General features: G+C 42.2%; 3 protein-coding genes across 5 annotated transcripts in view; 2 read left to right on the top strand and 1 right to left on the bottom strand.

Annotated features, from left to right (window-relative positions):
* LOC109937061 (choline/ethanolaminephosphotransferase 1) overlaps window positions 1–13,672 on the top strand; it is a 35,660-nt gene extending 21,988 nt beyond the window's left edge. Inside the window, exons 4-8 of the mRNA XM_020535677.2 lie at window positions 2,520–2,604; window positions 5,220–5,351; window positions 7,575–7,733; window positions 8,498–8,623; window positions 10,334–13,672. Coding sequence (XP_020391266.1) covers window positions 2,520–2,604; window positions 5,220–5,351; window positions 7,575–7,733; window positions 8,498–8,623; window positions 10,334–10,474 — 643 coding nt within the window. The 3' untranslated portion in view covers window positions 10,475–13,672. The remainder of the gene's footprint in view (window positions 1–2,519; window positions 2,605–5,219; window positions 5,352–7,574; window positions 7,734–8,497; window positions 8,624–10,333) is intronic.
* Window positions 13,673–24,180: 10,508 nt separating this feature from the next.
* Window positions 24,181–89,779, bottom strand: sycp3 (synaptonemal complex protein 3). The gene is made up of 10 exons (XM_020535676.2): window positions 89,688–89,779; window positions 85,430–85,509; window positions 83,807–83,946; window positions 76,230–76,317; window positions 55,774–55,808; window positions 52,260–52,377; window positions 44,048–44,147; window positions 34,023–34,121; window positions 33,242–33,346; window positions 24,181–24,469 (listed from the first exon to the last, which is right to left on the bottom strand). The coding sequence occupies exons 3-10, from the start codon at window positions 83,931–83,933 to the stop codon at window positions 24,416–24,418; spliced, it is 726 nt and encodes a 241-aa protein (XP_020391265.2). The 5' UTR covers window positions 83,934–83,946; window positions 85,430–85,509; window positions 89,688–89,779; the 3' UTR covers window positions 24,181–24,415.
* A 15,641-nt stretch (window positions 89,780–105,420) lies between these two features.
* Window positions 105,421–144,179, top strand: part of dram2b (DNA-damage regulated autophagy modulator 2b) — a 79,558-nt gene continuing 40,799 nt past the window's right edge. Inside the window, exons 1-2 of one of the 3 annotated variants that reach the window (XM_048612052.1) lie at window positions 105,421–105,809; window positions 131,454–131,642. In XM_048612052.1, the coding sequence (XP_048468009.1) occupies window positions 131,512–131,642 (131 nt within the window). In that variant the 5' untranslated portion in view covers window positions 105,421–105,809; window positions 131,454–131,511. The remainder of the gene's footprint in view (window positions 105,810–131,453; window positions 131,643–144,179) is intronic. The other 2 variants (XM_048612051.1, XM_048612053.1) reach the window with 2 other exon arrangements.

Raw genomic sequence — 144,179 nt, 5'->3', positions numbered from 1 at the left:
ACTTCGCAGCTGGGCCCCTCTGAATCCAGCCTGTCTTGGAGAACTGTTCCACTGAGCGAAGTTATTCTCAGACAGTACCTCTTTGTAACTTGCTCTGTTTTTTTGTCCTGTTTATAGTATTTCATTGTTCCATAATTATTCTCTGACAGATTCGATGTCACAGAAGCTCAGCTCTGTGTTGTAGTTACACAAGTTGTGACAGTGATTATGGGGCCTTCACTATGGAATATTATGGTAAACACCAGCCTTCTGGGTGACTGCATGTGGACTGTAACCAATCAGACTGCCGCTCTATCATGCACTTTAGCCAAGTAGAGCCCCTAGGCTTCTATCTTGTGACAACGCACCATTGATAATTAATCATTGAAAGTGTTACAAAGTCTCCATTGCAGAAAACCCATGCACTTTCCATAAAACTGCACAATTCTTCAAATTGCCTGCTTGATGTGAAGCACCATCTTAAATTCTCATTGCTATTTGTGCAGAGGGGAGATAGGCACCCTGCAGCCTACTAAATTCTAGACTATTTAAATGGTAGCATTAGAGTTATGATGGATGGTTTTTATACTCAACCCTTGCTTCCTTTCATTGCTGCTGGTAGTGATGATCCTTGTTGGGATATTGTCTGCAAAGTGGTGAGCATCGCCACATTTTCAGTGACAGCAGCTTACAGCTCCAGCAGAGTCTGATGTAACCTGCCTCACCAGAAGTCACCATCACAGTTACAATCTAGTCAACTGGAAGGCATCAGGAGAAAGGGAGATGATGGCTTAGTAATATTGTCACTAGATTAGTAATCGAGAGACCCCATTAATGTTCAGGGGCTGTGAGTTCAAATCCCACCATGGCAGGTGGTGGAATTCGAATTTAATAAAATCTGGAATTAAAAGTCTAGTCGATTGTCATGAAACCTGTTCATGAGTAAAGTGATGGACGCTTTTGTCAACAGTGTGATCAAGCAGCATTTACTTAGCAATAGCCTGTTCACTGAAATTCCGTTTGGATTATGCCTAAGAAACTAAATTCCTGACCTCAGTACAGCCTTGATTTTAAATATGGAGAAAAGAGCTGAATTCTAGAAGTGAGGTGAAAGTGACTGCCCTTGTCAGCAAGGCTGCATTTGACCGAATGAGTCATCAAGGGGTCCTAGCAAAACTGGAGTCAATGAGAACTGAATTCGGGGGTGAGGTCTGCACTAGTTGCAGTCATACCTGGCAGAAAGTAAGTTAGTTGTGGTTATTGGAGGTCAGTCATCTCAGCTCTAGGTGTTCCTCAGTGTAGTGTCTGAGGCCCAATCATCATCACCTGCTTCATCAATGATCTTCTTTCCATCATAAGGTTAGAGCGGGGATGTTTGCTGACGATTGCACAATTTTCAGCATCATTCTTGACTCTTCAGATAGTGAAACAGTCAATATCCAAATGCAGCAAGACCTGGACGGTATCCAGGTTTGGGCTAACAAGTGGCAAGTAACATTGCCTGACACTTGTGTGGCATTAATGACCATCTCCAACAAGACAGAATCGAACTACTGCCCATGACTTACAATGGCATCATCTCTGAATCCCTCACTATCAACATCCTGGGTGTTACCAGGAATTGAACTCGACTAGCCATACAAATAGCAACTATGAGAGCAGATCAGAGGTTAGGAATCTTGCAACAAGTAACTCACATCCCAACTCCTTGTTCACCATCCACAAGGCATAAGTCAGGAGTATGTTGGAATACTCCCCACTTGCTTAAATGAATGTAACTCCAACACTCAAGAAGCTTGACACCAATGAGGACAAAACAGCCTGCTTGATTGGAACCATATCTACAAACATCAACTCCCTCCACCACCTACACTCACTAGCAGCAGTGTGTAGCATCTCCAAAATGCATTGTAAAAGTTCACCAAGGCTCCTTAGACAATACCTTCCAAAGCCATGACCACTCCCATCTGGAAACACAAGGGCAGTAGATACATGGAAACACCATCACCTGTACATTCCCCTCCAAGCCACTCATCAATCTGGAAATATATCATGTTGCTGGGTCAAAATCCTGGAACTCCCTTCCTAATGGCATTGTGAGCCTACCTACAGCAGGTAGACTGTAGCAGTTCAAGAAGATGGCTCACCACCACCTTCTCAAGCCCAACTAGGGATGGGCAATAAATGATGCCTTGGTGCTACTCTCAATCTGTGAATGAATTAAAATAATGGAAACTCCTGACCTCAGCCTAAAAATTTAAAGATTGCTGTCACTACCCCAAGCTGAGTTTGAGTAACGTCCTGAAGATTGCCTCCTCTTCAGGGGATGACCTGCTGTTTGTGGTCAAAGAAACTTACACCAATAAATTGCAAATGGTGTTCTGAGAAAATGGAGCATTAGAGACAGTGCAAAAGGGGTCTAGTGGAATGAGTTACTCTGCTACTTTGGTGCATGATTGAACCGCAGTTGCATTGCTTGAGAATGTGCTAACTATCAGTGAGTGGCTCTAATACTGATTTCTGCTTTCTCACCCAATCAGAATTGATGTGACTGAAGTGCAAATCTTCATAATTATCCTGTTTTTATTGGCTGCGAGTGGAGGAACTGCGTTTTGGGAATCTATGGTAATTAATAACATAATTGAATTCTGACCCTGGTTACTTGTGGAGTTACTGGGGACGGAGGAGCTTGTCCTATCCAGGGACTGTCCTACTCTTTCTCCTACAGAGAATGGAAAGGGCACAAACTGAAGTATTGAGAAGCTGCTGTTTCCCCTCTAATACTTGATTAATTGTCTCCTTTCGTTAATGATGGAAATTTGCTTCCAGATTCCTGCTCGAGTATTCAGCTACATTTAGTGGGGTTTTATTTAAGACACATGTCCTGGATTCACTTAAATATAGTAATACATTGTGATTTTGTTTTAATGTGCTCCATTTTAAGCACGGTGTGCTCTATGGACAGTTTGTCAAACTCTGCACAGTTCCTTCAAGGCATTGAGCAGTGTGCCACTGTATCCTATTCCTAGTGGGGCAAACCAAGGGAGCTGAAAAATTAGAGACCAGCTCGTTCTTCTGGCTAGGGTCCTGATCTAGGATGGCCTGTGGTCCCAGTGGGACTGTTTACTTTCCATAAAGGAACTAAATACTGTTCAATGTGGTAAAGGTACAGTTGTAATCTCTGTATTAAGCCCATTAAAAGGGGGTGAGAATGATCCTTAGACCCGAGTCAGCCTAAGGTAAAACTACAGATGTTTAATGGCTTCAGCAAGCCAGTCATGGAGCTGACAGTGGAAATGGTGATAGTACTGGAGTGCTGTGGGATTGAAGTCTCCCATTGTACACAATCACTCTAACTCTGCCCAGTATAACTCTGAAAATATAAACAGTTTGCCTTTACAAAATGCATTTAAAATGCTCCAAGGTACTTCCCAGTGTGTTATCAGATAATTTGATGGAGTTACACAGGTGGTGTTAAGAGAAAGGACTTAGTGTCACCCCAGCCACAGCTTCATTGACCTTGCCTCCATCATAAGGTCAAACGTGGATATGTTTGCTGATGATTGGACAATATTCAACATTCCTCTTTGAAGGGTGGAATAGATTTTAGGGTTGAACGGCCTCATCATTTGTTCCTATGCTCTGAGTCCTTGCGTTTTTCTCAGTTGAGCAATCCGCAGTAGACAAATTCCTGTTATTTCTGGGTTAACAATTGTATCTTTGGTGAGAGGCCTAACTCTGAAAATACACACAGTACCCAACAAATGTTCACTTTGAGTAAAACATTCGAGATCTGTCTTATCCCTGCATAGCTCATACGGGTCAGAGACCTCTATGATAATGTTCCATAACTGAGACATATTGTCTTGTAGAGATCGATTTGTTAGAAGTCTGTGTTTCTCACCTGAGATCATCAAATGGGTAACATTGAGTATGTTGAGCACTCATACAAAATACAAGTCTTTGTCCTGTTTTGTTCCTTTACCTCTATCAGGGGCTTATTGTGGAACTGCAGATCAAGAAAGCTTTGACCCAGGCTTAATAACGCCTGGTTGGTAGGTCTGAGCTTCGCTTAGAGTAAAGAATACTACAGCTGACTACTTAACTTCTGTTAAAGGTCAAAGATTTGGAGAGTTCCTGAAACAGGAGTGGCATCATTGGAATTGATTTGTGAAGGAGGCATTTCATTGAGAAAGCTAAGGAAAATAAGCCAATTTATTTATTGATTGAACACAATAAGGTTTTCTTCTGTGTGTGACCTTGTGCCTTTGTTGTCTGTGGGGGTAAAGTGGACTGTGGGGTCAGCACCTACAATCCCATCTGTTAGACTCTCACTGTCCAAAGAGGCATGTTCTGGATTTTGGCCCTGCCTGAGTTGCTGCATTGATTGTGCAATCAGCATCATTCTAGGCTCTAAAATCCTGGGTAGAGTAGTACTCAGTGATTTGTGCCATTTATCCTACACACCTGAGTCACTACTGGAACAACGCCATAAGTATCAGATGCCCTTTGCTGCCAATTCCTAGTTCTGAATTGATTGCTAAGGTGCATTCACTGATCTATTCTGATTACAACAACCATCAATTAAATGTTATAACTGGGAATAACCAGGGTTCTGTTCAGTTAATGAACTTCAATAGTCTAGTTCTGCACCTGGACTTCCTCCGATCTGACGCCTGACTTTCCTACCTCAGTGCTGTTCAGTGGTATATGGTGGATGTCTGAAGCCTTATGACCTTATAGGGTAACTCTTGTTTATTGGCAGATTTCCTTCAGGGTACATCCCTGTCTTTCATTGCAGTTTTGGATATAAAGCAGGTACGGCCTCGATGGTGTTCAGTCATGAACATGAGAAACTTGGGTATTTTAGTCTGCAAAAGAGGCATTCAGGAAATGCTCTTAGAGGGAGATATGGATATTGAAAAGGCTAATATGGATTTTACTCAATTAGATAAGGGAACACTGATTCTAACCGGTCAAAGACAACTTTAGGAGTGATCCAAGATTGTCTTCTTCAACGAGAGTGAGCACTCTGAGTAGTGGAAACAAAAGTCCTGAAATAACTGGAGAGTTTGGCTTCTGTCAGGGGCAGAAACTGTTCAGTCTTCCAGTTGAAAGGGCCATGAGAGGTCTGATGAGGCTTCTCTCATTATTCTCTATTGCAGTTTGGGCAGTGAATTCTAGAAATGTTTTTGTCATTCTTATTTTCTCTCTTTAATCTTTTTGTTTCCCCTGAGAAGATCCCAGTGCTGGAAATTCAAGTTAAAATTGTGCCTGCTCTCCTTGTGGTAGCAGGTGGAATCTTCTCCTGCACTAACTACTTCACTGTCATCTTCACTGGCGGCGTTGGCAAGAACGGCTCCACCATAGCTGTAAGTGGCTGCAGCTCTGAGGGCAACTTGGGGGTTGGGGTGTGTGTGTGTGTGTGTGTGTGTGTGTGTGTGTGTGTGTGTGTGTGTGGAGGAGGAGGAGGAGGGGGTGGTTGTAAGAAGGGAAAAGGGCATCAGACCAGCATGGGGGTGATGTGTAAGTAGGCGAGCTGACATAGCATCCCAACAGACTGATGACAAATCAGAAGACATTCAAGGAGAGGCAAGTTTGTGTTAGGGTGTGGATGCCAAGTGGTGTATTTGGACTTTCAGAAGACTTTTGATAAGGTCCCTCAAAGGAGGTTAGTGGAAAGAGACAAAGCACATGAGCTAGGCAGCAATATGTTAACATAGGTTGGAATTGGTTGACAGAAAGAAAGTAAATAGGGTCTTTTTCTGAGTGAGAGGCAGTGATTAGAGGAATACGACAAGGATCAGTACTTCAGGTCCATATATGAGGCCACCAAATGTAACGTTTCCAAGTTTGTTGATGGCGCAAAACTGGGCAGGATTGAGAGGTAGAAGCAAAGAGGCTCTTTAGTAATTTAGATGAGTTAAGTGGGCAAACGCATGGTAGATGCAGTACAACATGGCTAAGTATGAAGTTATATACTTTGGTGTCGGACAACGGAAAGACAGTATTACTTTAAGCGGTGATCTATTGGGAAGTGTGGATGTACAAAGGCATCTGAGTGTCCTTGTACACCAGTCAATGAAAGGCTGGTGCAGCAAACAATTAGAAAGGCAAATGGTATATTGGCCATGATGGCAAGAGGATTTTAGTTCAGAAGTAGGGATGTCTTTCTGCAGTTATACAGGGCATTGCTGAGACTGCACCGGGATAATTGCATACAGTTTTGGTCACCCTACCTAAGAGAGGATATACTTGCCATAGAGGGAGTACAGTATGAGGTTCACTCGGCTGATACTGGGGATGGCAGGACTGTCCTATGAGGAGTGTTTAGTCTAACTGGACCTGTACACACAAGGGTTTAGAAGAATGAGAGGGGATCTGATTGGAATCTATTAAGTTCTAACAGGGGTCAACTGAGAAGTTTTCCCTGGCTGGGGAGTCTAGAACCAAGGGTGTCTCACCCTCAGGATACAGGATAAATTGGTAAGGAAAACATCTTTCACTCAAGGGGTAGTCCACATGTGGAATTCTCCACCACAGAAGGCAGTGGACGCCAAGCCACTGATTATATTCAAAAAAGGATGTTTAGATTTTAAAGGCATGAGGGGTATGAGGAGACAGCGGGAATATGGCATTGAGATGGAGGATCCACCATGATCTTATTGAATTGTGGAGCAGGCTTGAAGGCTGAATGGCCTACTCTTGCTCCTAATTTCTGTTTCTATGACAGAAATGAGAGAAGGAGGAGAATTCAAGAAGATATTAATGAGTTGCATCAATCAGAAGGTGAGAACAGACAGAGTTGCCAGCTGATTCTGACGGTCTCCGTAGGAATACTGAGCAGCTGCTCCATGGATATTTTCTAATCAACCAGTTCAGAGATGCATACCTTTGGAGCAGGTGAGACTCAAATCCGGGCCTTGTATGCTTATGGTGCTGTGGTAGCGTCCCTACCTCTGAAGCAGGCTGCCTGAGTTCAGTCCCATTGCTCTAGAGGTGTGTAATAACATCACTGAGCAGATTAATTAAAGAATATATATTTATAAAGTTCCAGTGTTCCCTGCAAGCCTACAATGTTGATTATGATCTGCATCAGGTCCTGAAAGAGTCAGGGCCACAAGACCATGTAGCCTTCTCAAACCCATTCTGAAGAACACACTAAGCTTGGAAAAGTGGCATTGTAAGACCAAAGCATGACCAGGATAAAGGAGGTGCAAAATGCCACATTTTTGCTGCTGTTCTACCTGTTCACGTTACAGAATCATACTGGAGAAAAAGCCTGAAGTAAAAGGAAGTAAAATGGATAGAGCTGTACAGTTATGAGGGGGTAGTGACAGAGGGCCATAAAGTGCTGGGGATTACAAAGTTAATGGACGTTTGGAAGTGGTCTGATCAAACTTTCTGACTGCACAATGATTTAATTTCCGTAGTCATGTTTTACTGCAGCTATTTGGTGGTCTCTGCAGACTGAGTGGGATGTCTGATTGGAGTACATCTTGTGCACCGAACACTTGAATCTGCTCTCTGCATGGGTATTTATATAAGATATGCAATGACTGACACTGTTAGTAATGTATCATTGTACATCACAGGGTACAAGTGTGCTGTCACCATTCCTGCACATAGGGGCAGTTATAACACTGGCATTGATGATCTACAAGAAATCTACCAGCCGGCTCTTTGAGAATAATCCCTGCCTGTACATCCTTGCGTTTGGCTTCGTCTCTGCAAAAATAACCAATAAATTAGTGGTATGTACTCTTCACTGGAGACGATTACTGTCTTCCACCCACATACATCCTAACCCCTCGGTATTGGTGGCAAGGCCTCAGTCTGCCTGATCAAAAGAACCGATGTTCAAGGAGGCAATCTTAAGTAATCGCTGAAGCATTATAATGCTTTCTGGTAGTCTGCACGTGGGCAGCTATTGTACTACTATAAGGCAGTTGACATATCTTCATTAGTCCCTTCCCCCTGCCCCACCCAACATCTTATAAACTTTCTTTTTGGTAAAGAATCCCTCAACCCATTGCAGTTGTCTGATACTGAACAAATTGAGCTTAATTTATGAATGTGTCAACAGCATCTCATTTGATAGCAATCTCATTTAAATCAAAAGATTATGGGTTCAAGTTCTACCCAGAGGCTTAATCGTTTAATCCAGGCTGACACTGTAGTGCAGTACTTTCTGGGCAGCTGAATTTCAGCTCTCCAGTGAATTTAAAGATCACACGGAACCTACTTCAAAGAGTTGGGTCTTCTTCCAATGTCCTGATTGATATTTATCCCTCAGGCAGCATTACTAAAATCAGATGGTATTCATTATCTCATTGTGACAGCTTCCTGCGTACAAATTTTATTTTGTACAGTGGTGTCTCAGACCAGTCAAGATAATGAATGCCTCAGTGCAAATACATGTTATTAATCTCATAATATTGCACTACCAGTGTTGGACCAGCATGTTATTTTAAAGCTGCTGCAGATCCAGTGAATAGATTCTCGTTTCTGATTTCAGGTAGCTCATATGACAAAAAGTGAGATGCACTTGCAGGACACAGCTTTCGTTGGGCCGGGGCTCCTCTTCTTGGACCAGTACTTCAACAGTTTTATAAACGAGTACTTGGTGCTCTGGATTGCTTTGGTAAGTGAGCAGAGCCTCTTGCCTAAATCAGTGTTTCTCACTTTCAGATGCGTCTAAACTGGCTACAGATTCAAATCGGTACCACTGATTTGTCGGGTTTAACTCGATTTTCATCCCTCTTGCAATTTTCCACAGTGGATATAAAGTTTGCTATTGAAGTCTGTCTGGTGATCTTGTGATATGGTGTTGTCCTGGTTGTTAGAGCTCAGATAGCAATGACACATGCCATTGCACAGCATAGGAATGAGTAGACATCTTGAGAAAAATATTATCAAGGCTATGATTTGGAGGGACTGTGCTGTCTGGGACTCAAATGTGAAGTTTGAGAAAAGGATCATCCAAAGCAAAGTTGTGAAAAGTCATCATGGTGAGGGTCATTTGGAGAGAATAGGAGAACCAATGAGCATTGAGTCGGGAATCTGTCAGTGGGATATCTCGTAAGCATTCCTTCAGTTATAGACAGCCAGATTCTGACTTAAACTTTAAAACTGTGCTTACCACTGTGACCTGAAGATCTGGATTTGATTTTGATTTGTGTGTTGAATCTGGGCCCATATACTTCTCTCACAGGCCCACTAAGCGGTTTGGCCGATGCTTACTTTCATTCAAAGAATAGGGATTCATGATTTGAGGATGTCTAATATAAGGAATATTCAGGATGCTGTGAAGGGTGTTTCGAATTTCCATGCTACTGCAAATTAGTAGATCCCAGAATGCCTTAGGCTTTTCTTCCCTTATTGTACAGTCACATCATCTTAATTGAGTGACAGGCAGCGTCACCATCCAGCATGTGCCACTAGAACAACCAACAACTAGTGCTATGGATAATAGAACTCATGATACTGCCATCCGTCAGACTGACCCTAACTTGGCAAAGCATCTCATTCTGCATTTGAAGCAGTCATAGAACAATACAGCACAGAGGAAACCATTTGATCCATTGAGTCTGTTCCCTGCCCCTTCCCCATAAAACATAACAATAATTGCCCTTGATTAATATATACTAAATTGATACCAATATAAAATAGGGAAACATTAAACTACAAGAGAAATAAAGAGCCTGGAGCATATTGATCAAAGTCCCCAGCACAACTCCACCTAAGGCATTGGGTCTTCCTGCAGTCTCATTCGGAAATGGGATAGGGTTGATGGTTGATTGGACAGTGCCTGGCGATGACCAGCTGGTCTGACAACAAAGACCATTTACTTCAGCAGTTGTTGAGCTAGAATTGAACAGTGAGCCCCTGAGCAAGTTTTCTGTTGACTGCACCTTCTTAAAGACACAACACAGCCAGCAGCTCCATGAAAATGCAGCCTCTAGTCTGACAGAAACTAGTAATGAGCATGCCTTAGGTTAAGCTATGATAGAGGCCCTCTAATATCCTGCCTGCAGCTCTGCACTGCTGATGTGGCTGATGGTATTGAAGGTCAGATGGGGACATTTTCCTATGGGGTTGTTGAATAGACATTGCACCTGGTGATGGGATGTTCCTTGATAATTGTTCTTTTACGGCATATTGTTGTGCAATACTCCTCTGTACTCAGCCTCTTTTTAAGTGTTGCAAGATTGTAGATGCGCACTTGTACTTGTATGGATGAGGATCCTTGCTTTCAGCCGTCTGGAGAGTGGTCAAGCATTATGTCCAGTGACTATGGAACCACTGCTTTTGATTTCTCACTCACTTTTTCTTTCTCTGCTTTGGCCCACAGGTCTGGTCTCTCTTTGACTTAATCCGTTACTCAGTGGGTGTTTGCAATCAGATCGCTTCCCACCTTCACATTAACATCTTCAAAATCAGCCCCCCTTCCTTCCCACCAGCCAACTCGCAGGAACAGAACCATCACAAATGACTTAACCATTGTGCTTGATGAGAGAGACTGCAGCACATGATTGAGGGAATGTACATAGAAAAATATGGAATTGGGAGAAAAAGTGAACAAGTTATTAATTTATCATTCAATCATTGTGTGCACTATTTTGTTTTATTTCAGCCTCAGTTTCTGAATTAAGCCTAACACTCCTAATCTGTGATGGGAAGGACTGACTTGCTACTGCATACATGTCTCCCTGTAACATTGGCAGCTCGGAAACAAACACAATGTGTATCTCCTTTGTATGGACCTGAACAAACATGAGATGCACTGTTGTGTTGTCTTTTCTTCAGGCCTTTTGTGGTCTGATGAACTGTTGACTGTCCACAGGCCTGGTATAATGCTCGTGCTTTGGAAATGAGCTTAATTGCTTTCCTGGAACCTAACTATATCTCGGAAAAATCAGATAAGCCATATTGCAGGTGAGAACTGCAGAAAGAGATTTTGTGCCAAGCTGGAAACTGACAGCAACTATGAGGTAATTGGGCTGTAGGAACAAGAGCTACAAAAATCTGGTTTTAACTTGTACAGCCTTAACAGGGTCAACTTGAAATTTAAAGGATGCGAGTGAGGTACAAACGTCTGTTATACCTGAGGATTGAATAGATTTTGCAATGCATTGTTTGTAATGTACGTCCCAAATTCACCAGTAAATTGTCTTTGAGGTGCTGCTGTTAACTGCTTCAACTGGACACGGGTGAGTGATTGAAGGGAAGGGCCTAATTTGGGCTGAATTGGCACTTTAAGGAGCAGAATCTTTGTAACAAGTTTACTTTTTCCACTGTGCTTTATTGCTATGTTTTCCACAATCTAGGCTGTCCATTTTCAGAAAAATAATGCTTTAAGTTTCAAAAATTGTTGTCTGGAGGATCCTGTAATCGTTCTCCCTGCCTGATAGATTTGTTGCTCTCAACGTCTGTCTACATCTTGCTAACTAGCGATCAGAGCCGAAGCACTTTTCTGTTTTGAAGTTAGTTCTGCCATTAAAAGAGTGAATTCATTACGTTCACAGAAGAGCCTGCACTGAGCAATCTTAACTTTTGGGGAATTCTTCAAATAAATCAAATATTCTCATTCCTTGGAAGTAGATTTGTATTTTAACCCCTTCAACCAGTGTTTGTGGTTGTACTGATTTTTTTTTTGTGGCTAAGTATCACTGAACCTTGGACAATAACTAGCTGCCAGTGGACACTGAGCAGACATTTATAATAACCTGGCTCTCCATCTGCTTATCCCAAATCTTGTAGAATCATTCTTCACGTCACTGTGCTTGAATGAAGGAACTTTACTGTGTGTGAGATGCTAGTATTCCTGTATTTAAAAAGTGACCCTCCATGATGTGAGAGTTTGTGGTAAGGAAGATTTTATCCATCTGAACATAAAAATAAGCCTGTAAGACCTAACTTGTCAGATGGATATAATAAACCCTAATGGTGTTTGACTATCTATTTGAAGGCAGTGTGCAGATCTCAGTGCTGTGTCTCTGACACTTGCTGGTCTGGTATGAAGATATGTGATGACAAGCTGAAGCCTGCAGTGACATTCCAGGGCAACGCCAGGCTTTCCAGCCAATGATAGGAAGAGGTAGCAGCTAAAAAGGGTTCAAGTATTTAATCAGTGAAAGCTTCAACATTGCTTCTCACCGTCATTACATGGGCAACAATGCACAACTCCTACAAGCTGGCATGAGTAACTTGGTGCTTGCTTACCTCCAGAATACTTCACACTTGTTTTGCTAATGAAGTGTGATCAGTTCTTATGTCAGTTGTCTGGACTTGTTGCTGTATACAAGGACATTGCCACCTGTGGTTCTTTTCACAGCTAACATTTTGTTTTCAACGGCATTGGTGCTGAAGCTGACAGGTCTAGAGTATTAACACTGTCAGAAGAAGCTGTGGGTTTATGCCTATACCAGCACAGATCTTTGCTTGTAGGCTACAGTATAGAGGAAAGATGCAATAAAGTTAACCTATTTTTGCACGCACCTATGCTCATTAGGAGATTTGCCATATACCTGCTGTTGTGCCCATGTATCAGGACAAGGAAAACTGGCAACAGCCAGAAGCAAAATTACATTGTATCTCTGATCTAAACATGCCATACTTTTTTGATACCAGTGAGTTTTGGTTTCACTAGAAAATGATGTAATTGCCTCATGACTATCATACAGTAACTGTGGAGAACACAAGTTTGTTGTTCTTCTGGATTTCCCTGTGGACGTTGATCCAAACAGGTTTAACTTTTCCAGTAAGTACCTTCAGAGTTTAAACAAGATGGCTATATTTTCTCATGAAATTATTTTGAATGTGCATTTGCAAAGCATATACTTTTTGAGCTTTTTTTGAGCATGTACTGTGAATCGTACAGGACTGTGGCTGATTAATAGTACAAGCTATTGCATTAACCTGAAACTCTGAAGTTTTAAATAACTTGATTTGTCTTAGGTCTTTAAGATTTTCTGTTATAATGTGAATTAACATCTTAATACAATCTACATGCTGGGCACACAGCCAGTTCATATCAGTGAAAAGGTCCAAACTTTGCAAGAAATTAACATGAGTACAATGTCCATGGTACATTTACAATGGGTTGTTGTCTTGATATGACATTGAACAGTTGCCAAGTAAGTATTATGACTGGATTCCTGTCAGTGTTTTGTAAACCGTGTGTGCAATGAGCCTGTGCCCTGAATTGTTTAGATGGGGATACAAGGGTGGTGAATCTCTCCCTTTATATATGAGGACAGCATAGGGTTCACTTTGATTAGTTGTTAGTGATGAAACTGCACTTCTAACATCACAAACCCAGCCACAGCCTTGTGTCTCCTCATATTTAATAACTGATAAGAATCATAAAATTAACCAAAGCATTTCTCTTTCCCTTGCCCCTTTTCTTAGGCTTAATTGTTTCTGCAGAAAGTGTTATAACTCAAAGAATCTGAGGTCTTATGCTACAGGAATGATTCAAAGAAATGTTGTATGATAGGTCTTGCAATGCACCAGCTTGTTCACTTGGAGCAACTGAATATAATGGAAAATTAATTTGTTTTTGCAGAAATCTTGTTTGTTTTGTGAACAGATGGTTCTCACCTAATTTTGCCTTTTAGTGTAACTCTTGATTTTATTCCATGCTTAACTGTAATTTTCTGTTCTTTCTAAATAAAAGTAAATACCAAGTGCTGGTGTAAATAAAGATTGCTTTATTCATAGAATGTAGCCACAAGATACATTATGCATTAATGTCTATCCCCACTTCACTTTCTGTTTCACTTCCCTTGCTGATAAACAGTTCTTGTCCAACTCTGAGCTTGTGTTGATTTGTCTCTCTGCTCATTGGCCAAATTGGTGAGTTGTCAGTTCTCTTCTTTGACACCCCGTGCCCCCCCCCCCAAAAAATCAAACTACCAGGAATGAGTATGAAACCCAGTTTGGAATCTGTAACACAAATCTGATCTGGCTGCTAGATGAGTAGTGGCATCTGAGTGCTGCTATAGATGGCCTTTAGACCTGGCTTTGCTAACACTGTGTAGGCCAGATAAAACTGTTGCGAGCAATAATCAGTTGGTTAAGCTGCTTTGTGGTACAAAAAATATTTGATGTTACAACAGGACCAGTTTCCAATGGATGTCAACACATTGTCAGGTTGGCAACATAAATGAAGCTGCACAAATTTTGATATGCCCAAACTGGAAAGATTTTGGAACAGTTCCAGTGAAAACTAAAGTATTGCGAACCTTTTTCTTATGTTCTATCAACCTGCTTCACTGCATCATCCTCAACATATTCCCACCTAGCTTTGTCATCTGCAGACTTGGAAATATTACATCTTGCCCTGACATCCAAATTATTGATTTAGATTGTGAACCGTTGGAGCTTGAGGACTGATCTTTGCAGTTCCCTCACAGCCTGCGAACCTGTGCGTGACCCATTTATTCGTGCATACTAAAACAAAGAACTATGGATTTTGGAGATTTGAAATACAAAACAAATTGCTGGGGGAAATTCAGATCTACCAACAGCTGGGGAGAGAAAACATTAAGTTCAGTGACCCTTCTTCAAAACTGATTAGCAGGTCAGAAAAGGTAGTATTTAGGCTCAATGTGGATTGAGGAGGAATAAATGGAGAGGTGGCCCAGACGGGGGGAAAAACTGGCAAAGAAATGAGGTAGTAACCCCGGGAAGAACAAAATCTAGACAGGTGAGAATGAAAACTATGAGTGGATGAAAATGGGTTGGCTATGCTGAAAACATTACATGTCATGAAGGGTTACACGTGGGAGGTGTTCAAGCTCTAAAATTATCAAATTCAATTTGTTACCAAACTCCTGAAGGCTGTAAGGTCCCCAAGCAGATGAGGCATTGCTTTTCCTCTGTGCATGGAGTATCGGTGGAGCACTGCAGCAGACTGAGACAAAAATAGAAATGTAGAAGTTAGGAGCAGGAGTGTAGTGCATTTGACTCCCCCGAGTCTGCTCCACCATTCGGTATGATCATAGCTGATCATTGAGCTTAGTACCCTAATCCTGCCATTTCTTCCTCCGCCTACCCCCACCCCCCCGCCAACCCTAACCATGTCCCTTGATCACTTTAGCCACAAGAACATTTCAACTACTTTCTGTGACACTGAATTCCACAGGTTCATCATTCTCTGGGTGAAGAAATTCCTCCTCATCTCAAAACACTTAGGGACAAGGTGTGAACCAATGACCCTTTGTTCCGGACTCTTGACAATCGGGAACTTCCGTCCTGCATCTAACCTGTTTAGTCCTACAAGTCTCAGATCCCTCGTCATCTTTCTAAACGCCAATGAATATCATTCTAATCATCTCAGTCTCCCCTCAAATATCAGTCCTGCTATCCTAGGAATCAATTTTGTGAACTTTACTGCATTCCCTCAATAGCAATGGAATCCATCCTCAGATAAGGAGGCCAAAACTGCACACAATGTTCCAGGTGTGGCCTCATCAATGTCCTGTATAACTGCAGCAAGACAGCCTTATTGCTGGACTTGAATTCTCTCGCTATGAAGGCCAACATACTGTTTGCTGTCTGCTGCATCTGCATGCTTATTTGCAACAACTGATGTATGAGGACACCTGGGTCATTAAACATTCCCCTCCCTCAAATTTAGAGACATTTAAATAATAATCTGCCTTCCTATTTTTGCTACCAAACTGTATAAACCTCACATTATACTGCATTTCCCCATTCATTCAGCCAGGCCAAATCACACTGCAACATTCCTGCATCTTCCTTGCAGCTCCTCTTGCACCAGCTTTGTGTCATCTGCAAACTTTGAGATCTTACATTTAATTCCCTCATCTAAATCATGAACATATATTGTGAATAACTGGGATCCTAGTACCAATCCCTATGGTACCCACTAGTCGCTGCCTGCCATTCGGAAAAGGACCCATTTATTCCTACTCTGTTTTCTGGCAGCCAACCTGTTCTCTCTCCATCTCAATACAACATCCTCAATCCCATGCGATTTTAATTTTGCGCATTCATTTTTTAAAGTGGGACTGGTGAAAGCCTTCTGAAAGTCCAAATAAACTACATCCATTGGCATCCTCAAAGAATTCCAGTAGATTCGTCAAGTCTGATTTCCCTTTTGTAAATCCATGCTGTGTCTGATTGGACCACTGTTTTCCAAGTGCTCTGTTATAAAATTGTTGATAATGGACTCTAACATCTTCCCCACTATCGACATCAGACTTGCTGTTCTAAATTTTCCTGTATTCTCTACCTCCCTTTCCAAATAATGGGGTTCTATTAACTCCTCTCTGGTCTGTAGGAACTATTCCAGAGTCTAAAGAATCTTTAAGATAACCGCCAATGCATTCCCTATTTCGAGGGCTATTTCCTTAAGTGCACTCGTTTGTAGATTTTCAGGCCCTTGGGATTTATCAGCATTCCATCGTATTCATTTCTCCAATATCATTTATCTACTAAAACAGATTTACTTCAGTTCCTCCCGCTCACCAAATGTTCCCCATCACTTCTGGTCCATTATTCATGTTCTCCTTTGTGAAGGCAGAAGCAAAGTATGAATTTACTCAGAGATAGTAGGAACTGCAGATGCTGGACAATCTGCGAAAACAAGGTGTAGAGCTGGATGAACACAGCAGGCCAAGCAGCATCAGAGGAAAGCTGATGTTTCAGGCCTAGACCCTTCTTTCTGAAGGGTCTATGAATTTAGTCAGCCATTTTTTTTGTTTCCCATCATAAATTACCCTGTTTTTGATTATAAGGGACCTACATTAGTTTCTGCCAATCTTTTCCTCTTTACAAGGCTATAGAAACTTTTACTCAGTTCTTCTTTTCCCTGCAAGCTTACTCATTCTCTTTTCCCTTTCTTAATCAACCCCTTGGTCTTCCCTTGACTTCTAAACTGTTCTCAAATCTCAAGACTTTTTTCTTGTTAATTTAGGTGCCTCTTTTTTAGCACCTAATGCTCTCTCTAACTTCCCTTGTAAGCCATGGTTTGCCACTGTTCTCTCTGAATTCTTGTGCCAGACAGAAATAAACAATTTTTGTAGTTCACCCATTTGCTCTTGAAGGTTTGCTGGGGAACATGGTAGTGTGTAAAAGTGGCAGGCAAATGGAAGGTCAGGATCATTTTTATGCACAGAGCATAGGTGTTCCTCAAAGTAGTCGCCCAGTCTATGTTTCATCTCCCCAAAGTAGAGACCGTGTTGTGAGCAGTGAATACAATAGACTGGATTGAACGATGTGCAGGTAAACTGCTGCTTCACCTGGAAGGTCTGTCTGAGGCTTTGGATAGTGAAGATGAAGGTGGTGAACAGACAAATATTGCACATTCTGCGAATGCATGGGAAGATGTTGTGGGAGTATTGGGAATGGAGAAGCAGTTAACTATGGTCTCCCAGAGGGAACAATCGTTGTGGAATGATAGAGCAGTGGACAATAATGTGTGTCTAGTGGTGGCATTCCGCTGGAGGTGGTGGAAATAGAGGCTGTTAAGATATTTTGGATGTGGATCTAGCGGCATGGTAAGTGAAAACGAGGGGGATTCCCATCGTTGATGTACAAGTGAGGAAAAGTGGTAAAGGAAGAAGCGTGGAAAATGGTTTGGACACTAAGGGCCCTGTCAACCATGGTGGCAAGGAATCCTCGGTTGAGCAAAAAGGTGGACATTTCTGAGGCTCCCCTGCAGAAGGTGGTGTCGTTGTTACAACAAAATAACTGGGAGAATGGAATACAGTCTTTACACGATACAAGGTTTAAGGATGTACAGTCAATGTAACAGTGGGGGTTGATAGGTTTATAGTGGATATTGGTGGCCAGTCTATCCCCAGAAATGGAAACAGATGTCAAGGAAGGAAACAGAAGAGTCAAAGATGGACCAGGTGAACGGTGGAAATTGGAAGTGAAATTGATAAAAATTTTCCAATTCCGAAGAGAGGGAAGCAACACCAAATGATGTTATCAATGTACTAGAGAAAGAGTTGCTGGGACCTCCCCCAACATCTGCTCTGCTAGTTTTTTAATATTTCCAGAAGTAATCTTATTGACTACTGAATGTTTTTTTGCCCCTCATCACCAAATCACCTGTAGATTTTTTAAAATCATTTTTAAAGCACCAGCAGTAAATCAGCCAATGTTTCCAACTTCCATGCAAAGCCCTGTCAGGCTAATGCAAATCATCAAAGCTGAGGGGAGGGGCTAAATCAAAATGGAGTTGGAAGGGATCTACTCTTCCAGTAACATGCTCAAAACACTCTAAACCTAATTGACCTCCCTTTCATAAATCAATTTTGACATTAACTCAGAGTACAACAGGATCTTGATCAGATGAGTCAATGGGCCGAGGAGTGGCAGATGGAGTTTAATTTAGATAAATGTGAGGTGCTGTATTTTGGAAAGTTAAATCAGGGCACTTAACGGTAAGGTTCTGGGGAGCGTTGCTGAACAAAGAGACCTTGGAATGCAGGTTCATTGTTCCTTGAAAGTGGCGTCACAGTTATTTAGGATAGTGAAGAAGGCATTTGGTATGCTTGCCTTTATTAGTCAGTGCATTGAGTATAGGAGTTGGGAGGTCATGTTGCGGCTGTACGGAACATTGATTAGGTCACTTTTGGAATACTGCATGCAATTCTGGTCTTCCTGCTATAGGAAGGGTGTTGTGAAACTTGAATGGGTTCAGAAAAGATTTACAAGGATGTTGCCGGGGTTGGAGGGCTTGATCTATAGGGACAGGCTGAATAGGCTGGGGCTATTTTCCCTGGAGTGTCAGAGGCTGAAGGGTGACTTTATAGAGGTTTATAAAATCATGACAGGCATGGATAAGGTAAATAGAAATCTGTAGGTCCCCACTGGCATCCTCTTCCTTTTCTTAAATAATAGAGTCATTTTGCATGTTATTAAACTGCAGGTACCATTTCAAAACTATGGTTTCTATAAGATAACACTAATGCATCAATTATCTCTGTCACCACCTCTTTCAACATCTGGATGCAGAGGGGTCCTTGGGAGTTCTCAACTTTTAGCCTCTTAAATTTCTTCCATGCTACATGTTTATTAATACTGAGTTATTTCAGTTCCTCATTCCCACTAGTTCCTTTGATCTATAATTTCTGGGGTATTTCTTACATCTTCCTCCTTGAAGACAGACACAAAGCAGTTACTCAATTCTCTACAATTTTCCCATCATAAATCCTCCTGTCTCTACCTGTAATAAACCCACAGTTGTCTTTGCTAATGTTTCTCCTTTACATAACTACAGAAGCTCTAATGTTTGTTGCATACAAACATTCACATGGCATTCTCACTTCTTCATCAGGTTCTTGGTCCTCCTTTGCTGAATTATAAAATGTTACTAATCGTTACACTTACTATTCTTTTGGCAACTTGATGTGCCTCCTTTGATCTACTGATGTAATCTTTCATTTCCTTTGCGGAGTTAACATTTTGAGTCCAGTGACCCTTCTTCAGAACTTATAGTAGCTAGGAAAAGATATATATGCTGAAGACAGGGTGTGGGTAGAAGGCAGCTAGGTGTAGATTGAGTCCAGAAAGAGAGAAAGACAGTTCGGCAAAGGGATGAATAACAGTAAACCAAATGGTAAGAAGGATAGCTGATAGTGGGGACCATAAGTTGCTGAAAATGGATTGGCTGTGTTGAAAGCAGCCTGTGTGATGACAGGCCTGGGGTGTGGGGGTGGGTCAAGGACATGGAATGTGGGGTTCAGATTCCAAAATTAGTGAATTAGAAATTAAGTCCTGAAGGTTGCATGGTTCCCAAGCAGAAAATATGATGCTGTTCTTCCAGCTTATGCTGAGCTTCACTGGAGCACTGCAACATCCTCAAAAAGTCGGCCAAGGTACATGGACAGAACAAAAATGACTCTGAGCTTCCAGTTGCTACAGTGAGGCTCAACGTAAGCTTAGAAGAAGGGCATTTTCTGCTTGGGATTCTGCAGTCTTTAGATCTCAATAATTTTCAAACCTGAGCAACTCATTCCATGTTCTTAATTCACCTGCACACACCGTCATTACATTTTTTCAGCACAGCCATTAAATCATTTGCCAAGGAATCCCTACAGTGTGGAAACAGACCATTTGGCCTGAGTCCACACCAACCCTCTGAAGAGCATCCCACCCAGACCCATCCCCCTATCCCATCACTGCAATGCTGCATTTCCCATGGCTAATGTACCTAACCAACACATCCCTGAACACTATGGGTAATTTAGCATGGCCAGTCCACCTAGCCTGCACATCTTTGGACTGTGGTAGGAAAACAGAGGAAACCCACAGAGACACAGGGAGAATGTGCAAACTCCACACAGTCACCCGAGGGTGGAATTGAACCTGGGGCCCAGGTGCTGTGAGATAACAGTGCTAACCTCTGAGCTATGGGTTAGTACTGTTGTCTCACAGTGCCAGGGACCTGGGTTCAATTTTCACCAATGTGTGATCTCTATTATCAGCCTTCCTCCTTCCCTGGTTTACCGTTATCCCTTTGTCTGTCCAACTGTCTTTCTCTTTCTCTCTCTCTCGGCTCTGTTTCCACATATCAGCCTACTCCTTTCCAGACCACATCCTAGTCCCTGACCTGCTTTTGTAGCCATTACGTTTATATGGTGAATCCCATTGAGTTTCTGGTCAATGGTAGTCCCCAGGACAGCGATAGTGAGGCAGTGATGGTTGAATGTCAAGGGACAGTGGTTCCCCCTCTTTCAGCATATATATCACCTTTACTAGTGACTATCAGTTTTGAAGAAAGGGTCACAAGATCTGAAATGTTAACTCTGCTTTCTCTCCACAGATGTTGCCAGACCTGTTTTTGTTTTTCTGTTTTTGTTTCAGATCTTCAGCATCCACTGTTTTTTTACTTTTCTTTCATTTCCTTTATTAGTTGCTGTTGACTGGCTTTTACTTTTCAGCTTTTGTTCCTTTAAGAAATGTCTGTTGTAAACCATGCAGTAATTCTTTAAATACTTGCAGCAAGTGATAGACAGAGCTAAGCGATCCCACAACTAAGGGATCAGATCTAAGCTCGACAGTCCTGCCACAGCCAGTCAGGAATGGATGTGGATAATTTAACAACTCAGTGGAAGAGGGAGCTTCACAAATATCCCCATCCTCAATGATAGAAGAGCTCAGCACATCAAAGTACAAAAGATGTGACTGAAGCTTTTGCAATAATCAACAAAAGCAGGACTAATACAATTAATGGTAGGGCCTTGGGTAGTGTTGTGAAACCCCTGTAGAGGTTCAGGTACATAATTCTTTGAAATTTGTCACAAGTAGACAGGGTGGTTAAGAAGGCATTTAGCACGCTTGCCCATATTGCTCAGACCTTTTGAGTATTATAGGAGTTGGGACATCATGTTGAGGTTGTACAGGATATTGATGAGGCCTCTCCTGGAATATTGTGTGCAGTTCTGGTCACCTTATTATAGGAAGGATATTATTAAACTGGAAAGAGTTCATAGAAGATTTACCAGGATGTTGACAGGAATGGAGCGTTTGAATTATAAAAATAGGCTGGATAGGCTGGTACTTTTTCACTGCAGTGTAGGAAGTTGATGGGTCACCTTTGTGAGATTTATAAAATCATGAGGGGTACAGATAGATGAACAGCAAACGTCTTTTCCCTAAGGTCGGGGAGTTCAAAACTAGGGAGGATATTTTTGAGGTGAGAGAAGAAAGATTTAAAAAGGACATGAGGGGTAACTTTTTTTACACAAAGAATGGTTAGTGTGTGGAATGAACTGCCAGAAGAGATGGATGCAGGTGCAGTTACAACATTTAAAAGACATTTGGATAGGTACACGAATGGGAAAGGTTTGGAGGGATACGGGCCAACACAGGCAGGTGGGACTAGTTTAGTTTGGGAACATGGTTGGTGTGGACTAGTTGGACCGAAGGGTGTATCTGTGTGTTGTATGACGCTGCCTCCTCTGATTCTCTCCAGCATCACAGAAACCAGACTTTAGTCAGTTCAATTCACTCCTCAAGATGTCAAGGACAGTTGGAGGTAGAGGATACTGCAAAGGCAATGGGCTATGACAACACTCCTGCAATACTACTGAAGATTTGTGCTGTTAAACTTGCCACGCCCCTAGCCAAGCTGTGTCAGTACAGTTATAACACTGGTATCTACATGACAAAGTGAAATATTGCCCAGGTATGTCTGTACATAAGAAGCAGGACAAATCCAACCCGGCCAATTACCACCCCATCAGTCCATTCTCGATCATCAGTAAAGTGATGGAAGGTGTCATTAACAGTGCTATCAAGCAGCACCTGCTCAGCAATAACCTGCTCGGCGATGCCCAGTTTGGGTTCCTTCAGGGCCACTCAGCTCCTTACCTCATTACAGCCTTGGTTCAAGAGCTGAATTCCAGAGGTGAGGTGAGAGTGACATCAAGGTCATATATGACTAAGTGTGGCATCAAGGAGCCCTAGAAAAACTGGAATTGGAGGGGTCGGGTGAAAACTTTCCACTGGTTGGAGTCATACCTGGCACATTGGAAGCTGGTCGTCGTCGTTGGAGGTCAGTCATTTCAGCTCCAGGACATCTCTACAGGAGTTCCTCAGTGCCTAACCGTCTTAAGCTGCTTCACCAATATCCTTCCCTCCATCATAAGGTTAGAATTGGGGATGTTTGCCGATGATTGCACAATGTTCGGCACCATTCATGACCCCTCAAATGTAAGGCCGGCAAGAATATGGCAGAGAATGAGGTAAGACTGAGGAATTAAACTGCATTCATTTCTATGCAAGAGGTCTGACATTCATGTAGTTATTGAACTGTATAGAGTGCAAAAAAAATTTACAAAGATGTTACTGAGACTGTAGGGTTTGATATAAGGGGAGGCTGGGACTTTTTCCCTGGAGTATCAGAGGCCAAGGAGTGACGTTACAAGAGGTTTATAAAATCATGAGGGGCAAAGATAAGGTGAATAGCCAAGGTCTTCTCCCCAGAGTAGAGAAGTCCAAAACTAGAGGGCATAGGTTTAGGGCGACAAGGGAAAGGTTTAAAGGACCTGAGGGACAACTTGTTCACACAGAGGGTAGTCCGTATATGGAATGAGCTGCCAGAGGTGGTGGTAGAGGTTGGTACAATTGCAACATTTAAAAGGCATCTGGATGGGTACATGAATAGGAAAGGTTTAGAGGGATAAGGTTAGGATTAGTTGAGATCAGTTCAGTTTTAGGAAACCTGATCAGCATGGACAAATTGGGCTATATGACTGTATGACTCTATAAGTGGAGTATTGTGTCCAATTCTGAGCACTTCATGTTAGGAAGCAAGTGAAGGAATTAGCTTGCAGAAAAGATTTAAAAGAATGGCTTCAGAGATGAGGAGTTTCAGTTATGAATATATACAGGAGAAGTTAAGACAGTATTCCTCGGGGGGAAAGGAGGCTGAGGTGAGATTTAATAGTGGTATTCAAAATCATGAAGGGTCTGGTCAGAATAGGTATGGAGAAACAGTTGCCAGTTACAAAGGGATCAAAAGTGAGGCGGAATGGAGTTGAAGTAATTAGTAAAAGGAGCAAAAGGGATATGGCAAAAAATCTTTTCATGCAGTGAGGGGCTATGGTTTGGAATATCTTGTTAGACTGTGGAGACAGGTTCAACCAAAACACATAGAAGGGAACTGGTAGCACAGTGGCTCAGTGCCAGGGACCTGGGTTCAATTCCACTCTCAGGTAACTGTCTATGTAGAGTTTGCACATTCTCCCTGTGTTTGCATGGGTTTCCTCCAGATGCTCCAGTTACCACCCCACAGTCTAAAAATGTGCAAGTTAGATGGACTGGCCATGCTAAATTACCCATAGTGTTTGGGGATATGTAGGTTAGGTATGTTAGCCATGGGAAATGCAGGGTTACAGGGATAGGGTGGGGAGGATGGGTCTGGGTGGGATGCTCTTCGGAGGGTTGGTGTGGACTCTTTGGGTCGAATGGCCTGTTTCCCCAGGATTCTACGGAATTAGATTCCTGTATGGAAAGATGTGCAAGGTTACAGGGAAAATGCAGAGTATAGCACGAGGCGAATAGCTTATTCAGTGAGCTGGGCTGAATGGCCCCTTGCACTGTAACAACTGAGACCTATACCTCATGATTTATAGTAGATATAAAATGATGTTGCATGTAATAGAATCGTAATAATACAGATGAAACATGAAGATAGAATTACGAACAAAATGGCAGACTTAAATTGAGTTAGTTTTAATCTGATTAACAATTTCACCAACCAAATGGGCAAGTACAGAAAAGCTTAATCTGTACTGCTACAATTAACATGAAAGTAGATTTAAAATTAACCAGCATTTTAAAATAGCAACTATAATCTCAGTTACTGCTGCAAAGCTGCAATAACCAGTTGTTTTCATCAAATGGTTTCCAAGTGGTGTCAAGGGTGTGTATCTCCTGAATGCTATCACATTAGCATGGATTGTAGAGATTTCCGTACTGTAGCCATCTCCTGTTGTTGCTGTGTGATGGAAAGAAAGACAACACATTACAAATCAATTAGAAATCAAACTACCTGCCTAAGTCTCAACTATATTTCTCCCTGAAAGGACTGTTCTGGTGTATTAACTGGATTTAGATTAGCTGCCTGAATGTTAGAAGTTTTAGAATTTAGAATTAGGATTAGATTTTATTATCATGCGTACTTAAGTATAGGTACACATGAGTACAGTGAAAAGTAGACTTGTGAAGGATGTCTCTGATCTACTTGTAAACCATAACAAGCTTTGGGACTTAACATACTGTGCAAGCTCAGATTGCCCATGCTAATCTGGTTGTTATGCATACAGGAGTTCTGCATCTGTAATGCAGCTGAGAAGTCAAACTACAGTAGTGGAAGTCTCCACACAGAACATCATGTTCTGACCTTCAACGCGAAGTTCTCGATCCATTCTACATTTTATCTAATGAAGTGAAAGAAACTTGCCGTGAAATTACAATATCAATATGCCAAATATTCTGGCTTTAAGTGTGATAGAAGCTTGATGCCACACAACAACACGTGTGAGTAGCGACAGAATAAGAGAGCTGAAAGGCAGGTCCTCTGTGCGACAGTAAGACCATTCAGCTCCTCCATCTGTTGCAACATTTAATCAGGTCAAAGTTGACCCTTACCTTAACTCTATTTACCACCTCTTTTAATAGTGGCTAATAACTCAATAAAAACCAATCTCAGTAATGATTTCTATGACCTTGTGAAAAAAGAAGTGCTTCCTGACATAGCCCCTGAATGACCCACTTCCAATTTTAAGGTTCTGCCATCAGAGGAAATAGGTTTAAATAACTCAATTAGATCATCCCTTAATATTCCATATTTAAGCCAGTACCTACCCACCTAGGCTACACAAACTGTCTTCAAAATGTAATTGGTATAATTCTAGTTAATCTATGCTTTATACCTCAGATTAGGAATGGTTACCAAAACTGAACACAGGGTCTAGCCTGAGCTTGACATAATAGATCTTCTGTCCCTTTGTATTCCAACCTCCTAGAGAAAACTGCAACATGCCTTTGGATGTATAAATCATTTTTTTGTATCCATCCAATAGCTTTGTATTTTCTGCACTTAATCCACTAAATCCCCTTTTCCTCAAAAGCTCATAGACTCTCACCATTTAGAAAATATTCTAATATTTCTTTCCCCAAGTCCAAAGTGGACTTGACACTCTTCCCCGCCACCCCCCACTGATCCGAATCTGCTAAAATAAAACAAAATGAAAGAACTGTGGATGCTGTGAATCAGAAACAAAAACAGAAATTGCTAGAAAAGCTCAGCAGGTCTGGCAGCATTTGTGGACAGAAATCAGAGTTAACGTTTTGTGTCCGGTGACCCTTCGTCAGAACTACAATTTTGTTTGCACACTCAATCTATTTACATCCCTTTGCAATTTTCTGTTTGCATTTACACTATTGACTGTGCAATCAGTAAATTTGGCTATACAGTTCTGTATTCCTCCACCCAAGTTATCTATAAGTATAATAAAATTCAGAAGATTCTTGAGACACATCCCTAGTCATGCCTGCCAGTTTGAGTATACACTCATCATGTCAATATTGTCTCCTACTTCCTAACCTAATCCTTATCCAAATCAATGAATTATCTTTTGTTTTTGCTAACAGACTCAAATGGATCCCAGTTGAAGGTCTTCTGGATGCTCAAGTGACATTGCTTGTCACTCTCTTAACTATGTACTTACTTTTAATCAACCTGCTCAGACAAGTTATGATGCATCATCATGGCAGGTGGGACTTGAACTTGCTTCTTTTGGTCTAAAGGTAGGGACAATACCACTGCACCACTAGAGCACTAACATTTCCCTTACCTATCACCTATTCAAATAATTCAAATTTGTTCAATGACTGAACATGACCTTTACAAATATATGTCAGCTTTCTCCATCGGCTCATATTTATCTAAATGGTCAATTATTCTGTCTGTACCAACAAATTCTAGTAACTTTCCTGTTATGATCCCAGCTGATGGTAATTCAGGACAGGTCATATTCCAGAATGAGACCTGGTTTGGTAGATCATGTGATTTATTCTCTTTCTTGTTTACCATTAAGGGCAGTCACTGAACAAATTCACAAAAAGGCTACCAATGTACTTACAAAATAAACTTTCATGTTTTTTGTTGTAAAATTAAATTAAAATTGCCTAATACAAGAACAATTGGAAAAAACTCATTACAAGTGTCAGAAAGTAATAAAGAAGTACTGCTGGTCATTTAACTACAAGAACAATTTCTTGGAAATGTTGTTTTTAGCTCACTATTCAAAATGACCACTGCTTGTAAAGGTGGTGGAGGCAGATACCCTCATAACACTGAACAAGTATTTAGATATACACTTGCAATGCCAAGGCATACAAGACCACAAGTGCTTAAAGATAGGATTACAATTGTTACGTGGTTGCTTTTGACTCGTGCAGATGCAATGAGCTGAAGGGCCGTTTTCTGTGCTGTAGATCTCTATGACTTTCTGATCTTTTTAACAAAAAAATGTCAGACGTTCAGAGCTGAAAAAAGTCACTTTTTTCCTCTACTTTAGAACCCAAGTTCCCAAAATGTAATAACATATAATGAGACTTCATCACACTTCCTTAGAACTGGTATTACACTTAGTGACTTATAGTTTGGTTTCTCATCTAACCCTTCCTAAATAAAGCAATGAAAATCTGCAACTAATATCAAGGACAACACAAAATACTTTTACAACTATATTAAGAGAAGGGGTGATTAAGGACACCCTTAATGACAGATGTAAGTGATGTTGTAATGGAAATGTACAGACTCACTAAGTGGTTACTTAATATCAGTTTTCACAATAATTTTGAGGATCAAACACCAGAAACACAGAAAGAATGAAAATATAAGAAAACACGAAAATCGGAAACTAAAACAGAAATTGCTGGAAAAACTCAGAGACAGGAACTGCAGGGGAAAGAGAAAGAAATGGAGCTGTGGGGATGGATGGAGAGACAGGAACTGTGGAAAGAAGGAAGGCTGAGGAGCTACTGGGACACGGTTAGAGGAGTTGAGGAGATGCTGCATGGTGAGAAGAGCTGCTAGGATTAGGTGTAGGGAGGGACGAACCGTAAGAAAGGACTGCATAAACTGAGATTTTATTTCTGGGATTTAGAAGATTAAGTGGTGATTTGGTTGAAGCTATTAAGATATAAAGATATTAATGAAAATATTTTCACTGTTTGAGTCTTAAATTAGAATGAAATTAGGAAGTGTTTTACACACAAAGGGTGAGAAAAGTTAGGATCTCTCTCATAAATGGCAACTGATATGAGATCAAGCATTCATTTTAAGTCTAAAATTGACTGTTTTTGTTAACCAAAGTATTATAGGACATGGATAGCATGGTGTTAGGTTGAAGAGCAGTCTTGATCTTGCTGAGTGAAGAACAGGCTGAACGAATTAAATGTATACTTTTGCTCTCACAATCATAGTTCATCCATGGTTTTATCAGTTAGTAGTTGTGGCCATTTCTGGTTATTTCTGCCTCGTGCCTCCAAAGTTACCTTTGGATATAAATTAATCAATTTAAATTCAATCATATTATGGGCCTTATTTATATGGCTACTTGGCTCTTTAATTTCCCTGCCTTTTGTAAAAATTTTACCCTGCAGTACTTGCTTCCCAATCTATGCAGTTTGTAGCTGAATCTCCGATGGGCATAACAAAAACACTTTAAGATTAATTTGTACTTCTAATTGTTTTCATTCTGTATGCTCCATGCATTAAGGTCAGGTTGGATGCACACTAACAGGAGAATTCCCAGCTCTGTGAACCTGAATCAGATGTTGGATTTTCAGTCTGAGGAGGAAGGGCTGGAGTAGATGTTGAAGCAGTGACCTCACGAGCACCAAGGACACTGACAGGAGGGAAGGTTAGCTGTAAAGCCTACCTTGGGAGTCTGGCACCATGTCCAAAGTTAAAAATAAAGAATAAAACACCAAATCCTTCCTCACCATTCAAAATACCCATGTTTCATTCATGCCACTTTATGCCACTCAACTCCTCCATACTCTGAAAGTCAACCTATACTCTTCCACCCAGCCCTCCCATGGCCCCTCCACCAACTTATAAATCTTCATAGCTCTTATGCCAACTTACTGCAAAATGATGTCAACCCACATCTCCACCCACTTAACAACCACCAAACCAACTCACCTAGTATTTCCCATGATCAGATCTCATCCAGAGGTGAAGTTCTATGAAATAAGAGTTGAAATGTCCAACCAAAACAACTGAGAACAGCACACACCCTGTGACCCACCATGATGCCATTCTAAACTAATTGTATCTGCCCACACTTGGTCCAGATCCCTCTATTCCCTGCCTGTTCATGTTTCTGTCTAAATGCTGTTAAGGTTTACTATCTGCTTCTAACATATCCCATGGCAGTTTGTTCCAGGCACCTATCACGCTCTATGTAAAAAACCTTCCCTGCACATCGCCCTTAACTTCTTACCACCTCACCTTAAACCTACGCCGTCCTAGTATTTGACATTTCCTTCCTGAGAAAAAGACTCTGACCATCCACCCTATTCATACTTCTCAGGATTTTATATACTTCTATCAGGTCATCCCTCAGCCTTCGATGCTGTGGTGAAAACAATCCGAGTTTGTCTAAGCTCTCCTTATAGTTAATACACTCTTATCCAGGCAACATCCTGGTAAACCACTTTTTCTCCCTCTCCAAAGCCTGCACATCCTTCCTTTATTGCAGTGACCAGAACTGCACACAATGCTCCACATGTGGTCTAACTAAAGTTTCATCCAACATGACTTGTCAACTTTATTCTCTATGCACCAACTGATGAAAGTAAACATGCCATTTGCCTTCTTTACCACCTTATTCACCTGTGTTGCTATTTTGAGCGAGCTACGGATTTGCACCCCAAGATCCCACCGTATATCAATACTCCAAAGAGGCTTGCCATTTACTGTTTACTTTCCTTTTGCATTTGATCTCCCATGTCATAGTGTGAAAGGTTTAGAGGGAGCAGCAATCTTAAAATGCATCAAGCACATCTTTTTATGTCAGTACATAGAAGGACCTACAAGAAAGGGGTGGTCCTGGATTTAACTTTGGGTAACAAAGCGGTGTAGGTTGTTGAAGTATCAGTGAGGGACCATTTTGCAGACAGCAATTATAACTCTGTTTGATTCAAGATTGTTAAGTAAAAGGGGAAGAATGGGTCTGAAATCAAAGTTCTAATCTGGGGGAAGGTCGATTTTAATAAGACCAGATATGATTTTGCCAGAGTGGACTGGGAGTAGATATTTCAGGTAAATCTGTCTCAGAACAAGAATGAAATAGTGAGAGTACCGAGCCAACATGTTGGAACAAAGAGAAAGTTCATCAGCCTAACCCTAACCCTGTGAACCCTGGATATTGAGGGATATACAGCATTGAATTAAAAGAAAAATGCAGATAGCAAGGACTCAACATAGTAGAAGTCCTAGAGAAGTATACAGTAACTGGAGTATAAGGAGATTTTGAAACAACTCAAAAGGGTGTGAAACTTTGGAATTCCACACCCCAGAAGGCATTTCATCACTGAAAACAGTTAAGGCTAAGATGGACAGTTTCTTGGTCAATTTTCTTGGTCTTTGGGTCCAGTGATGATAATTCCATTAATGTTAAAATAACTGTGGAAAAGGATAGGTCTGGTCCACAAGTTAAAGTTCTTAACTGGGGCAAGGCTAATTTTGATGGTCTTAGACAGGAACTTTCAAAAGTTGATTGGGGGGAAGCTGTTTGCAGGCAAAGGAACATCTGGTAAGTGGGAGGCTTTCAAAAGTGTGTTAATGAGGGTTCAGGGCCAGCATGTTCCTGTTAGAATGAAGGGGAAAGCTGGCAGAAGTAGGGAACCCTGTTTCGCTAGAGTTATTGAGGGCCTGGTCTTGAAAAAGAAGAAGGCATATGACATTTATAGTGGGATCAAGTGAATTCCCTGAGGAGTACAGGGTGTTGGAGTACACTTAAGAGAGAAATCAGGACAGCTAAAAGAGAACATGAGATGGCAGTGGCAGATAAGGTAAAGGAGAATCCAAAGAGATTCTACAAGTACATGAAGGGCAAATGAGTAACCAGGAAGAGAAAAGGGCCTCATAAAAATCAACAAGGTCACCTACGTGTAGAGCCACAAGAGATGGTGAAATTCTAAATGAATATTTCTCATCAATATTTACCATTGAGAAAAGTGTGGATGCTAGGGAACTTGGGGAAATAAATAGGTTTAAGGTGAGACGGGAGAGATACAAGCACAATCCAGAAGAGGAGGTGCTGGAAGTCTCAAAATGCATTAAGGTAGATAAATCTGCAGGACCTGATGAAGAGTATCCCAGGACTTTGTGGGAGGCTAGGGAGGAAATTGTGGGGTCCCTAGTGGACATATTTGTATCATCGATAGCCACGGGTGAAGTGCCCAAAAATTGGACGGTGACTGATGTTCAGCCATTATTTAAGTAAAGCTGCAGGGAAATGCCTGCGAACTACAGACGGGTGAGCCTAACATTTATGGTGGGTAAGTTGTTAGAGGGGATTCTGAGAGACAGAAAAGGCAAGGACTTATTTGGGATAGTCAGCATGGCTTTGTATGTGGGAAATCGTGTCTCACGAATTTGATTGAGTTCTTTGAAGGAGAGACCAACAAAGCAGGCGAGGGCAGTGCAGGAGACGTTGCTTAAATGGACTTTAGTAAGGTCTTTGACAAGATACTGTATGGTAGGTTGCTGAGGAAGGTTAAATCTCACGGAATTCAGGGAGCACTAGCCAACTGGATACAAAATTGGTTTGATGTTAGAAGACAGGGTGGTTCAAGAGGGTTGTTTTGTAGACGACGTTTGTGACCAGCGGTGTGCAACAGGGATCAGTGCTGGGTTCACTGTTATTCATCATTTATATAAATGATTTGGATGAGAATTTAGGAGGTATGGTTAGTAAGCTTGCAAATGACACCAAGATTAGTGGTGTAATGGACAGTGAAGAAGGTTATCTGGGAATGCAGTGAGATCTCGATCAACTGGGCCAATGGACTGAGGAATGGCAGATGAAGTTTAATTTAGATAAGTGCAAGGTACTGCATTTTGGTAACACAAACCAGGGCAGGACTTATACAGTCAACAGTAGGGCCCTGGGGAGTGTTATAGAATAAAGAGATCTAGGGGTACAGGTTCATAGATCCTTGAAAATGGAGTCACAGGTAGACAGAGCACTGAAGATAGCTTTCGACACGCCGGCTTTCATCAATCAGGGCACTGAGTATAGGAGTTGGGACATCTTGTTGCAGCTGTAAAAGACGTTGGTGAGGCCACATTTGGAGTACTTCATACAGTTCTGGTGAACCTACTATCGAAAGGATATTATTAATTAGAAAGAGTGCAGAAAAGATTTACTAGGATGCTACCTGGACTGGAAGGTTTTGAGTTATAAGGGGAGGTTGGATAGGCCAGGCTTTTGTTCCCTGGAGCGCAGGAGACTGAAAGGTGACCTTATAGAGGTATATAAAATAATGAAAGGCATAGATAAGGAAGATAGCAGACACCTTTCCCCCATGGCAGGGGAGTCTAAAACTAGAGGGCATAGGTTTAAGGTGAGATGGGAGAGATACAAAAGGGTCCAGAGGGGCAATTCTTCCATACAGAGGGTAGTGAGTGTCTGGAATGGGCTGCCATTGGTAGTAGTGGAAGCGAGTCCAATTTTGTTATTTCAGAAATATTTAGATAGATGCATAAATGAGATAAGTATGCAGGGATGCAGACCAATTGCAGGTAAATGGAACTACTTTAAATTGTGAAAGCTGGGCAGCATGGGCAAGTTGGGCCTAAGAGTCTGTTTGATGCTGTAGACCACTATGACTCTAATACGGTGAGAATACAGAGATAAGGCAGAAGGTCAGCTTTCATCATACCGAATGGCAGACAAAATTTAGCACAGAACTGCAGAAAGTTACAGCGCAGAAGTCCATTCAACTTGTTGTGTTACACCAACTCTCTGAATGGGTGTGACAACTTAGTGCCTTCTCCCATCTTTCTCTCTACGCTTGCACATTAATTATTTTCAAATAATCATCTTATGCTCTCTTGAATGCCTCAATTTAACCTGCCTCCACCACACTTCTGGACACGCACCACTCATCTTGTGTACGTCTAGTTGTAATCTCTAGTTACGAGAATAAATAATTAGAAATATACAGCAGATCCATCAGCATTCAACAGAGGAGAGAAAGAGATAACAAGAAGCCCTCCTCATATTCTTTCAGCACTTTTTGTCAATTTCAGGTTTACAGATGTTTGCAGAGGAGTTTGTTAATCTGTAGAATAAATCGTCACAATTTGTTCTTTGCCACATTACAAAAGGTTTACTTTCTCATTAGAAAAACACTTATATATAGTAAATAATCCAGCAGCAGTTACCTATAGCGGCAGACATTTAGAAGTGCCACACTCATCTTAGATTATGAACAAAACACAGAAAGTACAATGAAGTGGTTTCAATAATAATTTTCAAATAGAAACTATATAAATACTTGATAGATAAAAAACTGCAGGCCTTTCAGGAAAAAGTAGGGCTGCTAATAACAATGCAGCTTAACAGCCTCCTTCTGTCCTGTATCATTCTACAATTTGGTTTCCGAGTGGAGACTGGATAGAGTGCACGATGCAAAGGTCTGAATGCAGTCACCTCATTTAAAATGTAAGCGTATTACTTACAGTATCCATTAAAATCCTTTTCTGAAAGAGGGCCATCTCCTTGCGAAGTTCACTCTGTACAGCAGTCTGTTGTTCTGTGTGGCTCTTTTCCAATTCCTCTAAACTCTGAGAGGAGTATAAAAGGCATTGCAATTTCATCATCCATAACCTGGCACAAACTATGGAGTAATCACTCATCAATCAATAAAGAATAGTCTACACATGGGTCAACAACTGACAGAACATATCAACTTGGAACTTGATGAGTTTACACATCTGCACTTATCTGATTAGTTAAGAAATATCTGCAAGGCATATGGTTAGCCAGCAGCAGAACAATCTACAACTCCCATCCCCACCCCAACCGTCGGACATTTTATTAATTTATAGGCATAATGTAATGAAAAATTGACCACACAGAACTTTTGAACAATTAATATCTTCATAACAACATTATTATAAGGGCAACCTCAATGGTTCAGTGAGTGCTCCAGATAAGGCAAGTCCTAAATTTCTCCCTAAGCTGCACAGATTCTCTTATTTTAATCTGAGCTTCATATAGGACAATGACCACTTGGGTGAAGAACCAGATGCTGTAGCAAGAGTGTATTATTGCGCATGGAGGGAAGGGAGACAAAAAGTCAGAGTATTTATAGTTTCAGTTAAACATCATGATGATTGTATCTTCATCAAAATTAATTTCAGTAATTTATGTTATTACAAAGTTGATGTGGTATTATACAAAATAATTACCAATGTTTCAGTAAACATTTCTCAGTCACCCAGGTTTTTCAATGTTTACCTTCAGAAACTGTTCAAATAGCTGCTTAATACTTTTCAGCCTTTGTCCCTGGACCACTCTCATTTGTTGGAAAAGCTTCTGTTGCTGCCGAAAAAGGTTCTGTAGAAGGAACAATTGAAAACAGGCCTATATTCAATTTTATCTCCTCTCAATGGTCCTCTTCCCTCTCTTACAAAGCAATATGTCATGCCGAGTTCTCAGCTTACATTCAGTGCTCCACCTAGCTCTGAGACCACCTTGTAATAGCGTACCGTGCTCTGGGACATTGTTTGTCAGAAGGTGCAAACAGCGGCCCACTGCAGAAGCTCCATTCATCCCACATGTATCTATATGTTTTGATATTTCAAGTGCTCATCCAAACACTTTTTAGAGGTTGTAAAGTTTCTGGCCTCCATTACCTTCCCAGGCACTGCATTCCAGATTCCCACCACCCTCTGAATGAAGAACCTTTTTATCAAATTCCCTCTGAATCTCCTGCCCCTTACCCTAAAATTATGCCCTCTGTGAGGGCATAGGTTTAAGGTGAGAGGGGAAAGATTTAAAATGGTCCTAAGGAACAACTTTTTCATGCAGAGGGTGGTGTGTGTATAGAATGAGCTGCCAGAGAAACTGGTGGAGGCTGATACAATTACCACATTTAAATGGCACCTGGATGGGTATATGAATAGGAAGGATTTAGAGGGATGTAGGCCAAATGCTGACAAATGGGACTTGCTTTATTTAGGATATCTGGTCGGCATGGATGATATGGACTGAAGGGTCTGTTTCTGTGCTTTATATCTCTATGACTCTACTCATCCTGTCCATACCCCTCATAATGTTATACACTTCAATCATGCCCCCCCGCTCAGTCTTCTCTGCTCTGAAGAAAACAACCTAAGCCTATCTAGTCTCTCTTATAGCTCAATTGCTCCATCCCAGGCATATCCTGGTGAACCTCGTCCGTGTCCCTTCTAGTGCTATCAGATCGTCCTGTAGTGAGATGACCAGAACTGCATACAGTACTCCAGCTATGGCTGGACTAACATTCTGTACAACTCCAACAATTACATCCTTGCTCTTATACTCAATACCACGACTGATGAAAGCAAATGTCCCATAGCTTTCTTAACTATTCTATTCACATGCTCTGCCGACTTCAGGGATCTGTGAATAATTACCCCAAGGTCCCTCTGTTCCTCTGAGCTACCAAGTGTCCTGCCATTCGTTAAATACTCCATCATTTTGTTTCTTTTTCCAAAGTGTATCACCTCGCACTTATCAGCATTAAAAAAGTCTATCACTGTTCTGCCCATGTGACCAACCCATCCATATCTTCCTGTAACTTAATCTTATTCACTATTAACCACCCTACCAATGGTGTCATCTGCAAACTGGCTTAACAGTCCTCCCACATTTTCATCTGTATCATTTATGTATATAACAAAAAATAAGGTTCCTAGTACTGATCCTTGTGGTACACCACTGGACACTTTTCTCCAGTCACTTGAACAGGCTTCTACCACTACCATTTGTGTCCTACTACTAAACAAGTTTCTGATCCATCTCGCCAAGTTTCCGTCAATTCCATGTGCTTTAACCTTCTCAATCAGTCTCCCATGTGGTAACTTGTCAAAAGCTTTGCTAAAATTCATATAAACTACATCAATGGAACTTCCCTCATCTACACATTTGATCACATTTTCAGAAAATTCTAACAAATTTGTTAAGCATGATCTCCCTCTAACAAAGCCATGCTGACTATCCCTAATTAAACCATGCTTTTTGAAATGGATTTTAATTCTCTCCTTCAGAATTTTCTCCAATAGTTTCCCTATCACTGACTCTTTAAGGAAAGATCTCTAGAACAGCACCAATGGCACCACCATGCCATTGCACAGAGAACACTATAAATAAAACCTTCCCACACAAGTATTTCAGATCACTTCACTTTATGATAGTACAGTAATTTTAAGTTGTGTAACAGAGTGACCATTAGTGAACAACTTCAAAGAGTTACGGTCATCAGAGTCATTTGATTCTGATCAAGTAGATTGGGGGAAGAATGTTTTGCACAACATTGGAGAACTTTTTAAAAAATTCATTCATGGGATGAGGCATTGCTGCTAAACAGCATTTATTGCCCATCCCTAATTGCCCAGAGGGCAGTTGAGAGTCAACTACATTACTGTGGGTCTAGAGTCACATGTAGACTAGACCAGGTAATGATGGCAGTTTCCTTCCCTAAAGGACATTAGTGAACTAGATGGGTTTTTCCAACAATCGACAATGGGTTCATGGTCATCATTAGATTCTTTAATTCCAGATATTTATTGAATTCAAATTCCACCATCTGCCATGGCAAGATTCAAACCTGGGTCCCCAGAATATTACAGATAGTAGGAACTGCACATGCTGGAGAATCTGAGATAACAAGGTGTAGAGCTAGATGAACACAGCAGGCCAAGCAGCATCAGAGGAGCAGGAAAGCTGACGTTTCCGGCCTAGACCCTTCTTCAGAAATGTTTCCCCAGAATATTACCTGGGTCTTTGGATTAGCCGTCCAATGATAATACCATTAGGTCATTCCCAAATACCAGTCTCACCACACCCTCATGGCACATCGCTGTTTACTTAATATATGGTTCTGCACTTCAATGCAGGACCATGGAGCACACCAGCACCTTTTCAGGGTAATTCAGCTGCCAACATACTTTGTGAGCAGGGACAGGCACTCACCTCATGGACTGGGCCAGTTTGCATGTCAGGGATTCTCATTTGGTCTCTTAGTGCTCACTTACTTTGCAGGCTAAGTGAGGGTAAACATTTAAGGTCATTTCTTTTTCTTTCAGGCCGAAGGAAAGTTAAAACAAGATCTCCTAGTGCTGTAGCACATAGGAGGCAGCGAATTAAGTAAACTGGTTAAAGCTGGTTCTTGTAGCAGGGCAGGCCTTAAGAGTATAAAAGCAAGGTGTAAAGTGCTCCCAGCACAGATTGCGAACTGCAAAGAGTGTGGGAGTTTAGGCAAGAGGGGGAGGAAGGCATTGCTGTGTCTTCTTCTGGCCATTTTTGACAGGGGCTGCTTTGTGGTCAAACAGCTGTAGATAGGTCTAAGTGCGAGCTTAGGTGAGTACTGGGCTTTTTGCTGCTTACCATCCTCAACAAGAGAAGGGCAAGGAAAGATCATTTTTTGCCTATGTCTGCTTGTTGTGAAAAGGGCAGAGGTGGCAGTCAGTCGAGTGGTATGCTCCTCCTGTAAGATGTGGGAGATCAGGAGCAGTCGAGTGCCCCTGATGACTATGTCTGCAGGAAGTATGTCCAGATGCAGCTCCCCTCAGGTCTACTGGAGCAGCAATTGAATGTATTGAGGAACATACAAGAGGCAGACAGTGTGATAGATAGTAGCTTCAGCGAGATGGCCACACCGCAGTTTCAGTCAGGTAGATGGGTGAGCACCAGGAGAGGTAGGCAGGTAGTGCAGGAGTCTCCTGTGGCTATCCCTCTGTCAAACAAGTATACTGTTATGATACTGCTAGGGGAGATAGCCTCTCAGAGGAAAATAGCAGCAGCAGCCAGGTCTTTGGCACCATGACTGGCTCTGCTGTGAAGCAGGATATGGCAAAGTCCATATCCTAGTGAGCAGCACAGACAGGCATTTCTGTGGCCACGAGTGAGATTCAGGACGGTGTTTTTCCTCCCTGGTGCCAGAGTCAAGAACATCTTGGAACGGTTGCAGTAATTTCTTGAAAGGGGAGCATGAGTAACCAGAGGTTATTGTACATATTGGTACCAACGACATAGCTAGAAAAAGAGATGAGAGCCTGCAGAGTGAATATTGGGAGTTAGACAGTAATGAAAAAACACGACCTCCAGGGTAGTAATCTCTGGATTACTCCCAGTGACACACGCTAATGAAGTATGAACAGGAGGATAGGGCAGATGAATGTATGGCTGAGGAGTTGGTGCAGGGGACAGGGATTCAGATTTTTAGATCATTAGGATCTCTTCTGGGGTACAGTGATCTGTACAAGAGGGATGGATTGTGCCTGAACTGGAGGGCGAACAAGATGCTGGTGGGGAGAGTTGGTAGAGCTACTCAGGAGTCTTTAAACTAGTCTGGCAGGGGGTGGGACCCTAAACAGTAGTGGACAAGAGAGAAGTTTGAGGCTAGTACGGAAGTTAAAGGGAGCAAGTTAAATAGACAAGGCAGGCAAGAGCACGGCAGGGATCGAGGGAAGACTGATGAATTAAACTGCATTTCAATGCAAGAGGCCTGAAAGGTAAAGCAGATGACTCAATGGTTAGCACTGCTGCCTCACGGCGCCAGAGACCCAGGTTCAATTCCAGCTTTGGGTGACTGTCTGTGTGGAGTTTGCACATTCTCCCCGTGTCTGCATGAGTTTCCTCTAGGTGCTCTGGTTTCCTCCCACAGATGTGTAGGTTAGATGGATTGTCAATGCTAAATTGCCCATAGTGTCTAGGGTGGGAAATGCAAGGATAGGTTAGGGATTTGGTCTGGGTGGGATATTCTTCAGAGGGTCAGTGTGGACTTTCTGGGCCAAATGGTCTGCTTCCACACTGTAGGGATTCTATTCTATGAACTCAGGGCACAGATGGGAACATAGGGCTGGAATATCATAGCTATCACAGAAACATAGCTGAGGGACGAACAGAGCCGGCAGCTCAATGTTCTGGGGTGCAGATGTTATAGGAAGAATAGAAGGGGAGACAAGAGGGGAAGGGGAGTTGTGTTTTTGATCAGGGGAAACATCATGGCTGTACTTAGGATATTCCTGAGGGATCGTCCAATGAAGCCATATGGGTGAAACTGACAAATAAGAAGGGGAATGATCACTTTGATGGGATTGTACTACAGGGCCCAATAATCAATGAGAAATTGAGGAGCGAATATATATAGGGATATCGCAGATAGCTGTAAGATGGAGACGAAAAAACTGGGCGAAAGGAATACAGTCCTTACAGGAAGGAGGGTGCTATGATGTATAGTCATGGTAACCGTGGGAGTTGGTGGCCAGCCAATCCCCAGAAATGTAAACAGAAATGGCGAGAAAGGGAAAGGAGGAGTCAAACATGGACCAGGTGAAGGTGAGAACAGAATGGAAATCGGATGCAAGATTGATAAAAATTTCCAATTCTGAATGAGAAGGAAGCAGCACCAATGATGTCATTGATGCATCCTCACACCCTGCTTCATGTTGGGACAGGAGAGAGAGAGACGGGGAGGAGGGAGGGGGGAAAAGAGAAGGGAGAGGGGGTGTAGCGGGGAAAGCAGGGAGGTGGAGAGCAGTGAAGGGGGTACAGATGGATGAAAGAGGGGGAGGGGAGTGAAGGGTATGTGAAGGAAGGGGAGAGAAGGAGGTGGAGACAGATGGAGGGGTGGGGGTTAAGAGGGGGGGAGAAAGGGGGAAGAGGGAGGAGTGGTATAGAGGGACAGGAAGGAGACGGAGGAGAGAGGGAGGGAGGAGGGGAAATAGAGGAAGAAAGGAGGGGAAAGGGAAGGGGGAGACAGGGAGGGCAGAGGAGAGGGGGAAGGGAGGACAGAACAAGGGTGAAGGGGATGTGGGGAAGGCGAAGGGTGATAGAGGGAGAGGGGAGGGAGGAGGAGAAGGGAAGGTGGAGGAGAGGAGGGAAGAAGGTTGGGGGGGGCAAGGGTGGGGTAGGCATCGTCCTTGGCTCTCAACATGTATTCATCTGTGACGGACCAGACGTAAGAAAGGAAGTGGCCACGAAAAGCCACGCTCCTTGTCTTGCTTTCAAACTCCATGCAATCACTTCTCTCCACAACTCCCACCCTGCCAAATGCCCAAAAACATCATATCCTGAATATCCTTTTCATATCCTGCAGGTTTCTCTCTTCTAATCACTCCTGTTTTTATTCTGACAGAACCCAGCCCTCAGAACCAGACTGTATCGCTATGCAGCCAAAAAACTCTTCTTGCCAAAAAAGATAACTGTGGAAAACGGGAGGCAAGAGCCAATTTAAAACCAGAATAAAAGTTTTACAAAAATGCAGATAAAGTGCGGATCTCAACAAATCGGAGGAGGCAATAGCCTAATGGCTAATCTCTGGACGATTAATCTGCAGACCCAGGTAATGTTCCAGGGACCCAGGTTCGAATTCCACCATCTGGAATTGATGATGACCATGAAACCTCTGTTGATTGTCAGGAAAAACCCATCTGGTTCACTAATGTCCTTTAGGGAAGGAAACTGCCATGCTTATCTGGTCTGGCCTACATGTAACTCCTGACCCACAGCAATGTGGTTGACTCTTAACTGCTCTTTGAGCAAACAATGGTCAGTGACACTCCTATCCTATGAATGAATTAAAAAAGTAGAAAAGATAACAAGAACAGCAAAGGGTGACTGAAAAACAGTAAAAGGTCCAAAAGCACTACAAAAATAAACTTTCAAGGGACATCAGAATCAACTCAAAAAAAATGTTACAACTACACTAGGAGATAGAGTCACCAGGAGCAATGTGGGCCGCTTAAAAACTGATAATGATACTATTTTAAGGAAAAACAAGAAAATACTATAGATGTTGAATAATACTTTTCACCAGGACATGCAGTAAAGGAAGCTGACAGCATGTCCAAAATCCCAAGAAAACGAAGACTGAAGTATGAATGGGCACCCATCAAAATTGATTTTTTTTTGTTTTGCTAAAACTAAGACAATAATGGCACTTAATAGTGACAAATTCACAGACCTAGATGTTAAGGAAGTAGATGAGAACACTACAGATGCCTTAATTATAATCTTCCAAGTGTCTCTCAATTTACTAATCATATCTTCAGATTAGAAAATTACACTTGTGACTGCTAATTAAGAAAGGTGAAAATGGATAACTGAGGAATTACAGACCAGTTACCTTAACATCAGTTGCTGGGAAACTACTAACGTCTATAATTAAGAATATGGCAAATTCTCAGCTAATCAGAGTGAGACAGCATGAATTTGTATACTTTAAGTATTTGACTGAACTTTTTGAAGTGGTGGCTCAAGTAGTTGACAGGGGAATATGTACAGTTGTTATGTACATGGGCTTCTGGGAATCACAGAAGATGTGTTACAAGGCAGAATGAGACCGTTAGACCCGCAGTGTCTGCGGGTTCTCCAAATAAACACCTTAACTTACAGCCATTGTAAAAACCGTATCTTTTTATCTTTCTGTATTTTTGATCATGGACTGAAATGGGAAAAGGACTGTTCCAAAAACCAATGATTGTGGAAGAGACTGCTGCACATTTTAAAAACAAACTACCAGTGTCTATTGAAAGTGCTGTTTACACTTTTGTTTGTTCAACCAGTGAGGGATGTTTAGTTGCAGACAAACTGGTACCAGGGAGAGTGTACAAAAAGGGATTCAACCGGAAATTAGTAGACATTAGTCCCTGGGATTAAGAGCAGTTATCAATGACAATGACCTTCTGCCTGCCTGATTGGCTCCCAGGTGACTGAACAGCTTGTGAGTGTAAACAAAATGGTCAGAAGCATTCGGAATCTGGAAAGGAAGGTGCTGTCTTGGTCTTTGAGTAAGAAACATCTGAAGCCTGGAGAAAACCAGTTTATTTTCCTTCGCCAGTTGCTGTAAGCTGTTGCTTTTAAACAATAAGTCAGAGAGCTTATACATTGTGAACCAGTTGCTTTACTTAGTACCTGATGAACAGAGGGATCGCTGATAAGTAAGTCCTGGCAAGACAAATAAATCATCCCTGCAAACCCTGTGAACAGGAACCACTGAAGTGCCTCCCTAGTTTTCCTTCCAGGCATAACACCAATGATTTTTTTTAATGCCCATCTGTGTGCGTTGGGGGAGTTTTATAAACAGTTAAGAGTTTTAACTAATAAATTATATGGGCAATAGTTCATAATTCTTTACCTGTAGCTAGAATCTAGTTACTTGCAATAAATAGTAATTCTTGTTAAGTACAGAAACCAGTCCCATGCTTTCTGTCAATCTGAGTCTAAAATACTGGTAAATCGGGGGATTTTGAGTACTTTTGACGATTTACACTACCCAGTGAGTCGTGGCACAATTCTTTTGTCTTTTGCTTACAACCTTGCACGTTTTTTCTATTCAAATAATCATTTCATGTCTTCTTGAATACCTCAATTAGTGGTGAAGCTGTTTCTTACATCACATTCGCTACCTCTGCAAATCACTTTAAATCTGTACCCTCTCATCCTTTCACGAGTGGGAACAGTTTCTACCTATCTACTCTATCCAGTCTCTTTTGATTTTGAAAACTTCTTTCAAATCTAGTCTTACCCTTTTTCTCTTCAAGGTTAACAGTCACAACACCTCCAATCTATCCTCATATTGAAGTATCTAATCTCTGGGATCATTATTATAAATCTCTTCTGCACTCTTTCCAATGCATTCACATTCTTCCTATAGTGTGGCACCCAGAACCGTACAGAATACTCTACTGAGGTATAACAAGTGCCTTATACAAGCTCAGTGTAAAACTTTGCATTCTATACTGCAACTAATAAAGCCCAGAATTTTGTATGCTTTATTAACTGCTCTCCACTTGTTCTACAACCTTCAATGATCTGTGCACATATGCAGCCAGTCTCTCTGTTCCTGCACCACTTATACAATTATACACTTTATTTTGTTTCTCCATTTTCTTCCTATTAAAATGCATCACCCCCAACTTATATTCATTAAACTTCATCTGCCACTCATCCGCCCACTCCACCAACTTTTCTATGTCCTTCTGAAGTTCTACTTTGTCCTTCTCACAGCTTATCATGCTTCCAGATTTCATACTGTTTGCAAACTTTGAAACTGTCCCCTGCAACTCGGATTTAGATTATTAATGTATATCAGGAAGCGGAAGGGTTCCAACACAGATCCCTGAAGTACTTTATTATAAACGTTCCTCTAACCCAAATAAAAATCTTAACTATAACTCTCTATTTCCTATCACCCAGCAAATTTTGTATCCAAATTGCTGCTGTCCCTTTTACTCCATAAGCTACAACTTTCTCATAAGTTTGCTGCGTGGCATATATATGTAAATGACTAGAATACAAGTCATGATTCAAACTATATAAAGTCCTGGTGGGTCGTGCGGGGCATCATTTCTTAGGAAGGCTATACTGGCCTTGAAGCAAATGCATTGTAGATTTTCTAGAACAAAATATGGACTGCAAGTACTAATTTACTTGGAAAGGTTACGCAAAACAGGATGGTATTGTCTGGAATTTAAAAGATAAGGGATCATTTTTTATGAAATGAGGGGAAAATGGAAACTATTAACTCTGGTTAGAAAGTTTAGGATTGGGAGCATTATCTACAAATTAGAACTACACCTCCCAGGAGTGAAACTAAAAAACAATTCAATCTTCAGAGGGTGATATAAGTTTGGAACTTTGTTCCACAATGACAACTGAACATAAATTAACTTTCAATTTTAAAACTAATATTGACAGGTATTGGTAATCAAAAGTATTAATTGTACTGGATAAAGGTGGGTCTATTGAGTTTGGTCACAGAAGGGCATGATTTCATTTAATGACAAAACAGGCTGAAAAGGCGTGAAGGCCTCCTCCTGTTCTTATGTCCTCTCCACTGCCAATTTAAGCTTATCCCTGTGCTAATACGAAGGACGCTGAATGAACAAACCTTGGAACAGTTGTGCTAGATAGTGCAGCTCAAACTATAAAAAGTATCATGCAGAGTTTCAGTTACTGAATTATTTTTCTTGCTCTTATCCAATAATGAGAGACTCATCAAAAAACCAAAAGAACTAAGGATGCTGGAAATCAGAAACAAAAACAGAAATTGCTAGAAACTCAGCAGATCTGGTAGCATCTGTGGAGAGATATCAGACTTAATGCTTTGGGTCCAGTGACCCTTCTTCAGAGCTAGCAATTTCTGTTTTTGTTTATGAGAGACTTAAGCTACATTCAGTCCTAAATAACACCTAAAGAAATTTTTCACATACACAGATTGGTAGATTAAACCAAAGTTAAAATATCGTTATTCAAGATTATGTCTAGACACTTACTTCTATTTTCTCTTCTTGGTCCTTGGCCTTCTGAATGTCTTTCTCCCATTGCTGGAAGATTCCAGTAAACTGCTTACAGTAATCATCAGTCAGCTTTTGCCTACAGAAATAAAAGCAAGTAGAGAAAAAAATGTCAACGACAGCTACTCAGTGGGAAGCATCCATTACCATCAACACCATTTATCATCATTTCATCCATCAGAACAGATCTGGTATTTATGTAAAAATTAACTGCTTCAGAAAGGCATAAAGACTCAAGAGATAGATAAAACTGTTAAATCTCAGTCTGCACTAGAGCTTTGAAACAATATTTTATGCTGGTCAGTAGATACCTGGAATAAATTCCCCTTGGAAATAACTCAGAGGTATTCCCAGTTCTTTTCAAAAGGTGAGGCAGATGCTATGAAATTGGCACAAGTCGATATTAGAATTCAGACTGCCTCCCAGTATTTGATAGTCGTGCTTTTTACAAGATGCATGAAAGAAAGTACTTCCTACAACTAATGTATTTCTGACCTTCAACCTCCAGGTAGGCAATGATGCATCTATTGTGGGAGGATGCATTGGAAGCAGTATAAGCGAACAGTCTGCCCTGATCAACACTGATCGTTCATTCTGAAGTTAAATGTCTCAAGACATGGAAATAACACAAACAAAATGAATTAGCAGAATAGTAGATAATGAACACGATTTTTTAGTAGTACTTTCAAGATTCCAAAACAATAAAAGTTCAAATCCTGCACGTCCTTTAGCAACTCTTATGGATTGATTAAAATCTGTCAGTTAGGAAGAAACTTCTTAGAATATTTATGGATAGCTGTAGATTCAGTAGGAAATCAGAGTATTCAGAATGTCCATCTGATTAATAATTTTTTTTAAACCCAAGCGGAACAGATGAGAATACCTGCTCACATGCCAAAAATAAAACATCTAAATGAAGAGATTGTTATGAATTGAAATTGGACAGATCAGTTATGGATTCTGCACTTTGCTTTATTATTGTATTTAAGTCCCAACTTTGGATTCAAAAAGAATTGTGGAAAAATGCAACAGTCTTCTCCAAAGAAACTATCAGCCAGTTTCCTCAAGACATTGTCTCTGCTACTACATTAATATGCAGCATACAAAAGACATGACTAAGAAAATGGTATTCAACTTATCTCTCTGACTATTCTTATTTTCTTGCTATGTCTTCTTTCCTGGTACATTAACTAAAATGAATGTAATACTGATTTTGAAGTTTGTCTTCCATTGTTCTGGTGTATCTCCCCATGTTGTATTAGCTTACTCATATTTCCAAGGCTTTCAAATTTGTTATACACATATTTTTATTCAATATATTAATACAGATATATCATTTCCTATTTATCTGTGTTAGATTTTATTTGCCATCATTTACTAAATAAATAATTTGAAACCTTTATTGAATCTTTAACTGCATTCTTTGTCTCTGGTGCTCTCTCTATTTAGCATCATTGGTAAATTTGACAAGTAGTTCCCAAATTCAGATCATTGAAAAAGATCAGAAGGAATGGGGACCAGAGATTTGTTATTTCAAACTATTAAGATTTCTTTAAGACTTAACACCTTGAGATCTGTGGAAAATTTAAAATTTCAGAGAAATTTTACAGAATGGTTATTTCGCTGTATTAGAAAAAATAAATGCAGTAAATAATATATTAGTGTCACTGTGGAAAGGTCTACCTGACTAATCAGATGGATCATTTAACTCTCAGCACAAGAATGAGATGTTCTTTTCATAAACGTAACATTCATTTCAGGAAGCACTGTCATGCAGTTTCTTTGCCTTAAATGTTATTTGGATTGAGAGTGTTTTATTAGAAAAGATACCTCTCTTCTTTTTCCTTTGCCACAGTTCAAAGCAAGTAAGGGTTATGACAGGCCACGTGCTGATGTTTCTACAGCAAACTTCTAGGCAACGCTCAACTAGGATTTATAGAACATTTCACGAGTATCCAGTTTCATGTATAAACTTCATGATCACAAATGTCAGTTCTAAATAATTGCTACTTGCAAAACTCTCATAATTTATCAATCTCCTACTGTTCTGAGATAAATTCTGTACGTGCAAGAACCTGAAATGCTCCTATGTCATACTGTTTTGATTTGTGTTCATGCAAACACAATTTATTATGGTTGATTGCAGCTGTTATGGAAGACATCAGTGTGGCATGTCAATCAAGGAGAGCTGCAGTTCCAGTTCCAGTGTACAGATATTAGTCAGCATGCTACTTCTCTGATTACCTGAACAGAGGTTATGTTCAGTTCACAAGAAGCTTAGATTTGTCAGTGAGATATGGTATTTGTGTTGGGCAAGTGAAAAATTGGAATTCATCCAAACCGTAACAGCTCTATATAGAATATAGCATCCCTACAGTGTGGAAGCAGGCCATTCGGCCCACTGAGTCCTCACCAACCCTTTGAAAGGTATCCCGCCCAGACCCCACCCCATCCCTGCATTTCCCACCCTAGACACTATGGGCAATTTAGCACAGCCAATCCACCTAACCTGCACACGAAAGAAACCAGAGCATTCACAGGAAACCTATGTAGACATTGGGAGAATGTGCAAGCTCCACACAGACAGTCACCTGAAGGTGGAATCAAACCTGGGTCCCTGAGCGGTGAGATAGCAGCGCTAATCACTGACCCACCATGCCACCCCAAACATTTTATCAAATGTTAGTAGATGCAGATCATGAGGGTCATGGATAGGGTGAAAAGCCAAGGTCTTTTTCCTCCTGTGGAAGAGTCCAAAAATAGAGGGCATAAATTTAAGGTGAGAGGGGAAAGATTTAAAAAGGACTGAGGGGTAACTTTTTCACACAGGAAGTGGTGTGTGTATGGAACGAGTTGCCAGAGGAAGTGGCAGAGGCTAGTAGAATTACAACATTTAAAAGGCATCTGGATAGGTATATGAATAGGAAGGGTTTATAGGCATATGGGCCAAATGCTGGCAAATGGGTCTAGGTCAGATTCAGATGTCTGGTTGGCACGGAGGAGGTGGACAGAAGAGTCTGTTTCCAAGCTGTATGCCTCTACTTTCTGAGGTCTTAGAGTAGGTATCTTTACTTGAAACAGTCATGTGCATCTAATCTTTCAAACTGAGATATTTTACTGAGAGATCCCTCCTAGCAGCCAGGCTGAGAATCACACATGCTTGTTTCAGGATGCTGGCAGAATATACAGATCCTTGTAAACTCAGTTGGAGAGCAGGTATGAAGCCAATGTATCAGGTAGACCACTGAGTGGATCACTGAAGTGTCTTCTACCTGTAGCTGTGCACAGTTTTCCTTAATAAGCATCAAGCAAGTACTGATACATGAAACCAGATGAGCCCACTTTTATTAATGCTGGGACATCAAAAATCGAAAGCAAACTTCGAATATGATGTGCATTCTTCATTAGTGGCAACAGCTTACATGTTCCTGGCTACAAGTAATGGAAATGTTAGCTCTGACAACAAAGAGTGAATTCCATAGCAATTTGTTCACCCTGGGACATTTCAAAACACATCTGAATCACATGAGTCCTGTTGTCGATAGAATCCTGCCAAGATCCTCAAAGCTGAAACTGAGGCCAGCCACCCCCTGTAGCTGGGGCACTTTGCGGTTCTGCATATTCCTCTTCTGCCTTACCTTCTTCCTCTTCCACAACTTGCTTCTCTTCTTCCTCTGATGAAGTGTCCTTTACAGGACCTCATTGTCTTCAAGATCCACACTACACTGGAGGGCCATTTTTTAAGAGTGTGCAGCAGATGAACATAATAATAAAAGCCCTTCCACAGGTATTTGTGTTTTAAAGGTCATCACCCAACCAGTCAGGCAGTGAAACCTAATGGCCTGCTCAATGGTTGCCCAGTGCCTCCGTCACAAGCTCCCACAGAACAGTCAGTAGCCATCTCCTTAATATCCCTTGGCTCCTAGGATCAATACATGGAGTTTGGGAAATGAAGCAAAAAGCAGCAGCAGCGTGGAGAGAGGGAGTCATGAAATCTGCCAGAATAGCGAGCATGTGCATGGTGGAAGGTCTTCATATGACCAGATACAAACTAAATACTCAGGGAGTGATAATACTTTTTCAATGTTGATGGATGTGACTAACTGATCACTGAGTGCCAATTTCCCTATCAGAAGAATCAATGATGCCTAGTACCTGAAATAATCCAGTGGTGGAGTCAAAGTCGACTCTGACCCTGAGAGAAACAATACAGAGAATGCTGGAGAAACTCAGCAGGTAACCAGTCATACTGACGCAAAATGTTAATTCTGTTTCTCTCTTCATAGATGCCGAGTTTCTCCAGCATTCTTTGTGCTTGTTTCAGATTTCCAGCAATTGCAGTATCTTGCACTGGAAACCTGTGTCTATCTGGAATTTAATACACAAGCCAGTTCTAACAAATAGAGCATCATTTATGATCAAGATGCAGAGCACAGCAGTTCACAAAATGCCACCATGGTCTGCTATCAATCCTTGGAAGAAGCCAGAAGTGAAGAAATTTAAAACTATAATGAACTTTGATAGCCACTGGCAAGCATGGGAAGCAATGCTATGAACTGTGAGGTCTTCAGCACAGATCTCTGTAGTTACGTACCTAGAAAACTGTACTTTCCTGCAGCACTGGTTCTCAGTCATCTCAAGGTAAACTCCATCCTCAGCAATCCATAGTATAGATCCCATAAGGGGGTTGGGGGATATGACTGTTCCATCCTTCCTGCTCCTCATCTCTCTCCTTTGGCCTCTTGTCTGACAGTTGTGCCCTCATTGTGAACTGCTGACTTCTTAGTGTTCAGTCGTTATGATTGTAGATAGCAGTAATACTGAATAAGTGAAATCTGGCTTGATAGATTGTATGTCTACTTGTCAACATGATGCTCAGACACTGAACACATTCACAAAAGGCTGCCATTGTTCTTTGGTAAAAAAAATAACATAAGCTATTACATAAAAAAAATAAACAAAGTTGTACACATGACCACTTAAAAAGATTGCAACATAAACATCAACAAGAGAGATTCAACCCTTTTCCCAGCAATATCCTTTTGAGAGACTCAATCCCCAGTAATGTATTATTCCTATATTAACTTTTTTTTATTTAACTGACATGATTTATGATGATCCTAGCTGATGTTATTACTGGACAAGTCTGACATCAGGCTTGGTAGATCATGTTTTGATTTTCTTTATTTAATAAGGTAGTCCTTCCCTGAAACACAAACGCACAATGCTGTAGATTTAGTATTAACAATAGAAGAGAAGTTTATAATATAAAAGTGAAAACCAAGATATTCACAAATAACACAATTTGAAAGATTTTAAAACATATGGTAAAAATACAACTAATCTATCACAAAAACTGTCATGTTTCTATACTCAAACACCAGAGAAAGTTTACTCTTCTATCACATCCTATAGGTTTAAACTGTTTCTTTCAATTCCTGGCTTTAAGAGTTTGGTTGCCTCTTCTTTGGTTAGTCACATAACTGAGCTTAGGCTTTCTCAATTTCAAATAATTTCTTCAGCACTGTAACCAAACACTTCTGGTCCAGAACTTTAATAGCCATAGAGTAATACAGCATGGAAACAGACCCTTCAGTCCAACTTGTGCATTCCAACCAGGTTACCGAGACTGAACTAGTCCCACTTGCCTGTATCTGGCCCATATGCATCTAAACCTTTCCTATTCATGTAGCTGTTGAAATGTCTTTTAAATGTTGTAACTGTACCTGCTACCACTTTCTCCAGCAGTTCATTCCATATAAGAACCAACTTGTGTGAAAAAGTTGCCATTTAAATCTTTCCTCTCTCACCTTATACCTTTGCCCTCTGGTTTTGAATTTCCTTCCCCTACAGAAATTACTTTTGCTTTTTACCTTATCTATGTCCCTCATGATTTTATAAACTTTTATAAGGTTACTCCTCAACCTCCTACAGTCCAGAGAAAAAAGTTCCAGCCTATCCATATAACTCAAACCCTCTAGTCTTGGTTACGTCCTTGTAAACATCTTTACACTGAGGTAACCTATTTCCTAACACTTCTCAACTCACTTATTTATTTAGGAGATACTGGATGTAAATAAAATTACAGCTCCAGGAATACTTATAAGTTTATCTTTAAATTCCCTCATATACACACCAAGCCCAAGCACAGTCAAAGTTCTCCAGCAATCACTGCCAACCTGTGTTAATGGATGAGACCCTCTGAATTTGTTTACCTTTTTAAGAAACCTACTTATTGCCCTGGTACATCATGACTGTCTCCTTGTTTTGTGTCTGTCGTAATTCATCTGGTCTATACATCACATCGAATGCAACCTGTGAATCTCTTTAAATCACAACATACCATTCTGAGTTCTTAATGAACTCTTTAAGAGTGCTAATTGCCTGCTTACCGAAATGGGTGGGAACTCAGGTCAGCTCTTTTCCATGGTGCATAAATATCTCTGTCCAAAGTAGTACATCATCCCTTCCAACTGACAACATTATTTCAACCCAGGCCAAACTAAGCAAGGTAGATGGCGGTGGAAACTCTCAAAAAATGACACTGATTCTACTCATATTGCATTTCTGAAAAAGGGCAACCAATATGGAAAATGTATAGTGCTGCAGTCAGGAATGAAGGAAACAGGAGTAAGAATGCTTGCATCTGTAAATATTGTGAATTGTCGTCCAACATTGCACGCACGCACACACACACACATACACAAACACACACACACTTCCCTCTCACTCAGTCTCTCACACATACACACACATGAATCTGTGGGGTGAATTTGTATTTGCAGATACATTTTATTTTGTTCAAAAAGCACACAATTTATTGACAATCAATATGGTATTTTATAAATTTATACATTGGAAGTAAAACCATCTGACTCCAAACTAAAACACAAACAGATTCTAAACAAGGTCTAACATGCATTGTCTGACCTAAAATATCACCTCTTCCTTACACAAATAAAATCTTTCGTTTTCTCAGGACTCCGTGACTTGAAAGGAATTCAGGGATTTACATATATATATTAATCAATTAAAACGTTCTAACTGTTTGGAGATTTAACAGCATCTTAGGTTTGTTTAGCACAGCCCCATCAATTGTGTGAACCTTTGATCTTTTACTTATAAATTCTGTGTCTGATATGATCTCTCTCACTAACACCTGAAGAAAGACTGCGGCTCCAAAAGCTTGTCATTTCAAATAAACCTGTTGGGGCTATAAACTGGTGTCGTGTGATTTCTGACTTTGTCCACATCAATCCAACACTGGCACCTCCACATAATGGTGACACAAAGATAGTTAACTGAGCTGATCTGTAGAAGTCCTATACCTGAGCGAGATAAGTCTGCAGCCTTGGATGACCTAATCTGACTAGCTCACTGATGCAACCAGAAGAGGTACATTTTCACTAGTGTTGGATTTTTCTCCAAGAGTTCTAAAAGATATCCCTAGCTCAATGAGCAGTAATCAATCATACAGTTAGTTCCCATCAGTATCTCTACATAAACTCCGAGGTGGAAAAAAGGTCTAAAGTTTACCCACTGCCCACATGCAGCAAATTCTCTAAATTTAGGTAAACATGTTTAAGGAAGTTCAGCATCTCAACAAGTTCCATAGGAGCCAACAAAAACTTTGCTCTATATAATAAATCAAAAATGTTGAAAAACCTCAGCAGGTCAGGCAGCATCTGTGCAGAGAAACAGAGTTGATCTTTCAAGTCAAGATGAAATTTTTCATGGAAGTTCACAACATCATACTTCAGTTATTTTTGTTATTCTTTCAGATTTATAGCATCTACAGTATTTTGCCTCTGTACTAGAGACTATGAGTTTGTGGATTCTTAGCAATTTTGTTTGGAGGCAGCTAAACATGATGAACCCTACTCATGTCAGGTATCTATGCAAAAGAAATCTCTTTAAACGATCAGTTTGATAGCATTGTAACACAGTCAATACAATCACAATTAATTGTGGAAAGTTCTGGCTTTGGTTAGAATTCCTTTGAGATCAGAACTGTGTGGTAAAACATTGGAAGTGCATGATATGTTCCATAATCAAAGCACAGAATAAAACAAGTGGCATAAAGAGATATGGGCTAATTCCTTTCTTTATGTCAGTTTCAGCTGCATTTAGAATTTTTGTACAAATTTGCATGATAAATTAACAAGTACTAAAACAATCTCCCCTGGATTACCTTTCTTGTTGTTGCACCTTCCACACTTGTTCTATCTTTTGGTTGCTGGTCTTTAATGATGATTTAGTGTACACCTCCAGTCGTTTTTTCTTAGCCAAGATAGCTTTATTAATATCAGCTACATAGGAACGAACAAGGAATGAGAAAACTTGCAAAACCAACTTGTCTACTAATATATTTTAACCACTTAGTGTAGAACTCACAACCCCAGATGAAAGTCGTCAAAAATCCCTCAAATTTTTGAGTTACCTGTCAATATCAGCATTGTACTCAATTCAGGGCTAAGGATTATATTCACCCTAATTCCCAGTTCTTTACCCCAGTTTGGAGGAACATTATCAAACCATCTATATACAGAACATTTAAGTAGGCTTTTATGCCAAGCCAGGCTGCATCAGCATTTACTTTCCATACAATTAAATGGTTCTGATCACGTTTATCTGCCCTGCTCCAATACGTTTTCCCTTTATCCACCTACCTTGAATTTGGAAGTAAATTCACAACCCAGTAAAGAAACTTTAGTGCTCTCAGTTCAAAATCTCTTACGTGTGACCTATATCTTTGGTTCAACATTCTAAGTCCCTATTCTGCTGGAAACTTGTCAGCTTCTGTCCATACTATCAAAGTATCAAACCCTTTCATCACTTGAAACACTTTGATCATCTCAACCTGCATTACTCAAATGAAAAAGAAATCCAAATTTCTTTCCATTTGCATTTCCCCATTCCAGGCAACACCATATTGAACCTGCACCGGGCACTCCCTATAGACTCACTATCTTTCCTATCAAGTAGAGCCTAAAACTGCAGTACTGTAAGAATCTTAACAACATATTAGATGCACGTTTTAATTTTTAAATTGTATAGCTTGCACAATTTTGTAAAGTTCACTTTAAAATGCACGCTGATGAGCAAGTTATGTTAAAGGAGAAGGAGCATCCAGGTTTATACTACAGCTTGTGAGCACTATCAGTCTGTAAGCCCCGTCACTTATCTTTATGAGTGCTTATGTTTTTTAAGTTGTTGAATTTATTCACAAAATCATACAGTAAAAAAAAGTATAGCCTGAAATTTTGCAAAGTGTGTTCTTAATGTTTTTGCCTCACTTATAAAATAATCCTGAAGTACTTTCATCTGTTTATACTGGCAGTGAGATATACGCAATTTAACAGGAATATTCATTCCAATGTTACTTATGAAAATATCTATTAAAGTCTTAAGTAAAAGAAATAAAGCTCAGACACTTCAACCAAAGCAAAATATGTTCTGTTTTATCATTTAATTGGTAAAAAGCAATCATAAAAATGGTCACCGCTACTTTTAAAAACGAAACTCAGAATATCTCAAATCAAATATACTCCGTCTCCATGTTGACAGCCTTCTAACTGGAGAGGCATCTCTAGCTAGTAGGCATCCCAGGGTAATTGCAGTAGTTGGAACGTGGAATGCAAGTTTGGACCCCCTGCTCATGTTAAATGAGCTGTGCATATCTTATACTTGACCAGATGATTAATGGTGTAGATAATGTTAATATTAAGCGAAACTTGAATATTAAAATTATTTTCTTTTCCACATTGGACAGTTGGCAGAGATTTCCAGCGAAAGCTTTTGATCTCAATGAGCTCTTTTATATGTGACTCAGATTGCTGGTTACAAAGGCTTGAAAGTTATAGGGTAAATTATCAAATACTCCAAAGAACAAGATGGTTCTAGGGCTGGATCTAAGGAACAACTGTCAGGATTGAACAGTGGAAATGTATAACTAATTTACTTCATAGGATTAGTACTTAAATGCCAGGGTATAGTAGACAACATATCAAGTGCAGGTAAATGGGATTAGTGTAGTTTGGTGTTTGTTGGTTGGCTTAGAGATGGCGGGCTGAAGGGCCTGTTTTTCTGCTGTATGACTCTATGATTGAATGTTCTCCATCTGAGGAAGGATATGTCAATTCTCATCCCAGGTTAAATTCTCAAAGTTTCTACCTATTTTGATACTTTGGCTTTGAAATATATAATCTGGAGTGCATCACAAGATTAAAGTTGACATAGCCTCATTAAAATAGATTTATGAATTTTGCTTTATGTATTTAGGTGTCACTTGTGCTCATCTGGGCTTTGATTTTCGGTATTTTTCTTCTAATTATATCCTTGGCGATGGGGAGTATGAAAGAAAGTAGGCTCATGTTAGGAAGGAGAATCATTATACTTAGTTGTGGGGCTAGCATCTGATACATGTTAAACTCTGGCTCATCTTTAGAACAGCTGCTTTAATACGCAAGTGTTTATAAGCATTCTACAAATGCTGAGAGTTCTTGTTTTTCATCATTTGAAATACTATCACTTATAATTTTTGACAAGCATATGGTGACTGTTCCTGTTCTGCAAGAATAAATTAAAATAAATGTAAGTCCTTCTACAAGGAAAGTATTGTGGTAACCTCTTTAATGCCAATAGCAAACACTTAATTAATTCTTCTGAGATCAAGTGACTTCAATTTTAATCAAGACCATATTTCTGTTCCTCCGTTTGTAACCAAAACATATCTTTTTTAAAAAAGCAGATACTACAGATGTTGAAAGTAATGCTTGAAGTAATCAGTAGGTCTGGTAGTATCTGTGGTGAAGGAAACAGAGTTAACATTTCAGGTTAATGACATTTTTGTTAGAACAGCGCTGGTGAAAATTCATCAACCTGCAACAAAATAATGGGCAAAATTTTACTGGATGGGGGCAAGGCTGCTTGTGTCCACCTCCACAATTAACCTAAAAGTCGGTCACTTTACAATTGAGGAAAATACATCAGCCTCGCAGTCATAATACAACATGGGTCGTTTAAAAAAGGGCGAAGTGCAACTTTTGCCCCTCAGTAACAAGATTTCTCAGCAGTTCCTGCAGTGCCCATAATGCTAGAGCTTGGCAGGGAGTTCAGCCGAAACAGCAAGCAGTCCAAGGATGAAGGCCCCAGTGGATCCTGGACTAGAAGGAAGACCAAACATAAGTCAGGTACATTTGGCAAGGAGGGCATGAACATTTCAGGAAGGGGCAAGAGGCGGGTTTTAAAATCCAGGGTGGGAGGAAGAAAGTGCTATCCTCTGGGGGAGTACCTCTGAAGTGCAACAGGCAGTCCTGCAGATCCTTTCTTGGCCTTTTAAAACAGAATAGGCTCTGCAGTCCCGACCACACCAATTTTATATCATGGACAGCATAATATTGAGATAACTGAGTCTTCACAAGCTCAATTGACACTTCATTATTTATTTAAAATGACATAAGTTGACAATTTCGCGCAGATTCACCCCACCCCTATTATGGGGATGAGCTCAGGGATAGGGTGAGAAGATGGTTTGCTGGACACCTGGGGCAGCAGCGTATCAAATGTGACCCATTGTTCTCCTTTCCATACATGTTACCTGACTTGCAATGTACTTCTAGCATCTTCTACAATTTTTAAGAATTGCCATGTTATATAATAGGAGCTTTTGTTAGAATATTCAAATGTAAAATAAAAACACTTACCTCCAAACCGTTCAAGCATGGTGGCCACATCACCACTAAAACCATAAGATAATAGCAATTAATTCACGTCTAATCATTAGGACTGACTATGTAATGATGACAGAGCATTTTCAGATCAAACAGCATTTTTTGATCAAACATCAAACTGCAGTCGCTATCGGCTGTGTGCCCAGATTTGTTCACAAGATTAAAGCAAAGCTAAAAGTGATTGTTTTTCAGGGAAGGCTAATGGATAGGGGAATTCTGAATATATGATGACAATAACATTGGCAAACCATGATGTTAAACATCAACAGGAAACACATGAAATGGCATTCAACAAAGTCTATTAAAATGCTGCTAAAAAGTAAGAACAAATGTAATGAGACTATGTGAATCAACAAAGACACAGATGAAAAGGTTCAGGGTAAGGAAAGATTCATACACTAAAAACACGGACCGCAGGGGAGGGCAAGACAAAGGAGCACAGAAAGAGAATGGGACAGATGGCAAAAACAAATTAGGAACGTAAAGGTGAAGTACAAAAAAAAAAATTAGAAGACATTTATAAATTTGTGGATTGGGCATTTAAGTGACAAGTGAATTACAACACCGAGTACTAATTAATGCATTTTGGGAAAAAAATAGTAGATAAGTATCTAAATATGGCTGACAAACACAGAAATCTTGGACTACAAATAAATCACAAGTAGTCTTGTAAACGAATAAAACCATAAAAAACAAAGCAAACGCTCAAACTATTTTCTAGATGGTTAGAATTGGAAAGTAGACAGCTTATGTGAAATTTGTACTGAATATTGATTAGACTTGTAATGAAATTCATGATATATTACTATTGTTTGGGAACTTGGATTCTAAAGAGGAAGAGGGTGGCATTGTGGCTCAGTGGTTAGTAGCGCTGCTTCACAGCGACAAGGACCTAGGTTCAATTCCACTGTCAGGTGACTGTCTATGTGGAGTTTGCACATTCTCCCTGTGTCTGTATGGGATTCCTCCAGGTGCTCCGGTTTCCTCCCACATTCCAAGATGTGGATTGGCCATGCTAAATTATCCCGTCGTATCCAGGGATGTATAGGTTAGGTGTGTTAGCTATGGGAAATGCAGGGTTACAGGGATAGGGTATGGGGAAGGGCCAGGTTGGAATGCTCTTCAGACACTGGCTGTGGACTTGTTGGGCCGAATGGCCTGTTTCCACACTGTAGGGATTCTTTAAAAAAAAAGTTTGATTTGTATTTCTATATTGCATATGCTAACAAGGGAACACTTAGGGCAGAACCTTATAAGGGCTTGAGTTACAAGTGGCGTGGTGTGATTCTCACTCGGCAATGCCAAATTTTCAACTGACAGTGATTAACACTTGTTAAGGTCGTTGTTGATGGGTCAACTCACCTCATCAGTATTCCAGTCATGATCTTATCAACATTGCCCAACAAACCAGAGATTGTGAATACACGACAGGGAAACCAGACAGGGTGCTTGGCAGATTGAACTCACTACTTATTCCACTCGACCTCCACGTTGGAGACCAGGCACCATCATCTTAGGGTGCGCACCAGTCATATGCATCCTACATCCATAGACATTTGACATTTGCTAGTCTCTAAGCATCCTCATACAATTTCCAATCCACTTACAGGACACTTTTGTAGTTCAATGCTGCACCTTGGGCTATATTAGCAACTATCATTTTAACATTGCTCCAAAGATACTGTGCACTCAGGAGAACACACTTAACTCCTGTAATGAACTGGGCTACATTTTTGGGCTCTTTGCTTGCTGTCACAGTGCTGACACACTGAGCCTACCTGGATGCTCACAGCAAATGGGACTATATCAAACTGATATGTCTGGTCAGTGCAGACGGAAGGGTCTGTTTCCGTACTGTATGACTCATAGCATCTCTGTCTCGCCTTCCTTTTCGTCCATAATCCCCTCAGGCTCATCTACCACTGTCCTGCCATCCTATTTGGTGCAGACACATAGTCAGGAAGCTAGTTATAATTATCAGCATGCCTCAGTCAAGGGGGATAGTCATGGTTCAAGAGATCCTGGCACAGTAAGTCAAGAACAGGGATAGCTCAGGGCAGTCAGAATCAGATTGTGTGCAATTTTGGTCGCCACACTACCAGAAGCATGTGGAAGCTTTGGACAGAGTACAGAGAAGGTTCGCCAGAAGGTTGCCCGGTCTCAGGGGCACAGGCTATGAGGAAAGGTTAAAAAGACTAGGATTGTTTTCACTGGGAAGACAGTGGCTGAGAGGAGACCTGATAGAGGTCTACAAAATTATGAGAGGCATAAATAGGGTGGATAGTCAGGGGCTTTTGCCCAGGGTTGAAGTTTTAATTACAAGGGGTCCCAGACTCAAGGTGAGAGGGCAAAAGTTTAAGGGAGATGTGAGAGGGAAGTTTTTCATGCAAAGAGTGGTAGGAGCCTGGAACGCACGGCCAGAGGAGGTGGTGGAAGTGGGCATGTTGGTGACATTTAAGAGGCACCTGGATGGTTACATGAATAGGGAGGGAATAGAGGGATACGGATCAAGTAAGGGCAGAAGGTTTGTTTTTTAGATTAGTTAGGGCATAATGTTTGACACAGGCTTGGAGGGCCGAAGGGCCTGTTTCTGTGCTGTACTTCTCTTTTGTTCTTTTGTTCAGATCGTCTCTTCATAAAAGACAAGGAGCTGAGTGATGGGCAGCATACCACTTATCTGGAATCTTTTTGCTTTATTGTGGGCTGTTTTCCTCCTGGAACGAGAGCAAGTCAGGCATTACAAAAGATGAAATTGGTTGGCACAGCTAATACATTTAATGCGGGTAGGGAAGTACCCCAAGAGAATGAGAAGGCAGTGCAGAGTCATGGAGTCATAAAGTACAGAAACAGAACCTTCGGTCTGTGCTGACCAGGCATCCCAATTTCTAGTCTCATTTTCTAGCATTTGGCCCATATCCCTCTAAACCCATCCTATTCACATACTCATCCAGATGCCTCTTAAATGTTGTATTTGTACCAGTCTCCAATACTTCTTCTAGCAGCTTGTTCCATACACACACCATCATCTGCATGTATAAGTTGCCCCTCAGGTTCCTTTAAATCTTTCCCCTCTCATCTTAAGCATATGCTCTCTTCTTTTGGACTCCCCTACTGTAGGAAAAAGAGCATGGCTATTTACCCTGTCCATGCCCCTCATGATTTTATAAACCTCACCCCTCAGCCTCTAACTCTCTGAGGAAAAAAAGCTCCAGCTTATACAGCCTCTCCCTGTAACTCAAATCCTCCAGTCCCGGGAACTTACTTGTAAATCTTTTCTGCACCCTCTCAAATTTAACAACATCTTTCCTATAGAAGGGTGACCAGAACTGTATGCAGTATTTTAAAAGCGGCCTCACCAATGTCCTGTATAGCAGCAACAGCACATCCTAACTCCTATACTCAATGTTCTGATTAATGAAGGTAAGCATACCAAGTATTGTTTTATTTTAGTAGATAAAGTCTTGATAAGCAAAGGGGTGGAAGGTTATCTGGGGTGGCCAAAATTACGGATTCAAGGTGATAGTCAGCTCAGCTACCATCTTATTAAATAGCAGAGCAGGCTTGAGGGGCTGAATGGCCTATTCCTGCTCCTGATTTGTACATTTGTAGATAGATTCACAAGTAGTGCAACTATTCCAAAAATCCAAGTTATTGTTTGCTGGAAGAACACAGCAAGCCAGGCAGCATCTGGAGGAAAGGAGAAGTCAACATTTCGGGTATTACTCTTCTTCTGGATGTGGGGGTAGGGAGATCTGCAGCTAAAGATGGCGGTGGTGGTGGGATGACGGCAGCAGAATGATGGTGATAGGCAGACTCCGGTAGTAGGTACGACCTGGTCGATGGGAGGGATGAATCTAGTTGGTAGCTGGAAGGGTCTGTCGACAGAATGGAAGGGAGGAGGCGTGACTGGAAAGGGAGCTGGGGGATGGGTGGAAGGTTATTTGAAATTAGAGAACTCAATGTTGAGTTGTCTAACCAGAGAGTGAGAGATGTGAATCTGGACATGGAAGTTGGGTTGTTTTGCACTGAACGAGAATACAGAACATCAGGAGTTAGTCCAAATTGCAGCTCAGTGTAATCCAATTCTGGGAAGAAGTCACGGGTAAGTTGGAGAAATAGATAGTGACTTATAGTCTATTCTGAAATTTAGGTTTCAGTGAGTAAGACAGGAGGTCTTAGTTTCTCTCAGTTCTGTGCCACCCTGTAACCTTTACACTGAGAACCATACCAACATGCAGTGATGTAAAATGGTGATGTAAAGTTTGAACAGAATTGTATCTGAGTATTAAAATGATTGTTGCCCTATTGCTGATGAATGGGGGCATTCAGGGTTAGTATTGCCATGGGTTGGGATGGGTGAGTGGGGAAATGTTGCAGGCAATAACGAGAGTGGTAAAGCTGGAACCTTGGTGGGACAGCAGAGACAGAGTGAGTATGAGATATTGGAGGCAAGATGGTGGTATTGCAAAAGCTATATCTTTTCTTTTAGTGCTTTTTAAAACTCTGGACTGAAATGAGAAATAATGGTTTTAAAACCAGGAATATACAAGGATGGCTGCATGTATTGAAAGTAAGGAATTTCATATCCATTGTGAACCCTGTTTACGTAGCTGTGGATTTCAGAATGGGCAGATGAACTGGATCTGAGGGGTTATTTACAAGTGAAGCTATTTGTTAACTGCTCCCTAGTCCACAAACCAATGACAAAGGTCCTCAGCCTGCCAACAACATGGACATGTTGAACTGTGAACAAAACAGAAACAGACTAGAGATAGTGAGAACTGCTGATGCTGGAGAATCTGAGATATGAAGGTGTAGAGCTGGATGAACACAGCAGGCCAAGCATCATCAGAGGAGCAGGAAAGCTGATATTTCGGGTCTGGACTCTTCTTCAGAAATTTCAGGATTCCTGAAGAAGGGTCTAGACCCGAAACGTCAGCTTTTCTGCTCCTCTGATGCTGCATGACCTGCTGTGTTCATCCAGCTCTACACCTTGTTATCACAGAGACAGACTAGTCCAGCCAAAAAACCAGATTTGCAGCAACCAAAACATTTTCTCATTCAGTTCTCTGTGAACTCAGTTAACTCAGAACTCTCAGTTCTCAATCGTCAGTAAAGTGATGGAAGGGGTCATCAACAATGCTATCAAATAGCACTTGCTCAGCAATAACCTGATCACTGACACCCAGTTTGGGTTCTGTCGTGATTGTAACGAGGTCAACCAGGTTGACTTCATAGAATATGAATTCCCTGATTGGAGCTGTTAACCTGGCCCAATCAGGGAGTCCTAGCTGACAGATAAAAACAGGAGTGTCAGCAGTTCTACTCACTCTAGGAGCTAGCTGGGTCAGTGGCATATGTGAATAAAGGATGACTTGGTGATGGGATACCAGCCTTTGTGGAGTTATTTCAGGTTCTGCCAGGGCCACTCAGCTCCTGATCTCATTACAGCCTTTGTTCAAACATGGACAAAACAGGTAAATTCCAGCAATGAGGTGAGTGTGACTGCCTTTGACATCATTACCACATTTGCTGGAATGTGGCATTGAGTGGCTATAGCAAACTGAGTCAATAGGAATGATGGAGGAAAACTCTCTGGTTGGAGTCATATCTGTTGTAAAGGAGATGGCTGTGGTTGTTGGAGGTTTGTCACTTCTGCTCCAGGATATCTCTGCAGGAATTGCTCAAGGTAGTTCTTGGTCCAATGATTTTCAGCTTTGTCAATGCCCTTCACTCTATAATAAGTCTATAATAAGGTCAGATGCTGATGATTGTACCATTCAGTTTCTCCAATTGTGAAGCAGTCCATGTCCAAATCCAGCTGAACCTGGACAATATCTAGGCTTGGTCTTGTGTATGGCAAAGCAATGGCTGTCTCCAACAAGACAGAATGTAACCATTGTCCCACCTCACTCAAGAGACTGGAGGTACCCTCAATTGTGAGTACAGGAGTAGTACATAGGATTTTTTTTTCTCTCCCCTTCCTGCCAAGGAAACCTCTAAACCCATAACTATTGAGGTACAAGGGCTACTGAAGTCTTGCTGGAGAAAGATTTAGCTTTCTCTTCAGAGGGTTCAATCTCAGACAAGCTACTGAGAAAGGAGATCAGTGGGAGAGTATGACAGTTCCATTGTACAAAATCCAATTGAAGCATGACTTGGTCTTGATCGGTGGCGTCAGTTAGTTAAGAAATTACCAGTGGATAGTTATTTCTTTCTAGGAAATGATTTGGCAGAAGTGAAAGTTATACCTTTTGTGGGTATTTTTTCCATAATGTGTGGTGACGAGAGCAATGAATAAACAATCTGTCACCTGAAGTCATAGTAATACTGGGAGCAGATGTTAGGGTATATGAAACACTAATTAAGAATTAGAATAGCTCAAGAGATGTTTGGCATGTCTTCAGTTGTTGAGCTTCAAGACCCAGATCCTAAATTAAGTAACACTGACAGCTCACTGAGCCTGAGGCTGAAGGGGTTCCATAGTGCTATTATGTTAAAATTGGACTTCTGAATAAGTGGAGACATCCCCATAGATCTGCAGATGAAGAATGGACGTTCAAAGGGTCTATACAGGTGACAAAACATTGTACATCTCAACCTGGTTGGCTACTAAACAATGAGTATCTCCTCCAGTGATGGAAAGGAATAGTGAACATAAAACCGAAGACAAAAGAAATCTTGGTGTGCATGCTGCAATGTTCACATTCTCTCAGTCAGATGATCAGACATTCTGTACACATAGCCAAAGACTTCACCAGGTTGAACACTGCCATCACAGCACTCTGAAGTTTGTTTCACAAAGCAGGGGCAAGTGACAGAACGCAGAGCTGGTTGCATACCTTACTGCTCAGGGATAGTCAAAGTTGACATCCTCCTAACTGTTAGAATTAAAATGTTAGAATTGCAGTTGCAATTCAGAAGCTTCTGTTTGCTTTTACTTTTCCTATTTTTTCTAAACAGGAAAACCATGTTGTTGTCACCATCGTATCAGCATATGTGCTTCTACCCCACTGCTGATACCAAGAAAGGTCAGTTTCGGCATGGCCTTTTACTTGAAGGTGACTCCAGGGATAAGGATTATACTTAATGGAAGAGCTGGGGACAAGCAAGAACACTGGCAAGGTGTCTGCTTTTGTCATTCCTTAGTTATAATGATCGATTTCCCTTGGCATTCTGCACAGAGCAGGAATTCAACATTACTGTAGCTGTACATTCCAACAGAGCCAAATTGAACAGCACCTGGAGACATTCATGCTCAAAGCACTGGAACCTTTTGAATTCTATTCTGTTGCACCAACTGGTAGGACACATCAAGAGCTAGGTATTGCAATGCACAAGGTGGGATCGTGATGACAGGAAATAGCCTAACTCATGATTCTTGACTTGACAATGGAAGTCCGAGCCTGCTTCTCTCTCTCTCCACGACTGGTAGACATGCTGAGTACTTGTAATATTTTCTGTTTTTAATGCAGCTCATTGTAATAGTTTTACTTGAGGTAGTAAATATCTCTTGGCTTTACAATCTGGGTAAAGGAAGTAGAAATGCTGTTTCAACCTTGGTCTAAGTAAATGAAACTTCACTGCTGATCAGCAATGCCAACAGTAGCTTTAATGCAGCACAAGTGTTTACATATAAAGGTAGATTCGCAAATGATGCTATTATCAACAAGGATACGGATAACTGATAGCTCCTTTGGCCGCCTCGACGCATATATGGCAAAACCATTCGCTGTGACCTGTTACGACAATTCCTGTGTATACAACGGATGTGCGTGTGCGTGCGTGTGTCTTTGATCCATGTGGTATTTAATTATTGCTTAAGAGTAATGTCACTTTTTTAAAAAAACCCAACATTTACAATAGGCTTCATCATGTAAGCAGAATTCACAGTTCTGACAAAGGATCACTGGAGTCAAAACGTTAACCTTATTTTTCTCTTAACAGATGCTGCTAGACCAGCATTCTTGTTTTCATTTCAGATTCTACAGTCACTCTGTATTGCAGCACTGTGGACACAGACTGTGTGCTAGTTTAGTTGCAAATAAATCCATCAGATCTTCAAGTAAACAGACTCCATACATCACATTACATAGTGGTAGCACAAGAACATCATTTATAACGTTGGCAAGAGTGGGATTATCATTAGTGTGCTGGCGGGCTTTGCTCTTTAGACCAAAAGCAAAACAGAAGTGATACAGCTTCAAAATCAAACATGGAATCAGTCAACAAGATGCAACAATTCAGGAATTGGTAAGATTCACAAAACAATGAAATAAGCACAAAAAGAAACAGAAGACCATTTACTGCACAAATTATAAAGTGACAAGAAAAGGCAAAAACCAAACAGCACAGCAGGAATAGTATTGAAAGCACCGTTACAATAATAAGATTACAAATTTCTGCATAGCAGTAGACTTCCCCCTAGCATGAGCTAGAAGGTTAGGGATCTCCTATCCAAGTTCATACCTTTTTAATCAAAGAATGCAGCTACAGAACTGGTTAGGTAAATTTTGAAAATACTCATAGCAATTCATAGTGATGGTTATGCAGTACCAATACTTCTGGGTTATCTGAAGCCAACCAAAAAAATATGGAGAGTTCTAGAGTATCAGCAGCATGTAAGAGTCAATTTTATAATTCATGTCCTACAGCCAAAGAAAACCCCACAGGAATCGACTTATCAAGGAAACAAATACATCTTGTATTTCACCGAATTGTCGGAACGGATAACTGAATTGTTTGGTGCCTGAAAATCTATGAATGCATCAAAGACCACTTGAAAAAATGACCACAGCATTAATTAGCAATGGCAGAAAATACAAACTGGACAACAGTATCGGCACAGTAACAAGATCACAAAAAAGAAGCAAGCTGTGCTGCAAGGGCAGATTATTGCTCCACTACAAAAGTGTCTTACACTCCAACATCTATGCAAGGTGTGCAATGGGCTCACTTACGTAAGAAATCTGGCTCCAAAGACTCATCCGCCAGCGACAGCAGGGCATGACCAAACAAAAAACAGATGTAGCAGGATGACAACTGCATCAAGAGACCAGACACCAATTAAACGTAAGCCAATACATAAAGTTCACAGCAAGACAGACCCAAAATGGAACTGTCAACCAGAGGATGAACAGGTTTTCCATACATTGTGAATGTAACACATTGGGTAGGCTAAGTCAGAACAGTGGAAGGTTTTTGCCACAATGAATATCATTTGCCCACAAAAAACTGGCAGACATACACTGAAACCAAGTGCGAATATCCTACCAGTCTGAATTCTTTACGGTATGCACTGTGATCATTTGAACTCATTCATACAAGCAACACCCACTTAAGGAACTGCATACAATGGGTTATCCACCACTCGCACTGGCACAGTCACAATGTAATGCAACTACGGTAAAATGACATGGAAGGGAGAACAGTATTATTTGAATGGAGAAAAAATTGCAGGAAGCTGCAACACACTGCTACAGAAAGGATGTTATTAAATTGGAAATGGTGCAAAAAAAATTTACTAGGATGTTATCAATAAGAGGTTGAGGAGTGACCTTATAGAGGTTTATAAAATAATGAGGGGCATGGATAAGGTGAATTGCAAACGTCTTATCTCTAGGATAGGGGAGTTCAAAACGAGACGGCATCATTTTAAGGTGAGAGGGAAAAGATTTAAAAGCAACCTGAGGGGCAACTTTTTCACACAGAGTGTGGTTCATACTTGGAATGAACTGCCAGAAGAAGTGTTAGATGCAGGTACAGTTACAACATTTAAAAGATATTTGGACAGGTACATGAATAGGAAACGTTTAGAGGGTTAAGGGCCAGACGCAGGCAAATGAGACTAATTTAGTTTGGGAAACCTGGTTGACATGGATGAGTTGGACCAAAGGGTTTGTTTACATACTGTGTGACTCTACGATTCTACTTGAGAGTACTTGCACATGAAACACAAAGTTAACCCACACGGGCAGCAGGTAAACAGGAAGGCTCATGGAATGTTGGCACTTATTTCAAGGGGTTTGGAGTGTAAGATAGGGACGTCTTACTGCAACTGTACAAGGTGAGCCATATCTGGAGTACTGTGGGCAGTACTGGCCCCCTTATTTAAGGCGAAATATCATATCATGCATGCATGATAGCAGAAGAAACCAATAATACCTATATTGAGACAGTCCACGATTCAGAACAAGCATGTTTCGGAGAGTTGCTATGCCATAGGAACTTTGGCAAGGCACTGTCGTACTGCACCTCAGAGAAGATGCAATTGAATTTGGCCCGCATAAGTGTGACCAGCTTCAATCAGAAACAGCTAATGGTTCACAGCTGAAAGTGCTGTGGACAGTTTTTTTTTTGAAAGGTGGTCAAATAGGTTAGGCACAATGGTAGTGTCCTGCCTCTGAACCATGAAGCCTAAGTTCAAGTCTCACCTAGAAGTGTATCATACCATGTTTTAAGAGGGTGATTAAAAAATATCTTGAAAGGTGGTATGGGGTCATTTGTGGTATAGTGATACATCCTACATTTGAGTCAGGAGGCCTGGCTTCAAGACCCACCTGCTCCAGAGGTGTGTAATAAGATGTTTGATGTAGAAAGTATCTTTAAGTACGGCCTGTCACAATAATACAGGATGCTTTTTGGCCTTACCAAGATGAGCTCAGTATCTCCAGGTGTTACTTTCAAAGGAAAGCTAATGATTGTGCACAACGCTCTCCACCAGTACATACAGTCACAACTACACCAAGGTAATGAGTTTAGAGTGGACTATTCATCAATGTAATGCAGCTGAGCGATCTGACACCCTGATTCAAGCACTACCTTCAATGGAGTTGGTGTTCAATTCTCATTGCCAATGTAATTTCAGGAGGTTCTCCTGCTGAAACAAGGACTCTTGGGGCACAGTAGTAACGTCTCCACCTGTGGGCCAGAAGTTGGGTTCAAATTCACCTGTTTCAGAGGTGCATTATAATAATGTCTGAATAGTTAATTAAAAATAACTCGAGCAGACTGTCTGGCCAGGGATCAACAGTGACACCAAAAAGTTAGTGAACATGTGTGAGATATGCCAGAGCCACCAGCCATAGCAAGGTGGAGAACCTCGACCCGTTATGAAATCCTGTCAGTCCTTGATCCAAAGTTGCTACTGATCAATTCACTATGAATGCAGATGCCTTTATCTTAGACACTATTTCTTCAAATTTTCAATTGTCAGAAAAATAAATAATACATCAAATGTGTCCATGGCATACAAACTGAGTGTCATATTCAGTCTGATCGTTTTACCTTAAAAAATGGTTTCTAACAACAGGCCAAAGCAGATTTTGCGGTGCGAGTGTGTCAAATGCAGCATGAACCATATGACATCATCATTGTTGAACGTCAAGAGAGTGAAGCAAGGCTGGATGGTCTTTCTTAATGCTAGGAGTGTAACAGGTAAGACTGATGAATTAATCCACTGATGTGGATTGACATATGGAAGTATGATATTGTTGTCATCACAGAAAAATGGTTGATGGAAGGGCTGGACTGGTAACTCAACATTCCAGGTATAGCATCTTTAGGCATGACAGAGAAGGGCGCAAAAAGCGTGGTGGTGTCACATTATTAATAAAGGAGCCAATTACTGCAATAAGGAGAGATGATATCTTGTAAGGGTCCTCAAATGAGGCTTTGTGGGTAGAACTTAGGACTGTTAAGGGGGCAACAACTTTACTGGGAGTGTACTATAGGTCCCTAAAGAGTTACCAGGAAAAAAGATGAGCAGATATGTAGACAGTTCGTAGAGGTATGATTATACTGCGCGATTTCAACTTTCCCAACATAAATTCGGATAGTCATAGTGTTAAGCATTGAGTCTTGAAATGTATCTACAGTATTTTTTTGTATCAATACATTGAAAGCCCACAAGGGACAGTACAGTGCTGAATCTGGTTCTGGGGAAAGTGTTTGATGTGGCAGTAGGGCAACGTTTTAGCAATAGCCACAACACAGTACGGTTTCAATTTTGTTCTGGACAAAGAAAATCATGGCCTACAAAAGATGGCTTTGAATGAGGGGAAGGCAGATTTTATTAAAATAAAGCAGGATCTGACCATAGTAGACTAGGAACAGATCCTTGTGGGTAAGTCTACAGTGGAGCAATGCGGGGCATTCGAAAAAGAACTGGGGGGAGTACAGCTCCAACAGGTACCCTTTAGAGGGAAATGTAGGAACAGTAAGTTTAGAGAACGCTGGCTGTCTAGGACAATTCAGGACTGGATAAGGAAGCACAGTAGGGGTTTTAGTCCAAAGGGAGCAATTCAGCTGCTGCCTTAGAGGAATACAGGAAGTGCAGAAGGGAACTTAACAAAGCAATCAGAACAGCAAACGGGGGCATGAATAAGGACTTGCAAACAGGGCTATGATGAATCCTGAGATATTTTAAGTACATTACAGGGAAAAGGTTAACCATGGAAATAGTAGGGCCCATTAGGGATCACGGGTGTGTGAAGCCACAGGATATTGGAAGGATGTTGAATGAATACTTCTCTTTGGTCTTCAATGTGGAAAAGGAAAAAGTAGGTACAGAATTCAGGAAAAGGGACTGAGGCACTTGCACAGTTTGACATAGGAAATGGGGTGGTATTGGAGATCCTGTCAGGTTTAAAAACAAATTAGGTCCAAATAACCTTGCCCAGATGAACTGCATCCTAGGCTGCCTATAGGAGACGAGGCAGGAAATTGCAGGGGCTCTGATACAAATTTTTAATTCCTCCCTGGCCACAGGGTAAGTGCCAGAGGACTGGAAGAAGCTAATGTTTCCTCTTTTTGAGAAGTGTATTAGAGATGAACCAGGAAGTTACAGACCACTGAATCTCACATCAGTGGTAAGGAAACGATTGGAGAAAATTCTGAAGGAGCAAATTAATACCCACTTGAAAGACATGGCTTTATCAGAGGGATGTCACGCCCAACAAATTTTAGAAATCTTTGAAGATGTGATCAAGTGTGTGGATGAGTGGAGTCCAGTTGGTGTAGTTTATATGGATTTTAGCAAAGCTTTTGACAAGGTCCCACATGGGAGACGGATTAATAAGGTTAAAGCAAGGTTAAAGTTGAGGGAAATTTGACGAGATGGATCAGACACCAGTTTAAGAATAGGTCACAAAGGGTAGTGGTTGAAAGCTGTTTGAATGGCTGGAGGTCAGTGTCCAGCGGTGTACCACAAGGATCAGTATTGGGACCCTTATTGTTTGTTTTTATATATATATATATATATATATTTATATACACACATATATATATATAAATGATGCAAATGAAATGTGGGGGATGTTAAGCAAATTTGCAGATGACATCAAGATTGGTAGAGTGGGTAATAGCAAAGAAGATGCTTGTAGGTTACCGGAAGATATAAATGCTTTGGTCAAATGGGCAGACCACTGGCAAATGGTAATTAACCCTGATAAGTGTGAGACTATGCATTTTGGAAGAACAAACAAGATGAGGGAATATTTAATGAATGACAGGACACTGGGTAGCTCAGAGGAACAGATGTATCTTGGGCTAATTATTCACAGATCCCTTAAGTTGCCGGAGCACGTGAATAGGACAGTTAAGAAGGCAAATGGCACACTTGCTTTTAGCAGTTGTGGCATAAGAATATACAGTACAAGAGTAAGGAGGTAATGTTGGAGCTGTACTGAGTGTTGATCAGGCCATAACTGGAGTGCTGTGTGCAGTTCAGGAAAGCTGTGATAGCACTGGAGGGGGTACATTATATTGCCTGGAATGAAGAAACTTAGCTATAAGGAGAGACTCAATTGTTTTCTTTTGAGCAGAAAAGACTGAGGGGGGACATGATTGAGATGTATAAGATTAGGAGGGTTATGGACAGGCTGAATACAGAGTTGTCCTAGTTGAGGGGTCAATCACGAGAGGACATAGTTTTAGGGGAAAGAGCAAGAGATTCAGAGGGGATCTGGGGACAAACTTTCTCACTCAACAGGTGGTGAGAACTTGGAATATACTGCCTGGGAAGGGAGCGGAGGCTGGAAATCTTACAACCTTCAAAAATGTTTGGAAGAGCATTTGAGATATCATAACATTCAAGGATATGGGACAAGTGCAGGAAATTGCGATTAGCACACTTTTAGTGGTAGTTGTGTCGGTGCAGACTGATGGGCCAGAGGGCCTTTCCTGCATTATGTGCGTTTATGAATCATTACCCTAGATTAAAAGGTCTCACTGAACAAAGCATCTGCTCTGTCATATCACTCACCTTGAAGTGTAAGACAACAAAACAAAGTCTTTGTGTTACTATGTTATACCTCAGTTACCATTACTGGCAGACATCGTGTGCAGAAACAATGGAAAACTATTTTACCAAGCCACAAGCTATCTAAATTCTCTGAGTTGCAAGACTCCTGTCTCAACAAACAAGGGAGGATGCAGATGATATATGACTTGTACACAGTATGGAACTATCTCAACTTGTGCTCTTTATTTGGCATGAATTCATTTGAGGTGGCAATTTTAAACACTGCTATAATCTCCAACTGTAATTTAAATATCTGTGAAAAATATTTGACAGTTGGGGATTCCTCTGAAAGATTCTTCTCAACTCAAAGTGCATTACAATTCATAGATGGTAAGGGCAGGATCCTTTGTTAGAGAGATTACTGGATAAATACGTAAAATTTCCATATTTAAGGATCAATCCCTGCTCTATGAGTACATTGCTTATCTTAGCTGGAGAGGTCAGGACCACTTCTACTGGCAGCTTGAAGGTTAGGGGTGGGTGTAAGAAGGGAGAAGAAAAAGAGAAAATAAATCTAGACAAGGCTACTGCTCCTAATATTCATCCCATGACAACTGCTGGAAATGCATGCATGAATTTGGAGTGATATTCCTCTTCTGTAGAGTCTGTTGGCACTCAACATCACTCATGTAAATAAAAGGTCTCTCTGGTGAAGCATCATATTTGTGTTCTGGAATCAAAACAATATCTTAAGAAAGAAAACAGGAACCACTGAAAACTGCAAACTGGAGATATGTCTACTGAAAATACATTGTTCTTTGTGCATAGTTCTAATTAAGTGGCAAGCCTATAAATTCATAATCCCTCCCCATGAAGTCATGTCAATAGCTGAAATCCTACAACCAAACAACATCCTCTGATATATAGCAACAGTCAACTAAGATAGTCAACATGTGGTAAAAATAACATCCTCATTATACAGTTGGAGTGTAGAAGCATTAATTTATTTTATTTTGAGGAAATAAAAGGCTTGAAAGTAATGCATCGCCTCTAAATACCATATTCAAAATTAAAGTCCTCACTAGATACGCTGTGGGAGAAGACATGATACATATATTTAAAGTCATCATTTTTGAACAAGATGCTTTTAGTAGCACTAACCCATCATCTATTTATAAACAGTTAAATGTGGAAAACGCTTATGAGAGTGAATCTAGCATTACTGTGCACCATGTGCTGCCTGCTCCCGAATGTCATTAATCCTGTAAGGTTATATGGCTTCCAGCAGCATTCCAAATATGCACATTTCAATCATTTGGAGCAGGCAATGGCTGTGCTCCACATGCAATGTTTCATAAGATTAGAGTCAAATAGCTTTGACATAAAGTCCTCTCTTGTCCAGTTTGCGTCGGATGTGTTGCCGAATCAGAGTTACCTTTCAAAGGGCTATAAATCAGAAAATAAATTCAAGAAACAAAGTGATTCCACTCAATGAATTAAATGAATAGTTGACAACTGACAACCGTACCAGAACAGAAATGAGCAGCAGACTCGCACGCAACGCTTAGCATATTACAACATATAAATTGGGAAAACAAGTTGACTACAGCTCCCTCAAGTGCCAGGATCTCAGGTATAACTGTGAATGCTTTATTCCACCTTCCTTCCAGTTTACAGTACTATGATTATTAAATTTTGTATTAACCACAGAATGATATGTATCTCAAATATATTCCATTCAGATTACAGCACAGATCTGTGCAAGCAACCACTCTTTATTAGGACAATCCAAACCTAACCACCTTTCCTTGTATTTTCCTCAGCCCCAAATATTTATTCGATTTTCCTTTAAAAGATTAATTGGTCTCCATCTTAATCACTCTGAAAACAAAGCATTTCGTTGTGCAACAAATGTCAGTAACAGAATTTCTCCTAATCCCTCTCCTTGCTTTCTTGGCAGATGCGTGTATTGGTGAATCAGGAAGCACAGGGAAGGAGAAAAGGAGCGGCAATGTCTAGAGTGGTATTACAGTACTGTAGAGTGAGAATGTCATAGAAAGGCTGAAGACTTAACACATTCAATAGGAATTAAGAAACAACAGAAGTACCATGACACCACAGGGTATAGTCTACAGTCCCCCACTCCTGGGAAAGATATAGAGGAGCTAATTTGCAAACAAAGTACAATTAATAATAGTGGGACACTTTAATTATCTTAATACAAACTGGGATAGAAGTACAGATGGGAGAGACTGTCTGAAGTGTGTTCAATAGAATTTTCTTGATCAGTATGTTTCTGGTCAAATTAGGAAGGAGACACTACTCAAATCAGGGAACATTTAGTCAGGGATCATAGTATCAAAGCTAGGTTACCACAGAAAAGTACAAGAACAATCTAAGCTAAAAATACCATACTGGCGGAGGGTCAATTTCAGTGGGGTGACAAAAGATTTGTCCCAGGTAAACTGAAATCAAAGTTTGGCATACAAAACTGTAGCAGAACAATGAAGAGCTTTTATAGTAAAGCTTTAAAGAGGACATGCTGTTGTTACAGTAGAGTTACCTTCCTACAAAGGGTAGTTAAGGCAAAGCTGAACTCCAGGATCAGAAAGACAGTAAGAAGAAAGGGGACCTATAAATGACATCCTGTGAATAATACAAATGAGAGCAAGGATATTCAAAGGGGAACAGAAGAAGCAAATAAGATAAAATGAGAAGAGACAAGCAGCTAACAAAGGGGAATGCAAAAGTCTGCTGTAGGCATCTGACCACCAAATAATCAGAAGGCAGTAGGGTAGGGCTAATGCGGGGGCAGTAGGGCATCTGGGCATGAATTAAATACTGAGTATTTTGCATCTATCTTTTTCAAGAAGATGCTTTCAAAGTCAGTGAACAATGAGGTCGTTGATGCTGGATGGACTAAAATTTGAGAAGAAATATCATTAGAAGATGTACTTAGTGCTGGTAAGTCACTAGGACCAGACAAATTTCATTCAAGGAGATACAGGGAGGTAAGAGAGGGAACCACAGAGGTACTGGCCATAATCTTTTATTCCTTCTTCGATATTGGATGGTGTCAGAAGACTAGAGGTGAATCTGTACATCACTATTCAAATACAGCGCAAAAGGAGTCAGTTTAGCCTCAGTGAAGGAAAATATTTTAATCACAATATAGACAAAACCAGCACAAATTGAGGTAGCAGAGACAGTTGATGAGACTAATGGAGTAGATGTGATGTACATTGACTTCCAAAACAGATCCGATAAAGTTCCACATAATGGACTTGCTGGCCATAAGATAACAAATCAATGGCAGCATGGATACTAAACTTTCTACCTGAAGTCCCCTGTAGCATAGGTGTTAGTCTTCACCTAATTATATTCATCCCACATGATATCAAGAAATGATCGAAAACACTGGATACAACAAAGGCAATTCCAGATGTAGTTCTGAGACATGTGCTTGAGAACTTGCTACAGCCATAGTTAAGCTGTTCCAGCACTACTACAATACTGGCATTTACCCAACAATGTGAAAAATGGTACATTCTATTCAAACAGAATAAATCCAATCAAGCCAATTACAGTCCTATCAGTTTACTCTCAATTCTGAATGAAGGAAGTGTCACTGATAGTACTATCAAGTGATACTTACTCAGCATTAGGCTGATCAGCGAGACTCAGTTTGGGCTTCTCTAGGAGCTCAGTTCCTGACATCATTGAAGTCAATGGGAATTAGGGGAAACGTTCCAATGGATGAAGTCATAGCTAACACGAAGGAAGATGGTTGTGATTGTTGAAAATCAATTAAAACAGCTATGAAACATTAATTCCTCAGCCTAACCATCTTTAGCTGCTTCATCAACATCTTCCCTGTATTATAAATTCAGAACTGGAGGTGTTCACTGATAATTGCACAATGTCCAGTGTCATTCGCAATTCGACAGATATAGTGAAGCAATCCATCCCTGGACACAATCACATGTGGGCTGATAAAATAGCAAATAACATTCAGGCTACAAAAGTTGTGGTCAATGACCATCTCCAACAAGAGAGAATCTAAGCATTCTAATTTAAGGTAATGACATTCAATGGCATTATCATTTTGATTTCCACTCTTGGATCATCTTGGGTGTTAGCATTGACCAGAACCAGCCATATAGATACGGCTGCTCCAAGAGCAGGTCAGAGCAATTCTAATGCACAACTCATCCATGGATTCCCCAAAGCCTGACCACCACTTACAAAGCAGTACTATGATGAAATACTCTCTATTTGCCTGGATGAGCGCAATTCCCAACAACAATCAAGAAGTTTGATACAAAAGTTTAAGCTGGTGGGTGGGGACTTTATCAGCACCCCACCCACCAGCTTAAACTTTCACTCCATCCACTGCTAGGACACAATGGCAACAGAACTTCTGGATCTGGGACAACTTACTTCCACACACAGGGCAGGATCTTCCACTGTCGATGTAGGTATTACCTGTGGCCAGAGAGCTGGTGAGAGACCATATTCCCATAAGTAAGGTCTGGCATATCCTCTGCCAATCAGGCAGTTGTATGGACACCAGCAAGGCTTCCTCTAGAATGAGGTCAGCAGGAACCAAAACCCTGCCTGTTCACCAGCTACCAGCTAATCAGAGGGAACAGGAATGCTTCTCCCAGGTCTTCCAAGCTAACCTGCAATATCATCCCCATTTCCCACAATCCACTGACACCCTACCAGCGTTGTGATTTCCCTATCCAGTTCCCTACGATCAGGTTCATGCTTTCTCTTCCAACAGCCTTCAATCCAGCTGGTTGCTGAGAAATAATAAAAAAAATCAAATGAATTCTTACCAAATCTCTCAATTCTCTGGACTCCTGGTTCCAAGTTGCTATATTTATGCTGTCCCCACTTATCTGTAAATATCAGGAGCTTTGGCTTAGACTATCAACTCAAAGATGAGTAGCACAAGTCAGGAAATTTCAGGAAGAAATCAGAAACAACAACTGCTGCATGCCAAGGCAGGCTGGTTAGAAGTGGCGCTCAAATTCCACAGACTTTCATTCTGGTTGTTTTACTCAAGCACACATCTTCAAGCACACTCTCACACATTACCTCAAGCATTCCACTTACCCAAACCATGCCAACTTATGTCGTTCAATGCACTCACCTACCACCCTTTGCTTTTACACCTTCCAGCCTAATATACCCAGTATTCAACATAGGAAGATCTCAGAAGCTATGCTGGGATGTAATAAGTATCTTTTACAGGCTTGATATATTAGAAAAAACTTTTGTTCATGAAAGCCCACTCAAAACATTTAAATCCCTTTAAGTATTTAATTCCTTATAAAGAACAAACATATGCATTGATAGCCCACTTCAAAGACAGTTAATGCTTTAATAACCTCCAGGATTTGTCAAACTGTGTCTCCCACTATGATAATGACAAGGTGTAGAAGTAATCAAGCAGTTATATAGCTATAATGACAGTTCTTGTCAACAAATGTCTACCGAAACTGCTAGAAAAAATATTCACCACTTCAGAGATACAGGCAGGCAGTCTTTTTCAGCAGGATTTAAATAACCGGACAGCTTAACAGTTCTACCCACAGAGTTTATCTGCCTTTCGTGAGCATTTACATTTCCAAAATAAAGTTCTGAAATATACATTTTGCAGTCACTCATTGAGTGAAAATTGGCTTTTCTTGTCTTGTCTATCTGATTTACACGTCGGTGTGCTTCATGCCCCACCTCTGGCAAAAATGGTGGAAATGGGGATGGTGGGACTTCCAGATGAGCCCTATCTGCCATTTTTAAGTCAAAATCTCTGAATCAAGAAAATTCAGCTCTATGTCTCTATAACATTTAAATTGCCACTGACGTTTTTATGGCTTTATTAGTTTCAGGAAATTATGGAAGGTTTTAAATAGGAAAGGTTTTACCAAAAAAATAGTTCAGTAGAATCACTACCAAGAACCCCTTTGTGTTAAAAAATGACACCATATTTGTTTCTGCAAGTAACATTAAAAATCAAATAATTCTTATCTTTTGCTTTCCAATAAAATATGAGATTTCTATTAACTTGCATCTTCCTCTTGTTCCTCTCCACACTGGAGTTCAACAATATAAACATACAATTTATACTGTTGCACAAAATGAATGCTTGGTGTTCTCTACACAATACTGCTCAACATACCCAACATTAATGTCATCCATTTCATCTTCCTGATCAGTCACTGCACTGGATGCCAACCGTTTCCTCCCAAGCTGCATTGTCTTCTCCTCTATAAATAGAAAACATCCATCCATACAGATTCTAAACTTTTCACTTTAAACCTTGTTACAAGAAATCACAAGATAACATTATTAGTGTATCAGGTTGAATACTTTACTCAAAACAAATTGCCCAGGTTTGAATCAAGGTACAAATCTTATATTTTCTGTTAGGTACTTCCAGCTATGTATTTAATATTCCTCATCAACTACTCATCGAAGGGTCATCAAGCAGAGCATTTTAAATAAAGGAAGAAAAATGCAGTTTTGTTCAGGATCTGCAGGTCCAACGTATTACTGGCACTGATAAATTCTGTGCAATCTAACTCTCAAAAGATAACTGGATGACTGATAACTGCACTGAATAATGAAGTCTTGCATCAGAGGTAAAATCAATTCAAATGCTCATGTTGTGCAAATCCCAGCTAATTACATAGACTTTTTGTCACAGGATCCTTGGTATTTTGTGTGGTATTGATGCTAATATCTCTGTAGATTCTACATCAGCTGAATCCACATCTGACTTGCTGCCAGTCAGTTCCTTGGATCCAGATCAGCAATACTTGCTAGTATACAATGAAAATTTTGACCAGGTATCCGAATCAGTACTATCCCAGCAGAGAGTAGATTCATTGGATGTCTAATTGCATACTATTCCAGTAGATCTTAGATACTTTGTTGCTGCCTTCCCGCATTTGACAAAAAAAACACAGACTTAAAAACATCAACAAAAAATGTAGGATTGGCCCATTAAGTCTGTTCCTCCATTTGAAGATCACTGCAGGTCGGATAAGCTCCAACTCCACTTTCCTGCGTTTTCCCATAACCATTTATTCCCTTTCTGATTAAAAATGTCTCTTAGCCTTGAATATACTTAATGACCCAACCCCTGCTGCTCTTTATTGTAAATAATTCCACAGATTCACTACCCTCAGAAGGAATTCCTCCTCACCCATTTCTTAAACAGGCAACCTCTTATTCTGAGATTATGCCCTCTGGCTCTACACGCTCCCACAAAGGGAAACAACCTTTCCGCACCTATCTACCAAATCCTCTAAGAATCTTTAGCAACCCAAAACAGAAATTGCTGGAGAAACTCAGCAGGTCTGGCAGCATCTGTGAAGAGAAAACAGAATAAACATTTCAAGTTCAGTGAGTCCTCTTCAGGACTGACAATAGCTAGGAAAAGATGGTATTTGTGCTGACAACTGGATGGGGGGAGAACCAGAGAAAGAGAAAGAAAAGGAACAAAGAGCTCGTTGATAGTAAGCCAGAGGTGAAGAGAAGCTGGATAAGTGATAATCAGGAACATGAGTAGTTGAAAATGGGTGGGCTATAATGAAAGCGATACATCTCATGGCAGAACCCGGGGTGTGCGGGTGGACAACTTGGAAGGAGGTGTTCACGCTCTAAATTGTTAAGCTTGATGTTGAACACCAGAAGTCTGCAAAGTCTGTAAGCAGAACAGGTGGTGTTATTCATTGAGCCTCACTTAAGCACTGCAGTAGGCCTGAAACATAAATATTGGCATGGGAACATGGAGGTGTTGAATTGGCAGGCAACTGGGAGCTCAAGGTCATTTTTACAGACAGAACACAGGTGTTCCACAAAGCGGTCACCAAATCTGCATTTCGTCTCCCCAGTGTAGAGGAGACAGCATTGTGAGCAGTGCATATAGATAGACTAGACTGAACAAAGTGCAGGTAAATCGCTGCCTCACCATGAAGGTGTATCTTGGGCCTTGGATAGTAAGAAGGGAGGAGGTAAACCAGCATGCGTTACACCTTTTGATATTGCAGGGGGAGGTGCCGTGGAGGTGTGGGGAGTGGGGAGTAGAAGACCAGAGTGTCCATAAGTTCACAAGACAAAGGAGCAAAGTTAGGCCCTCCAGCCCAGTGAGTCTGCTCTGCCGTTCGATCATGGCTGATGTTTCTCAATCCCATTCTCCTCCCTGTGACCTTTGATCCCCTTACCAATCAAGATCCGTCTGTCTTAAATACACTCAATGACTCAGCCTCCACAGCACTGTACAGCAATGAGTTCCACAAATTAACCACCCTCTGGCTGAAGAAATTCCTCCTAAACTCAGGTCTAGAGGGTCATCCCTTAACTCTGAGGCTGTGCCCTCGGGTTCTAGTCTCTTCTACTAGTGGAAACATCTTTTCCATGTCCATCCTCCCCAGGCCTCTCAGTATTCTGTTAAGTTTCAATCAGATCCCCCTCATCCTTCTAAACTCCATCGACCCAGAATCAACCATTTCTCATATGACAAACTCTTCAACCCCAAGATCACATAAACCTCCTCTGGACCCCCTCCAACACCAGGACATTCTTCCTTACATAAGGGACCCAAAACTGCTTACAATATTCCAAATGTGATGTGACCAGAGCCTTATACTTCTCCAGCAGAACATCACTGCTCTTGTATTCTAGCCCTCTTGAAATGACTGCAAATAACATTGCATTTGCCAACTCAAAATGCATGTTAACCTTAAGAGAATCCTGAACTAGGACTCCGAAGTTCCCTTGTGCTTCAGATTCCCAAAGCCTTTCCTTGTTTATGAAATAGTCTATGCCTCTATTCTTCCTACCAGAGTGCATTTCCTCACATTTTTCCACATTGCATTCCATCTGCCACTTCTTTGCTTACTCTCCTAGTCTATCATGTCCTTCTCCAGCCTCCCCACCTTCTCAATACTACTTGTCCCTCCACCTATCTTTGTGTCATCTGCCCTCAGTTCCTTTTTCCCAGACCATTAATGTATAATATGGGTTGTGGTCCCAACATGGACCCCTGCAGAACTCCACTAGTCACCAGCTGCCATCCTGAAATAGACCCCTGTATCCCTACTCGCTGCCTCTGCCAGTCAGTTAATCCTTTCTTTATGCCAGTACCTTGTTCCTAACACCATGAGCTCTTATCTTACTTAGCAGCCTCCTGTGTGGAGCCTCGTCACAGGCCTTGTGGAAATCCAAATAGATTACTTCCACTGTCTCTCTTTTGTCTAACTTGTTTGTCACCTCCTCAAAGAATTCTAACAGATTTGCAAGGCATGACCTCCACTTGATGACACCGAGCTGACTCAGCCCTATTTTACCATGCACTTCCAAGTACTCCACAATCTGATCTTTAATAATAGACTCCAAAATCTTACCAATACCTCAGGTCAGGCTAATTGGGCTATTGTTTCCTGTCTTCTGCCTCCTTCCCTTCTTAAACAGGGGTAGGTTACATTTGCCATTTTCTCGTCCTCTGGGACCCTCCATGACTCCAGTCATTCCTGAAGATCACCAGCAACACGTCTACAATCTCTTCAGCTATCTGCTTCAGAACTTTGGGGTGTAGTCTATCTGAACCGGGCAATTTATCATTGAGATCTTTCGGCTTCCCAAGCACCTTCTCCTTCATGATGGCCATTGTACTCATGTCTGCCCCCTGACTATCTTGAAATTCTGGTATGCTGCTTGCGTCTTCCACCATGGAAAGCGAGGACCAAGGGTATATTGTTGTGGAAGAGAAAACAAGTGGTGAAGGCAGAAGTATGGGTAATGGGTTGGACATGGCTGAGGGTCCTGTCATTCATGGTGGCAGGGAATCCTCAGTTGAAAAAAGTAAACATTTCTGTGGTAACACAGTGTGACGCTGGAGGAACACAGAGGCCAGGCAGCATCACAAGAGCAGGAAAGTTAACGTTTCAGGTCAGGAGTACTCACATGGTAACTTTTTCACATATTCACAGTGCCAGGGACCCAGGTTCGATTCCAGCCTTGGGTGACTGCCTATGTGGAGTTTTCACAATCTGTGTTTAAGTGGGTTTCTGCTGGATTCTCCAGTTTCCTCCGACACTCCAAAGATGTGCGGGTTACATGGATTGGCCATGGTAAATGCGGGATTATGGGGATAGGGTCGGGGGGGGCCTGTGTCTGGGTGGGATGCTCTTCGAAGAATTATGTAGGCTTCATGGGCCGAATGGCCACTTTCTGCACTGTAAGGATTCAATGATTCATATGTGTTAACAAGTGTACATTAATAGCTTGGACAGCACAATAAATGGAAACGTAAAGGGAAAGGAAGTCAACACAACCAAAGATCAATTAAACCAATTATGATATGGGATGTTTTGTTAATATAAGTCACATATATTTTTATGTATGTTACATAAGTAAATGCAGTATTTTAGTGTCACAGCTTTAAATATTAATTTATCCTTTCCACTTGATACTGGCACATAAAGACTATTTAGGAATACACTACCATTGGTGAGCAGTATTATTGACTATAGGTACAGAAGCATTTGCGCATGCAGGGCCCACAGCTGCTACATTACTAGGATATGTATAGATAGAATGTTCAATTGCACATATGTTGTGCCTTTTGAAGTTGTTATGCCATTTATAAGGACAGTGTATATTATCCTTGTTACAAAAGATAACTTGTGTCATGGAATCATATGTGCATGCCACCAAAATAATACCAGACAGAACTATTCCTTCTTCAAAAAATAACTGCTGCTTGACTCACTCCTACCTATACTCAAGTTCCCCAACAGTTGCTCCCATGCCACTTAGGGCTTCAGGCAATCAATTTTTTTTTCTCAAGTTAAAACTGTTTTATTTAGTGATTCCCCACTACACACTATCAGTTTTGATTCAGTCAATTATTAGAAGGACCTCAAGCATTTGTCCTTGGTCTAATCTTCATCTGTGCAAATATGTTTCTGTGTGAATTTCTGAGCACATGAAAGGAATGTGTAGTAATGCAGTACAAGCCTACTTTGAACACTGAGTGTCAGCATGGTGTACTTCCTACTCTGATATATAACAAAACCAGGGTAAAGCTGCTTTCCTCTCTATATTAACTAATAGTGTTATAGTTTTAGAAGAGCACCCTCTACTGTACCTTATACACTCAATCACCAGTTCAGACACCGGGATCTTCAGAGGTTTGCATAGACGAAGGATCACACATGCTAAAATGATGGGCACAAGTCTGCATGGGGCTGGAGGATGGTTGTGGCAGAGAGAGTGGATAGGTGACAGTTTGTAGAGGGCAGTTCTGGTACAGAAGAGCCAAATGAGGGACATTGATGAAAACAGTACAAAAGAAAGCTGACTGTTGTACAATATCACTAAAAAGCCGGCATCAATGTTAGGAACCATCAAGCTTTCCACAGACTTTCAAGCATATTCTTTTCAACATGTGACAGACATTCACCTCCATTAGCATTTATTTATTGTCTCTTGCATTTTACAGTGAATAATACAGCAAAATATTTCAACAGTCTCCACAATATGAAGCTGATTTGTATAGTTTAAGAATAAAAAGGATAAAACGATATAACTGAAAGAGAATAGTTTAAGAAAAAAGGAAAGACATAACCGGAAGAGAGTCCTAAGCCGGCTCACCAATGACACCTGCGCCGGACCAACCAATGCAAGAGTCACCACTCTTTAGGTGCCACCTCTTTGCTGCTGGGCCCACCTTGCTGCCACCAATGCCCAGTCCTGTGCTGAACCCACACTCACCCTGGAATCAAGAGTCCCCGCATCTGCTGCTGCCTCAATGATGCCAGAAGTCCCCACTCAGAGTATACCACATCGCTGCCACGGCAGCCACCGCCTCGCCAATGGCAGGATTTCCCACTCTGGGCCTACTGCAACCAGGAGTCCTTAGCTCCATTGCCAGACCAGGCTGCTGCCACTATCCTGCCATGAGTCCTGCTCTGCCTGTCCTCTTCCAGGATGTCACCTTGCCGCTGCCTGATGTTTAAACTTTCATTCACATATAAACAGCTTCTAAGGGTCTCAGTGCAGTGGGATGACAAACCACTGTCATTGTTTTTCTTGGTAGCATTTGTAGCACGATCCAAAGGGGATTTCAGGGTGATGGAGCAGTCTACCAGTACTGGCAATGGCGGATGCAGCAACAAACCTGCTGCGCTCTCTCAGATGACTGCATTTCCATCTTCCATCAGTTATTTTTGCCTGCCAATCAGCCAGCCCAGGCAGGTACGGTCTGCCTGAGATGGTACAGTCTGAGCAAGACCTTCTAGGTCCAGAGTTGGTTTGAGGTCTGTCCTCTAATACCATTTGCAGTCTCCCCCAGTTTTTGCGCAATAAATAAAAACTAACAGCAAGAATAGGCCATTCAGCCCCTCAAGCCTACTCCATCATTCAATAAAATCAACCTGACTTCACATTCCTGCCCGTCGCTGAAAACCTTTCCTGCCGATCCTCCTTAATCTTTCACTCCTCCTACATTAAGTATCTGTCTAACAGTCATAATTAAATTCAATAAGACAGCATCCTCTGTTCTCTAGGTAGAGGACTCAAAAATTTGACAACCCTTAGAGACAGCCACGATTTCACCAAGACAGGAAACATTCTCACACCATATAGCTTGTTTTAATAAGATTAATAACATCAATTACCTGCTGTATCTGCATGCTTTTGTTTTGTTATTCATGTGTGAAGACACCCAGATCCTTCATTTCCATTCTCCTTGCCTTCTCTCTCCAGGCTCACATCTCTTCATCTTCTCCCTCTCCTGTTCCCTCATCTTCACCTTTGTTCTTTAATCACTTCCTTCCTTTTCACTGTCTCTCACCTCCCTGCTCTTTCTTCCCTCCTTTAGTCACCTTATTACTTCCCCTTTTTATCATCCATTTCTTTCCATCCTAGCCTTCGTCAGCCACCTCCTCTCCAAAACTGCTGCTGTCTTCCTCTTGCCAATATCCTCTATGCCAATTGCCAGCTCTCCTTTCCCCCAGGTTCTTTGTCTTTCTTAGAGAACAGTCCTCTCCACGCTTCATAATCAATGCCAGAGCTCCTAGGGCTGAATGGTCTACTTCCTATTTTCAATGGTTCTCCTACCATTTTGTTTGCATAACTCTTTCTTGCTTCCCTTCCTCTCTTGTGTTATCTGTTCACCAAATCTACTCTTTCTCCTACTTATTTTCCTTCATCCAGCCATCCTACAATACCCTCCTCTCCAAAACCGTTTCCTCCATCGCTCTTCCTCATTCAGTTATTCAGTGTAGCCTCCTGCATATAAAAGTCTCTCCTCTTCCTTCATCTCTTCCATTTCTCCTCTGCTGCTCTTCCTTCTCCAACTTCTTTATATTTCACCTTGTCTTGGCTTCTCTTCACCCCGTCCTCCCAACTCCACCTCCAGGACTCAGAACTACCTGCTCTTCTTTATAAGGTATCTTGGATCAATTCGTCCGGCTTAGTATGGCATCTTATCTCCATAATTAGAGGGCAACTGTTAATTTGGGTCCTCTCTTCCACACATCATCATTAAAGGGCATAAGCTGACTACAGGATACTTAGTATGCTTATGAAAACTGCCTCTTCTGTGTTGGGAGAAGGTCCAAACTATTGCACTCATGCTTACTGTTGCAAGCAGTCCTGTTGGGTACTTGGAATAAAATGAAGCATGAATGTATTTTATTCCAAGTCACAAATTTCTACAAAATAAAACAATTAACTGTGTTTTACCTAGCTGTTCAGTCTCATAGCTGCTCCCCAGCTTTTTTACATCATCTTCATTGAATTCATACAGTGAATTATAGGTTGTTTTCTCTTTCTGGTTTTTAATCGGATTTCTTCGACCTTTATTAGCCATACTTCAGTCAAATCTTAAAGAAAATAAAAGTAAAACTTTTTTTTAAAAGATACACCCGAAACTGTTGGGAACATAAACCTACAACAATAGCACGTATCAAAATCAATTGCAAGAGTTAATTCGTAATGATGGACAGCCAACTAGTCAGTAGTTTTTCTTAAGTTTTGAATTAAAATTATTAAGTGAATTCATTTGTTCAGATATCAAGGCTCAAATCATGAAATTACACTGCAGAGGCTGCATTCTCAAATTGCATATAAAGTGCCATTTAATTGTGCACTGATAAAAAAAAATTAGGAGAAGCAGCATAAATACTACAATGTATATTTATATAGCATCTTTGCTGGAATAAAATATTCAAAGGCATTTTGCAAGAGTATTATAAAACAAGATATGAAACTGACCACCTAAAAATATATTAGATCAGATGACCAAAAGTGTAGTCAGAGGCAAGTTTTATATATTTAGAGTCATATAGTATGGAAACAGACCCTTCGGTCCAACTAGTCCACACTGACCATGTTCCCAAACTAAACTAGTCCCACTTCCCTGTGTTTGGCCTCTATCCCTCTAAACCCTTCCTATTCATGTCCTTATCCAAATATCTTTTAAATGATCAAAAACAACGTTGCTGGAAAAGCTCAGCAGGTCTGGCAGCATCTGTGAAGGAGAAAACAGAGTTAACATTTCGGGTCCGGTGACACTTCCTCAGAACTGATGGTGGCTGGGAAAATGTCAGTTTATATGCAGAAAATAGGGAGGTAGGTGGGGTAGGGAGTACGATAGGATAGAGCCCAAAGAGACAGAAAGACAGTTGGACAGGCAAAGGAGTTGCTAACGATCAGGCTGGGAGGGTGAACAGTTGTTAATGGGGACTGTTAGTGACTAATAACAGGGGGTGTGTAAGTGTCTTAATGGAGAAAAGTGGCATTGAAAGGGGGAAAGAGGTTTAGCAAGGGAATTCCAGAGCTCAGGACGCTGACAACTGAATGTGTGGTCACCAACATTGGGATTAAAAGCGGAGAAGCCCCAAAAGCCCAGAATTAGAGGACACGCATGATTCACCGGACTGTGGATCTAGAAGAGACGACAGTAGGACAAGTAGATGAAAACATGAGAATAGAGATAAGAGTTTTTCAAAACGCACTGGTTGATTGGCTACCAATGAAGGTCCATGAACATTGGGGTGATAGATCATTGGGAAGTAAAGATCACACGTAAAGACACAATCTTGGATGCTTTTAAAGAAAGGTAAAATGTGAGAGATCAGGAAGGTTTGCATTGGAATAGTCAACTCTACATAGAAACATAGGAGCAGCAGGAGGCCATTCAGCTCTTTGAGCCTGCTCCACTGTTCATCACGATCATGGCTGATCGTCCAACTCAACAGCCTAACCCTTAAGCAATAAAGATGTGAATGTGGGTGTCAGAAACAGATGATGTGAGAGGGGGTGAAGTTGAGCAATATTATGGATGTGAAAATAGGTGACGTTTACCTTGGAATCAGATTCTTCTTTACTGACTTGCCTGGTAGAAGGATCACGCTGGCTGTTGGCAAAGCAATATTTCCAGTATCCTGCAATTAATTAATTACAAATGAAATTCTCACTAGAATCTTCAAATAAAGCAGTACTAAAATGCATTAAAACCAACACCTAGGCTCAGGGTGACATGTGGCAAGAAACATTCATACAAGTGCCAGGTCAGGACCATCTCTAAGAAGAGAAAATCTAAATATCTCCCCTTGATATTCACCAGCATTACCATCACTGAATTCACCCACTATGAGACCATAAGATATAACAGCAGTAGGCCATTCAGCTCATTGAGTCGACTCTCCCATTCTATGAGATCATGGTTTATCTGATAACTCTCAACTTTACTTCCTTACCCTATACCCACAATTCTGACTCATTTACTAGGAAAAATCTATCTCAAACTTCAATATATTTAACGATCCAGCCTCTGCTGCCTTCCATGATAACGAATTCCACAGGCTGACTACTCAGAAAAAAAAATCCTCATTTCTGTCTTAAATGAGTGACTCTTTACTCAGATTATGCCTTCTGGTCCTGTCAAGCACCCTAATAATCTTAAAGGTTTCAATAACAGTTCCTCATTGGAGTACAATGAGTACAATCCAACCTACTCATCTCCTCGTAAGAAAATCCCACCATACCTGTAATCAACCTAGTGAAGTTTCTCTGAACTGCCACGAATGCCAGTTTATCTTTCCTTGGATTAGGGGATCAAAACTGTTCACATCTAGACAGCCATATATGTATTGTGGCTACAACAGATTCAGGATCATGTGGCAAGTAACTCATCTTCTATCTCTACAAAGTCTATCCACTACCAACAAGGCATAAGTCAGGTATGTGGTGGAATACTCCCTACTTGCCTGAATGAGCGCAGTTCCAACAACGTTCAAGGAGCTTGATACCATCCAGGACAAAGCAGCCCACTTTCATTCACACCCTCCACCAGCTACAGGGGCAACATCGTGTACCATCTACAAGATGTACTGCAGCCATTCAAAGGCTTCTTCAGCAGAACTTTGATGCCTATGACCTCTACCACCTAGAGGGACAAGGGCAGTGATGCATGGGAACACCAACACTTGCAAATTCACTTTTAGAACGCATATTGTTTTGACTTAGAATTATACTTCACTGTCACTGAGTTAAAATTCTGGAACTCTCTTCCCAACAGGACTGAGAATGGATCTACAGTAGTTCAAAAAGGTTCAAGAACAATAAATGCTGGCCTAGCCAGTGACACCTATATCCTGTCAATTAATTTCAAAATAAAGGCATCTTCTTAATGGTAACTGTTTTGTTCAGCCAAAATCACTAACTATACCTTTATATACCCTTTGGGGCTGCATGGTGGCAAAGTGGTTAGCACTGCTGTCTCACAGCACCAGGGACCCAGGTTCAATTCTAGCCTCGGGCGTCTGTCTGTGTAGAGTTTGCACATTCTCCCTGTATCTGCTTGGGTTTTCTCCAGGTGCTCCAGTTTTCCTCCCACAGTCCAAAGATTGCAGCTTAGGTGGATTGGCCATGCTAAATTGCCCATAGTGTTCAGGGATGTGTAGCTTAGGTGGGTTACAGGGGGATGGGTCTGGGTGGGATGCACTGAGGTTCGGTGTGGACTTGTTGGGCCAAAGGGCCTGTTTTCACACTATAGGGATTCTATGATTCGATTCTATTCTATGATATGGTAGCCACACTTAAGCTGCTTATTTTTCCTTAAAGCATTTGTGAGCAAGAGTGATAGTAACCAAAATCTGTCAGAAGCTGTCTGCTGGCTTTTCCTTTCCCAATTGAAGAGAATGAGCTGTTCTAATTGGCAGTTCCCAGAGTGTTGAGGAATTTGAATGAAAGTCCAAATGCAGAACACAATCCTCTGGGGAATTTCAGTTTGACTAATCAAGTATTCTACTCCTGAAATTTCCATAGTGACAACCGAGTCAGCCTTAATTAGTCATCTTGGCCCAGCTGACTCTTCAGATGATTCTAGTTCAAGTCCTTCTGCAAATTTCAAGCACATAATCTAAGTGTCGCTCCAATGCAGACACCGTGTGGGAATGAATTAGTGTACAACAATATTACCATTAGGCCATTGCTTCTCCTCTTCTTGAAACATTCAACAGTATGGGCCTAGTGCTGACAAGTGAAACTTCTGTAGATTTAATGTAATTATGGCAGTACAGACTCAATGGACAGAAGGATCTCTTCTGTGTTGCGTGATTCTGTGATCCCTGGCATTAGTGATATCCTTATAAAATCTACGAGCACCATGTTGGACCCCACTTCCCTGCGCAGCTGGAACACATTAACATTATATATCTTCACCTCCCAATTCCTCCTCCTCATCTTGCTCCTCCTCTTCATTCAATTAACTGTCTCAATCAAAATCATCAACCTGTTCAAGGTTCAAAGCACTTTCTGAGTTATTTGCATAAAACATAACATTATGCAAGACCCTTGTACAGGCGTCCATTTCAAGGCACTACCTGACTAGTACTAGAAATGCAACTTCAGAAGCCTGATGGCCTGCTTCATGGTCATCTCTAGTGCAGAGACACCTTTGCTTGTACCACCTCTCTTTGGGGGTTACACAGAGGGTTGGGTAGCAAAGAGACATCTCCTGGCCAGTACATGTCAACTCTGCCTTTGTTCATTCATGTCACGCAGAATTTGTAGTTAGGAATTTCCTCATCCTTTGAGGTTTATAATTACTGTACACATAGAAGATCAGGCACAAGAAATTACACCTTCTCTGTAACGTGAAATGTAAAATCTTTCATTTCTCTGAGGGCCAACACAGCCATCTCAAATTAATACAATCAGCCCTTCAGGTTGTTTTATTACATTACACACAAACTTAATAAACCATGACATGTCCCTCATGTTTTATGTTTACCCTTCATTGCCCCCTCAAGGGTCACGATCTCTTCCCCCACACACTCTTGTACTGCCCATTGTACTCTGTCTAATTATCTCATGCCAGACCTCATGTTTCATTTACCAGGACAGCCCACACTACATCCTACTGCACTCTTTCCCCTCTGTCTCTCCCTCATGCCGTGCTCTGCCTCCCTCACACTCTTTATCACTCACACTGCACATTCAATCTCCCCCTCCTTCTCCCTTTCTGCTTCCTTCACTCCTCTCTTTCCCTCATTCTTTTGTCCTCCCTCTCCATTACACTTTCTTCATACCCCTCACAATTTCTTTCTCTCCTGTCCCTGTCCCCTCCACCTGCATATTCCGCCCTCACCAGCACATCCTCTCCTTCATCCCTCTCTTGTTCTACCCCCTCATCCCTCTCTCTTTCCTGTCATATCCCTCTAACTCCCCTCTCTTCTTTATCCCCCCACCTCCCTCTCTCATTCCTCCTTCTCTCCTTGTTCTTCCCTCTCACATTCCCTCCTTCCACACCCTCAACACCTCTCTCACCCTCCCTCTTTCTTGATCCTCCCACTCTCTCATCCCTCCCCCTTTCTCTCTCATCTCTTCCCCTCCCATTCCCCCTCTCCCTCATCCCTGCCCTCACTTTCTCATCTGTCTCTCTCATTCCTGCCACCTCTCATCCCTCCCTCCCACACATCCCTGTCTCATTCATCTCTTTCTCCCAACACACCCTGTCTTTCTTATCCCTTCTTGCTCAATCATTCTCTCTTGGTTCTGTCCGCCCCTCCCTCACACTTTCCATGTTCTGTCCCCCTCATTCTGTCTCACTCACTCTCTCTCTCTCCCCGCCCCTCACAATCGACACCCTCACTCACTCTCTCCCCACCAGCAATCTCTCTCTCCCTCCCTCTTTCTGCCTCACACTCCCTCAGTCACTCTCTCTATCCCCCCCTTTCCCTATCCCTCACTCGCACTCTCTCTATCCCCCCCTTTCCCTATCCCTCTCTCGCACTCTCTCTATCCCCCCCTTTCCCTATCCCTCACTCGCACTCTCTCTCTCCCCCCCTTTCCCTATCCCTCACTCGCACTCTCTCTATCCCCCCCTTTCCCTATCCCTCACTCGCACTCTCTCTATCCCTCACTCGCACTCTCTCTATCCCCCCCTTTCCCTATCCCTCACTCGCACTCTCTCTATCCCCCCCTTTCCCTATCCCTCACTCGCACTCTCCCTCCCTGACTCACTCGCACTCTCTCTCCCTCCCTCACTCACTCACTCGCACTCTCTCTCCCTCCCTCACTCACTCGCACTCTCTCTCTCTCTCCCCCACTCACTCACTCAGTTTCTCTCCGCTGTCGGTTTTTTTCCTTTCCCGCCACCAGAGCCTTCTCACGAGGCGGCGAGTTATACTGACGGCTTTTGGAAACCGCAAAGAGACGCGCAGTAAACTCCATCCCTCCGCATGAACAATATAACACGGTCTTCAATAATGATAGAGTCACTATTCATAACAATAACTAAAAATACCATCAATAATAATAGTAACTATTAATAACAATAATTAATAATGCCATCAATTATAACCTCACTATCAACACCATCGTCATTCATAACATCATTATCCATATTAAAACATCATTATTCATAATAATCATTGTTAATATGTACTATTACTATTAATAACATCATTAATATCACATATAATATTAAATTACTAATAACATCTCTAAAATTAATGACATCACTTTTAAAAATGTCATTATTATCAGCTCCATTCCATTATTATTCACAATAATAATATCATTATTAATAACTTCATGTGTGATATAATAATGTTATTAATCATTGCATTATTAATAGTGATGTCATTGTTATTATGAATAATATTCATCAGAAGATAGTGAGTTTCATAACATCATTAATAACACTGCTCACCCAAGTAATAATATAACATCATCATTAAAAACAAAATTTATCAGCTCTATCAGTAACATAACTACCAATAACATCATTATTAATAGCATCATCTTTATTAATAACAACATTGTTCTAAATAACATCATTATCATCAAATCCATCCCACTGCTTGCTCAATTCCAATTAATATTTTTATTATTAATAGTAACATCATTAGAAATAATATTATTAATAACCCACTCACTCCCTCATCAACAACATATTGTAACATCTATATAACGTCATTATTATTGATAACACCCTCCCATTCCCCATTAACATCATTAAAAATTAGATCTGTATAACATCATTATTAATAAAATAATTATTTATAACATCATTATCATAAGATAATTATTAATAACATCATTATTAATAACACTGTTCACTCCATCCTCATCACAGTATCATTATAACAACAACATTAAAACATCATTATTAATAACATCTACATAATATCATTAATTACACCGTTCCCACTTAGCATGTGCTAGATGCCACATGTATTCACAAACAAGACCTTGTTCTGTATAGGCAAAAGGAGATTGTACATATATTACACCGTTTTCAACAGGAAAGAGTGAAGTAGCTGGCTAATCCCAGATTCATTCCCCGTGGTAACACCTTGACCAATTTGAGTCTACCTGCCTGGTTTGGGATTAATCAATTAGCTGAGATTGATACTTAACAGTCTCTGATGAATCTCCATGGTCGAACCAATCAGCATCCTCTTCTCATGCCATATAAATTGGTGTTCCCTTTCAAAGTTTGGTTTCTTGTCGGACAGTCCTGACAAGTGCAAGTTGAAAAGCTTTGGTGTTGTGTTTCCTTTTAGCAATGTTTGCTTTCTGTTCTAACAAGCAATTTTTTAAAAAATCTGATAACATTTCTATGAAATGACTTGGGAGGCTTTACTACATTAAAGGAGCTATTTAAATGCAAGCTGCCATTATCTTTGAGTCTTGTTGCTTTACTAAGTTCCTATGTGGAGAGGAGGAGGAGCACCATACTCGGATGAATGTAATGCATGTTTGCATGTCATGTTGATGGACTACAGCTCCCAGAATATACGTTGTATTGTCTTGTTCTTCCACGAGAAAAAAATCAACTTATTCAGAAATGTTATGACACACACTCGAGCACAGGGACTTGAGCCTAAGCCCCTTGGTTCAGAGACAGGGGCACTACCACTGCACCACAAGACCTCCCTCTCTCTTTCTCCATTCTGTAGAGCTCAGTTGGCAAACCTGGTCAGTCCAATTATCTCTCACACATATCAATGCAGCTGTTTGGTGACCAATTCTGCTGACTTTAGGATAGAGTACAGCTGACCGTGAGGGGTGACAAATTGTAGTGGTGATTTTGGGGAAGGGAGATGATATGGAGAGTCTCAGGACAATTAATTGATGACTTGGCCCAGAATATTATACACCAAGGCACCCCTGCTTGGACAGACAATTGTTGAGAGCACATTGTTGACCTAACACCAAAAGTGCACAAGGAACAAGTTACTGTCTAATGACCCCTATCCATGAGTTCTGTCACCTGACTTGGCCACGGGCCTTCTGTCAATTCTTGATATCTACTTAAACATGGGTGACTGGATCTCCTTTAAAAGCATACCTACCAGTGAGAGCATTTCCTTCATTAAACCAGAACAACATTAGTAGAGAACTAACCTGTTACTTCAGTAATAAAAAAAACTGCATGCACTTGCTGAAACAGATCATAAAGCTGACAGACTATAAGGGGAGGCGATGGACTAGTGATACTATTGGTGGACTGTTAATCCAGGGATCCAGGTAATGTTATAGGGTCCCAGGCTCAAACCCTGCCACGGCTGATGATGGAATTAGAATTCAGTAAAAAAATTTGGAATTAAGTATCTAATGATGACCATGAATCCGTTATCGATTGTCGGAAAAACCCATCTGGTTCACTGAAGCCCTTTAGAGAAGGAAACTGTCATCTTTGCCTGGGTCTGGCCTACATGTGACTTCAGACCCACAGCAATGTGGTTGACCCAGTGTAGATGGGCAATAAATGCTGGCTGAGCCAGCAACGTAGTAACCCTGTTAATGAATAAACAAAACCTCTTAAATTCCTAGTGTTAGCTGTGGCTCAGTCACTTGTATGTTGAGTCAGAAGGTCAAGGATTCAAGTCTCATTCCAGAGACTTAAGCTCATAAACTGGGCTGACATTTCACTGTCAGATTGAAGGAGTATTGCACTGGTAAAAGTGTCTGATCGTTAAATGGGTTTGAATGGAGAGATCTGGAGGTTTTCACATATAAACCTCCTAAGGTGTCATGAAAAGTTCAGAAAGTTGTTGAAGGATATAGCTTGCTAGGCTTTATAAATACAAGTGTAAAGCATAAAAATAAGGGAGTTCGGTTAAATGTTTCTATGTCACTCGTTGAGTCTCTAATGTGTTAAGCGTGAGTAACATACTTAGGGAATGTGGCCAAAGCTTTGCAGAGGAGATATAATGGAAAGGTTCCAGGGATATGGAACTTCAGATATGCGGCAATACTGAAGACGATACTATCTTCTTGAAGGAAAGAAGGGTAAAGGGAGGTTTAATAATGGTGTTAAAAAAGGCTTACGTTTATATGAGATAGCAAGAACTGCAGATGCTAGAGTCAGAGTGTGGAGCTGGAGGAACACAGCAGGCCAGGCAGCATCAGAGGAACAGAAAAGCTGACGTTTCGAGTCAGGACCCTTCTTCAGGAATGGGCTGTTATGAAGGGTCCCTCCAGCTCCACACTTTGTTATCTCTTAGATTTATACATCACCTTTCATGACTGCAGAGTGTCTCAAAATGATTTTACACCCAATAAAGTACTTTTTGAAGAGTAGCAACTGTTGTAACATTGGGGATTTGGGGATTTTGATGAATTTGATAAGAAGAAACTGCTTCCAAACTGTGTGAGGGTTGGGAAGCAAAGATATAAGATAATTGCCAAAGGTCTAGGTGAGGAAAACTTTTCGTACAAATGAATTGAGTTATAATTTGGTATTTAAGGTGGCAGAAGCTGATTCAACACAAGCAACTTTCAAAACAGAATTGGATAAATATTTGAAATGGAAAATGTTGCAGGGCTGTTGCAAAACTAAAGAGGGGCTTTTATTTCAACCTTTTCTGGTTTGTCAGGTTTACTTTGGATATCAATAACCTAAGACAGTCCCAACAATAGGATGTAGCATATGAGACAAAATTATGAGATAAGATGGATGGCTGGAGTCTCTTTTCCAGATGAAAATGTCAAATATTAGGGACACAGGTTTAATGTTAGAGGTGGGAAGTTTGAAGGAGATATCCAAAGATTTTTGTACAGAGGGTGGTAGGTAGCTGGAACGTGCTGCCAGGGGAAATGGTAGAAGATATGATAGCAACATTTAAGAGGCATTAAACAGACACATGAACAGGCAGGGAATAAAGAGAAATGGACCATGTGCAGGCAGATGTGATTAATTTGGAATAGCATCATGATCGGTACACATATGGTGGACTGAAGGGCCTGTTCCTGTACTGTAGTATTCTATTTTCTATGTTTGTTTTTGAAGCAAGTACACTACAAAATTACAGCAGAAACAGCTAGACGTCACATGTTTACTTTACAATTGCAAGTGACCTGGTTTACATGGATTTGTCCAAGATCCTGATCGAAATACATAGAACTGTACAGAGCAGGAGTGGGCTCTTCGGCCCATGATGTTGTGCTGAAAATGAAACAAATCCCTTCTGTCTGCCTTTGGTTCATATTCCTCCATTCCTTGCATATTCATGTGCTTATCTAAAAGTCTCTTAAACACCCCTATCGTATCTGCCTCCACCACCACCCCTCTGACAGTGGGTTCCAGACTCCTACCACGCTCTATGTTAAAAACTTGCCCCTCACGTCTCCTTTAAACTTTCCCCCTCTCACCTTAAATGCATGCCCCCTATAGGGTGATCAGCCTGCTTCTTCCCCAGCTCTAATCACTGATCAGATAACTCCTGATCCTGAGCTAGCTAGCTATTGCTCTGAGGCATATCCTCTTATACTCCCTTTCCACACAAACAACCTGTGCGATCAAGCCTTGACACTGTCCACTCCTCAGCGATTACTCACACTTCTCACATAAGCTATTTTCTAGCAGCTTTTGTGTTGTGCCATCAGCCATATGATATTGACACATAATCCCATGATCAGCCACACTTTATTTTTGATAACATACGGTACAACTATTGCACTGCTTCTGTTTTATATCAGACCTTCTGCCAGATACACATTGTCACCAGTACAACTCATCACTTACTGAGCTGTAAACACACGTATCCTTTCAGAAAACACAGAAAGCACTTAAGACATCATCCATCTGATTCAAACATCCATCCTTTCAAGAGAACCACCTTCATGTGTTTTTATCACTTTAGCTGTCCCAGCTAATTTAGACGTATTACCTACAGAGGAGAAAGAATTGGATAGCTCCTTTAAAGAACTGGCATGGGTACGATGAACTGAATAGTCTCCTTCTGTATTTTATGGTTCTATAAAACTGAGGCTCTCTGGTGGATATGAAACATCTCATTACACTGTTTTGAACAATGGCAAGGGGGATCACCCTGGTATTCTGACTGATATTTATCCCTCAAGCAATGTCACCAACAGATGATTTAGTCATTATCACATTGCTGTTTGTGGAAGCTTGCCGCGTGCAACCTGGCTATTGTATTCCCTGCGTTGCAGAAACAAGTATTCATCAAAAATACTCAATTGGCTATGAAATGATTTAGAATGTTCTGAGTTCAGGAAATGTCTTACACAAATGCAAGTTTATTATTCCCTTAGTTTCTGTGGATTCATTTATTTACAGCTCTTGGAGTCCAATGTTAAGAAGGGGAGGTCAAACCCTTCTGAAAATTAAAATCAAAACACAAGTCCCCAATCTGTTACGGTGGGAGTAGAGGTCCCCTTCTAATAACTAAACCCGAAATACCCGGAGAAGCTCACCTCACCTCGCCTAATCTGTTAAAAAGGGGAGGTTAAATGAAAGAAAATCCCTGATATTCACTTCATAATCAACAAGTAACAATTTATTTATTTAACTCTAACAGTGAACAAATTAACAGAATGACTAACAAATCGAATAATTCCCCCTTAACTACTAACTATTCCTTAACTGAAAACAATTCTACTGGTATGCTGTTCCAATAAACACAAGTCCCACTTATATAAACACAAGTAATAATAAAAATGAATTAAAACTTATACTCTCAAAAGTACAGCCAGGTTAAGTCTTCGAGACTGTTAGAATAGGATAGAACCCCTACAGTGTGGAAACAGGCCCTTTGGCCCAACAAGTTCACATCGACCCTCAGATCATCCTACCCAGGCCCATCTCCCCAAAACCCACCTAGTCTACACGTCCCTGAACACTACAGGCAATTTAGCATGGCCAATCCATCTAGCCTGCACGTCTTTGGACTGTGGGAGGAATATCATGCAGACATGGAGAGAACGTGCAAACTCCACACAGCCTGAGGGTGGAATCAAACCCAAGTTGCTGGAACTGTGAGTCAGCAGTGCTAACCACCGAGCCACCATGCCTTCTCCACTGATCCTTTTGTCAGATATGCTTTCTGTGCGAATTCTTTTGTCAGGAATCTTAGATAGGAGTGCTGTGGTATCTCTATGAATAGATGGTGCTTTCTCAGAGAGCTTAGAGATTTATGTGAGAGGCAGATATTTATTCTTCAGATGGCAGTTTGTTCTCACACCGATTTTCAAAAAACCCTGTTCTTATATACCCCCAATGACCTGTCAATCTTCTTATAATAGGATTGGTCAGAGGTTGTCAAAACCATCAGATTTAAATTCAATTGGTTTCAATCTTTAAGTGCTTGGTTTAATTAATTGGCTGATCTTCAAGCTAGTTGCCAAAACATCAAAACAAGCCTAAGGTTTCCAATCACACAGCCAATTGATACACATTTCCATTTCAGAACTGGCTTACCCCTTCAGCTGCTTACAGATACATTTTCGTTTAAATTTCCAAGCTTAGAAAAGCACATCACCTCTTAAGGGGACTCCGCACTCTTCCCCCCTATCATTTTTACAAACAAATTCTAACTTCCTGCTTTCCCATTTACAAGTACTTTACAAAATGTTGTGACATCAACAAGAATGTGCAGTGAATTTATGTCAATTCCCTGACTTTAGCAATGTTATCTCTGTGGGGGAAGGTACATTGTACTTCCTTTCCTAGTTGGGCATCGTAAGGTGAATTTTCAAGCTGATATCACTCTGTTCTTGATACAAATTCTGAAAGAGAATAGGAAAAAGGAAAGTGATGCAGAAGTCAAACAGTGAGAGTACTGTCTGATGACCAATGTATCTGTAACAGGCTGGAATCAGTTCTGAAATTGTGCCAAATTAGCTTGGGTGAAACTGTCAATTCAACAATATGACAGTGTCTACGCAGAGTCCTGTGCGCATAGCCAATACCATCTAATTTATAAGTTTATATTTAATTTATTTATAATTTATAAGTTCCATATATGGTTCCATCTAATTTATAAGTTATCCTCAGAATGTGAGTGTCACTGGTAAGACCAGCATTTATTGCCCATCCCTAGATGGCCTTAGAAGGCTGTGTCACAGTTTGCTAGGCCATGTAAGAGGGCAGTTACAAACTAACACGTTGGTGTGGGATTGAAGTCACCTTTGGGCAGGCTGGGTGACTGACTTTCTCGTCTAAAAGTAGTGAATAGGTTGCGATTTTATGACAATCTAACAGCTTCAAGCTCACTCTACCTGAAACCAACTTTACTTTCTTTTAAATTAAATTCAAATTTGGTAAACCTTGAAAACATGTTTTCTCTTGTGTTTTAGGCCAGGCCTCAGGCTCTAATAATTAACATGTAATGTTAACAATTAACATTAACATGTAACAATTACACCAATTAACGCATCATGAAGTTTGTACAGACAGCACTGATTGTGTGGCTAAAAAGTCAGCTGACCTAGCTGAGGCAGAGCTCATAGCAGGATCCATGGGAAGTGAGATTATCATCTCTCTGACATTTCACAGAGCTTTCAGAAGTTTTCCTCATGATCTCTGTTTAGGATTCCCCTCTACATTTCTCAACAAGACCATTCATTGATTCTATCTTATTTCCCAAGGTTTTTCCATGATGCTGTCTCTGTGATTTTCACCTGTCCCACTGCTAATGCCACCATATGTCTGAATACCAAAAACATTTTCCCATCTCCACTTTCCCCAGGAATGGTTTCCTTTGATGCTCCAGATCCCTCTAGCATCAAAACTACTTCAATGTCTTATCTTTGTTCTAGACACTTAGCAATCCTCTGGTCTGATTCACAGAGAGGGGACAGAATAAGACTGTGAGTCGCAAGTTATGGTCTTTGTTGGTAGTAACAATATGCAGATTTTCAGAAATCTGGGAAGAAGTTAAAGAAAGGAGATCGATGATATTAATCTCTGGATTACACCCAGCACCACAAGACAGCAAGTGTAGATATAGGGAGACAGCAAGGGTCAATGAATAGCTTGAGGGAAGGCTTCAGATTTTTGAGGCATTGGTACCAGTTCTGGGGCAGGAAACACCCACTCTAAAGGTATTGTTAAGGTTAACTATCCTACACGGGTTACAGAAGGACTCAGGTATGCAGGTTAACTTCAAGTTTAATCAAACATAGTCAATATTAGACTGGCTAAACAGAATTCTGTCTGATATTCAGTTCTGGCTCTGTTCCATATATGTCAGATACATACAGGAAAGCATCAACCTTTATAAGTCCACAATCACATTCTTTACATTTCATTCTCATACAATAAATAAAAATCTTCCATTCTAGGAAGGGCCACCAGAACTGAAATGCTAACTCTAAATTTTTCTTCACAAATGCTGCCAGACCTGCTGAGCTGTCTCAGCAACTTCTGTTTTTGTTCCTGATTTACAGCATCTGCAGTTCTTTCAGTTTTTATCTTCCATTCTAGGTTTTTCACTTATCCTGTCTACAGGAATCTCTTTAGTCTCCCCTCTTAAGGCTGATACAAGCCTGAGAGTGTACCAAGGTTCCTCTTGAGACATTTCTGCTAAGAAATACCCTTAGAGTTCTCAAGGTTCATGTCTACTGAGATGTGCCTTGCAGTACAGTCGTCTTACTCCTGTTTGAATCCCATTTTATCAAGTCTTATTTAATTCCTACAATGAATGGCATCTCAGTAGGACAGTGTGCCTTTGTGGAAAGGCTCACCAGGGCTGTTCAGGAAAGTTGAAATTCAATAAGTGACAGAAAAGGGCATCAACATATAAAATTAGAGAAGAGGGATAAGCTGCATACAGGAGTGGGAGTTTTTGGCATTACTGAAGAAAGACATCTTAGACAGGAGCAGAATAAAAGGATCTACAAAGAATACAGGGACAGGTTAATAATTCCCATGGGTAAATACACAAGGTGAGGTAAGGTTGGTTAACTACAAGCACAAATAGCTGTCCAGGAATATGATGTAGCGACAATGGTGTAGGGGAGGCGATAATACCTAGTAGTATTGTCACTATTAATCCAGAAACTCAGCTAATGTTTTGGGGATCCAAGTTTGAATCCCCCATGGCAGATGGTGGAATTTGAATTCAATAAAAAAAATCTGGAATTAAGAATCTACTGATGAACATGAAATCATTGTTGATTGTCAGAAAGACCCACCTGGTTAGCTAATGTCCTTCAGGGAAGGAAATTGCCATCCTTACCAGGTCTGGCCAGACCCAGACTGACATGTGACTCCAGACTCACATCAATGTGATTGACTCTCAACTGCCCTCTGAAATGGCCTAGCAAGCCATTCAGTTGTACTAATCGCTACGAAGTCTCAAAGAAACGAAACTGGACAGATCACCTGGGATTGACCTAGGCACCAGAAAAGACAACGGTACAAACAGCCCTGTTGACCCTGCAAAGTCCTCCTCACTAACACCTGGGGGCTAGTGCCAACATTGGGAGAGCTGTCTCACAGACTAGTTAAGCAACAGCCTGACATAGTCATACTCACAGAATCATACCTTACAGACAATGTCCCAGACACCACCATCACCATCCCTGAATGTGTCCTGTCCCACCAGCAGGACAGACCCAGCAGAGGTGGCGGCACCAGAGTTGGGAGGCAGTTGCCCCGAGAATCCTCAACATTAACTCTGAATCTCATGAAGTCTCGTGGCTTCAGGTTAAACATGGGCAAGGAAACTTCCTACTGATTATATTGTACCGTCCTACCTCGTTTGCTGAATCGGTATTCCTCCATTTTGAACAACACTTGGAGAAAGCACTGAGGATGGCAAGGGCACAAAATGTACTCTGGGTGGGGGATTTCAATATCCACCACCAAGAGCGGCTGAGCAGCAGTACTACAGACCAAGGTGGTCGGGTCCTAAAGGACATAGCTGCTTTAGGTCTGTGGCAGGTGGTGTGGGAACCAACAAGAGGGAAAAACATACTTGACCTCATCCTTACCAATCTGCCAGCCACACATGCGTCTGTCCATGACAGTATTGGTAAGAGTAACTACCACATGGTCCTTGTGGAGATGAAAACCCACCTTCATATTGGGAATAACCTCCATCATGTTGTGTGGCACTATCACCGTGCTAAATGGGACAGACTTTGCACAGATCTAGCAACACAAGAGTGGGCATCCATGGGGTGCTGTGAGCCATCAACAGCAGCAGAACTGTACTCCAGCACAATCTGTAACATCATGGCCCGGCATATCCCCCACTCAACCATTGCCATCAAGCCAGGGGATCAACCCTGGTTCAATGGAGAGTGCAAGAGGACATGCCAGGAGCAGCACCAGGCATACCTGAAGATGAGGTATCAACCAGGTGAAGCCACCAAACAGGACTACTTGCAGGCCAGACAGCAAGTGATAGACAGAGCTAAGTGACCCCACAACCAATGGATCAGATCTAAGCTCTGCAGTCCTGCCACATCCAGTCGTGAATGATGGTGGACAATTAAACAACTCACTGGAGGAGGAGGCTCCACAAATATCCCCATCCTCAATGATGGAAGAGCCCTGCACATCAGTGCAAAAGATAAGGCTGAAGCATTCACAGCAATCTTCAGCCAGAAGTGCCAAGTGATAAGATCCATCTTGGCCTCCTCCAGTGGGCCAGTGGGCCCCAGCATTTCAGATACCAGTCTTCAGCCAATTCAATTCACTTCACGTGATGTCTAGAAATGGTGAGAGACACTGGATACTGCAAAGGCAACGGGCCCTGACAACATTCCAGCAATAGTACAGAAGACTGGTGCTCCAGGATTTGCTGCTCCCCTAGCCAAGCTGTTCCAGTACAGTTACAACACTGGCATCTACCCAACAATGTGGAAAATTGCCCAAGTATGTCCTGTATATAAAAAGCAGGACAAATCCAACCCGGCCAATTACCGCCCCATCAGTCTCCTCTCGATCATAAGTAAAGTGATGGAAGGTGTCAGTAACAGCGCTATCAAACAGCACCTGCTCAGCAATAACCTGCTCAGTGACGCCCAGTTTGGGTTCCACCAGGGCCACTCAGCTGCTGACCTCATTACAGCATTGGTTCAAACATGGACAAATAGAACTGAATTCCAGAGGTGAGGTGAGAGTGATAGCTCAACATGAAGGCTGCATTTGACTGAGTGTGGCATCAATGAGCCCTAGGAAAACTGGAATATATGGGTATCGGGGGCAAACTCTGTGGTGGTTGGAGTTATACCTGACACATAGGAAGATGGTCATGGTTGTTGGAGGTCAGTCATCTCAGCTCCAGGGCATCTCTGCAGGAGTTCCTCAGGGTAGTGTCCTCGGCCCAAATATCTTCAGCTGCTTCGTCAATGATCTTCCCTCCATCAGAAGATCAGAAGTGGGGATGTTCACCGATGATTGCACAATGTTCAGCACACTTTGTGATTCCTCAGACACTGAAGTAGTCCATGTTCACATACAACAAGATCAGGACAGTATCCAGGCTTGAGCTCACAAGTGCCAAGTGACATTTGCGCCACACAAATGCCAGGCTATGAGCATCACCAATAAGACACAAAAAATCTAACCACTGCCCCTTGACATTCAGTGGGTGTTAACATCTCTGATTGCCCCACTGTCAACATCCTGAGGGTTACCATTGACGAGAAACTCAAATGGACTCACCACATAAACACAGGGGCAACAAGAGCAGGTCAGACGCTAGGAATACTGTGGCGAATAACTCATCTCCTGACTCCGCAAATCCTGTCCACCTTCTGCAAGGCACAAGTCGGGAGTGTGACGAAATACTCCCCACTTGCCTGGATGGGTGCAGCTCCAACAACACTTAAGAATCTTGACATTATCCAGGACAAAGCAGTCCACTTGGTTGGCACTACATCCACAAGCAGCCACTCCCTCCACTACCGATTCTCAGTAACAGCAGTGTGTACTAGCTACAAGATGCACTGCAGAAATTCACCAAAGATCCTCAAACAGCACCTTCCAAACCCACAACCACTTCCATCTAGATGGACAAGGGCAGCAGATACATGGGAACACCACCATCTTCAAGTTCCCCTCCAATCCACTCACCACCCTGAGTTGGAAATATATCACCGTACCTTCATTGTCGCTGGGTCAAAATCTTGGAATTCCCTACCAAATGGCATTGTGAATGAACCCATAGCAAGTGAACTGCAGTGGTTCAGGAAGGCAGCTCATCATCACCTTCTCAAGGGCAACTAGGGATGGGCAATAAATGCTGGGCCCAGCCAGTGACATCCACTTCCAACAAATGAATTAAAAAGAACAGAAATGTGGCTTTAACATGGGGAGGGATGAGTGCTTAATATTCAGGGATACAAAGTGTATGCTGACTGGAACAGGATATAGATAGACTAGCAGAATTGGCAAGCAAGTGGCTAATAAATGCGAAGTGATGCATTCTGACAGAAGGGTTAGGGACAAGCAATATAGAATTAATGTCTCAGTTTGAATGAGTGTGCCAGAGCAGAGGGACCTTGGGGGTCCATATGCCTAAATCTTTGAATATGGAAGGACTCATTAGATAAGTAATTAGCAAAGTATATGGGATCTTGGCCTTCATTTAGGCACTATGTAAAAAAGAGCAGAAAAAACTAATGCTGACTCCTTATAAGGTTCTGCTAGGTCGCAGCTGGAGTATTTTTTAGGAAGGAAATGAGGGTCCTTAAGAGGGTTTTTAGTTTTAATTCTTACATATGATGTGGGTGTGGCTGGTGAACATAGAACATTGAACAGTACAGCACAGTACAGGCCCTTCGGCCCACGATGTTGTGCTGAACTTTTACCCTAAACCTAAGGTCTATCTAACCTCCACCCCTACCTTATACTATCATCAGGTGACACCTGTATTTGTTGGCGATACCCAATTGTTCATTAATCTGAATAGGTTTCTTGGCCATTTCAGAGGGAAGGTGAGAGTCAACCTGTTGACCTGGAGTCACAAATACGCTAGACTAGGTGAGAATAGCAGATTTTCTCCCCTAAAGCACATTTAAAGCCGGATCAAAAACAGAAGTTGCTGGAAGCTCAGCAGGTCTGGCAGCATCTATGAAGAAAAAAATCAGAGTTAACATTTTGGGTCCAGTGACCCTTCCACAGAATGCCAGTTCTGAGGAAAGATCACTGGACCTGAAACATTAACTCTGATTTTTTTTACAGATGCTGCCAGACCTTCCGAGCTTTTCAGGCAATTTCAGTTTTTGTTTCTGATTTTCAGCATCCACAGTTCTTTTGGGGCCTGGGTTCGAATCCTACCATGACAAATGTGGGAACAAACAGGGAAAGTGCTGCAGAAACTCAGTAGGTCTGGCAGTATTTGTGGAGAGAAAAGCAGAGTTAACATTTCAAGTCCGGTACAACTCTTTTTTAGAAGATGCTGAAATTTGAATGTAATCAGATTTGGAAATTTTAAAAAAATTCAGTCTAATGGTGACCATGTAACATTTGTCAATTGTTTAAAAAAATCTGGCTCACTAAATAAAAACCAAAAGAACTGTGGATGCTGGAAATCGGATACAAAAACTGAAATTGCCTGAAAAGCTCAGAAGGTCTGGCATCATCTGTGGAGAGAAATCAGAGTTAATGTTTCGGTTCCAGTGACCTTTCCTCAGTTCTGCTGACCTGCTGAGCTTTTCCAGCAATTTCTGTTTTTGTCGCTAAAGCATTAGCTTGGGGCTCTGAATGACCAGTCCAGTGATGTTACAGGTACATTCCCCCTTTCTCAAAGATGGTGCAGAGGAGATTTACTAGAAATTTGTAGGGAGGAGCGATTTTAGTTACAATGTTCGAGTGGAGACAAAGCAAAGGGGATTGACTGAAGATTTGATAGAGGTGCACGAGGATTATGACAAGTCTAGATAAGGTAGATAAAGAAAAATATTGGATGATGGTACAAGGCCCAGTGACACACGTATGAGGTTTTGGGCAGAAGGTGCAGGAAGCATGTGAGGAAGAACTTTCTTGAGCAGCAAATGATAATGACCTGGAACTTTTCTTTCCTTTCAGGTCTCAATAAGAGCTCTGCTTTGAAACACTTCTTCACTGTACTGTCTACACGGGCAGACCGAATGTCTGCTTCCAGCTTTTTCTATTTTTCAACAAGTAAGAGACCAAGCGATATGAGATTTAGTGATAAGTAACGAGCCTGAATTAGTTAGTAATCTAACAGTCAGTTAGAGTGGTTCAGGGATGAGGGATGAGGGATTTTAGTTACAATGAACCATCATCACAACGTGATTGAATTCGATGTTACCTTTAAGAGGGAGAAAGTGAGTTACAAACCGAGATTTAATGTTAAGATAAGGCTCATTCTGAAGTGATCAGGAGGAATTGGAAATAATAGTCAGGGCAGAAACATGAACAGATAAAAGTACAAATAAACCACCAAGCCCTCTAACAACGCTCTCAGAAATGATGTATTATTGACCAATTTGAATTGAGACCGTACAAGCCCAGACCTGATGGAGAAGATGAGAGGATGCTCCTGTCAGCAGTAGGTCCAAATTTTTGAGGAATGGTGTCATCACACTCTTCTACAAACAGAAGGTGGAGGGGCAGGCAAGCAGGAATTGGCAAGCCCTGTCACATTGCTAAATGCCAACTTTGGAATTGTCCACAAAGTTATTACTGATTGATTCACAGTTGCTCTGGAGTCACTGATCCACTCAGTCTAGACCTGCCTTGTACCTGACAGGAGGATCTTAGAGCCTTGCACTACCCTGGGATACAATTGCACATCTGCGGGAATGGATACTTCATCAGCCTGGACCAAGAGAAGGCCATTGGCATTATATGACATTGTCTTTTCTCTCCAGCCTTGTATAGGACAGTGGGAGGGTTTTGGAGGGAAGTGGGAGAGAGGGTTGAAGGGTTGTGGAGGGATGTTCACTGAATTTGAGAACCCACAGGCTGCCTCTTCTGAATTCAGTTGATCTTCTCACAGCTGGGATTTCCATCCACACTGGATTCTGAGCTCCACCAGTCAAACGCCGAATAATGCCTGAGAAATTGCCCAAATAGTCACTTCTTCCTACCACTCCCCCAGCCCTATTTCCACAACTCCTTGTCCACAAATCTTATCGAGCCAGCTGCCAGCCTAATTGGCTGTTACCATATTGAGTGGAAGTAAGCAGAGATGGCAATTTGGCAATGTCAGACTTCACAAATTATGGTATTCTCTGTGAGTCATGTCAAAAGTGAAGGTCCCAGAGCTTGGTGGACTGGACAGCCTTGACATTAGATCACGAGGTATTTTTCTACACAGAGGGCAGTGGAAATATAAATGTATGAATATTGTATTTAATTCAAATATATTGCATTAGGAGCAGAAGTAGGCTATTTGGTCTTTCAAGCCCTCTCTGCTATTCAACATGATCATGGATGATCTGTTTGTAGTCTCAATTGCACATTTTCATCTATCCCTGAGAACCTTTGATTCCCTCACCTAACAAGAACCAATTTACTACCGTCTTTAAAATATCCAATGACACTCTTCCCCTCATTTTCAGAAGCAGAGAGCTGTTCAGGTTCTGAGTTTTTTCACAGTTAGAGTCTCCCTATCCTATAGATGGGGCTGTCTGCCGGAGTGCATCCTTCCACATTTTCAGATGTCTCTTGTTTTCCAGTTGAAGCTTTTTGCTGTTCTGCCTGAGCCACTGACAGTGTAAATTCTGAAGTGGGAGGGAGATGGATTCAGGCAATTTACAACAGAGCCCCTGACACAGCGAGAGTTTGAAAGCAGAGGGGTTGGTCAGTTTTTTAAGAGCACCCCTGGTGTTACAGAGAACTGACACACTGAGTGAGACCAGGTGGAGACTGTCATCAAACTGGATACAAGGAGTGACAGTGTCAGGGGAACACAGAGCTCGGGAAGTCTGATCACAGAAAGGCTGCAGTTCTACCCTGAAATATCAGAGAGTTTTCAACGCTTGTGGACTGTGGCTGGTAAGAAAATGCAGCTTGTTACCATTAAGTAATGGGTTGCAATCTGGAGCCTCAGACTTTGCTGTGGACTTTGATACTAATGTTTAACCCTTTCCCCTTTCTGTGGCGCAGTGGTCAGACCCGGGTTCGATTCCACCCCTTGGGTGACTGTGTCTGTCTGTGTGGAGTCTTCACATTCTCCCTGTGTCTGGGTAGGTTAGCTGGCTTGGCCATGCTAAATTGTCCATAGTGTCTTGGGTAGGCTAGGTGCGTTAGCCATGGTAAATGTGAGGTTAAGGGCTAAGGTTGGGGGTTGGCTGTGGGTGGGGTGCGGTTCAGAGGGTTGGTGTGGTCTTGGTGGGTTGAATGGCCACCTTATTCACTGTAGCGTTTCTATGATTCTTTAACACCACTGATCTTGCAAGAAAATGTTGTGCAGGGCAGCAATGTATGTGCATGCTATAGTGATAGCCTATCCTGAACATGGGAGAAAAACTTGGACTCATAATTTTCAAGATTGTAAATTGCTTTACAGACAATGGAGCACCTTTTGAAGTGCAATCGCCATTGTACTGTAGAAAATATGGCAGATAATTGATACACAGCAAAGTCCCAAAAACAGCATTTTGATGATAATCACATTATCTGTGTCACTGATATAGATATCTGCTAGGACACTGAGGAGGACTGTCCTGCTGTATTCCCAATGGTGGCTGTGGGATCTTTTACATCAGAGTGAGATGTAGTTAAAGATAACAATCTCATTAAAAAATCAGCTCCTCTGACAGTGCAGCGCACTCTCAGTGCTGCATTGGAGAGCGTGGCTGAAGTGGATTGGAACTCTCAAATGTCTGAGTTCAACGTTTGAGGAAGAGAATCTCGTGATCTGAATGATAAAAGGCGAGCAGATAGTATTTAAAGAATGACAGCTGTTGCATCAAAATCAGCAAATGGGAATGGCTAGGTATTACATTCCCAAACACAGCGATGCAAACAGACAACTGAGATCTCACCCTCTGTGTGGTTTGATGCCATATGAAACACTTTGTGTTTGCGATAGACTGGTCAAGGAGAAAGTCAAGAATTGTCTTTAGCCTTAGGCTTCAATGTAGTACTTTGTTACACTATCAGACTGATAACTGCTGTACTTAGTAATCGCAGATATTACCAGGCTCAGGTTTATAGGGCAGACCTTATAGGGACCTGAATGATGTTGGCTATGTTGAGATTTATAACTGAATCATGTGTGAAGTCCAGGAAGGCCTATCTCAACATTGTGAGTCACGCATAGAGTCATACAGCACAGAAACAGACCCTTTGGTCCAAATTGTCCATGCCAACCAAATATCCTGCACTAAATTAGTACCATTTGCTTGCATTTGGCTTGTATCCCTCCAAACCTTTCCTGCTCATGTACTGGTCCAAACGTCTCTTAAATGTTGCAACTGTGCCTGCATCTACCACTTCCTCTAGCAGATCATTCCATATATGCATCACCCTCTGTGTGAAAATGTTGCCCCTCGGGTCCCTCTTAAATCTTTCTCCTCTCACCTTTAAAATTATGCCCTGTAGTTTTGAACTCCCCCTCCCTGAGGGGTGCTATTTACCTTGTCTATGTTCCTCATGCTTTTATAAGCCTATATAAGGTCACCCCTCAATCCCCTACGCTCCAGTGAAAGAAGTCCCAGTTTATCCAGCCTCTCCTTATAACTCAAATCCTCCAATCTCAGTAACATCCTAGTAAATCTTTTCTGCATCCTTTCCAATTGAATAAAATCCTTCTTATAGCAGGATGACCAGAACTGTGTACACGGCATGGTGAGACTGGCCAATTAAGAGGTAGTTATTGCTTCTTAAATGCCTTAATAATGGCTCATCTCATCTCTTTAATATTTAGCTTCCTATCTTCTCAAATTTGCCAAACAATTTCACCATCAAGAATTCTTGGCATGGAAGTGCGAGCGGATACCTGGCCACTTCAGCTTGACGCTGGTTCTGATGGACCTTATGTTGGTTGCCAGGCACCAGTATCTCAGAGTAAGCTCCGCAAGTGCTGATCATATGCACCCTATGGATATTGGCATCTGATATGTGCCAGCCTCTAAGACCCCTCATGGCAGATCTCCAAACCTCTCACAGGACCCTACCGTCCTTCAGTGCTGGCCCTCGGGCTGCCTCAGTAACTCTGTGTAACGCTGGGCCTACAGAGAGACACTGCCAGTTCATGGACTGTACCAGGCTGGATCTCTGTCTCTTTGCTCACTGTGATAGCGCTCACTGTGATAGCACTCACTCACCCTGAGCCTACCTGGATCCTCTTGGCATCACTGCCTTGTATTGCCATTTTGCAGTTTGCCCCCTCAGCCAGAGATACCAGGCTCGTCTTACTGTTGCGTTGCCGTGCTGTTCCGTGCAAACACAAAGCTAGGAAGCTTGCCATTAGCCTCGGCCAAGTCAAACAGGATAGCCTTCCCTCGGGGATTCTGACACAGAAAGTGCAGCGTAACCTCCAACTCCAGTTGAGGGGCTTGGACACAGTCAGTCAGCTCTGAGTGGTCAGAATCAGGAAATGCTCCTTAAAAGGAGTCTAATGTCAGGCAGCCCACCATTGACTTGAGTCTCTCTGTCCCAGTGTGGGCTGTTCTCCCCCGGGGATGAGAAAGAGAGAGAGGTAAATATTAAAGGAGATAAAATTGGTGTCAATTTTAGGAGGTTCATGATCACAGCTACCTAATGTCAGCCGATGACAACTTGTAACAATTTTCTGATCGTTTATTGAGAGGCAGCAGTTTTAATATGGTACATTAGTTAATTACACGAAGAAAGGAAATAGAGGAGTGGCATGTGGAGTTTTAGATAATGTTTAGATAAAATGCTGAATTTGGTAGGGCAAATAAGGGCAGGACTTATACACATAGTGGTAGGGTCCTGGGGAGTGTTGTTGAACAAAGACCTTGGGTGCAGGTTCATAGTTCCTTGAAAGCGGAGTTGCAGGTAGACAGGATAGTGAAAAAGATATTTAGTATGGCTTGCTTTATTGGTCAGTACATTGAGTATCGGAGTTGGGAAGTCGTGTTTCAACTGTACAGGACATTGGTTAGGCCTCTTCTGGAATACTGCATGCAATTCTAGTCTCCCTGCCATAGGAAGGATGTTATGAAACTTGAAAGGGTTCAGAAAAGACTTACAAGGATGTTGCTGGGGATGGAGGGTTTGAGCTATAGGGACAGGCTGAGTAGTCTGGGGCTGTTTTCCCTGGAGCATCGGAGGCTGAGGGGTGGCCTTTATAGATGTTTATAAAATCATGAGCATGGATAAAGCCAAGGTCTTTTCTCCAGGCTAGGGGAGTCCAAAACTAGAGGGCATAGCTTTAAGATGAGATAGGTAAGAGTTAAAAGGCACCTAAGGGGCAACATTTTCACACAGAGGGTGGTGTGTGTATGGAATGAGCTGCCAGAGGAGGTGGTGGAGGCTGGTACAATGACAACATTTAAAATGCATCTGGATGGGTACATGGAAAGGAAGGGGTTAAAGGGATATAGGCCAAATGCTGACAAATGGGAATAGATCAGTTAGGATATCTGGGTGGCATGTTAGACCAAAGGGACTGTTTCTGTGCTGTATAACTCTATGACTCAATAACTCTGTGACAACCAGTGAGATGTAAACACTTTACTGATCCTGGAGCTGTTCTGTAGAATGGAGGAATAGAGGCAGTGCACTCCCATGTCCCAGTGGGCCCAAGCCTCTTTATAGTGGTCTTTGGTAGTCTTTGGTAATCTTGGTACCGATCAACTTAGTTCTTCCCTCTGCCTGAAGTGGGGGAGAACTCCTGGTCATCCCCCAGGGTGACAGTGTGCATTGTCTCCCTGGATCTGCCTCCCATGTGTCCTAAGGGGCAACTTTTTCACGCAAAGGATGGCGTGTGTATGGAATGAGCCTAACCTAACCCAACTTGGCAATGGCCATGGGACTGCTAATCATGATGTTGGATGACCATTGTTCCCTTGCCCATCAACTTCTGAGCATTAGTTTTCATTCTGTTTTCAACCAAAACCTTCTTATTTTAGATTTGATAATGGAGTGGGGTAACACCTGATAAATCATTGATGTGAGTAAATATCTTGATGATTCTTCTGACCTCTCCTCTATCTTCATATTGATTTGTTTACGTTTCCAGAAGACTAGTTACTAATAAGGCACAGATATATAAATACCAAATGTTGAATGCTGAATTAACACAGGTTTAAGGGTCTCCTGATTCTCAAAAGCGAGTGGAACAACTTTTATCATTGGTGTAGTGGGGAGGAATGAATGAGTGAGTGAGTGAGCAGGCAGTGCAGAGGGCATGTGGGGTTCGTGGGATTGGGGGTTGGGGGTGGGTGACAGTGAGTGAGACATGATCTTGTAGGCGATGGTGAGAGTGGTAGAGTCTTGGTGGGTGCATGGTGCATGGTGGGTACAGTAACAAAGATGGGGTTTATGATATTGGAGAGAAGATGGTGGTCCTTAAGCTGGCATAGTTGGGAAGAGGATTGACCAACACTGCTGTGCATTCCTCCAGATGGCTGAGGTAACAATCTTGGAGCTGGATGGCATGGGAGAACAGGACATTCCACTTGCGCACTACCCCATCCAGCAGAGCCTCTAAGTCACTGCCCACCAAGTGGGGTACCAATAGATGGGGCAAATATCAATGCAGGGCATCTGTCCAGCCTGACAGGCACAATGGCCTTTTAAAGATGGCACCAGCACCTGTTCTTGCCAGTTCACTCTGAGATATCCCAGCATTGGTATGTTTTTCTGGGAATGCTGCAGAGTAAGATAGGGCTAGAATCAGATGAGAGGGGCTTGTCTGGGTAGTTAATAAGGCAAGTTTGCTAAGATAGGGCAAGGCTAGAATTTATTGGCCATCCCTAATTGCCCTTCAACTGAGTGGCTTGCTAGGCCATTTCAGTGGTCAATAAGAGTAAACCACACTGCTGTGTGGTCTGAGGTCATATTCCTTAAAAGACATGTGAAAAGATGGGCTTTTATGACAATTGACATTGGTTATGTGGTTACCATCACTGATACTAGCTTTATATGCCAGATTTATTTACACTTAAATTCCAGCAGCTGCCATCGTGGGATTTGAACCCATGACCACATCTTCAGGGTTATTAGTCCAGTGATGTTACCATTGCACCAGTATCTTTCCCTCAATTTCTAAAGCCATCCAACTGTCCTAAATTTTGACACAAAATGGCTGCCTTGTTCCCTCTGTTATAAATGACTATGTGCCCAAAACTGGCTGAGAGAACTTTGAGACATCTAAGGTTGTGAAAGATAAATACAAGTTTCTTTCTCTCCAATGAAAGGTCTCTGAGTCAATTCCTCCTTTATTAAATTGGCGAAAGTAAATGATGTAAATCATGTAAATCAACTATTGATCCTGAGGAGTGTGTTGGCTTTTTCAGATATGACTGGTAGTTCTTGGTATGTGTAGTCGTAATGAATGAGGGCTGAAGATCTTGCTCACCTTGAGCATTTGTTACCAGAGGCGCTTTGCATATAAACACTTATCCTAAAACTGTATTGTGTATAGGACAATATTCTGCCTGATTTATGCATTGCTCACATTATTCAGCATCTGAAACCCATATGGGCTGCGTGACATGTTCCCTTGTTCACTGTTAAAGATAGAAATGACACACTGACTGTATTATTCAGGGAAAATCAGCAGGTACATTTATTTTGAGCAGTTACACTGATGCAGAGGAATGTGGCAAACATCTTGTTCCCCAAGAACTAAACTGCTGGAGTAAACATTTGGAACATTTTTCTGCCTGGTCCAATAACGAGCACTTATGCAGGAATTGGATTTTTCATTGCAAATTTGTGCTAGGATGTCAATCACGATTTTAGATTGGATGGAAATTGACTGGGTGAAATAAGTAAATATTGTTCCTATTGTACTATTGATCTGGATTGATGTGTTGATGCCAAGCCAGGTGGGGAGTTATAGAGCTCGACATAAATCCATTTCTTAATAGTTTGTTATTTACAGAATGTAACATTACATATGTCTGCCTTCTTCTGACTTATCCAGCAGTGTCTCTTTGCAAGTGCTTTAAGTACGTAATAATGCTGTTCACCTGTGTATCTGAACAATGATTTGCATAATATTGAGTCTTCTTTCTTTAAAGAAAATCTTTATAACACTCGAGACTACAAAACAAAATCTAAAACGAAAGATTTTCAATATTTCATAATGCAACACAACCCTCTTCCATAACTTCTAACAATTAATTTGAACAACACTCCTTTTTGTAAACTAGTCCAACAATTCTTCAGCAGCATTAACTCATCTTATCTTATTTTCAAGATCTCTTTCTTCTGTATCATTTACTTTATGTTTGCAAAATCGATCCTTAACCTTTCTTCCATCTCGCTCCTTGTCAAATGTACACTACACCACAGTGAATATTTATCCACATTGTTGTAGTTGGTTGGCTCGCCGAGCTGGTTCATTGTTTTTCTGCAGACGTTTTGTTACCCTGCTGGGTAACCTCATCAGTGCAGCCTCTGATGAAGCGCCGTTGTGTTTTCTGCCTGTTATTTAAACTCTGGTGTCCATTGAGCTGGATTACCTCACTTCTGGTTTTCCTTCTCAGTGGAGTGTGTATGGGGTCTAGCTCTGTGTTTGTTGATGGCTTTCTTTGTGGAGTACCACGCTTCTAGGAATTCCTGTGCTCGTCTCTGCTTTGCTTGTCCCAGTCGAATTGGTGGTTCTCCTTATCCATGTGGATAGAGTTGAGTGAGTATTGGTTGTGTCTTTTTGTAGCCAATTGATATTTGTGTACCCTTGTGGTTAATTTCCTTCCTGTTTGTATGATGTAGTGTTTGTCACAGTCTCTGCAGAGAATCCTGTATACGATATTGGTCCTGTCCATAGCGGGTAGTGGGCCTTTGGTTCGGGTGAGCAGTGTCGTAGGGTTGATATGGGTTTGTGTGCTACTCTGATGCCCAGTGGTCGTAGGAGTCTTGTGGTTAGTTCTGATGTAGGATAGTGTGATGCGTGTTTCGGGGTGTGTAGTATCTTCCTGGTGTCGTTCGTGTAATAGGCATCTTCTGACCCAGTTTTTTGGGTATCCATTGTCTTTGAATACTTGGAAGAGGTACTCTGCTTGGTGTGGTTCTGTGCTGCTGCAGTGTGTTGTTGCCCATTTAAATAATGTTCTCACACAACTTTGTTTGTATGCATTAGGATGGTTGCTGTTGAAATTCGATGCTTGATCAGTATGTGTGGCTTTCCTGTGTACCTTTGTTAGGAATTCCCCATTTGTCCTGTGTTCCACCATGACGCCCAGGAATGGGAGCTGTTTGTTCTTCTCCTCTTCTCTGGTGAATCTGATTCCGGTGAGGGTGTTGTTTATTAGTTTGTGTCTCCTTTAGTTTGGTACGTTTAATAATGATGAAGGTACTGTCCACGTAGCGTATCCATAGTTTTGGTTGGATTAGCGAAAGGGCCATACTTTCCAGTCTCTGCATCACCGCTTCAGCTATTAGTTCAGAGATCGGTGATCCCATGGGTATCCTGTTGATCTGTTCATATATTTGGCGAAGGTGAAGTGGGTGGTGAGGCATAGGTCCAGTAGCTTCAGCGTGTTGTCTGTGGAGATGGTGTCATTGGGGTCTTGTTCTTGGTTTAGTAGTGTTTCTCTTGCTAGTGGTATGTCAATTGATGTGATAGGGAAGTCACGTCAAATGAAACCATGGCCTCGTCGTCATCTATTCTTGCGTCCTTGATGGAATTGAGGAACTCCTGGGCTGAGTGGATTGAGTGGGGTAACTTGTTGACGAGGTGCTTTAGTCTCCTGTGTAGAACCTTGGCTAGTCTATGTGGTGGCGTGCCTGGCAGGGAGAGTATGGATCTAAGGGGTACTTCCGGTTTGTGTACCTTAGGGAGGCCGTAGAGTTGGTGTGTGTTGGTTCCTTTGGGTTTCATTCTTAGAAAATCTGTTTCGTTGATCTGTCCGGTCTGTTTGTGTCTTTTTAGCGTGTAGAGGATTTTGTTGCCTAGTTGTGGTGTTGGATCTGTCTGCACTTGCTGGTATGTGTTCTCGTCGGCTCGTAGTGCATGTGCCTTGGAGAGGTAGTCCCTTTTATTGAGTATTACTGTCATGTGCCCTTTGTCTGTGGGTAGTATTATGATGTTCTTGTCCTTTTTCAGTCCTTCTAGGGCTTTCCTTTCCGATGTGTTGAGTTCGCTTTTTCTGGTCAGTGTCAGGATCACTGTCTGTCTTATGGTAGACAGAAGCCATGCTGGCTATCCCTAATCAGTAGTCCTTCTGTGGATTTCTCACTGTCTGATAAGTTCTATATCTAGTCCTTCTGCTGGAGCTAGTGTTTCTGCAGCTAAAGAACATTTCATCATGCTTTTTATTTTCTTGTTTCCCAGTCTAAGGGACAATATTCATCATGTTTACCCATTTAAGAATATTAAGTGGAACCCAGTTGCTGTTCTAGAGAGTCGGGAAGGAGTGAAGGCAAAAGTGCATGAGATGTGTCAGACAGAGTCAACAGCCCTGTCACCGTGAGAGAGAGGGGAATCCATTTTTGAGGAAAAAGGAGGACATCTGAGGCAGCTCCGTGGAAGGTGCATCATCAGAACCGATGCAGCAGAGACAGAGAAACTAGTAAAAATGGAATGAAGTCCTTGTATGAAGCAGGATGTGAGGAGATATAGCCAAGGCAGCTGTGGAAGGTGGTTGGTTTGTAGTGGATACTGGTGGACAGCCTATTCCCAAAACAAAAACAGTGAAGTCAATGAAGGGAAGGGTCGAGTCAGAGATGGACCAAGTGCAAGTGAAGAATGAAAATTGGACGCAAAACTGATTTAATTTTTACAATTCTGGATGACAGCAGGAAGCAGCACCGAGGACTTCACTGATGTATCGCAGAAAGAGTTATCGATGGGGGCTTGGGTAGGACTTGAACAAAGAATATTCCATCATCAAAAGACAGGCATAATGGGGACCCAGGCAATTACCTCTGACCACACCTTTGACTTGGAGAAAACCAAAGGAGTTAAAGGAGAAGTTGTTCTATATGAGAATGAGCTGAGCTAGGCAAAAGATGGTGGTGGATGGGAACTGTTCAGGCCTGTTTTCAAGGAGAAAGCAGAGAGACCTCAGACTATCCTGATGGAGATGGCAGTGTTGAGCCATTGCACATCCATGGTGAAGAGAAAGTGACTATGGCCACAGGACTGGAAATTGTCGAAACAACAGTGTAAAGTATCATCGGAGGGACCTAGGGTGCAGGTACAAAATTCTTTAAAGTTTGCGTCATATACAGACAGTATGGTTAAAAAGGCACACTTGCCTTCATTGCTCAGTCCTTTGAGTACTGGAGTTGGTATGTCATGTTGAGGTTGTACAGGACGTTGGTGAGGCTTCTTCTGGAATACTGTGTCCAGTTCTGGTTGCCCAGTTATTGGAAGGATATTATCAAGCTGGAGAGGGTTCAGAAGAGATTTACTAGGATGTTGCTGGGTATGGAAGGTTTGAGTTATAAGGAAAGGCTGGATAGGCTGGGACTTTTTTTCACTGGAGTGTAGGAGGTTGACTGACCCGATAGTAGTTTATATTAAAAAAATGAGACATACGGGTAGAATTGATGGTAGTTGTCTTTTCCCTAGGATGGGGGATTTCGAGACCAGGGGGCACAGTTATAAAGTGAGAGGAGAGAGATTTCAAAAAGACATGAGGCAAATTTTTCACACAGAGGGTAGTTCGTGTGTGGAATGAACGTACTGAGGAAGTTGTGGATGTGGGTACAATTACAACATTTAAAAGACATTTGGATGGATATATGAATAGGAAAGGTTTGGAGGGATATGGGCCACAAACGGGCAGGTGGGACTCATTTAATTTGGGATTATGGTCGGCATGGACTAGTTGGACCGAAGGGTCTGTCTCCATACTGTATGACTCTATACGTCAGATGAATCACAAATGAAAGCAAGAAAAGACTGAACAAGGGGGAAAAAGATTGAATCAATAGGAAGCAATAAGTTTTTAGTGGGGCAGAAACAAGCCAAAATGATGACTCTGCCAGGACAGTCCTGTTTATGGATTTTGGCAGGAAAAAGGTAGAAACCAGCTGAGAGAGGTTGGATGACTGAGGTAGGAAGCAGTAGAGGGGGGATCTCCAGAGAAGATGAGGTCAGTGTCAGTTCTGGAAGCTATAATCTGATATTCGATGGAGGCATCGTGGTCTGGGGAAGATCAGGGGAGGTGTGTGAGAGTTGGTGTTCAGCCTCTGCCAGGTAGAGGTCAGCTCATCAGACCTCCCTCCAATCCTTTGTTTGGACTCCTATTAAATTGTCTTATTTGTTTGCAGTCACCAAAACCTCTCAGCCATACTGGCTTTTAAAAAAAATTTATTTGGTGTGGGCGTTGCTGGCCAAGCCAACATTTGAGAAGGTGGTGGTGAGCTGCCTTTTCGAACCATTGCAGTCCACATGCTGTTGGTTGACCCCAATGCCCTTAGGGAGGGAATTCCAGGATTCTGACCCAGTGACAATGAAGGAGCGGTGATGTATTTCCAAGTCAGGATGGTGAGTGGCTTGGAGGGGAACTTTCAGGTGGATGGTGTTCCCAAGTATCTGCTGCCCTTGTACTTCTAGATGGAGTGGTTGTGGGTTTGGAAGGTGCTGTCTGAGGATCTTTGGTGAATTTCTGCAGTACATCTTGTAAATAGTACACACTACTGCTACTGAGCGTCAGTGGTGGAGGGAGTGGATGTTTGTGGATGTAGTGCCAATCAAGTGGGCTGCAATGTCCTGGATGGTGTCAAGCTTCTTGAGTGTTGTTGGGACTGCACCGATTTGGGCAAGTTGGGAATATTCCATCACACTCCTGACTTATGCCTTGTTGATGGAGGACAGGCTTTGGGGAGTCAGGAGGTGAGTTACTCTCTTCTAGTCGTGCTCTTAGATTCTTCTGTAGTCCTTGTTCGAACACACAGCCCAGTCAAGCCTCTACTTGCCCTATCTCTTTCTGCACTGGAATTACAAGATCTCTGTCTCCAATGATCAGAGGTTCTGTTGTCAGTTCCTGGTTATGTTGTAGTCACTTGGGTTCACTGTGCGGACTCGCACTGTTTCATTGTGTTTTTTTTTCACATTTTTCTCTCATTTTGTCACTATCCCCTTCATGAGGACGGATTTTCCACTGACCAGTTATTATGCCTGCGTAGTTCAGACTAGAATCCCCATTCTAGTAGGTTTCCAAAGAATTGTGCAGGAAATTGCATTTTCCACTGTACAGTTCTTCCACACCTGGACCGTCTGAAGGTCTCCATTTTTAAAAAAAAATCAAAGACTAAGGCCGGTTCTGATGAAATTAAGTAAAATAGTCATTCAGGAACAGTTAGAGTATCAAAAACGTAGTCCAGAGTAACTGTTAAACTGGTCCCAGACTTGCATCTCTGACCAGCTTTCCTGTCCCCTTCTCAGGAACTTAACCCAGTCCTCAGCACCTCTCCATCCATTCCTTCCAGCCCTCTGCCAGATCAGACCAACTCTCAGCCCTACTGTCAGTAAATTATACTGACTTTCCAAAGACAATTCCTTTCCATCTTCCATTTCCAACTTTGTGTATTTTAATGGCAAATTTGCTGAGCATGTCTGTACTAATACTCAGCTACTTTGCTAGGAATCCTGACTCTTTTAGTGACCTTCATGAGTAGCCATCCGTATATATGAAGGAACTGGAACTTGCATATTCCCTGATCTTGTGACCCTTACTACTGAGTGAATCTAAATTATATTTTGACTAATCCATTCTGATTATTGTCGATGTGCTACCTCTGTCCAATATGTTGCAACTGAATAAATCTGTGACTAATACACTAATTACAAACCGAAGCTTGTTGTGACTACTACAGTTCTCTCAGACTGATCAATAAATCATTTGCCTCTGAACTTTCAACGTAGTATGTTGCCTCAAAAGTTGTTCCAATTTGGATAATTTACCATGTGAAATGTTATTTCATATCACATCTGTAACAACTATTAATAGTTCCCTGTGCAGTGTTGCTGCTCATTCATTTGTTATTGTTGCTCCAGCCCTGTCAGACAGCATGGAAACAGACCCTTCGGTCCAACCAGTACATGGCTGAACATAATCCCGAACTGAACCAGTCCTACCTGCCTGCTCCTGACCCATATCCCTCCAAACCTTTCTTTTTCGTATACTTGTCTAAGTGTCTTTTAGACGTTGCAATTGTATCCACATCCACCACTTCCTCAGGAAGTTCATCCCACTCACGAACCACCCTCATCTTCCAGATCTGCTATTTATTTTTGTCAGCATCTAATTAGTTACTTGCAGTGCACAAAAATTGTACACAACTGAGGCTTGGGGCATTATTACCCCTACTAATGACTTTTTTTAATTCCTTAAATTCGAAACTTTGATTTAAGTTACAGTGCCCCTAATGGACTGCCTTATTTTCTTCTTTTGGTCTGATCTGGTTGACTTCACTTTCCCCATGAGGGCTTTTCGATCTGTGTATAAAGAAGATCCAGCCAGTGCTCAGGAGGTTATTTAGAGTGGAGATGTAAGATCTGTGGCAAGTAGTAAGTAGCCTCATGCATTGTATTCTTGGTGTATGTTTCGCTACTAGGTTTGGAGGTTCTCAGGCACTTCTGTCTGTGATTCCTCTGTTGCACAGCTGCTTGCACCTCACATCTGAACAGTCTCGGAGGCTGTGACCATGAGTCTTCATCTTCTGTGACATTCCTGAAAGTCCCATTTATGCCATAAAGGCTGCTGGGAATGTGCCTACCTGGGATATTTTGAAAGCCTCGGAGACATCTGTCTCTTTCTGAGGATCCAATTTTGGTTTCTTAGAATCCCCACAGTGTGGAAAGATGCCCATCAAGTCTACATGGACCCTGCATGGAGCAGCCCACCATATTCCTAACCCTGTTTGGGGGTTTTTACTATGGGTAATCCACCTAACCAGCACATCCCCTCGACAAACGGGGCAATTTAGCATGGCCAATCCACTTAACCTGTACATCTTTGGACTGTGGGAGGATACTGGAGCACCCAGAGGAAGCCCACACAGACAAAAGGAAAACGTGCAAACTCCACACAGTCGCCTGAGAGTGGAATGGAATCTGGGTTCCTGGTGCTGTGAGGCAGCAGTGCTGCCCACTTTGAATTATCCAGTTGAATTTCTGAAATCTTTTGAAGTGCTTGATATCCCCCTATTATCCATTTTTCTAAATTCACCAAAATCTGGCCACGTTTCAAATGCATTTATAAAATCATCATCTTTCTTTTAAATTTCTTGCATGAAATTCAAATATCCGAACCTTCATTAATGTCTAACTGACTGTCCTCCAGCTCACCAAATACTTTACAGCTAATTTGCGACTCTGTTAGGAAGCAACAAGTTCAAGTCCGTACTGTGCTTTCACTTTACTAAAGATGTAACCCATGTCTGCTTCCTCTTTCTGTAGGTATTAAGGCTCTGATTTAGAGAATATCAGTAGAAATCCTACCCTTGCATTTTACACTTGCTTTCAACTATTCTTCTCAAAGTTAACTCAGATTAAACTCTTCTACTTGAAAAGCAATTCCTCGTTTCTAACTCACACCTTTTGGTAACCATCTCCTGGCTATGATAATTGGATCTTAAGGTGGATAGTGAAATATGAAACTAAGCGAACATTTTTTTTTGGTGGTTTATTTAATTGTAGAATGCAACCTTATGTAGCCCGGTGTCCTAGTTGTCTCTATACTATTTTGACTAAACCAAACCAAATAAAAGGGTGACTGCCGCTTGCAGGGGTGCTGTAACAAAAGTAAAATCGTAATTTAAATTTAGGGAATTTGGTTTTGGAGAGTGTGATGAATCCCATTTCCCTTCCAATGCAAAGAATTGTCTGAGAATGTAACATTTAGAGCGCATTTTGTTCCAAGGTTTCTTAGACATCAACATTCCATTCTGTTCAATAATAGGGATATGGCTTTTGCAATATTTACAGTAACTTATTCAACGTAGTTGAATAGCCACTGTAAAAGAGTTCAAAGCAAACAGAGAGACTGGAGGTTATTGAGTGTGTTCGAGAGACAGAGAGCAAACTCCATGTTAGAAGTGGTAATTTTTAACGAGTGCAAGGAAGGCAACTGAACTATACAGATCCTCTATAGAGGATAGTGAATTAAGTCCCAAGAGCAGCTGGATACCTCTGCTCTTAGAACTCAAATCAAGTCATAGCAGTTATTAGGTAGCTACATGTTGCAGTCAGGCTTTAGGGAATGGACTGAAAGTTATGGTAGCTGACAAGACACCTGGTGCAACTGAGAGTGGGAGTTAAAAATCCACAAGCAATATTTGCTTACTACAATTGAGCAAGTTTAGAACCCAGGGTACACTGAGAAACAGCTCTAGCTTGGTGAAGATAGCTGTCAATGAAAAATTGGAGTTGTGCATATGACTAAGTATTGGAATGCAGTGTTTGGAATCAATCTGAGTGTGGAGCCAGGGCAGGTAGGTGATTGAATAGAACTAGAGCAGTCATTGAGACAGTCCACAATGGAACCCTGTCTTGAGAAGGAGTTCCAAGGCTAGATCAGCAAAAGTGAACTATTGTAATCTCTTGTGATGTTTAATGAGATTTGATTAACCAGAATTGCTATCATCTGGAAGAAGTTACTGAGAAATCCATGAGACCTGTCTTGGTCACGTGATGTGGGCTGTGGGGTGTTTGATCACAGTCTATTACACATTTATCACATTAATTCTGGAATATAGAAATAAGTTGTACATGTAATGTGGATTACACTGATCTTGCACTGATTTGTTGTTTGCTCAAAACCGTGGAATCTTGTGGTTTTAATCTATTCATGGGTCCACTGGATTTCATACTTTGTCTACCTTTGTTTTAACAAAAGCTTACTGGTCCTTGGTTAAATAGCAACATAAATTTGGTGATCCGCTCAGGGACTGTGCTACCCACAGTCATGAAAGGCCTGAAATGTATCAGTGTGAAATATCAGTGTGAGTTTCTCTATAAGTGCTTTGTACATAACAGGCAATATCCTTCTGTGAAGATATTACTGCAAAGTGTGTGTTAACATTGAGCCACAAGCCTTCTTCTAATTAAACCACTAAGATGTTTAATTGAGATAATGGGTGGCATAGTGGCTCAGTGGCTAGCGCTGCTGCCCAGAGGCCTGGGTTTGATTCCAGTCTTGGGCGACTATACAAACTCTGCACAAACATTCTCCCTGTGTCTGTGTGGGCTTCCTCCCCCAGTCCAAAGATGTGCATCTTAGGTGGATTGGTCCTGGTAAATTGCCTATTGTGTCCAGGGATGTGCAGGTTAGGTGGGCGGGATGCTTTTGGCTGGGTCAGTGTGGACTCGATGGGCCAAATGGCCTGCATTCAGACTGTAGGGACTCTATGAAATCTATGATGATCAATTTAAAAACCAAAAGAACAACGGATGCTGTATAAATCAGAAATAAAAATAGAAACTGCTGGAAAAGCTTAGCAGATCTAGCAGCATCTGTGAAGAGAAATCAGAGTTAACGTTTTGGGTCCTGTGTCTAGAACAGGGCTGGAGTGCTTAATCATTCCTGTTACAATCCTGGAGCGGATCACCAAATTTATGTTGCTATTTTGCTAAGGACCAGTAAGCTGTTTTTCAGAAAAAAGTAGACAAAGTATGAAATCCAGTGGACTATGAATAGATTAAAACCCCTAGATTCCACCGTTTTGAGCAAACAGCAAATCAATGCAAGACCGATGTAATCCACGTTACATGTACAATGTATTTTGAAGTCCCACAATTAATATGTGATAAATTAGTTCTGAGGAAGGGTCACTTCACTCCAAAGATTAACTCTGATTTCTCTTCACAGGTGCTGCCAGACGTGCTGAGCTTTTCCAACAATCTCTGTTTTTGTGTTGAAGGTGATCAATTTGCCGTTCAAGACAAGGTTTTGCGGCTTGCATAAAATAACTTTATTGTAAAAATGCTGATTCGTTAACAAATAACAGATAAAAAGTAATGTGCTACTATGTGACTTAAACTGCACTCCTTTCAACCCCAGCTACACATTTGCTTATTCACTAACAAGACAGACAAAAACACTCAGTTTGATATAAATATTCTAACTGGAAAAAAATTATAGACAAGGAAAACAAAATTCTGAACACCGAAAGTCCATATCAGAAGGGTGGGTTAAGATGTCTGTCTGTTGTTTCCTGCTTTAGGCTCTGGATGACCTTCAATGTAGCCAAGGACTCTGGTTTTGGCAAAGAGCAGAGTGTATGTAACATCATAGTCATGTGGCTCCCCATTTGTTCCAGCAACACTTGTGGAGTCGTGGAGTCATAGAATCATACAGCACAGAAACAGGCCTTTCACTCCAACTAGTCTATGCTGACCATGTTCCCAAACTAAACTAGTCTCACCTGCCTGTGCTTTGGCCCGTATCCCTCCAAACCTTTCCTATTCATTTACTTATCCAAATGTCTTTTAAATGTTGTAACTGTGCCTGCACTCACCACTTCCTCTGCAGTTCATTCCACACACTAACCACTCTCTGTTTTTAAAAACAAGTTACTCCTCGTATCCTTTTCAAATCTTTCTCTTCCTCCTTAAAAATATACCCTCTAGTTTTGAACTTCCCCTCCCCCATCTTAGGGAAAAGACCTTATCTATGCTTCTCATGATTTTATAAACCTCTGTGAGGTCACTCCACAATCTCCTATGTCCAGTAAGAAAGACCCAGTCCAGGCTTTTGTTTTTATAACTGAAACCCTTCATTCCCAGCAACATCCTGGTAAATCTTTTCTGAACCCTTTCCGGTTTAATATCTTTCCCATAATAGGACAGCCAGAACTGCACACAGTACTCCAGAAGAGGCCTCACCAATGTCCTGTACAACCTCAACATGACGTCTCAATTCCTAAACATTTGAAGAAACCAGCTCTGTTTTGTGCCTGTGCTTCAGCTTCTATTGTGTACAGTTTTGTATTGGAAACACACGATGCAACTGCACTCACGAATAAATGTCAGTAGGTGCCATCCTGAGTTCTTTAATTTCCAGCCTAATATGTGTCATCAGATGCCTGCTACTGTGTAACAGAACCCACTGTTTGGAGTCTTAGTGACAGAGTACATTCCTCACTGTGTCCAGAGCAACTGGTAGGAGCGTCATCAGACATAATCTGTTGGGCAGGTCCAAAAAAACCTAAAATGTGTGCCAATTGCCTTTGGAGTCCACACTGTAAAACTGCTGTTGTACACTTGCTTTGTACAAAATAAATTTGACTGAAATTGAGGATGAATTGCAGCATTACAGCTTTGTGTGAGCTGTGGCAATGATCTTTGCATTGACAAAACCTTCAATCAAGTGAGGTGATGTAACAGTCTCAGGGCACGGTCACTGCACCATGGGGACACAGTGAGAGACTCCAAGAAAGGAATTCCTGATGCAGGAGATTCCAAAAGGCTTTCCAGTCAATGACATGTTTTGAAGTGTAGTCACTGTTGTAATGTAGGAAACACAGCAGGATCCCACAAACAGAGGTGAGATAAATGAACAGTTATTGATGTCAGGCATGTATTATTCAGGGAACTAGGAGGAACACCATTGATCTTTGAGAGTGCCATTGGATCTTTTGACATCATTGTGAGAGCCTCTGGCTCCTGGATTATTGCCTTAGCTGTGCGCAGATTGACATCCAGTCAGTGAAATCCAACGTATGGAGTGCAGTGGGAGAAAGAGGTTTCAACTCATGTTGCACAAACATCAATACCCAGGACTGCGGGAGCTGTAAACTGAAAGCCTCCGGTGATGGTGGTGGTGGTTCAGGAGAGGCAAAACATTGAAGTCATACAGCAATGTAGCAACTTGGGTGAAGATAGGAAGAGCTACAGCATGAGAGACAGTGTTTATGGTAATAGAGAGTCAGCAAATACAGTAAAGTCAGGGAAGATGATAAAAAGTTCAAACTAAAAGGATCTATCTGAATTGATGAACGTTAAGAAATAAACGGTGGAGGCCATTGCCGCAAGCAATATAAAGGCTCCTGTCAACAGCTACAGTCACATCTTAACTGTTAATTGTGTCCCAGTGTTCTACCAGCAGTCACAAAAGGTATAAAATCCCAATGAGACCACCAAGGTGACGTGTTTACCTGAGTGACTACTACTGAGTATAAAAGGGGCAGCATGGTGACTCAGTGGTTAGCGCTGCTCCCTCACTGCACCAGGGACCCGGGTTCAATTCCACCCTCTGGAAGCTGTCCGTATGGGGTTTACACGTCCTCTCCGTGTCTGCATGGGTTTCCTCTGGCTACTCCGGTTCCTTCCCACAGTCCAAAGATGTGCAGGTTAGGTGGGTTGGCCGTAGTAAATTATCCCATAGTGTCCAGAGATGTGAAGGTTAGGTGGATCAGCCGTGGAAAATGTGAGGTTACAAGGATAGTAGGGTGAGTCTGGGTGGGATGCTCTTCAGAGAGTCCGTGTGGCCTGTTTCCACGCTGCAGGGATTCTATGGGTCCTATAGAAAAGCAGTTCACACCAGGTTTCAGCGTTAACAGAAAATAACTAGTTATTGTAAACACACAACTTTATCAACAGAGGAAAGAAAGGATTATTAATTTACTATTATGCAACTTAACCTATACCCCTTTTAAAAATCCTAAATACGCATATAATCACTAATGTCTAAGCCATATAAATGACAGGTGGATTTACCCAGATATTATGGGTGGAAAAATATATCGACAAGGAATAAAAATTTTGAAGATCAGAAGTGCAGATTACAAGTATGGGTAAAATTATCTCGTGATTCCTTTTGATGATATAAACGATGACATGCTATTGTCGATAAAGTGTTGGTTGTTCTTCACTTCAATAGTTGATCTGACAAACCTAGGTCTTTTGTTAGAGTTCGTTCTTTTATTCCCTTTCTGTTAATTCTGTCTTTGCTCCCGTGCCAGAAGAAGGCCGAGAGAATGACTATTCTCTGACTGCTCTGTACTTGCAGATTTGAAATAAACTGCAGCTCGACAAATCCATGGGCTGTTGTCAGGCAGAGTTTCCTTAACTCAAGGATTTTTGGTGCCACTTCGGATCAAAATGTGCCCATCACTGCTTCAAAAAGCAATTTTGCCTTGCGCAGCTAAAAATGCACAATACTTGATTTTTCTTCAAGTTCAAAACTGTCCTGCTATTTCTAGCAGGCCATTCCCATTTGTTTATATTTTGTTTGTTCATTCATGGTTTATGGGTGTCTTTGGATGGGCCAGCATTTATTGCCCATTCCTGGTTGCCCTTGACGGTGGGGGTGAGCTGTCTCAGAGTCATAGAGGTCTACAGCACAGGATAAAGTCCTTCAGCTCATCAAATCTGCACCAGTAAAGAACAACCACCTAACTGTTTTATTCCTGAGTTAGATGATAATGCAAAGGAGGACAAAGTCAGAGAAACATACTGCTTGAGACAAGACGTTTAAAAAGCAGGAGAGGTAACAGAGACAATGTTAACTGCTAATTTGACATTTCTGAAGAATCACAGAATCCCGACAGTGTGGAAGCAGGCCATTCAGCCCTTTGAGTTCACACTGAATGTGCGAAGACCATCTCATCCAGACTTAGAGATAGTAGGAACTGCCGATGCTGGAGTCTGAGACAACAAGGTGTGGAGCTGGATGAACACAGCAGGCCTGAAGAAGGGTCCAGACCCGAAACTTCAACTTCCCTGCTCCTCTGATGCTGCCTGGCTTGCTGTGTTCATCGTTCACCCAGACCTAGACCCCTACCCTATCCTTGTAACCCTGCATTTGCCATGGCTAATCCATGTAACCTACACATCCCTGGACACAATGGGCAATATAGCATGGCCAATCCATTTAACCTACACATCTTTGGACTGTGGGAAGAAACCGGAGCACCTGTAGGAAATGCACACAGACGCGAGGAGAATGTGCAAACTCCACACAGACAGTCGCCTGAGGGTGGAGTCGAACCCAGGTCCCTGGTGCTGTGAGGCAACAGTGCTAACCACTGACCCACCGTGAAGCAGTCAATGCCCAAATGCGACAAAACCTAGTCAATATCCAGGCCCAGGATAAAAAGTGGCAAGTTAAATTAGGGCTCACAAATGCCAGGCAATAACCAGCTTCAATCAGAGCCAACTTAACCACCAACCGATTACAGTCTCTGGCATTACCATCACTGACTCCCCCCACGATAAACATCCTGGGGGTTACCATTGATTGGAAACTGAAATAGGCTGGCCATTTAAATACTATGGCAATTAGAGCAAGTTAGAGGCTAGGAATTCCGAGGTGAGTAATTCGCCAGTTGCCTCCCCAAAGCCTGTCTACAAGCTACCAGCCAGGAATGTGGTGGAATACTTGCCTGGATGTGTGCAGCTCCGACAACACTCCAGAAGCTCATCACTGTCTAGGACAAAGCAGCCTGCGTGACTGGTACCACGTTCAGAAATGTTCACTCCCTCCACCACCGATACTCAGCCGTAACAGTGTGTATTATCTACAAGATGTACTGCAGAAATTCACCAAAGCTACTTAGACAGCACCTTCCAAACTCTCAACCGCTTCTGTCTAGAAGGAAACAGGCTGCAGGCACGTGGGAGCACCATCTGCTAGTTGCTCTCCAAGCCACTCACCAGCCTGACTTAGAAATATATTTCTATTCCTTCACTCGCGCTGTGCCAAGTCCTGGAATTCCCTTCTATACAGCATTGTGGGTCAAACTATCACATTGCAGCGGTTCAAGGCAGCAACTTACCACCACCTTCTCAAGGGCGATTAGGGATAGTCAACAAATTCTGGTCTAACCAGATGCCCAAATTCCCAGGAATGAACAAAACCTGGTGTTCCCCAGGGTTCCATCTGTATTAAGGTGTGAAATTGATTTAATGTTTTGTGTTGATAATCTCTTGCCTGGCATAAAGGCGATAGCTTTGAAGAAATGGAAGGGACTTTTATTTCAGTCTGAGTATATTCTATTTGCATTTGCAAGGTTTAGGAAGCTGAAATCGGATAGGGCACATGAGGAATATAAAGAAAGCAGGAATGAACTTGAGCAGGGAATTAGGAGAGCAAGAAGGGGCCATGAACTATCCTTGGCAAGTAGGGTTAAAGAGAATCCTAAGGCATACATTTAAAAACAAGAGGATAACTAGGGAGAAGGTAGAAGTGCTCAAGGATAAAGGAGGGAACGTGCTTGGAGGCAGAGATGTGGATGAGAACCTAAATGAGTACTTTGCATCCATATTCACCCAGGAGAAGGATATGGAGGATAGTGAAATTTGCGTATAGCATGCTAATAAATGAGGGCATTTTGAGGTCAAGAAATAAGTGGTGTTGGATCTCTTGAGCATTAAGGTGGATAAGTCCCCAGGTCCCTAGGGTATCTACCCTAGGTTATTGACAGAGGCAAGAGAGGAAATTGCTGGAGCCCTGACCAAGATCTTTGTATCCTCACTAGCCACTGGAGAGATGCCGGAGGACTGGCGAGTAGCTAATGTTTCTGTGTTCAAGAAGGGAAATAGGGATAATCCAGGAACTTATAGACCAGTGAGTCTCACATCAGTGGTTGGGTAGCTATTGGAGAAGATTCTTAGGGATAGGATTTACACACATTTAGAAAGGCACAGCCTAATTAAGAATAAAAACAAAGTTGCTGGAAAGACTTGATAACTACTGGAAAGTAGTTAATGGGGACTGTTAGTGACTAACAACAGAGGGTGTGAAATGGCAGGCTATGTGGTAACATGGCCTGGTATGTGGGGTAGGGGGCTAGGACATGGGAGAGTTTAGGCCCTAAAATTATTGAACCCGGTATTGAGTCTGGAGGGCTGTAGGGTCCCCAAGTGGAAAATGAGGTGTTGTTCCTCCAGCTTGCGTTGGGCTTCACTGGAGCACTGCAGCAAGCCAGAGACTGAGATGTTGGCTGGGGAGGAGGGTGGTGCGTTAGAGTGGCAGGCAACAGGTAGTTCAGGGTCTTTTTTGCGAGCAGAATTTAGATGTTCTGCGAAGTGGTCGCCAAGTCTACACTTCGTTTCCCCAATGTAGAGGACACCACATTGTGAGCAGCAAATGCAGTAGACTAGATTGTGGGAAGTGCAGGTGAAGTGTTGCTTCAACTGGAAGGTATGTTTGGGCCCTTGAATACTGGGAAGGGAGGAAGTAAATGGGCAGGTATTGCACCTTTGCCGGTTACAGGGGAAGGTGCCGTAGGGCTGTGGGGAAGTGTTAGGAGTGAAGGAAGTGTGGACCAGGATATCCCGGATGGAACGGTCTCTGTGGAAGGTGGACAAGAGAAGGGAGGGGAATATGTGTCTGGTGGTGGCATCTCGCTGTAGGTGGCAGAAATGGTGTCTGATGATTTTCTGGATGTGGATGCTGGTGTGATGGTAGATGAGGATAAGGCGAACCCTATCGCTGTTGCGGGAGGGAAGAGAGGGGGTGAGGGCAGAAGTGTGGGAGATAGGTTGGACCTGGTTGAGGGCCCTGTCGACAACGGAGCTGGGGAATCCTCGGTTGAGGAAGAAGGTGGACATTTCAGAGGCTCCCTTGTCGAAGTTGGCCCCATCTGAACATATGCACTGGAGCTGGAGGAACTGAGAGAATGGGATGGTGTCTTTCCAGGAAGTGGGGTGTGAGGATGTATTGTCCAGGTAGCTGTGGGAGTCAGTGGGTTTGTAATGGATATTAGTGGTTAGCCTATCCCCAGAAATGGCAACAGAAATGTCGAGGAAGGGAAGGGAGGAGTCAGAGATTGACCAGATGAAAGTGAGGGCAGGGTGGAAATTGGAGGCGAAATTGATGAAGTTTTCCAATTCTAGATGAAAGAGGGAAGCAGCACCGATGATATCATCGATGTATTGGAGAAAGAGTTGTGGGTGGGGGCCGAAATAGGACTGGAACAAGGAATGTTCCACGTACCCCATGAAGAGACAGGCATAACTGGGGCCCGTCCAAGTACCCATGGCAACCTCTCTTACCTGAAGAAAATGAGAGGAGTTAAAAGAGAAGTTGTTGAGGGTCAGGACAAGCTCGGCCAAGTGGAGGAGGGTGGTGGTGGGTGGGGATGGTTCAGGTCTTTGCTCCAGGAAGAAGCGGAGAGCCCCAAGAACCTCCTGGTTGGGAATGGACATGTAAAGGGATTGCACAAAGAGGAGGTGGCTGGAGCCGGTAAACTGGAAGTTTTGAAACTGGCGTAAGGCGTCAGATGAATCATGGATGTATGTGGGTAGGGATTGGACCAGGGGGGAGAAGACTGAGTCGAGGTAGGAAGAGATGAGTTCTGTGGGGCACGAGCAGGCTGAAACAATGGGTCTGCCTGGACAGTCCTGTTTGTGAATTTTTGGCAGGAGGTAGAAACGAGCTGTGCGGGGTTGGGAGGGGTGTGCTATCAGTTTGGAAGCGGAGGCGGGGGAGATCACCGGATGAAATGAGATCAGTTACCGTAGTGGATACAATGGCCTGATGTGCCATGGTGGGGTCCAGGGGAAGGTAGGAGGAGGTATCTGAGAGTTGGCGCTCCGCCTCTGCAAGGTAGAGGTCAGTACACCAGGCTAGAACAGCACCACCCTTATCGGCAGGCTTAATAACAAAGTCAGGGTTGGATCTGAGTGCACGGAGTGCAGTCGGTTCGGAGGAAGATAGGTTGAATTTGGTGAGGGGGCAGCGAAATTGAGGTGACTAATGTCACGTCGACAGTTCTCAATGAACAGATCAAGTGCAGGTAAAAGGCCGGAGGGAGGGGTCCAGGTGGAGGGAGAGTGTTGGAGTTGGGCGAAGGGGTCTGTGGGACGGGATGAGGACTCTTGTCCAAAGAAATGAGCACGGAGGCTAAGACAGCGGAAGAAGAGTTTGACGTCATGTCATGCCTGAAATTCGTTAAGGTGGGGATGCAGAGGAATAAAGCTGAGGCCTTTGCTGAGTACGGAGCATTCAGCATCGGAGAGCGGAAGTTTAGGAGGGATGGTGAATACCCGACAGGAGGTGGGGGGTATGGGGGAGGGGATGGAGTCAAAGGGAAGGGGTGGAGGAGAAGGTTCTAGAGGACCATGGGTAGTTTTGAGTTGTTGCATCTTGTGGGCCTTAATGCCTGAACGGAAAAGAAAATGTTTCTTGTTAGCATGACGAATGAGCTGGAAGGTGAGGTGGAACTGCGGAGTGGTGCAGCCCTAAGCCAGTGTGTTGTAATGCTGTTGGAGAGAAAGGTCGAGAGTGTGCACGTGAGGCCTAATTAGGGGCAGTCAGCGTGGCTTTGTGCAGTCGTGTCTTACTAATTTTGATTTTTGAGGAAGTGACAAAGGTGATCAATGAGGGTAGAGCACTGCATGTTGTTTACATGGATTTCAGTAAGGCTTTCGACAAAGTTCCTCCTGGTAGGCTTGTCCAGAAGATTAAGATGCATGGGATCCATGGTAACTTGACCATTTGGATTCAGAATTGGCTTGCCCATAGAAAGCAGAGGGAAGTGGTGGAAGGGGTATTTTTCAGGCTGGAGGTCAGTGACTAATGGTGACCCATACTGGGACCAATGCTGTTTGTGATTTATATGACTGACTTGGATGAAAATGTAGATGGGTGGGTTAGTAAGTTTGCAGACGACATAAAGATCGGGGGAGTTGTGGATAGTGTAGAAGCTTCACTGGAACACTACAGCAAACCAGAGACAGAGATGTTGTCCAGGGAACAGGGTGGTGCGTTAGAGTGGCAGGCAGCTGGAAGCAGTCACCCAGACTACTCTTTGTTTCCCCATTGCAGGTGAGACCACATTGTGAGCTGCTTAGGTTTGCTGCGGTGTTCCAGCGAAGCTCGGCACAAGCTGGAAGAACAACCACCTCACTTTCTGCTTGGGGACCCTGCAGCCCTCTGGACTCCATATCGAGTACAATAATTTTAGGGCCTAAACTCTCCCATGTCCTAGCCCCCTACCCCAAACACCAGGCCTTGTTATCACATAGCCTGCCATTACACATCCCCTGTTGTTAATCACTAACAGTCCCCATTAACAACTATTCACACTTCTAGCCAGATTGTTAACTCCTTTTGTCTGTCCAACTGCTCTTCTCTGTCTTTGGGCTCTATCCTATCGTTTACTCCCTAACCCCTCCCCCTCCCTACCTTCTGCATATGAACTGACATTTTCCCAGCCAGCGTCAATTCTGAGGAAGGGACACCGGACTCGAAACATTAAATCTGATTTATTTTTCTTCACAGATGCTGCCAGACCTGCTGAATTTTTTTCCAGCAACTTCTGTTTTTAGTCTTTGTTTGCATTTCTGCTGAGGGGGTGCCCAGGCTGCTCCACATCTCTTCACAGCCAGTTTACTTTGGCTGATGGAGAGTCATGGGACCGGGTGTGATGAGAGACATGCTGCTGGTTTCAGTGTGAAGCTGTTGATAGGGTTAAAGCGTTGGAAGGATGAAGATCTGTTTCCTGTGGGTGTGTGTGGGAGGGAAGGACGAGGAAGTGAAACTGGTGTTGTGCCTACAGTAAGCTGCTACAGAAGGAGCTGGTTCCCACTGTGTTATGTTGCTGTTTTGACTAGATGGTCTGACAGCCTGGCTGTCTGTCTGTTTATCCTTACAGACTGTGACTGGAGAATTGGAAACTAGGTGACAGGTCTTTCCCCTGAGGGCGAGCAGACATGTGGTGGTTCCAGCAGGGAATGAGCTTCTTTCCAGCTGCCCTGGTCGTCTGGTCAGCGGCTGCCTTCATCTTCTCCTTCATTACAGCTGCCCTGCTCCGGCATGTTGACCCATTGGTGCCTTACATCAGGTTAGTGAAACCAACGTCGTGCTGCAGCCCTAGAATTAGAAATAACGTTGTGCTTTGTGTGAGCGGGCCAGTCCTAGGCTGCCCACACTCACACAAACAGAAAGTGCTGGAGAAATTCAGCAGGTCCGGCAGAACCTGTAGGGAGAGAAAACAGAGTGAACGTTTCGAGTCAAGCTGGAGTTTCTCCAGCAATTTCTGATTTTGCTTCAGATCTTCAGTTCTTTTTGTTTTATCTTGTTCACTCATGCTCCCTGTTGTTCACACTACAGACACTGGACCTGTCTATCTGACCGTCCCATGTCAGTGAGCATCTCGCCAAAGGTCATTGACCTGAAACATGAAGTCTGTTTAATTGCTGAGAGTTTCCAGTGTCTCCCCTGTCTTATTGCAGCATTCCCCAGACAATACTTTGCCTCATAGAGTAGAATCCCTACAGTACCGACAGAAGCCATTCAGCCTGTTGAGTCTGCACCAACTCTACAAAGAGCATCCCACCCAGACCTAGTCCTCAAACCTGCATTTCCCATGGTCAATCCACTTAGCCTGTACATCCTGGTACACTACACTATTTAGCATGGCCAATCCACCTAACCTTTGCATCTTTGCACTGTGATACAGGGAGAACACGCAAACTGCACACAGTCACCTAAGGCTGGAATCGAACCCAGTCCCTGGCGCTGTGAGATAGTAGCACTAACCACTGAGCCCCCATGCCACCCTAAGGAAGGTGATACAGAAGCGGCCATTCAGTTACATGGTCACATCCCAGACATTTAACCTTCTGGAACTGCTATAGAGCCCGGCATTTGAGCTTTTTATGGCTGAGGTTATTCTGTACCTGCATCCAGATAAAATATAGCACTTCTAGACATTGCTGTCCACATCATAATTCACACCAAGTCGAGCTCACTAAACTATATTAGCTCCTGTTCAAACAAATATCAGTTTTAAAAAAAGTGTCATCAATGCTTTCAAACGTTGAAATGCTGGGCCTCCTTCCTACTACAATCCACCGGTATATGCACTCCTGCAATACTAGCCTTTTGAACAATTTGGATTTTATAGTCATTCCACCATTGCTGGCCGTGCTTTCATGGGCCTCAAGCTCTGGAATTCCTCCCTAACCTCTCTGTCTTTCTAACTTGTTTTCTGCCTTTGAGATACTTTTCACTATTTTTCACCAAAGGTTTGGTCTGATATGTTAAGCAACTTGATGTGTAATCTTAATTAATAATATTCCTGTTTAGAGTGTCTGGAGATGTTACTTTTTTTAAATTTTTAAAGCATATTCTAAAACATATTTAGCTAGTAAAGCATATTTGTTGCTGTTGCTTGGATGTTCCTGTATCAACTGACAGCAGAAAACACCAGTAAATAAGGTTGCCCAATGAAATAATCAGAGCATTTGATTAGATTTCAGGCAATAGTTTTCCAGTGGCAATGGAACTGTTTGAATCATTGCTGCCGAAGGATTTGACTTTAGTAAATGCAACAGGCCCAGTTTCTCCTGAATAATCCTTGGTTGATTGTGGAGGATTTGAATTGGGACTGGACAGCTGCAATCTGAACTTGTGTTTTTCTGTATGTTTGGATGAAGTCTTGGGCCTCTCCATAATGGATGCAACATCTGTGAGGAAGAGATAGTGGAGCAGCAAAAGGCCATTCATTTAAAACCTTGAGGATTTTTATTCATTTGTTGGATGTGGGCGTTGCTGGCTGCCCAGCATTTATTGCCCTCCCTAGTTGCCCTTGAGAAGGTAGTGCCTTCTTGAACTGCTGTAGTCCATCTGCAGACAAGACTATTAGAGAGGGAGTTCCAGGATTTTGACAGTGAAGGAACAACGACGTATTTCCTAGTTAGAATGGTGAGTGCCCGGGGGGATCTTGCAGGTGGTGGTGGTGTTCCCATGTAACTGCTGCCCTTTTCCTTCTAGATGGAAGTGGTCGTGGGTTTGGAAGCTGCTGTCTGAGGATCTTTGGTGAATTTCTGCAGTGCATCTTATAGATAGTACACACTGCTGCTACTGAGCATTGGTGGTCGAGGGAGTGGATGCTTGTGGATGTAGTGCCAGTCAAGCGGGCTGCTTTATCCTGGATGGTGTCAAGCTTCTTGAGTGTTTCGGAGCTGCACCCATCCAGGCAAGTGGGGAGTATTCCATCAAACTCCTGCCTTGTGCCTTGTAGATGGTGGGGAGTCAGGAGGTGAATTACTTGCCACAGTATTCCTGGCCTCTGACCTGCTCTTGTAGCCAATGGTTTATGTGGCAAGTCCAGTTGCATTTATGGTCAATGGTAAGCCCTCAGGACTTTGATAGTGGGGAAATTCAGTGATGGTAACATCATTGAATGTGAAGGTGTGGTTAGATTGTCTCTTTATTGGTGATGGTCATAGCCTGGCATTTGTGTGGCATGAATGTTACTTGTCAGTTGTCAGCCCAAGCCTGGATATTGTCCAGATCTTATTGCACTTGAACATGGACTCCTCAGTATCTGAGGAGTCATGAATGGGTGGAATATTGTGCATCTGACTGTCTGATGGAGGGAAGGTCATTGATGAAATAGTTGAAGATGGTTGGGCCTAGGCCCTGAGGAACTCCTGCTGAGATGATTGACGTCCAACAACCACAACCATCTTCCTATGTGCCAGGTATTACTCCAACCAGCGGAGAGTCTGTCCCCGATACCTGTTGATTCCAGTTTTGCTAGAGCTCCTTGACTCCACACTCAGTCAAATGCAGCCTTCACGTCAAGGGCTGTCACTCTCACCTCACCTCACCTTCAGCTCTTTTGTCCATGTTTGAACCAAGGCTGTAATGAGGTCAGGAACTGAGTGGCCCTGATGGAACCCAAACTGGGCGTCACTGAGCAGATTATTGCTGAACACGTGCTGCTTGATAGCACTGTTACTGACACCTTCCATCACTTTACTGATGATCGAGAATAGACTGATGAGGCAGTAATTGACCAGGTCAGATTTGTCCTGCTTTTTGTGTACAGGACATACCTGGGCAATTTTCCACATTTTCAGGAGGATGTCAGTGTTGTAACTGTATTGGAACAGCTTGGCTATGGGAGTAGGAAGTTGTGGAGCACAAGTCTTCAGTACTATTGCTGGAATGTTGTCGGGGCCCATGGCCTTTGCAGTATCCAGTGTTTCCAACCATTTCTTCATATCACGTGGAGTGATTTGAATTGGCTGGACACTGATATCCGTAATGTTGGGGGTCACTGTAGGAGGCCAGGATGGATCATCCACTCAGCACCTCTGGCTGAAGATTGCTGCGAATGCTTCAGCCTTATCTTTTGCACTGATGTGCTGGGCTCTTCCATCATTGAGGATGGGGATGTTTGTGGAGCCTCCTCCTCCAGTGCGTTTTTTAATTGCCCACCACCATTCCCGACTGGATGTGGCAGGACTGCAGAGCTTAAATCTGATCCATTTGTTGTGGGATCACTTAGCTCTGCCTGTCACCTGCTGCTTTCGCTGCTTTTAATGTTTGGCATGCAAGTAGTCCTGTTTGGTGGTTTCACCAGGTTGGCACCCCACTTTCAGGTATGCCTGGTGCTGCTCCTGGCACACCCTCCTGCACTCTCCATTGAACCAGGGTTGATCCCCTGGCTTGATGGTAATGGTTGAGTGGGTGATATGCCAGCCCATGAGGTTACAGATTGTGCTGGAGTACAATTCTGCTGTTGGTGGCCCACAGTGCCTCATGGATACCCAATGTTGAGTTGCTGGACCCGTCCGAAGTATGTCCCATTCAGCACGGTGATAGTGCCATGCAACACAAAGGAGGGTATTCTCAATGTGAAGGTGGGACTTTGTCTCCGCAAGGACTATACAATGGTCACTCTTACTGATATTATCATGGATGGATGTAAATGCAGCTGGCAGATTGGTAAGGATGAGGTCAAGTATCTTATTCCCACTTGTTGGTTCCCTCACCACCTGCCACAGACCCAGTCTAGCAGCTATGTCCTTTAGTCACTGAACAGCTCAATCAGTAGTACTGCTGCCGAGCCACTCTTGGTGGTGGACATTGAAATCCCCCACCCAGAGTACATTTTGTGTCTTTGCCATCCTCAGTGCTTCCTCCAAGTGCTGTTCAACATGGAGGAGTACCGATTTATAGCTGCTCGGCTGTAACCAGGCAACACAGTCTGGAATTGCTTCAAGTGTGATGCCATCTGAAGCACGGATTGTTCCTTATCATTTCATCTGTTTTCTTTTGTGTGATGACAGTAAATGTTTTTCAAAAACATAGTCAGACTAATACAAACTGACAAAAAGCAAAAGCTGAGGAAAGGGATAACTGGTCTGCCCCAAATAGGAAGCAAAACAAAACCAAACAGTAATGGAGACTGTTAAACACTTCCCTTCCTGTTAGACTGACAAGAGTTTAGGTCAAAAGTCTCTCTTCTATCCCACAAATCTTGCTGCCTTTCCATTATGTTCGGTCTGTCACATGTTTGTGTAATTTGTTTTTTGTCACTCTGATTTAATCTCTTTCTTCTTTCTCTGATTTCCATGTGTCTGTGTGTTCTCATCATTCTTCATCCATCTTACATAGAATGTACAACACAATCCATGGATTCTTGCCCAGGTGGATTAGGATCAAAAATTGTTGGCAAAACAATAGTTGAATAATGAGCTATTCTTTCATAAAATGTTGGCGTCGACTGTTTGTTTTGCGGTGCTGTGGGGTCCATGGAGCGTGTATGTATTGGGTGGGCACTTGCACTCCCTTTTCAGTTATCTTCTGTGTTTTTGGTGGCACTTCAGCCCCACGCTCCTGATCTTTGGGCACCTGGCGCAGAGGGGAGCGGGCAGGTCAGGGGATCTCTTCGTGGCTCTGCTCCTGGGCCTGGCCAAGCTGGCCATTGACAGGTCCAGGCAGTGGAGAGGGCCATAATTGCCGACTGCCTGCCCCTTTTCTTTGGCTACGTTTGTGCCAGAGTGTCCCTGGAGAATGAGCATGGAGTGTCCGCCGATACTCTCGATGTCTTCAGGAGAAGTGGGGGCACCGTGGGGTGTGGAGTGCTTTATTTCTCCCTCCAATTCCATTTTGATTTGATCCCTACCCTCCCCTTCACCTTTTTGTTCACAGAGGCATTGCCCCCAGAGAGCTCTGCTTGCTACTGGTTCTTTGGTCACACATGGGTGTTTTTACTGGTGGTAGGCTATCAAAAAAGTTATTTATACATCTGGCGTTTTTTACTCTGTCTCGCAAAAAAAATGTTGGCGTCACTGCCTAGACCAACATTTATTACCTGTCCCCTGTTGCCTTTTGAGAAGCTGGTGATGGGGCAGTTTCTTTGAACTGCTGCAGCCCATGTGATGTAGTTTAACCCACAATGCTCGTAGGGAGGGAGTTCCAGGATTTTGACCCAGTGATGCTGAAGGAATGGCGATTAAATTTCCAATTCAGAATGGGGAGTGGCTTATTTTAGGGGAACTTGCAGATGGAGGTGTTTATCTGTTGCCATTGTCCTAGATAGGGAAGGTGTTGTCAGGGAAACCTTGTTGAGTTATTGCAGTGTTATAGATGGTACGCACTGCTCCGCTATGTGTCAGTGGTGGAAGGAGCAAATGTTAAAGGTGGTAGCTAGGGTGCTGATCAAGGGAGATGATTTGTCGTGCATGATGTTGTTGTTGTATTCTGTCTCACTCCTGAGTTGTGCCTTTTGTGGATGAGTTTGGGGAGTTGGGAGGTGAATTACTCGCCTCAGAATTTGCGGTTGCAGCCACAGTGTTTGTTTGGCCTGTCCACTTCTTCAGTTTCTAGTCACTGATAACTCCCAGGATATTGATATTGGGGGCTTCAGTGACAGTAATACCATTGAATGTCAAAGGATGATGGTTACATTCTGTGTTGATAGAGATGGTCATCGTCTGGCGTTTGTGTGGCATAAATGTCATTTGCCACTTATCAGCCCAAACTTGGATGTTGTCCAGGTCTTGCTGCATTTGGACGTGGACTTTGTTGGTATCTGAGGAATTGTGAATGGTGCTGACCATTGTGCAATTATTGGCAAACATCCCCACTTCTGACCTAATGTTGGGGCGGATGATTGTTGAAGCAGTTGAAGATGAAAATGACTGTACTGAGAACACTGCACTTTGTGCTGACTGCTACCATCAGACTGTTTTCCCTCTGGTTTCCACTGACTCCAGTTTTGCTGGGGCTTCTTGATGCTATACTTGGCAAAGTGGCCTTATCAAAGGTGGTCATTCTGACCTCCTGGAGTTCAGACCTTTTTGTCCATGTTTGAACCAAAGCTGTAATGAGGTCAGAAGTTGAGTGGTCTTGATGGAACCCACAATGAGCGTCACATGGCAGGTTATTGCTGTGTAATTGCTTGGTAGCATGTTCAGCAGCACCTTCCATCGCTTTACTGATGGTCAGTTGACTGGCAGTAACTGGATTGGATTAATCCTGCGTTTCATGGGTAGGATCAGAGAGAGACAGTGGCATATGGGTTTTGTCACTGGATCTGGAGTAATCTGGGGGACCAGGCTAATTCTTTGGGCACTTTGATTTAAAACCCACCACAGCAGCTTGTGGAATTTAAATTTAGTTAATAAATCTGCATTATAAAGCTAATCTCGGTACTGGTGACCATGACATCTATCATTAATGTAAAAACCCATTTGCTCCAGGCCCATAGCAACGTGGTCGAAGCTTAACTGTCCTCTGAAATGGCCGAATGAGCCACACTGTTCGAGGGCCAATAGGTAATGGTCAACAAAAGTTGGTGACCTCCACATCCCATGAGTAGATTCTAGCATTGTAGCTGTATTTGAACAGTACTATTACTGGAGTGTTGTCATAGCCTTTACATTATCCAGCAACTTTAGCCACTTCTTGAGCGGAGTCAATCAAATCTGTAAAGTTGGGCATCTGTCCTGTTGGGGAGTTTTGGAGGGAGATCACATGACATTTCTGGCTGAACGTTGCTGCAGATGCTTCAGCCTCATCTTTTGCACTGATGTCTAGGCTCCTCCGTCATTGAGGATGGGGATATTTGTGAAGTCATCTCCTCCAGTGAGTTAATTGTCCATCACTTCATGTGACAGAGCTTAGATCTGATCTGTTGGTTGTGGGATTGTGGTAAATTTTGTGTATCAGCAGCTTTGAAGCAGTGCAGTGAGCAAGATTCATAATTTAATTAAAACCACTGGAATCTAAAATTATTTTTGGGAAGTTTTTTTGAAAGGGAAATTTGAGATTACGTCAACTGTAATGGGTTTAATTATAATTTTTGAGGGTAATAAGAAAATACCCGTCATGTGACCTGGAGTCCCTTGACCTGGAATCGTAGAGACAAGAGAGAAGCTAACATATATGAAAGCTGTGTATCTGGCAGACATAAAACTAAAGGCAGAGGACATTCAGTTTACATTGCAGGACTTCTGGCAGGTACTGTGTAAGCAGCCTTAGAAGATCTAAAACTCAAAGCTGTGTGAATTGCTTGGAGATGCTAAAGAGCTGGTCTTTCACCTGAAGTGGACTGACTACACACTGGGTGTTCGGTTAGCTGCTTGCTTAGAAGGGGATTTTGGAGAGTGACCACGTCCCAGCTGTTGTGATCCCAGAAAGGGAAGGTTTGTAGAAGTGTTTTAATTCATGCTTGTGATGTGGGCAACACTGGCTGAGCCAGCATTTATTCCTCATTCCTACCTTCCCTTGAGAAGCATGACCTCATTAGTGATAATTGTATCCGACAAACTCGGTGCAAGCTGTTATCAGATAGGTCTCCCCACTGACGCTGTGTGAATAAAATACCGAACATTATAGAACCATGTGGCTGCATAATACGTATTGCTTAAGTATCTTTGCTGTATCAACTACTCAAAGTCAAATTTAAGTTCTTATTTGAATTATCACTTGCCTTTTAAGTCATATTAAATTGGTGTTGGTAATGATTTGAGGTAAAGAAAAAGCTGCAAAAAGTGGAATTGTGTTAATTTCTTCTTTTGGGGGTTATTTGATTATTTTAGTTTATGGGTTTCCCACAGGGAATTAAACAGGGTCTCTTAGCCCCGTCTAGCACTTGCTGCTTATGCGTTTGGCGTGCAAGTAGTCCTGTTTGGTAGCTTCACCAGGTTGACCCCTTATTCTTCAGGTATGTCTGGTGCTGCTCCTGGCATGCACCCCCCCCCCCCCCGACACACACACACCAAGGATTGTGCAATGCTCACTGTTACTGTCAGGGACAGATGCCCCTGCAGCTGGTAGATTGGTAAGGATGGGGTCAAATATGATTTTTCCCTCTTGTTGGTTCCTTCACCACCTGCCACAGACCCAGTCTAGCAGCTATGTCCTTTAGGACCCGACCAGCTCAGTCGTGGTGGTACTGTTGAGTCACTGTAGTTGATGCGTTGTAAGGTCCTCACTCAGAATACATTCTCTGTTCTTGCCACCTTCAATGTGTTTGCCATGTGGTTTTCAACATGGAGGAGTACTAATTCATCAGCTGGAGGGGGGGAAGGGGGCTGTGTTGGCAGGTAACCAGCAGGAGGTTTCCTTGACCTGATGCTATGAGACTTCATGGAGTCTGGAGACAAAGCTAAAGACTCCCAGAGCAACTCCCTCCCAACCATATACCACGGTGCTGCCACCTCTGCTGGGTCTGTCCTTCCGCTGGGATAGGACATATCCAGAGATGGTGATGGTGGTGTCTGGGACATTGTCTGTAAGGTATGATTCTAGTTTGCTTGACTAGTCTGTGAGACAGCTCTCTCGCTACTAGCCCCTAGATGGTAATAAGGAGGACATTGCAGGGTTGACAATGCTGGGTTTGTCATTGTTAGCAGTGCTTAGGTTGATGCTGGGTTGTCCATCTGGTTTCACTTCTTTTTGAGTTTTCTGTCATGTTGGGTTACAACAGAGCTGTGGTGAGAGTGACTACCTTGACGTTAAGGTCACATTTTAACTGGGTACATCAAGGAGCCCTAGTAAAACTCGAGTTAATGGGAATTGGGAGAAAGCTGTCCACTGGTTAGAATCATTCCTGGCACATAGGAAGATGGTTCTGAGCTCAACTCCAGGACATCTCTGCAGGAGTTCCTCAGAGTAGTGTCCTAGGCCCAATCATCTTCAGCCGCTTCATCAATGACCTTCCATCATAAGGTTAGAACGTTTAGGGTCATTCACAACTTCTCATACTGAAGCAGTCCATGTCAAACACACCAAGATCTGAACAATAGCCATGTTTGGGTGCACTGTTGTTTGTCATTTACATAAACTAATTGGATGAGAATATAGGAGACATGGTTAGTAAGTTTGCAGGTATAGTGGACAGTGAAGAAGTAATCCAACGAGATTGTGATCAGCTGGGCCTGTGGGCTGAGGAATGGCAGATGGAGTTTAATTCAGGAAAATGCAAGGTGTTGACTTTTGGTAAGGCAAACCAGGGCTGGACTTATACGTTTAAAGATAGGGTCCTGGGGAATGTGTCGAATAGAACCCTACGGGTACATAGTTCCTTGAAAGTTGTGTCACAGGTAGACAGGGTGGTGAAGAAGGCATTTGGCACCCTTGCCTTCATTGGTCAGAGCACTGAGTGTAGGAGTTGGGATGTCAAGTTGTGCTGAGAGTAGTTCGTGTGTGGAATGAACTTCCAGAAGAAGTGGTAGACGCAGGTACAAGTTACAATGTTTAAGAGACATTTGGATAAGTACATGAATAAGAAAGGTTTGGAGGGATATGGGTCAAGCGCAGGCAGGTGGGACTAATTTAGTTTGGGATATGTTTGGTATGGACTGGTTGAACCAAAGGGTCTGTTTCTGTGTCATATGACTCTTTCTGTACAAGACATCGATGTGGCCACTTTTACATTACTGTGTATGATTCTGGTCTCCCTGCTGTAGGAAGGATGTTATTAAACCGGAAAGGGAGCAGAAAAGATTTACAAGGATGTAACTGAGACTGGAGGGTTTGAGTTATAAGGAGAGACTGGATATCTGGGACTGTCCCTAGAGCATACCTTTATAGAGGTTTATAAAATCATAAGAGGCATCGATAATGTGAATGGCTAAGGCCTTTTCCCCCATGGTAGGGGGGTCCAAAATGAGAGGGCATAGGCTTAAGGTGAGAGGGGAGGATTTAAAAGTGGTCTGAGGGGCAACATTTTCATACAGAGTGTAGTGCGTAAATGGAACGAGCTGCCAGAGGAAATGGCTGAGGCGAGTACAATTACATTTAAAAGATATTCGGACACGTACATGGATAGGAAAGGTTTAAAGGGATTTAGGGCAAATGGAACTAGTTCAGTTTAGGAAACCTGGTTGCCGGGGATGAGTTGGACCGAAGAGTCTGTTTCCATGCTGTATGACTCTAACTGGAAAGAACAAGTGCCAAACAATAACCATCTCCAATAGGAAAGAATCTAACCATTCCCTTTGACAGTCAATGGTATTATCATCACTGACTCCATCGCTATCAACGTTCTTGGAGTTACTATTGTCCAGAAACCCAACTGGTCTCCCCACATAAACACAGTGGCTACAAGAGCAGGCCAGAAGCTGGGAATACTGCGGCAAGTAACTCACCTCCTGACTCCTCAAAGCCTGTCCACCATCTACAAGGCACAAGTCAGGAGTGTGATGGAATACTCCCCACTTGCCTGGATGGGTGCAGCTCCAACAACACTCAAGGAGCTTGACACCATCCAGGACAAAGCAGCCCACTTGATTGGCACTGCATCCATAAGCATCCACTCCCTCCACCAACAACACTTAGCAGCAGCAGTAGCGTGTACTATCTACAAGATGCACTGCAGAAATTCACCAAAGATCCTCAGCACTTTCCAAACCCACAACCACTTCCATCTGGAAGGACAAGGGCAGCAGATGCAATGGTACACCACGACCTGCAAGTTCAACTCCGAGCAGCTCCCCGTCCTGACTTAGAAATATATCACTGTACCTTCACAGTCACTGGGTCAAAATCCTGGAATTCTCTCCCTAATGGCACTGTGGATCAACCGGCAGTGATTCAAGAAGGCAGATCACCATCACCTTTTCAAGGGCAACTAGGGACACGCAATAAATGCTGGTCTAGCCAGCAACATCCTCATCCCATGAATTAATTTCAAAAACCCCGAGTAGTTTGCTAGGCTGTTTAAGAGGAGAGTTAAAGTCAACCACCATACTGTGGGTGAGGAGTCTCATAAAGGCCAGACATTTCTGGTAACAATAAGAGGAGTTTCTGGTAATGTCACTGAATAAATAGTCCAGAGACCATGGCTAATGTTCTGCGGATGTAGTCGCAAATTCTGCCACGGCAGATGGTGAAATCTGAATTTGATTAACATTTGGAATTAGAAGCTAGCCTAATGGTTACTTTGTAACTACAGTAGATTGTTTTGGGGGGTAAAAAATATTTGGTTCATTCATGACCTTTAGGGATGGAAACTTCTGTCATGCCCTGGACGGGTCTGTGTGACTCCAGTCCCTCAGCAATGTGGTTGACTCTTAATTAGCTTTCTAGGTGTCTCCCAGGGGACAATCGGTTAAAGGGATACTGGGGATGGGCAACAAATACCAGCCTTGCTAGTGATTCCTACTCAATGGGCTGAAGGGCCTCTTCTGTCCTGTACGGTCTGTGTTTCTATAATAAAGTAAAAGGCAGATTTCTTCTCCTAAAGAGCATATTTGAATAAGATTGTTTTGTAAAACACACAATAGTTCATGATCATCATTACTGAAACTAGCTTTCAATTCCGCCTTTATAGATTGAATTTTATTAATTAATTTGAAATGTAAACGTCACCAGTTGCTGTGCTAGATTTGACTGTGGCAGTGTGCAGTCGGTCATGCAAGTAGCTTGTCGAGTTGGAGTTCTTTGAAACAGAAAGGATGGAAGGTTGACTTTCTCTGTATAGACTTTGAAAGAACATACAATAAAGTGCTGCATAATAAGAGCAGTGACCAAAACTAAAGTGGATTTAAAGTGCAGCAGCTTCACTGGTATTTGCGAAATTGGCTCGGGTATAGAAAGAAGAGAGTCACGGTGAAAGGTGGTTTCAGGCTGGAAGAAAGCGCAGAATGATGATTCCCGGGGATTGCTGTAAGGGCACTGCTGTGCTCTTTTTTGATATCGATCAAAGGCCTGGATAGGGGTATAAACTTCTTAATTGCAGAGTTTACACATGGCACAAAACTTTGGAAATGTTCTAAATAATGAGGAGGGTAGTAACCAAGTTCAGGGGGATACAGACACACCTAGTGAAATGGGCAGACGTGTGGCAGATGTAGTTTAATACAATATCTATGAAGTGAAATAATTTGATCTCGAAGGATGTGGATAAACAGTATAAATGGAATAATGCAGTTTTAAAAACCTACAGGAACTGGGAGATTTGCTGCTGTCTACTACGAATCTTTGAAGGGAGCATTAAAAGTTGAGAAATCCGTTTAAAACAAACAAAGTGTATGGAAGCCTTGGGAGCGGTGGGTTTGAATTGAGAGTAGACAAAATTGCTGGCCACTGAATGGGGTGGTGGAGACACCATTGAACCCATCATTGTTAC

This window comes from Rhincodon typus, chromosome 25 (genome assembly GCF_021869965.1).
Source record: "Rhincodon typus isolate 14 chromosome 25, sRhiTyp1.1, whole genome shotgun sequence".
NCBI lineage: Eukaryota > Metazoa > Chordata > Chondrichthyes > Orectolobiformes > Rhincodontidae > Rhincodon > Rhincodon typus.
This window is presented reverse-complemented; position numbering and strand designations above follow the sequence as displayed.

Coding starts and splice junctions, on each gene's coding strand:
- sycp3 (XM_020535676.2), bottom strand. CDS start 83,933: ATGGCTAATAAAGGTCGAAGAAATCCGATTAAAAACCAGAAAGAGAAA. Junction 34,122..44,047: donor ACCAAGAAGAGAAAATAGAA/GTAAGTGTCTAG, acceptor TTCCTTCTACAG/AACCTTTTTCGGCAGCAACA. Junction 24,470..33,241: donor AAAGGATTTTAATGGATACT/GTAAGTAATACG, acceptor TCCATCACACAG/CAACAACAGGAGATGGCTAC.